This window comes from Pleurodeles waltl, chromosome 7 (genome assembly GCF_031143425.1).
Source record: "Pleurodeles waltl isolate 20211129_DDA chromosome 7, aPleWal1.hap1.20221129, whole genome shotgun sequence".
Lineage (NCBI taxonomy): Eukaryota > Metazoa > Chordata > Amphibia > Caudata > Salamandridae > Pleurodeles > Pleurodeles waltl.
This window is the reverse complement of record NC_090446.1, coordinates 1,307,267,902-1,307,412,080: the sequence shown is the minus strand read 5'-3', so window position 1 is coordinate 1,307,412,080 and position 144,179 is coordinate 1,307,267,902.

The following is a 144,179-nucleotide window of genomic DNA, read 5'->3' as shown; positions in this document are numbered from 1 at the left end:
TCACATTAGCATCAAGGAGTTGTCCGAAAAGTGAGTAGAGCCGTCCCTACATATAGACAGTTTGTCTCCACCTCAGTTGCTGCACAGTTTAATGCTAATAAGTGTAAAGTACACAGGCCAGCCTTGGTACGCCCAAAAGGCGAAGGTATCACTGGCCAGAACAAATGGGCAAAATTGGCTAACATAAGGGTGCTTTTAAAGGACCATGTTTCATGGAACGCTAAAATGTGAAAAGATTTAATAAAATCTATCTAGTTTGAATTCCTGAGCATCTCACCCAGCTATGTTCCAGGAAAAGAACTCCAGCTGATTACTAGTGTAAGGGTCTAAGGGGCTGCCCCACCTCTTCATCCCGCTGCTCTCATTTCAACCCCAGACTCAATACTAAGTAGCCAATCTACCCTCTCAGGATAGCCCAGCACCTCACATCTATTGGAAAAGGTGAAAGGGGCAAGAATCTCCCTAAGAGGCTCATGATAAGACACTAGAGGGCCTTGGGGAGCCCCGGAATGATGAAGACTGCTCACCCTAGGGCCATAGGAAGTAGAACAGACAGACTGCTCTCAGATAGACTTACTGTATGTAGCTTGAGGGGCATAAAGCACCTGAGAGTGGTGGCAACCAATCAACTCAGAACCATTCCCTGGCTTGTAGGAAACCTCAGTGGGCACAGCCTGATGCCTGAACCTATTGTACCCTGGAAGGAAGCCAAAATTCTGCTAGCAGCCCACCTGGTATTAAAATTCACCACAATGCAATTACCCTTTAACAACTTGGAACCTCGGTCAACCCACCCCACTCTACAGACCATATTTATCTGCGTGTGGATGCTAGCATCCGCCCCTGCCTTTGTGGATAGCCAGTGGGACACCTTATTCTTGAGCTGTGAAAAACCCTTGTAAGTATTTGTTTTGATTGAGGGAACATCCACTAGGACCACCACATAGGGAGTGCAATCAGGTGGAAGATCTAGAAAGTTGCCCATTCAGGGAAAGCCCTCAGGGCTGATCTCCATTGGGGGTAGTAGTGAGCCCCAGAATGAGCCCCTGATTTGATAAATCTGACGGTGCCATGTCTTAATGTCAAAGGGTGAGATGCAATGGGGACAATAGAATTGCCCAGATTTGTTATAATGGAGCTGTAGTTACTGCCCACTTGGAGACCCCCTTTTCTTGTGGGCATAGGGAAACAGGGAAGGGGGTAATACCTGTGGCAACTATCTGTGTGGACATAAGAGTTGCTTTAGTGAGAGGAAGTAGATGGACTCCAGTGTCATGGATATCCAACACTAAGGCCCCAGGACCGGAAGAGCCGATTATGTGAGTTGATGGTGCATTAGTGCAGTGGTGGATGGAACAAGGCTCCCTTTCCCTTAGGTTTACAAATAAACCATAGTTAATTCCAATAAGATTCAATACCCTTGTGTTTAGGGAAAGAACAACATCTTTAACAATGTTAGGTTCGGCTCAAAGGTGTGCAACCAAGCTAATAACAGCTAAACAGTCAGTGTGAGCAATAACAGGGTCTGATCCAGCTTTCTGATGGGCTCTAGGGCTGGCTTGATCAGTGGGGTCAGAGGCATGAGAAAGTGGGGATAATGATGTAGCCTGGGAGTCTTGGTCAGACAATGCTACGTCTGACAAAGGGCCAATGGTGATGGTAGGTGAGGAGGAAATAGACACAATGACAGTGCTCAAAGTTAATGGAAAACTTAATAGAGCACTGACTACTGTGACTACTTGGCATTGGTGGTTTGGTGCCAGAGAGACAGACCTGTTACCCAAGACACCCCAGAGATTCACAGAGTCCCAGATCCAGTGCATGGTAAACCCTTTGCAAGCACTAAGAAGCCGCACTAGCAGGGTGAGCGGTTCGAAGCTGAATAACTATCTGTAAGTGGAAATCCCTGGCTCTTTTTATTTTTTGGTGTCTTACCGCATACTGTAATCTCAATTTTGGTATCAGAGCTAATTACAGAGGAATCTGGCCATGAAGGCCAATTCTGAGTGATCTATCATCAGCCTTATCCAGACTGACCATTTTTAATCAAATCTGTATAAATATTGGCATCTTCTGTCTTTGTCATAAGAGCACACAGTGACTGCGGCCCATATTTATACTTTTTTGCGCTGCATTTGTGTCATATTTTTACGCAAATGCGGCGCCAACTTACAAAATATAATTGTATTTTGTAAGTTTCTGCCGCTTTTGTGCCCAAAAATTATGCAAATGTGGCGCAAAAAAAGTATAAATATGGGCCTGCATGTTTTTATGCAACCAAGAGTCACAGATAATAGTCTGCTTCAAAAAGCTGAAGAGTGAGAGAAAGTAAGCCACTCATCAGACGGGGGCATTCATTGAAATCGTCTAATTGCTACCATTGGAAATTTGCCATTTCTGCAGGGTCACCTCTGATTTTTTGCTTTTTTGGTGAACCACATTTTTGTGCTAGTTGCAGAACTCTGTGCTTTTTACCCCTGCTATCAAGTATAAAATGCCTGTGCTCCCCTTTTCAACATGATGAAATAGGCATACCTCTGATTAGCATATTTAGCTTACCTTTAAGTCCTTAGAAAATTATACAAAAGTGTACCCTCAGCCTATCAGTTAAATATCATCAGTGGGCTGCAGCATCCGTTGCACCACTCATCGCAGTGACAGTGCCAACATGGCCGCAGGCCTTCAAGTGTAACTTGGCAGTGCAGTTCTAAAATTGATAATTTAGCCGATCAAAATAACCTCTTTTGACAGGCCTAAGTCCTCCTTTTAAATATTGATGAGTTACCTCCAATGGACTTGGCCCTTTCTGCAGGGTCATCCCCAAACATTTTGACTTCAATGTCCTGTTTTTGTTGTTTTTCAGGACTCTGCACATTTTACTACTACTAACCAGCACTAAACTGCTTATGCTCTCTCCTTTCCACATGGTAACATTGGCATACAGCTAATTGGCACATTTTATTTATTTGTAATACCGTGTTAAAGCAGTACTGCATGTATCCGGGGCCTGTAAATTAAATGTTTTTAGTGACCCTGCAGCACTTACTGTGCCTTCCACTTACGTAACCCCTTTAAGCATTCATTAGGCCTGTCAGTGCAACCTGTGTGAACTTTTAAAGTACCATTTCAACCTGACAAGAGAAACCTCTTGCCTAGCCCAAACCTCCTTTTTTGATACGTGTCACGCCTAGCATATGCCCTACACAGCCCAGAGGGCAGGGTCCAGTGTACTTAAAAAGTTAGATATTTACTTATAAGTTTTACATGTCCTGACACTGAAACACTTCTAAATATATTTTTCACTGCATTGAGGCCTACCTCTCCCATAGAATAACACTGGGCACCCTTATTATATTTAATGAGTGATATCTTTCAATTGGGAACAGTTGACAATGTCATAGTTGGTGTCTGAGAAATTGTAAGTAAAATCCTCTTTTATGGTAAAGTCAGATTTTGATTTACAATATTGAAAATGCCACTTTTAGAAAGTTGCCATTTTCTTATCCTAACTCATCGGTATTCACAAACATTTCCCAGGAGGCTAAAAGGTGTGGTCTGTGATGTGCCGCATTGATGCCAGCAGGGTGTGGTCGGGCTGGGGGCAGGAGTGTGAGTGGGCCATTGGTGGTAAGCTTGGTGTAGGGTAAGCAAAGCATAAACATGTAGTTGCTGAATTGCACAATGTGAAACCAGAAACCCTAGGATCAATCCGGGCTTCCCCACTTTACCAAATTGTGTGATCCTAAGCTATGGCTTTATTTCACTTCCCTTCACTATCACATAACCAGGACCTAAAAAATACTTAACTTCAGGATGTCTGCTGTACAAAACATTCTCCTCTGTTTGATTTAAAAAATACGTTTTCCTTGTATAATAGGAACCCAGGTCACCCAAAGGGTGCATATGCCAACCTAGTTACCACATTTCACTATTGACATTGTTGTCAAGGTAGGGGAAATTATTGATGTTTCTAAATTCATTCTTGAAAACTATCACTTTTAAAAGTAATATTTCTTAATGTGCTGATATAATCTGATTTACTAAAGTGAAAATGTTCTGCATGTTAATTAAATTCACGTTTTGAATTTTGAAGAGACTTTATCACATGTTTACACTTTGCTGCAAGATGGCTTTAAAAATGAAGGTGCTAATGTTAAATGAGCAGGACTCCACAGTTACTTCGTTTCTTTAACACTAATTATCCATTAAATAAATGCTTGCCTGTTTCTTTTACATCTTTTTAATTGTTTCCATCTCTCTGAGTAAACAGACGCAGAGTGCTGCTGTACACCAGGGGCCCACATGTAAAGGTCAGGAGGGTAGCATGCAGGTCCCAGGCCCTACTTTGAGCATCAGTGTCCTAACCATTTGGAGCTTGCAGCCTGTTCCTGAGTCACATGATTATGTGTAGCTGGCACTTGTTCTTTGTTCATTCCTCTCACACAGCCATACAGTAGAGATTTATGGGCCATGAACTAGCAGAGCGGGGTGGGGAGCAAAGCAGGGCACAGTCTTACTTGCAACTGAATAGGATGTGGCCTGCCTTCACACAAAGACTTGCCACCAGTGCATTGTTCATGCAGTCAGCTTGGATCCAGCACAGGGGAGACAGGAAACTTCAAGGTCTTCAAAGAAAAATATATAAAAACGTCTACTTCAAAGTGGGTACCGGGTATAAATATTGGACCCTCAGACCTAACTCTGTAGTACACCTCTAGACCTATGGAGGACTCAGAAGGACTGCTGTGCTGCTCAACCAGAAGGACTGCTACTCTGTTGCCTTGCTGTCCTGCTGCCTGAGGGAAAGAACTGGAGCTGCATCTTGAAAACGGGACCACCAAGTGACTCTAAGGGCTAGTTGGCTAGCCTCTTGATCAGAGCCTCAGGGCTAGAAAAGGCTCCAACCATTTGAACCTAGCACCTGGACTTTACTTGCTGAAGCCTTCGTTCACTGCATCCTAGACAATGACATAGGACACTGCATCACAGCCCCTCAGCTTTGTCTGAACCGCTGGTGTCCAACACATCTTCAACACAGGACTTTGCACCACAAGCCCCTTGTCGACTTCATCCTAGATGATGATGCAGGGCACTGCATCGCAGGGCACAGCTCCTCAGAACTGCTAGAGCACAATGCATCCTCGACACAGGATCTCATAACACTCTGCAAGCTAGGATTTAAACTACTTTGGTTCCGCTGACCTAACCTGGTCCCTGTTTCCAGCCCGTGCTACATCGTGTTGCCCCAGTCTGGCACAATCAGATAACCACACTTAGGGCCAGATGTAGCAAATGATTGCGAGTCACAAACGTCTTGCAGCGCTATTTGCAACCCCGCAAAATGCGAAATGGGATGTACAAATCCCAATTCGGATTACCAAATAGCGATGCGACGCATTACCGACTCACAAAATTTGCGACCTGATTTTGTGACCCGCAATTAGGAAGTCGCAAATTGCCAGTTTTGCACACCCAGATTACCACTGATTCAGAGCAGGTGGTAACCAGAACCAAACTATAAAAGGAGACCCAGAAGGCATCTGGGCTACTCAAAATGGCTCCACTATACGTGATTGCATGGAGGAGAAGAGTCCAGGCTGCCCAGCAGAGGAGGAGGAGGCAGAGACAGGAGAGGCTATACCGAACCAGGCAGACACAATTTCAACAAACTGAGGAGGAGATTTATGATAAATACAGACTGAGCAGTGCTGTTATCTTAGAGATAATTGAACTGCTGAAACCTCAGCTTGAACGACAGACAATGCGCGGCAGCGCCATCCCACACATGTGCAAGTGCTATGTTCACTGCACCTCTTGGCCTCGGGTAGCTATCAGGGGGTGATTTGGTATCCCAAAGTGCACTCTCATGATTCTACAGATGTTTCCTAGATCCCATACTCACACACATGTCCAGATATATCTATACCTTCCCAGAAATGAGTCAGAAATGAACAGCACCAAGTTGGACTTCTACATTCTTGCCAACTTCCCTCATGTAATAGGGTGTGTGGACGGAACACATATACCAATTTGCCCACCTGCAAATCTGTAATATGTGTTACGCAATAGGAAATGTACCCACTCACTAAACATCCAGGTGGTATGTGACACCCATAATGTCATTACTGACATTGTGGCTAAATATCCAGGGAGTACACATGATGCATACTTATTCAGGCATAGTGGGATACACCAACACCTAGAACGTGGGGAGTTTGGAGAAGGATATTTATCAGGTATTGGCGAGTACACTCTGAAGCCTTACATACAGGTCACTGTGTAACCCTGTGATGCCCTGCTAAATTTGCTTCTTTTGTCAAACAGGTGACAGTGCATATGCCCTGAGATCATGGATACTCACCCCATACCTAACATCTGGCAATCAAAATGAGAGGCGATACAACATTGCACATCGGCGGACCAGAACTGTAGTCGAGAGGATGTTTGGCTTGTTGAACTCAAGATTCCGATGCCTCCACAAAAGTGGAGGAGTACTTAAGTATGCCCCAGAAACAGCATGCAAGATAGTTGCCACCTGTGCCATCCTACACAACATTGCCACCAGACGTGGGCTATATCTCACCCCTGAAGACACAGATACGGAGGATGAGGAGCAAGAGCTACCACACCAACAGCATGGGGATAGAAGCATCGCAATGGAGGGCAGACAGAGACGGAACCACATTTCAACCCACTACTGTGGCAGGTACGTGGCAACTGTGACAACACTCACTAATGTAAGACACACATAGCCCAGTTGTGTAATCAAACAAACTAACCCTTTTTTTTGCAGGACTATAATGTTGAAATCATTGGGAACTATGCTACAGTATGGAGAAAAAAACGGTCCAATCGGACACATTATGTTCATGTGCCTCTGTACCAGTACGTGTCAGTAGCTCACAGCCTCCTACGACTGCGGCCACCATGGCTCACTCCAGCTTGGTCCCCTGAGCCCTGCCATGCACTGCTACTCCGCAACACACGTGCATCAGTGGCAGATACACTCCTCACTGTCCTGCGGGGTATCCCCAATGCCCCTTGCAGCCTGTCTGGTCTCTAGCAGATCAACCACATGGCTGATGCGGCCAAGTCCATGTGCCACATCTCCTGCAAAATGCCCCAGTTCTACTTGCAGGCTGACAGTGCGCCTTGACAGGCAGGTTGTGTTTGTTGCCAGGTGCCCTATGGATGCACCTAGCCTGTCTAAACGGGCAGCAGTGTTGCGCTCCCTGCGCCGTGCCTGTGCCCTGTCAGACACCAGTTCCCTGACCAAATTGTCAATGGAGGTCGTCAGGTTACCCAGATGTGTGTTCATTGTTGCGAACTGGTTGTCCACATTTGCCAGCCCATGTGTGATAGTGGTCTGCAGTCTAGAGAGGTTACAGTTCATTAACCTCATCTGTCTATTTTGCAGGCGCTGACTCTGCAATAAGGATGCCTCAAGTCCCACAAAATCTACATCTGACACATCCTTACTGCGCACAGACTGCATTGTGCGTCGTCGTCTACGCACTGCGTCTGATGATGCATGTGTTTGCCTTCCCATAGGCATTGGCCCTGGTGTTTCAACAGCTGCCTCCATACCCAGCACAGGATCGTCCATGGTCTCCTGTGCAAATTCAACGGGTGGTGTTGTCCTGCACACCCCTGCGGTGTCTGTGGCAGCCTCCTCCTGTGGGTCTGTGCCATGTTCCTCTCCCTGCAAAGTGGCACTGATGGGGGGGCCTTGTGGGAGACCTGTGGGACATAGAGGATACACTGTCAGTCTCGCTCATATGTTTGATGCCTCAAAATAAACATCTGCCTATATTTTGACTACTGTACTACATTGCCCATAATGCATTATTCTATAGGTTGCAACACCGTGAATGGAGCTACTTTGGAGGTGCCTGCTGATGTGTACTGGGAATGTGTGCATAGTGCATATGCGGGTGTGAATGCATATATTTTGGTACTTACTTTTTGATGTTCCTGGTGCAGAACTGTCTATGTCTCCAATGCCCAGTACAGCCTCCGGCTCCAGAGTTGTCTCCACCATGCTTTCTATTGCTGCAGGGGGTGGAACAGTAGATGGCCCTCCACCAGTGCCATGCATCTTCCTCATGCGCTCCTCCACCCTCTCCTTGGTCCTGGAGCGAAGGTCATACCACCTTTTGCTTATTTCATCCAGGGTGCGGTGGCTTACACCAATGGCATTTATCTTGTTCTGGATGTCCTGCCAGATCTTCTTTTTTGGGGTGTCAGGGACACTCATTGCTGCCTTGCCAAATAATTGCTCATGGTGCAGGCAGCACTCCTCGATCAGCACCACCAACTCCTTGTCAGAAAACGTGATTTTGCGTTTTCTGCCTCCACTGGGTGTCTCCTTCTCTTGTGTAGCCATTGTTGATGCAGCTTCTCTCACCTGGGTGCGGCTCTGCAGTTTGGGCTGGGTGGGCTCCTCCCTGCTCCATGTGGTTACTTCCTGGTTCTGATGTCATCACTCAGAACCAGGAAGTGGGTATTTCAAAAGTTTTATTCCACCTGCGGGCAATTTGCGAGTCAGTCGCAATTTGCAACACTGGACCACACCCTTCGTGCAATTTGTGACCTCGCTTTTTGCGAGGTCGCAAATTGCGACCACGCTAAAAGCAAGGTCGCAAAATGCGGTGCGACTCTGCTGTGACTCGCTCTTTGGAATAGCGATTTTTACTGGAATATCGTTTTGTGAGTCGGAAATAGCGATTCGCATAGATTCGCTATTTCCGACTCACACATTTTTTCGTTCCTACATCTGGACCTTATAGCGCTTTGTACTTTCTCGGTTCTATTTTCACTTAACTCTTTAAAATTGCATTCCTCCAGTTCTGCTGATTGGATTTTTGTTGTTTCACTAATAAATAATTTATTAAAGTGTACTCTACACACAAAAGCTATTTTCACTATAGCAAGGCTGGCTGTTTCATAGAAAAACTGCTAGGATGCAATATTACATACTAATACTTTATCTAGTTAGCGGGACTAGCTAGAAAAATAAGTAAACAACTATTTATAATAGTTATTAAAAATAAAACTCAATGGGGAAGTCAGATTTTTGTACTCAATTTTTTAAATTCAAGTTGGGATTGTTATTGTTTTGCATTTCATCTTTATTGCTGCTTTAGTACTCCAGATATACTTTACAGATTGCCTCTAAGTTAACCCTGCATGCTCTGTACCATAGTTACCAGGGGTTTGAGATAAGGCTTATTTAGTAACTTTAGTGGTTTACCCTGACAAAGAATGTGATTATATATGTATACACAGTGGCATTTGCAAGAGCATCATATTTAAATTTCCTTTGAAGCAATATTTGCTGTTATAGGACATGCACAGAGACCAATCATAAAAAAAACGCATTTGAGTTTTATTTAACAACTGTGCGGCACTCCTGACTTGGATGAATATATTTTAAACTCCTTGCACTTGCCACCCTTCATGCAAATACACATTCAAATGTCCTCTCCAGGCTGCTGTCCAGACTCAGCAATTGTGTAATTCTGCTCCTCAGAGCAGGGTAGTCTCTAGCCTGCAGTACCCACAACAAAGGCACAGAGAGGTGTGAGGTATCTGCAATGAAAGTATGATTAAGAAAGGCAAAAGGATTGACCTCACATAAAGGGCCCCTTTCAACATGCAAATCAGAACCGGCAGTCCAATCCCTTCCCCTACCAAATGCCAATGGAGCTGGAAGTCTAATCAACATCCATTTACTAACAAAGTCTTAACTGAATTTGTAAAGGGAGCCCTTTCATCATCTTCCTCACAGTAGTATCTACATTGCTACCTCCCAGCCACTGGAATGCAAACAATACACTTCCACTGTCGATGTCGATAGCGCTCTCCTTTCCTTCCGTCATTTGGCAGTACAAGGCAGAGGCATCCAAACGGAACCCTCTCTGCTTTGTAATTAATACTTTGAGCCAAATTTGAGGATGAACACCAGAAGACATCCGCTCAAGCATTAACAGAATCTCCTTTTCAATATCTACATTATTTGCCTTGTATTTTCTCACACTGCTAAGATCTTAAGGTTACTGCTTCCTTTCAGTGCAACCTAATGCTCCATGTTTCCCGACATATGGATCCAGCCATTATGTTTTGCTTCCAAACCTTGAGCTGATCAACTGACCTGGCTGGAGTGGTGGACTGTAGTAGCAACAGGCAGGCCACTTGCCTGAGTCTAGTGCCTATCAAAAATACCAAATGAAGTTACTTACCTTTAATAACACTCTTTATGGCAGATCTTTTGCAGTCTCCTCTGAAATCTGAATGTGGTCAGGCAGGTCCCCTTGATGTTGTGCCCACTGAGACTTCAGATCCCACAGAAAAGCCAACATATGCCACCTTGTGTGCTCAACCAGCAGGGTGCAGGAGGCCATGAGTCCCAGCAGCATCAGAATTCAGCTCACTGAATTCCAAGGCCAAGGCTGAAAGATCGGGGTCATAGCCTGAATGTCCTAGACTCACTTTCCTAGGGAAAGGCACAAAAATAAACCATGTCCACATTGGCTCAGATGAAGGGGAGCATCTGAGAAGGGGTCAGTTGTGACTCAAGCAGATTGATGTGAATCCCAAAGATGAGAGGAGGTTCTCCATTATCTTAAGGTGGTTGATGACTGCCTGGGGTGAGCCTGAGCTTTGAAGTGGGAGAAGACTGACCCCCCTAACCTCCAGAGAGTTGCTGTCCCAAGGTCGAGGGCAAACAAAGCCTGGGCCAGACATGGCCTGGGCCTGTGGGAGCATTTTTAATTTTTCCTTCCAGAGGATGGCATTGAGAGGGAGCAGGTCTAACATAGACTGTAGACCGATGTCCTTCTTGGGCACGAGAAAGTAATGGGAATAGCAAGCATATGTTACTTCTATCATGGGCACCCTCTCAATAGCCCCTTTGGCCAAAAGGGCTAGCACTTTCTGCTGCAAAACAGAAAGATGGTCCTCTGTCAGTCATTGGGAGAAAAGGCAGAAGGTGAAGTGGTGCAGTAAGGAAGGGTAGGTAATAGACCTTCCAAACAATTTGCAGGACGCACCTGTGGGATGTTCTGACCTCCTAACCTGGCAAACGATGCCAGAACCTGCTTCCTATTGTGTGGCTGTTCGCCATGAACATCCTGTTAAAGGGAATTGACAGATGGGGCTGCTGGGAAGGTAGAAGACTGAGCGGCTTGTTAAGCTTGACCGTGGAGGCCGTGGGCACCAAGCAAAACTGCTCAATGCTATGATGGGGTTAGATAGGCTGGCAGTGGGATGTATTTCTGCCAAAGTCACAAAAAGGAATGGTAGGGCTGATGCAGCTGACGAGGTGGGACAAATAAGCCCAGGGAGCATGCTGTAGCTCTGCTCTCCTTGGGCCTCTCATGAATGGGGCCTACCTTGTCCCATACAGGTGAGTCCTGTGGAACTGCATGTACGTGAGGGACAAATGGACACTGCCTGAAAAGCCAGTGGACCGCAACCAAGTGTGGTGGCAAATGGCTACACTGGTGTCAATGGCTCAGTCGATGTGGTCGGTGGTGTCCAAACTGCTAGAAATTGTGAACTTGGCTGTGTCACGACTGCCCTGATTGGCCTGGCCAACGACCAGTTGGAGATCATCAGGGACACCTGGGAGAATTTGAGCCACCAAGTATCAAAGGGAGTGAGAATGGCACCTCAGTAGGCAGCTGTCATTTACCAAACTGAGTGCCATGGACATTGAAAAGACCCCTTTTCCGAATGTCTCCACCCATTTTAACTCCCTATCAGGGAGACTGGTCACAAAGGTATTGGCATTAGTTTTGCTTGCCCACGCCTGCCTCATCAAGCTTTCATGTCAATGGTGCTGAGATAAAAATGCAGGGTTGCCCAAGGAAGTGGGGGGTCGCTTAATTTGGCAGATGACTGGAGGCCAGAGCTTGGTTTCACCCATGCCCCGAACAGTGTGTCTGTAAGAGCCTTGTTAAATGGTAAGAGGGGCTCAGGAGTTGTCTGTCCCATCTGGATAACCTCAAAAAGTGCGCTGGTCTTGATCTCAAAGATGGGGAGCTGGAGGTCAAGGACTGTGACCTCCCTACCCACAACTATGGAATAGGAAGCACTCTCCTCAGTGGCAAGCCCAGGGCATGAGAGGAGTCCAGGTTCAGAAGAGGTATCAAGGCCACTAGCCTCCTGCAGCCTGACATACCAATTCTCCTTGTGATAAAGTTTGCCAATCTCATCACTTGCATCATAACCATTATCAGAATCTGTGTGCTCAGCAGGGAATGCAGTGAGTGCTATTGTCATTGTGGAGGCAGATCAAAGGGAGGAAGTGGAGCCTCAACGGCAGCCAGGCGCAACTTTGAATGTCAGAAAGGACGATTGGGGAATCCCCTCCCAAGGTGATGGAGTTGGCATCGACGTCATTGCACAGGGAACCGACATGGACCACATCGTCAGAGATGGAGAACAGAGTCGAGTCAGAGGCGGCCCCATTATAGGTCCGGAGGGTACAGCTAGCACCGAGGGTGAACCTGTCAGTGGTAATTTAGGTGAGGAAAGTCTCAGTTCCGGAGGGCCCATTGGTGTGCCTGAGTCGACAAGGATACAAAGAGCTGGAGCATGGCTGCGAGGAACTTTTCAATCTACACCACAGTAGAGGATGGTATTGGAAACTTGGGTTGTACCAGGAGTGACTTCTGGAGCAATATCAAGATGCATGGAGCTTCCCCCGCAACTTCTGAGGAGAGTTTGAGTGGTGGGTAAGGGCTGAATCCTGCTTAGATTTCTTCTTCTTTTTTTTGAATTACCCAAAGATTTGGATTGCGGTGAAGACTGACCCTTGGAATGACTCTGGAGACTTCTAGATTTCAAAAGGGACAGGGACTTAACGTTTGACTTGGACCAGTCTTGTCGCTTAGTCTTCCAGTGTTTGGCAGTATAGAGTTTTACCTTACTGTGCCATATGGTCTCAGGTGCATTGGTGCACAGTCATCACAGGCGTTAGATTTGTTGTTTGACTTTAGGCACCACAGTTAAATTCAGAGATGAGCTGTCACACAAATGTGTTTGCAATCATTCTTTAAGAGCTTAAAACCTGTGGTTTAGGGATGTGACATTTCCCTTGCACACTGGGGGCCTAATTTATAAGAGGCCTATGCTGTTGGAGTGTCACTTTTTATGATGTTCTGGTGGCGCAGGTCTCTCAGTCATATCTATGAGGTGACGCAAAGCCTGTGCTGCCTTACTCTACTTCAAGGAGGTGTTCCATGGGCATTGTGATGGGTTTTCCCATGCAATAGCTATGGGTTTTGACACATTCCCAGATTTACAAGGATCTGTAAACCTGCGAATGCGTCAAAACTTGAGCTTCCCCAGGGGAGGTGTAAAGAGGAGAAATAACTTTATTTCTCCTTATTTTTTCCTCTTTCTATGCATGTTGCATTTTGCAGCATACATAGAGGAAAATGCCTCAATTGAATGTTTTTTGTGCAAAAACAATTGCGCCAACAACGCAGACACCCTTGCACTATGGTGCAAGGGTGCCCTCATTGGAACTTGGCAACTTGGCACCAATGTGTGTGTTGGCACAGGCAGAAAGAACAGGAATGTGCTGTATGTCAATAATACGGCACATTCCTGCCCTTTTTGTTTGATGCAGGGCAGCGCAGCAAGAAGCCTTGCAGCATAGCACCACGCCAAAAGGGTGCAAAGGAGGCCCTGGATTTGGAAGTTTTGAGATAAACGAGATGAGATTTGAGAGATGAGAGGTAGCACTGGATCCATGTCTGTAGGTGCGGAAAGAAAGAAGCTGACTCTACAGGACAGAAGTGGCCTTTCTATAGACTACAGCAACACAAAAGGATGATGGACAGAGGGCTGAACAATGCAAACACTCACCCCCAGTCACAGATCTGGGTTTAATCCATCGTTCTTTTGCTCACCATGCCACCCCAGTTTGGACCCAGCCATATGCAAATCAGTCTTGACCCTGTTCCTCATGGGAACAGTCCAGCCCGAACTGCCAAGCCAGGTCCTCCCTGGACTTCTATAGACTACACATGTAATTTCCGGAGTGGAACTGCATCCGTGTATAGCTTCCAAATGACAAGCAGAGGTAATGCTGGCTAGAAATCATAAAAAACACTACCTTCACATGTAAATAATGTTGTTTCTTTCTATAGTCTCAAATTGCATGCTATCTCAAAAATGTCCTCCATATTCTTAAAATCTGGCACAAAAAACGGTCATTCACCTAAAAATTCAGTCTGTCACCTCTCCTTTTTTACTTTGAATTGGCCCTTTTCCTTCCTTTCCATGCTCTGCCTGCCTGCTCTCTGAGCACAACCTACTCAGTCACATGCACGTTTGCCTTATTCTCAATTACTGTATTTCTGCAGATTGCCCACAACTCATTTACAAGATCATAACCTTTCCTTCCGCCTCTGAAACTCAGACCATTGCAACCTAACAATACCTCCTCCAGCTCATCCATAAATCCCACCAACCATCTCCATGAGCTCACATGCTTATTTCTGGTTCAGGGAGGACCTGGCCTGGCAGTTCAGGCTGGACTGTGATCGTGAACCTCCTGCTTTACCAGCTACGGCAGTGGTTGAGTTATGTATGCTGAAAATGATGGCTTGATAGAAACGGGAAAGAATGGAAGATTAAAAGAAAGGATGGGTGAAATGAGTGAAAGGAAATGATGCATGAGTGAGCATTGGGCAAAGGGATGGATGGGTGAAAGGTTGATTGAAAGAAAGGGTGGATTCTGAATGGCTGGATAATGGATTGGAAATTTTGGTGAAAACCCAGATGAGAGAGAGTAAAGCTTAAATAATGGTGGCTATGGGTCAATATAGTAGGAAGAATGACAGAATAATTGAATTATTACTTGGATGAATAAGCAAGGGAGCACATCTACTTCGCTTACTTGTTTAATGGTTATCAAAGCTATGTTTCAAAGTGTTTTCTTTTTACATTTTTGTTCTAATCCCTTGACTCACTGTGGGGAAGATTGACAAGAAAATGACGCATCAGCCCTGATGCACCAATTTTCTTGATTCGCCCCTACCCCTCTTAACAACACAATGGGTGCGCCGTATTTACAACGGCGTACGTTAGGTCAATAGCTGCAAAATATTTGACTTTATTATGATGCTTTGCTGCACTAGCATCAATAATGTTCACGCTAGTTCAGCTAAGTGCACGAAGGCCCATTGATTTCAACAGGTGCGTCATTTTAACGCCTGCTCATAGCAGGCATTACAATTTGTAGAACAAAATGGTGCAGTGAAATCTTGTAGATTTACCTGCTCCATTTTATCGGTCCTCCCTGTGCTTTGCGTACATTATGCCTGGCGCTGGCATAGTGTGGCGCAAGGGGGTGCAAAGTGGTGCAATGCATGCATTGCACCACTTTGTAAATCTGGTGCAGCAAAAATGCCTTCCTAATGCCACGTTAGCATTAAAAAAATGATGCTAATGTGGCACAAGGAGGTGCTGGGGGCTTGTAAATATGCACCTATATTTTTTAAGCGAGACAGATATGTATCCCACCCATCAATAACTAATCATCCCCCTCCCTGCCCAGGGCATTTTGCCAACCATGATTGAAATGCAGTATGATGCAATTTGTGACTGCAGTGTTGGCTGTGCAATGTGTGTCTGATTTAGTTAATGTGGTGTTTGCAAAGTTTTAAATGCATTGCAAACCTCCTTTTAGTACTGCATTCCTTTATTCTTTCCTAAGTTCTTCCATCCCAGCCTAACAAAAAATTGAAAAATTAATTCTTGGCATGTGCCACATTTCTATGGCCATGTGAAGTGATTCCAAAATATATTTCATGGTTTGCCATAATAGATGTATTTTTATGCCTGTTCAGATTTTTCCCTTTAGAGTTTTGTATATTACAGTGATTGAATTAGCCAAAGCTTAGACACATGATGAATCGATGATCAGTGACACCCATTTATTCTGTAACAAAAGCTCTACCTACCCGCCTAATCCCTCTACCTTACCCTGCAGTAGAGTAAGTCAGGTTTCCTTTCCTTACTGCCCAGCAAATTAATTTGTTGGAAATAATTTGTGGTGGTCAGTGAGTAATGTGGGACTAAGTGCCTGACTTGATTTCAAGTATGGCATAGGGATACTCTGTGACAAACGTGACAAATGCAATCTATATGGCCTGTTCCTTTCCCTGTAGAGCAGTACATCACAGCCTACCTGCGGCAGACAGGACAATAATATTCACATTTTATACATGACGTGTGTGACGTAGTATCTTATTTATTATTCATCTGCCTCTTTCGGGTCAGGGTAAAAAGAGAAAGACAATTGTAGAAGAGCAGGGCCATTGGAATTAAAGATAGCTGCCCCAGCTGCAGACAGTAGCAAAGTACCCAAAGCGCTGTCTTGCATGCTACCATTAAGTTAGCAGCACAACATCTTGTACGCCATAGTGCTTAATGTCTTACTTGAAAATCAGAGGTAATTTATTTTTATTTTTCCACTCAAAGTGTCTGTTTAGTTACTAGAAAAGCCTTTAAAAGAAAAAAAAAAGCATTTGTTTTAATCTGGTGTTATGCTGCCTTAATTATTTTCTGCCAGACACTCAGTACTCTAGTTTTTATATGAGGCATGTGTGGGTAACAAAGAAAATTGACCCTGTGAATCTCCTAATCATAATCACAAATTCCAATGGCCCCAGGGGATCAGCAATGTACTGCTACTGTATCACCCAATACTTGATTTTGAACAAGTGTTTGCATAGAGCATTGTTTTCAAATTGTCTATTTTCTTTTTGTTTTTCTCACTATAACTACTCCTGCTGGTCCACCAGCACCACCCACCAGGCAGGAAATAGCAGCCCGTCTCTAGCGGCAGAGGCTGGAGACCATCCAGACCTAATACTGGCAGCTGGTGGTCCTGGAGGATGAAGAGGCTGAAATACAAGCTGCCTCTTACTTGTGCCCCAGTTAAGCAAGCTGGCTCCAGCCTCCAGCATAACGGCCTTTCCATCGCTGGTGATGCTGCCAGTCATCAGGAACTGCTGCTGCTCCCTCCTAAGCATTCATGCAGAAGACATTGCTGCAGCCCATCCTGCAGAGACTGGACCGATTAGAGAGGCATGGAGAGCTGGCTGGAGAGGATCGACGGAGTCTGGAGCAGCTCCGGAGCCAAATCAACAGTGCCCTCTTCTGAGCCCTTTCTTTATTTTTTTGTTTTGGTGGGAGGGACTTGTTGGTGGAGAGGGTGGGAAGGGAGTTTGGACCGGGTTTTGGACTTTAGACTTTCGTTGTGGACTTTGACTTTTGGGATTAGGGCTGTTTGGGGAGAGGGGTGAGCCTGTTGTGGGTGGAAAGGGTGGGTGTTCTATTTGTAAAAAAAGGGGATCATTTATTTTACTTGATTTATGCCTCAAATGTTTATTTTGGTGTTTTAGTTTGCACTGCTATCTTTTAGTATAATCTTTTTTTAAATCTACTAACAAAAGTGTATGTCATTTACTTATACCCTTGCTCTACTGCCCTCTATTGACTACTGGGGGATGATTGTAATTGCCTATTTTGCCTACAAAAATCTAGATACATACAAACAACATCTTCTTCAGTAGAAGTTAATTACTAACTAAACATGTTCACTTCAATCCATAGTTCTTTTCTTACCTAAATAGATGAAGAAAGTGCTAATAACTCAGTCTTCTTATGGCAGGGTTTTTCCAAAGGTGGCATCTTAAGGGGGTTTTAGTAGTAGTAGCAGTCTAGCAAGCTAACAAGGAAGACACAAGGTGCCACTCCCACCTATGCGAACTCAGGAATAATCAAAGGTTAGTCATCACTGTCAACTAGGTTGAAAGATAACAGAGGGTTAGTGGGTCATGTATTATAACTTTAGGTACACTGAGACCAGACTCCCACAATGATAGTATATGACACACAACAAAGAAGACCTCATATAATGATAACAACTAGGAATATCAACTTCTTCTGAACAATCAGGAGCTGAAATCTAAAATTAAACTTAGGAAATGAAATCCTCAAGTCAGGAGAAATGGATTCAGAGTCAGGAGTGGTTGGACAAGGTTAAGCAGTTATGCAACACACAACACAAGGCCTTAATAATTATGTTGATGGGGCTGGTGTGGAATAGTGCTCAGGTAATAGAAGGTCATGTAGTGAGTTAGTGTCGCTTTCACAACATCCGCCCACCAAGTGTGTGATCCATTTATGGTATAAATTAAGTCACACCTCAAGAAACCACACATCCCGGGGAAGAGGGTTAGGGGCTCGATGAATGGATGGGAAAGGGGATTTGGGAAATGGTGTGACAAAAAGAAACACTACACAAAGAAACCACAACAATAATATTCATCAGGGCACTGAGAAGCACACCACAACCAATCTGTTGTGGAAGGAAACGATAAAGGGATGAGTACGACACATTTAGGTGAAATGCATTGCAAACAGCCCTTCTGCCCCAGAGAGGCCCAATGTAGTACATCTCAAAATGTTATGTCATATAGGTTTCAAAAATGCAAATTATGAAGGATTGAAGTTAATACGCCGTTGTTCTAAAAAATATGATTGTTAAAAGGAAAATGATACTATTTTGCTAAATTGGGTGGTGCGTTTCCATTCTTCTTGGAATGTCTGTCACTCTTGGGTGCATGGCTGGACCTGTCCGGTAGGTAAGCTGGAGTGGTGAGCTTTTGCCAAGTTTTGTTCATGTAGGAGAGGGCTAGGAGAATGCGTGCATATTAAAAAAACAGTAACTGTGTTATAGAGTAAAGGAGAAGGATCAGTGGAAGCAAGGTAATCTGCATGAGGAGTCAGGAGTTACCAAGAAAACTCAGGGGCTGGGCAGGAACATAAAGACGATTTTAACATTTGAGTCAGCAATGCAGCAAACACACACTCAGCAGCATTTCCCAAATAAACGCACCTTTCTCCAGTCCACAGAGCTGAGTGAGTTTTAGGCCTCAGAGTCTTCGCCATCATGATGGTTTTTCTTTGAAGTCGATAACTTTCTCCTGCTAGCTGTTGAGGTAGTCCTGCCCTGGGCCCTTTCATCCTCCTCCTCCTTCTCCTGATTCTGAGTAACTCCACCCCAATCCCAAACCAAGTGAGGTAGACCTGTGTAGTGCACTGCTATTGAAGAACAAATAGAGAAACAGAATTGGAGTATTTTGTGTAGATTTGTATTTGGTAACTAAAGTGACTAGTCTGGTCTCTGAGTAACCAGAAACAAGGAGTGGACCCTGCAGGTAAACTTTGCTAAATTTGAAAGGCCAATGACTTTCAGGAAAAAATGATCACCCATTAGTCCCCAAACATTGAAATAATCATAATCAAGTTTACAAATTTGTTGAACTCCCTCCCTCACTGTCAGTTACCACAATCATCATCAATCATCACTCACAATCCCTCAATATATCACCACTCATTGGTTCAATAGTTAGTAGCTACCTTTTCCAATCCAAGCACATTGGTTGATGTAAAATATTACCTCCTCTTTGATGGAAGCACATTGGAATTTGGCATTGGCACTGGCAGTCTTTTAATCAATGATCTTCTGGGGCAGCCTGGCTAGATGATGTAAAAATAAAAAAAGGATAGGCAATGGAATGTGAGGGAGACAGGCATTGTCTTGAATGCTCTGAAGGGAATATGGGGCTACTTCTATGCGCACAGGTCCAACTACAATCTGGCCATATATGTGATTATTATAAATGGTGGGGCAGCATAAATCTGACACATATAATGTTCCGCTAGCTATTTTTTTTGCAAAGAAAGAAAGAAAGAAAGAAGTTAAATGATAAATAATTTAAAAGTTCTATGGTGGCACTGGCATACTCAGTCCGGGAAGTAGAGTTCGTCCTCAAACTCACCAAGGAGTTGGTCAGCAAACACACTTGATTCTGACCAATCCTCCTCTTCCTCCTCCTGTGGTGATTCAGAAACAGTGTAATCAGGCGGAATAAAATGCTGGTTCATTTTGATCATGGTTAATCTCTCCAGGTCTTGAGGTAAGAGACTGATCATTCTCACTGTAACAAATGCGCTAGCTGCACTGAGCACGCATTCAGCAGACACACTGGCTACAGGAGAAGTCAGATACTTTATTGCCAGCCTGCTGAGCTCTGGCATTGGTGCATATTCCCATACCAATACATCAATGGATTTTGATGCACATACACCTCTTCTGGGTCATCCAGATACTCCTGGAAAATCCTCTGAGTGTCATGGGTGCTGCCACTTGCTTGACCTCTTTTACTTTTGCCTCTGCACTGGATTTAAGACTTGCCACTTGAAATCAAACCAATGCAGAGATTGGGCCCGATTCTTCTGAAGCTGGTGTTGCTGGTGTTTTTGTTGCTGGTGAGTGGCTGCTGTTAGACAAGACTGCTATCTCTGAAAGTTGAAGGCAGCACCCTAGAACTGCGGAGTGGGACTCTAAGTTCCAGCCATTCTTCTTGCAATTCTACTGCTTGCTCAACAATCCACCTCTTGCATTTTGAAACATCCCCTTCAAAAAAAGGAATGCAATTGGGAAGAGTTTTTTTGTAGTGTTTTTTAAGTAGGGAGGCACAGATGTACTATTTGGTCTTGACAATGTTATTTTTCAACCTTGTATTAAAGTCAAGTCAAAGGCTCTAACCAAGGCATGTAATTCTGAGTTTTCGTTCACACCTCCTAGTGTGAACCTTTCAGACAATTCTGTAGCAGCTCCTTTAGCAGATGCAACAAGAGGATAGCTTGGCCCATTGTACTTCTCACTTGCAAATTGCAAAAGGGAGCATCATCTGTGTAAGGCAATTGACTAGGCCCCATTTGACTGCATTCATGATCATAGATTTCTCTATTGTATCCCCTCCTCTTAGAATGACATAGTCATTGACCTGTCTGTACTGCTCAAACAGACGTTGCAACAAATATAGGTTGAGTTCCAATATGTTGGCACCTCCTGTATCAGGGCTTTAACTGATACACTATTACCACGTTGAATAATCCACAACTGCTTGCGGGCTTTGAAAGATGTCTGAAATGAGTGAAGATTCATCTGCAGGTGGTCAGTATATTGCTGACTGTATCTTCTTTTTTGAGAAAGTTTTGCACAAACAGGTTGATGCAGTATACCAAACACAGGACCCTGAAATAGTTACAGTCTGCCATGGCTTTGACTATATTCTTGTCATTATCCGTGGCAACAAATCCAATTCAGACACCTTGCTGATAAATTCATTCAAGATGTTTGCAGCTGTATGCGATTTCTCCATGGTGAGCATGGCTATTGTTGGATGCCGCTGAATCCACTCCATGTCCCTGTCATCAGAAGTAGTGCTTGGAAAAGATGGTGGAGTAGGGCCCTTCCTTTTTCTTGCAGGAGATTTGGGAGCCATTGATTCTAAATAGAAAGGTTCTTGCTCGGCAGGAAGCTCGACCTCCCGTCTGCTCCGACTTCGGGAAGATCTTCTATTGATGGCTGCTCTTCACTTTGCTCTGTTTCCTGTAACAATTGGGTACTACTTTGCAAAAGGGATAAATCCAATTCAACGTCACTGTTTGTCGGTGTCGCCATGATTGCAATGGCTGCCTCACTGACAGACATGGTCTTGGGCTTAGGTTGGGGGGGGTGCTGTAAATGCAGGAGTGCCACTCCCAAGTTCCTCCCCAGAGACAGGTGTGGCAGGCACACCCCTCCCGAAAAAGGTTGCAGTCGGCACGCCACTGGTGGAAAGCTGCTGCTCCTCATGGACCACTTTCTTGGGAGCAACTTTCTTTGGGGCCATCTTAAAGCTCTCAGTTGGCAGTGGCACTAAGCTGCACAAGTGGAAGAGATTGGAGAACTAACCTTCGGCCTTCTCTTTGGCAGTACTGCAGGTTATATGACATCTCTTCTCTTGTGCACCTAAAAGCAATCATGCAAGAACAACTTGCAGTTAGTGAAATATGGCAGTTTGCAGGTTGAATTAGTACAGACAAATGCAATATTTGAGCGGTTGGTTACTTATGCAATAAAAACCACTTTAATCAAACATTGTGAAGTCAAACCACGCCACCACACCATAAAATTATATTTCAAATCAGGCAGCAGAACGTGCAGATATAGCTCTCTGCTTTACCTCAATCTGTTTTAAAGAAGACATCTGTGGTAGTCAAAGAGGGTGAGTAAATGGAATAATCCCTTAAAAACTATGGCGGTAAGGTAGTCCAGGGGAAATGAAATAATCATAAAAAAATGTATCATGCTGATTTGTCTGCAGTGCACGCCAGCCAGGATGTCCAGGAGGAAATTCAATTATTATGCATCTAAAGAAACCGAATGCTGTAGTGTGATTGGTTACCTTTGGTGGATGGATGGATGGATGAAGGAATGGATGTGGATGGATGGATGGATCAAGGCATAATACTAAATTAAATAAAACAATCAAGAACAAGAATTGTTTTTTTTAATAAAAAAGGTAAATAAAAAATACAAATTTGAATAAAAGTTAAAATACAAACTGAAATGAAAAATAAAATAAAAAAATTAAATAAAATAAAAAAATAAAATAGACAAATTAAATAAAAAATAAATTATAAACTTGAAATAAACAAATGATCAATAATTGCTGATGTTTGTATGCAAGCCCATGGCAAAGGCACACTGGCTGGATGCAAAAAATGGCTGTCAGACATGTGGTCAAACAACAAGGAGCAAGGAGGCATTGGAAAACAAAGAACACATGCAAGTCTCTTGCAAAGGGACACTGGCTGAATGCACAAAATGGCTGCTGGCCCATGATCAAACAACAGGGAAGAAGGAGGCATGGGGAACAAAGAATACATGCAAGACTATGGCAAAAGGACACTGGCTGGATGCTCACAATGGCCACCTGCTACATGGTCAAACAATAACAACAAGGAGCAAGGAGAACAAAGAACACATGCAAGCCTATGGCACAGACACACTGGCTGGATGAACAAAATGGCCACCAGCAACATGGTCAAACAACCACAAGGAACTAGAAGAACAAAGAACACATGCAAACCTATGGCATAGACACACTCGCTGGATGGAAAAATGGCCACCAGCCACATGGTCAAAACAACAACAAGGAGCAAAAAGACATGACACACAAACTACACATGCAAGCCTATGGCAAATGGACACTGGCTGGGTGTACAAAATGGCCACCAGCCATGTGGTCAAACAACAAGGAACAAAGAGGCATGAGGAACAAAGAATATCACATGCAAGCCTATGGCAAAGACACACTAGCTGGATTTACAAAATGGCCACCAACCACATGGTCAAACAACAATTGCAAACAAGGAAGCATGGAGAACAAAGAAAGCCTATGGACATAGACTACACAAAATGGCCCTGGCCACACAGCATGGAGAACAAAGACAAACGGTGGACAATGATAAACACACACGTACACACTGGCCATAAGAAGACAATGGTAACACTGAAGAAAACACTAACATTAACTCAGTAATACAAAATATGAAAATAAACTGAGCTATAAATATTTCACAACAACAGTACAAAGCCTGCTATACAATCAAATATTACCCCACAACATATAAATTTTTTGAAGAAAAAAATATGAAATGCAAACAATAGCCACATTTGTAATTTAATCCAATGCTATCTCTGCTCTAAATGAAGTTTTAAAAACATATACCACTGAGACATTTATTTTATGCACTGATAACTACTAGTACTAGGCCTACCGGCTAGATGGCCCTTTGGGAATGTAGACCACGTAGAAAAATAATATTGCAACTGTTACAAACACGTGGAAAAGGTAGTGAGCTGTGCAACATTTTTTTTTTACAAAAGATGAAAAATCAATGAATGCAAAATAAATAATAACTAGACCCATACTTAAATTCCAGTTCACCCACCACTATACATTTTTAAAATAACATTAAAATACAAAGGAATACTGATACATGCCCATGCAAACAAAAAGCACCCTTATTCAATAGTTTGGAACTTACTGTGTGATTTCACTAAAACAAACACCCTCATTACGAGTTTGGTCCCACCACAGGACCGCCAAACTCGCGGGGAGAACACAACTGCTATGGCGGTGATGTCTCCACCAAACGTATTACAATGTTCCTGTTGGGCTGACCAGCAGGAACATTGAAATACATGTTCCCGACGGTCAGTCCTGCAGGAGCAGTGCTATCTCTTAACACAGAGGGGGCCGACCAGAACCCCTGGAATGTGCACTGTCTGCAAAGCAGACAGTGCGCATTCTGACGGTGCTGGGCAAGGGTGCCCCCTACACTTGTTCTCTGACAGCTTTTTCCTGGTGGGGAAGCCAACATGAAAAGGCTGGCAGAGAACAAGGTTGCAATCAGCCAGGCAGCACTGAGATCAGCTCCACCCTGGCAAACTACAACCAACGCCCCGTCAGCCCATCAGGAAATAAATATCCGGGCAGGGACGGCAGTACCCTGGCAGATCCACCAACAAGGGTCATATTTGGGCAGTCGGACTGCTCAGAGTGCAGTGATCCGAACATCAATGTGAGTGTGGCAGTCCTCAGACCGCCACACTTGTAATGAGGCCCAAAGTCCTTAAATCCAAAGGTATATCTATGAGATAAAGAGTGTGACTAGGAGATGGACATAGCACTGGGAAGAGCCTGCTGGACAGGAACAGGAAGTTGGAGTCCGTGGGGCACTTTCTCTTCCTGTTTGCAAAAGAAAAAAGGCTTATCACTCTAAAAACAACTTGAGGGCTCCACTGGATAAGAAAATCCACTCAAAAACTCTTTTTACTAGATTCAGATGTATCTCGAGTAGAAAATCTGCTCCAGGTGCATTAGTGCTCACAAGCAAGACTGTTTTGGTCGCCAGCAGCAGCCAGAAGCAGTGCGGGTAATTGCAAAGTCTTGCGGGTGGGCTGGAAACAGTGCGAGTGAATGCAAAGTCCTGTGTGCGCTCGCTAGCAGCCCGAGGGTATCATGATCCCCATGAGTGAGTGCCAAAACCAAATCTCGCTTGCACAGACGAACTCTGCTCTGCGCTAGATTGCAGAATCTGAAAACTCCCTAAGGCGAAGTGCACAAATTCTGCAAACTCCACCGGCGGAGCAGAGTTCTACGCCTGGGCCTAGTTGAGCAGCCACCACTGCAGATGTTTGCAGTCTCGTTTGAAACATGTATGGGCTCAGACAAATCTCCTTTGTGCTGAGCCTACTGTGACTTCATTTATCACTGAAGAGCCTGCATGTGTCATATAGTGTGGTCCACAAGCAGGATGCAAGAGATTAAGAGGCCCAGAAGCCTTAGAGCTGTTTTCACTGAGACTCAGGTCAGAGATTGAAACTTCTGGATCATAGCCCGAATGGCTTGTTGAGGGATGGCTCGGAAAAGTAGTGTACCAAGTATGGCTCTAAAGAAGGGAAGGAATCATGTTTGACTTTGGCACGTTGATGGAAAAGCCTACCGATGTCAACAGGTCAGCCATCATCTGGAGGTGGTAAATGACTGCTTGAAGTATTGTAAACTTGGTATTCACAACCGCAGCAGATGAGCTGCGACTACTACCATCTCCTTGGTGAACACCTGAGGTCCACTGGTAAGGCCAAATGGGAGCACAGAGAACCAAACGTTTTCCTACCCTATTTGAAATTGCACGTAACATGAAAATATGTATCCTCTAAGTCCACCTTGGGTTCAGATCAAGTGATGCAGTCAGCGTTGGGTGGGTCCATGGACGGGGTTCCAACAAGCAGACACCTCAGGTCCTTGGAGCTTGAAGGTACTCCAGCAGAGACTGGTGAGGGACCAAAAATTGTAGTTACTGCCTCTTTCAGCTGATGCATCTGGTTCTCTGTTGTGGACTGCTCTGGGGCATGATCAAGCAGAAGCACTTTACAACTCCATTCCGTGGAATGGGTCCGTAGCTTAGAGGTTCCCAAGCGTTGTGCAACTTAGAACAGAGTTTGAATTTTTTGTTTCTTGTGCGCCCTGGTGTAAATATACCTCAGCAGTAAAATGTTGAGAAGCTTTGTGTGTGAACCAAAGCACTGTGTGAACCACGAGAGAGCACAATGGAGGCATAAGGATGTAGGGATAGGTGGACGCTGTGGCATGTCATATAGTGGCAGGGATAAACATGTGACTCTTGCATTTTAATGAGAGGTATGGCTGTAGCGCTCCACTCATATGTGACTGTCTTTCTTCTAGTCCAGCCTTCCTTGCCTCTCAGAGGCACCAGCCTGGCATGACAACCTCTGCTTCTAGCTGGCATTTCATAGGCACTTCACTAGCATAGCAGTCTATGTTCTAGCCTACTGGCCTTTCCGCAGCATCATAGGTGACTGATTTTGGTCCAGTCCTTTGGGCTTTTCAAAAGCACCGGCTTGTAGTGATGACTACTGCTCCACCAATACTGGCCTATCTGTCTAACTTAATGTTCCTGGTTCGGTTCACACAGAATAATGGTGCTCCAGAATCACCAGCATGACACGTAGCTCATTATCCCTAGCCCAACTAGCTCCCAGAGCCTTTGGGTGGCTCTTCCTGTTGGGCAGTCTCCTTCGCCGCAGTCTAGTTCGCCTTCTCTAATGTCAACTGCTTTATGCTGGTAACTAACATTTCCACGGAATGGCTGTAGAGGGATGCTTGCTCTCCACAGAGATGTGCCCAGCAATTTGCTGCTGCCAGAAACATTAGAGTAAGGATGTTAGTATGTGAGGAAGATCACTACAGGAGAATATATTCTATAATGACAGCTCTAAGAGGAGAGTACATCAAGGGTGCTGGCTTACATCCTCCTATCGCTTGCTATATCAGAGAGTCTCCTCCCACTACACTCCTAAAATCCTGCATGAAGAATTGACCCCTGGCTTACTTCCACTTCATTACCTAATCTCCACCAGCCTATCTATCTCTCCAACCATTCACCTGAAACCACATAGTCCCCACTAATGATCACACCTAATCTATCACAAAGTAACTGGAGCTAACACATGCATTTTGTTTTTCATAAGTGAATATGACTACCCACAATACCAACTGTATTAACGCTAACCTTGGGTTCCGAGTAGCGTGCTACTCACCGCAAAGTGCTTCAGTGTCTCATCAAGGGGAGTAAGCGCTATAAAAATACTATTACAATTACAATATTGCTTACACTATGCTGCCTGTTTTGCAACACGCTAAGCCTAACTATGCATTTCGGTGTATTTGGATTTCCTTGGTTCAGATGACGTAAAATTCGAACAAATGCAGCTGTATTGCTTTCTTCTCATTCTATGCACTGGGGGGGGGTAAGCGGTCAACTGTGAGATACAGGGAGAGTAAAGTGCCTCAAAACAGAGTCAAGGGGCGAGTTCATGGTAAGTGCTGTATCTCTGTCATTGCTAAAGAAGGGTCTGTCTGTATCAGTGTAGGATGAGAGCTGTGCCTGTTGACATACGGTGATCAGTGTGCCTGTTTCAATTCCTGTTTTGATGCAGAGGTAATGTCCTTTGTGAGTCCAGGGTGTGTGAGTCCAGAGCTGTGTTTGTGCAAGTGCATGTTGTAGTACATTAAAGCCAGACCTAATGGGATTGCCAGTGCTTAGTCTCAAACTGAGCTCCTCAACTAGGGTGAATGGGCTATTAACAATAGGCTTTCTCCAGTCAACTACATGCTAAAAGCCTCTTCTGCTCTTAGTAAGACACATATTTGGTGTAATATCCATTGTGGCCTTCTATTGCCTACACATATCCAACTTGTCTTTGGAATAGGTAATCCCTGTGCGCGCTGAATTATGAACTGAACTGACAGATATTTTCTTCAGAACCATTCACAGACAAGGGAGTAGTGGGCAGGCCCAACACTTCATGTTTTTATTTTCTCACTGCCCATCAGACCATTGAAAAGAGAATCAGATCGTCCATGTCTACATTGCCAAGACGTTCCTGAGGTCCCTGCAGGATGTGAGAGTGATGACAGGAGTAGACACGGTGCCACCCCATCACCTTGTCTTGACCATGCTAAAGCTGAAGCTGAAAAAAGCATGGATGGAACCGACATAGTGACGTCAGCACCCTGCTCAAACATGGCCTGAAACAGAGGGAATACCCAGTCAACCTCAGTAACAAGTTTCAAATCCTGCAAGAACTGCAGGGCAACAGAGACCCAGTAGAAAGTCAGTGAGAGAAGATCAAAGAAACAGTGGCATCAACCTGCCAGGATGTACTGGGTCCCAAGAAATACCAGCACAAGGAATGGATCTCAATTGAGATTATCAGTAAAATCCAAGAGAAAAAGGAAAGGAATGTTGCAGTCAACACCAGTCGAACAAGAGCCAAAAAAGTGAAAGCTCAAGGTAAATACACTAAAACCAACTAGGAAGCAAGGAGAAGTTTAAGAGAAGACGAGCAAAGATTCATCGATGGCCTTGCAACAGAGACCTAGGAAGCAGCAACCCTTGGAAACTTGAAAGAACTCTATGACATAACAAGGAAACTCTCTGGCAGACACAGCAAGCCAGAAAGACCTGTTAAAGATAATGCGGGGAAGACAATCAAGGGCAACAAAGGCGAACAACAAAAATTGGTGAAGCACTTTAAAGAACTGCTGAACCAACCTGTGCCACGGTCTCCACCAGACATACAGCCAGCTGACAAGGATTTCTAACTGACTGCAGCACACCAACCAAGGAAAAAATATAGCAACCTATAACACATCTGAGAAATGGGAAGGCAGCAGGACCTAATAACATTCCTGCAGAAGCACTGAAGGCAGATTTTAAAACATCAGTAGATATGCTCTACCCCATGTTTGAAGGATCTGGGAAGAGGAAAGGATGCCATTGGACTGGAATAAGGGATATCTCAACGAAATCCCTGAGAAAGTTGACATGAGTAGCTACACAAACTACAGAGGGACAACTGTTCTATCAACCCCAGGCAAAGTGTTCAACAGAGTCATCCTGAACAGAATGAAGGAACAAGTCAAAGCTCAGTTGCAAGAACAGCAAACTGACTTCTGCAAAGATAAATCCTGCACAGACCAGACTGCAGCCCGCCTCATTATCATTGAGCAGTTGATGGAATGGAACTCCCCCCTCTATGTTAACCATCTACTATGAGAAAGCATTGGACAGTGTCCTATAGGAGCAGACTTTCCAACTTCATGCTCATGAAAAAATCCTGAAAAGTCTCTGGAATGGGATAAGACACAACCTCCACAAGCCCCCATCAAACACCACCAGGCAAGCTGTAACCTTGAACCATCTAGGGAAAAGGTAAGGAGGTAGGCCAAGAAACACCTGGTGCCGAGGCCTCGAAGTGACGGGAAGAAAATGGGTCACACCTGGAGTCAGATTGAAAGAAAAGCCCAAGACAGAGATGGTTCGAGGTTCCTGGTTGGTGGCCTATACCCCAGGAGGGGTAAAAAGGCATAGGTATGTAAGTACAATCACTAAAATTTCATTTCTTTCCAAAAAAGCAGCACTGGCCCCTTTAAGACATACATGCTGCTTACAAATCAAAAGTTTCTTGTTTGGGATTGTATAGAGACCAGCATCATTTATACTCATTAGCAGGCTATTAGTACATATGCAAAATAGCCAAATTAAAGACTGGTCGCAAAATGTTGGATCTCAACTTGCGACCACTTTTTGCTACCAGACTTTTAGTAACTGTCCCCTAATCAGCTATTAAATGGTGCCTTCACTTTGGTAAAGCAATCTTACTAGGATGATTGGAAAATAGTTTAGAAAGGATGACTATATATATTGATATGTTAATGGAATATTTTGAAGTTAAACTTGTTTGAGCATTGAGCAACATCTACAAGTTAAGAAGACCATGGATCCAAAGCAATTAAAAAGAGGTGTTTACGAATGGGTATGACTACATTTAACTTTAAATGAATTTGCATTTTGTAGAGAAACTTAGAAGAGTCTTTGAATTAGGCTCCTTTGACTCATGTTAATGAGAACTGAATGACCTATACATAGCAACATGGGCCAAGATGATGACAATGGAATGCTCCTTATTGTTTAGATAATTCATAAATATATAGAGCGACATGTACGATCGTCAGATTTTATGACTTCCTAATTGCGACTTGTTGGAAATTGGATTATTGGTAAGGGCATGTAGGCACCTACACTTAGCAATAGGCCACAAACCCCCACTAAGTCCAGTCAATGTCTCAATAAATTAATCTTTGCTCAACCCTTGGTAGCTTGGCCAATGAGCAGTTAGGCTTAACTTAGGAGACAGGTCTCTAAAGCAGTTAATATCAACAAAACAGTAAATAAGTAAAGCACAACACACAATAAAAATCCAACACCAATTTATAAAAATAGAAAATATTTGTATCTTTAAAATTACACCAAAACTACAAAACTCCAATGTAGAGAACTGGAGATATGAATTTTTAAAGGTTAAACAAAAATAATGCTTTACACCTCCTGAAAACCAAAAGCGCCAACCTGGGACATCAGGTCACACTGAACCGGGACAAAGTCAAAATTTGAAGACAACCATGATGGGCCCTGCTCGGCTACACTGAGCGTGAGGCCTCGGTTTAAGTTTTACCTTCCCACTTATAACATTTCTTGAAGATTTCCTCCGACCAAGGCAAAGTCACAAGTTGAGGCTAACCATGATGGAGCCCTCTTGAGATACACTTTGCGGGAAGCCTTGGTCAAGTTTTTACCTTCGAACTTAAAAACGTTTTCATGAAGATTTCCTCCAACCTGGGCAAAGTCAAAAATTGAGGCTGACCACGACGGAGCCCTCCTCAGATACACTGAGCAGGAGGCCTCAGTCAAGATTGTACCTTAGGGCTTAGAAACTTTTGTGGAGCTTTCTATGCACAACGTCGGACAGTCCTCCTCAGCAAGCCGATTTCAATGCGACGTCAGATTGCCTTTCTGCAAGCCCCCTGTCAAATCTTGGAAGTCTGGGGCTTAGGAGCTTTTCAGCGGGCAAACCTGAAATTCAACCCAGGTTGCGGTTGATGTTGGCCGGCTTGACTCTTATAGAGCTTTTTTCAAAAGTTGCTCCAAACTTCTGGATCTTCTTCCCAAAGTATTTTTGGGTCCTCAAAATGTCCACAAACTTACTGGAAGGTTTCAGAAGCTTGTAGTTGCTCCTTGAAGGTTGAGACTTCAGCTCCCAGAATGCACCTAGTCAAAATCCTTAAATGGCCACTTGGCAGTGTTCAGCTGGGCTATTCTTGCAGGACTTGATTCAGGAGACTCTGGTCGGCTCCTTTGTACCTGTTGCGTACAGGAATTCCACTCCTGGAGGTGCAGAAGCCAGGCAAAGTTATTTTCTTGTTGAAGCCCAGAGTGTGCAGTTGGTGCAGTCCTTGTGGGTGCGTGTCCAGGTGATGGTCAGGGGTCCAGCAGGGCAGTCCTTCTTCTTCTTGTATTGTCTTCCAGCAGGGATCAGAAGTATGGGGCTGCTCTGCCATATTTATCCTTGCTTCTGTGTGGGAAACCAAGTGCAGGCCACCACCCTCTTGAATGACCACTTCTTGGGAAGTGTGGAAAAAATCAATCCCAGGGACCAACATTCTTCCAAAAGCCAAGATGGCAAAAAATCAGTTTTAGAGGTTAGATCTGGCTGACTCCACCAAATGGTGTGGCTAAGTTTCCCTTAACACACCTCTTTCCAGTCCCTTTCTTAATTTAATCAGGGGGCTCCTAGCTGTCTGGGGCTGCTGTAAATGGGGGAAGTTCAGTTTCTTTCCCAAGTGGCTTCCCTTCCTTTGAAGACCAGTTCGGCTACTCTTCCCCCATCCATGTTTTGTAATCTTTTGTAGCAGTTCTCCGCCTAGCAGATGGTTCCTTTGTTTTTGCCCAGGCCACTTTACACCTCATTAAGGCAGGCTGGTTCTGGTTACCAGAGGCTGACCAATCAGGAAAGGGCAGTACAGGGCTAAAGTTGTTAACTTTCAGAAAGAGTTCTAAAGTTTTTACCGGGGTTAATTATATTAAACTCAAGAATGACAAGTTGTTGGGTTTATTTTAACGTTTCATTTGATACTAAACATGCTATATTTAGCTAATTCCTTTGGAAAATAAGACTTTATTATTTTAAAGTAAAGGCCCTGATTATGTCTTAGCTGGATGGAAAAGCCCGTCCGCAAAAGCTCCGACAGGTCGGTTGCCGCCAGTGTGGCAGCCTCCCCGCAGGGGTCATTACGAGTTTCCTGCTGGGCCAGCGGGCGAAAACTCAGTTTCCGCCTAATATCCAGGGGGAAACTGCCTACAGCATTGTCTCCGGCTCGTAATAGAGCCGGCAGCAATGCTATAGTGCGTATGGGGCACCAGCACCCATCGCAATGTTCTCTGTCTTCTTACGACAGGGCTGGCCAGGGGAGCCCCTGCCCTGCCCATGCCAATTGCATGGACAGTGCAGGGGCCTCCCTAGGGTCCCTGCACCCTGTCTCTGCCAGCCTTTTCATGGCAGTGCGACTACCATGAAACTACTGGCAAGAAGGGGGTTGTAATCCCCAGGGAAGCGCTGCTTGCAGTGCTGCCTTAGCGGATTATGACCGCCAGCACTGCCAGGCTAACATGTAGTCGGAATATGGCCCTTGGACCGCCACCACGACGGTCGTAATGAGGCCCTAAGTCTCTCCATGTTAGCCTATGGGGCCCATAGACTAAAATGGGTGAAAAACGGATGTGGCCGTTTTTCTCTCACTGGGGTAAACCTCTTTTAGAAAGTCTCTACTTACAGTTACACTGCACCCAACCCTGGGGGCACTTGGGCAGACCCTAGGGGTGACTTAGATGTAAAAATAAGGTAGCTTAAGACTTTGGACGGACTTTTAATTCCAAAGTAGAATTTGGGGTTAACTTAAAAGCAGCCAGCAATGCAGGCCTGCCTTTAAAATGACACTGGGCACCACCACAGTGCACCTACGGGTGTAGTATCTATGCTGGGGTCCCTAAACCTACAGGCCCTACCATATACTAGGGACTTATAGGTAGATTGGTACAGCCAATTATAATTAGCCTAATTTGCAAAATATATTATACACAGATCATTGGCCCTGGGACTGGTTAGCAATGCTCAGGGCACAGTCAGTGTCAGTAACGACCAGTATCAGCCAAAATGTTTTGGCGTGACTAGATCAAAAAGAAGGACTTTCCTTTACAACCTTTTGTGACTCACCATTAGGAAATCACAAACCGTGATGTACCAACGTGCCTCAGACACATACAACGATTCCTGGTGGGTCTCCAATGGACCTGCCTCAACAATATTCATGAGGCAGGCTGCAAATTGCGGACCATTGCAAATTGTAATAATCACAGGGATTGTGGTCTGCTGGGATCAGCAATGTCTGTGACTGCTTTTTCAATAAAGAAATGTCTTTTTGTGATGAAGACTATTTTCTTTAGTGGAAAATGGGATGCATTTGAAAAACAAAAATGAAAAGTTTATTTACATTTTTTAAGAGTTTTAAGATTTCTTAAAAACTGTTTGTGTCCACATTCACAAAAGGGACCCCTTCCCATTTGTGAATGGGTTACCACCAACTTGTAGTTGGTGGTAAACTGCAAGTGTTTTGCGACTGCATTCCGGTCGCAAAACATTCATACATCCCCTTGCAACTTGCTATTAGGAAGGGATGCCCTTAACACACTCGTTCCTACTACTGACTTGCAAACCTCTTTTGCGATCCGTAATAGGTTACCCTCTCAATTTAAGTGTACTCACCTGGAAGTATACCATTTGCATAGTGTGTGTAGTAGGGAAAGTGACCGGACTGCAATTCCCAGGAGGTCCTGTTCCAGTAACTCCAAACACCAGCCCAGTGGTTACTTGTCCAATTGTCTTGTTTGTAAACTCTCATTGGGTGTGTACTCACCTCGGAGGATACCATTTGTCAAGTGTGTAATAGAGGAAGTGACCTGACTGCAACTCCCAGAAGGCACTGGTTCAGTTAACTCGTTTACTCACCTTCACTCACCTGGGAGAATACCATTTGTATAGTGTGTCTAGTGTAAAGAGTGATCTGACTGCAAAGCACAATAGGCCCTGTTCCAGTAACTCCAAACACCAGCCCAGTGGTTACTTGTCGAAATACCCTTGATTGTGAACTCTCAATTGATGTGTACTCACCTGGGAGGATACAAAATGTCAAGTGTGTGTAGTCAATGGAGTGACCTGACTGCAACTCCCAGGAGGCACTATTTCAGTTAACTTCTTGGTCACCTGTCCAAATACCCCTGTTTGTGAACTCTCAATTGGAGGATATCATTATTATAGTATTCATAGTAGAGGGAGCGACCAGACTGCAACTCCCAGGAAGCTTCTTTCCAGTAACTCCAAACATGAGCCCAGTGGTTACTTGTCCAAATACCACTGTTTGTGAACTCTCAATTTAAGTTTACTCACCTGGGCGTGATCGAGATATAGGTCATGCTCAACTCAGAGACGTGTCTGTCTACCTAGCTCCATCTTGACCTGCTAACCCAAGATGAAACTATTGAGGACATAAAAATGATGGTAAGGCGGCGTTAAGGCAGTGCTAGGGTTGTAAATCTTCCCCAGTGTGACCTACGTTAACTGGAACAATCTATGTCTGCTTCGTATGTTAGAATAACATCACATACCTGTGAATGTCACAAATCTGAAATAACCACATAAAGATGTCATGGTGAAGGTACCCGTACAGAGAACAAAACAAGGAGTATAGGCTTGAAACAATATACATGACGCAAGTCACATAGCAAGCATCTTGAAAAACAAAGTAGATTGCAATAATTCTGACACAAACAAAGCAACATCATCAAGGTGGGGTTGTGTCAAAAGCTAACTTATCAATCAGCCTTTGGCTGATTTTTGCAGAGTATGATCTCTCTATTTCAAAAACACTAAACTCTACACATTCTCACAACTACAGTTCATTGTATAGTCAGTCTTGACATCACATGACATACTTACACTAATGGGAAGTAGCTGTGGGTGAGATCTTCTCGCAAGTCCTCTACTTCTTCTTTACCATTCTCATCTTCAGTTGACATTTCAGTATTCTCACCCGATGGCTCCCCCTCCTCTGCAGGCTCCCCCTCTTCTGGGATGGACAGGATATTCCTCTGCAGGGTGATGTTGTGGAGCATGCCACTGTGATCTAGCACACTTTCCCTGATGAGTAGAGGAGGGCTCCACCAGTCCTGTCCAGACAGCGAAATCTGGCCTTCAGTAGCCCAAAAGCCTGCTCCACTGCCCTCTGTATTCTTCCATTGGCCTCATTAAATCATTGAAAATATCCACTATTGTTTGCCTATTCAGACGGTAGAGTTGGATGACGTGGCGTTCTTCCATGGTATGAAGGTCTGGCAATGGACGGTAGACAGGAGGTTGTCACATCCTTCCTCTCCCAGGGTACCTATGTGTGAAAAGACATGATTTGGAACATTAGTCACTATGTCCACAGCAACATACATGATGCATGGCAACAATATCATGTAACAAAGCATTTTGACTGGACATACATGACGCCCAGTACACATCACAGCTGCACAAGGGTCAAGTGTGAGTCTCATGGTTGTGAACACATGTGTCCACAACATGGATTCGGGCAACACACAACTATCTGCTGCACAATTGCCCTTTGAAATGTGACTGTATTTTCTGATCGCCAGAAACACATCGGTGGTGGCCCGTGCACCGCAGTCATATGCCATCTGTTCCCTGCAACAGATTACACTGGTGGTTGTGCAGTCGGACCTAAACAACGAGACAGATTGAGGATGTCTGTGATGATATTAAACATATTGTTTTTGTGACACATATAACAGCGCCATATACAGTCTTTCAAACCTCCAAAATAGCGGCTGCCTGACCTACTCCACTGACCATCAGGAACAACCCATGTCTCCCGGCAGAAGTCATCCACAGGGTAGGTGGTTCCAAGCACAGGAGACACAGCCATAGGTTAACGTTGTTGCCTGTGGCGGTCTCAGCACAATGGCTGTGTCCGTAGGTGGTGATGACCACATACGTGGGAAATGTGTATGTTGCGTTATGCAAAATCAGTCATTTGACTCTTGACACTGCTGCCAGCAACACCTCTACCACTTCAGCTGCTGTGGTGTTGCCTCTGGAAGCAATCATGCCACGTTCAGCAGGTGAAAGGGCCCCTGCTCTCTCTCCAGAGGAACTGGAGAGGCTTGTGAGCAAGGTCCTGTATGGTCAGCTCTATGGCTCACAAGAGGAGCAAGTAAGTACCTCGTAGGCGCTACTAACTCCGTTCAACACCATCCTTTCCTTCCTCACAGGCTGCAGTGTGCCCATGTGCGTCAGTTGGACTTCTTTTGTGCTTGTTGTTGCCGTCTATGTGGCATCAATGGGATGCACAAGATGCAGGTATAGGAGACCAGTACTATATTTTGTGTTCATTCACATTGTGTTGTGTGATGTTTTTTGGGGGCCTTGATCCTCCTTGTGTTGGACACACATAACTAGATTTTCCTGCCATACCATGACATTTTTTGTTTATGATGTTTGCAAATGTTGGACAACATGTATGTGCATGACAGCATGAGTTGTGTATGCATCTTGTCTGAGTCATTTGAGGATTTTGTAAGCAATGTGTATTGTGCCACAAATCTTTCACCCCACACCTGGCTCTTGCCAAACTGTTGTCTCGAACACATAACTTGACTCACTGCGCCCTTCGGGTTGCCACACAATCCATATTGTTGGTGGCCACATGATGTACTGTCATGCATAGAAGTGATGGAAATGTGAGTGTCGTGGGTTCTGAGTGCTCAACCTGTAGAGACCATGGCCTGTCAAATGTGTCTTTCAGTTTAGGACATAGTCCAGGCTGTGGGGAGTCACAGTGGCTACACAACTGTGGCACTGTGCGCACTTCCTGTAGACTTGCAGATTCTGTCAGGTGGCCAATATGAGGCTCTAGTGGGAAAACCTGCCCTGAATGCCTCAGTCCACTGATTAGATTAGGAATGGATACTGAGCTAAATCCCAGAACTAGTCCATATGCGCATTTGCATCATTGTCAATGTGTGTCTTCGACTCATGACAGGTTTCTTACTCCCATGGCTCTGTTGTTACCTTCACAGGAGTCATATTTGTCCTGTACAGGCTTATTGCACAAATGACAAACCCACAGTGCAGATAGTGTGTAGATTCCTGGGAGGCAATAGCGGGTGACTCAATAGCTTGGGTACAGAAATTGTGCAATACATACCTTTGCATGGATTATAATGGTCCTGTGACTTCCAGGTATATACCAGAGAAACTCACCCTGAAGTGGCATGAGTCTGCATTTGGGAGGCCACATGTCCACACATGCACAGGGAAGATACTTTCCGTACCGACCATGCCAGCCCTTTCATTGTCACTCAAGTGTAAGGGTGAAGGCTTAGTATAGTAGTTGCCTGTGGGAACTGCATGCATTGAGTCAATCTTGCAGAGTGTAAACGTGTTTGTCCAGTCAGACCTAGGGAATTTACCTTTCAGAAGACACATTGGTGTATAGTGTGTCATTGTGGCTCACATCACAGTACATGTTGCTGGAGCATGGGCTACCTGATGTCAGTAGGCTTGCTTGGTCATTGTAGGCCATGAGCAGGGTAGTGGGTTAGTCTGCAGATGACTCCAAAAGTGTATAGGCATGTCCCTGTACTTATTGGCATGTGTGCTTACACTTGTGGTGTGTTGCCAAATTGCCGATTTTATGCTTGGTGTTTCTCACCAGCATGACACAACCATTTGGACAAAAACTTGTGTTTGTAATCACTTGATTTCTCTCTTGCATCCATACAGGTAAACGCCCATCAGAAGAAGAAGATTTGGAGGGCCATCGCCTGTAAGGTGCAGACCCTGGGGTTCCATAGCCAGCGGAGCTCCCACTGCCGCAAGAGGTGGGACGACGTGAGACACTGGGCCCAAAATATTGCGGTGGTCCAGCTGGGGCTCTCCTCCCAGCATGGGCGGGGTGCAGGTTGGAGCATGAATCCCCCCCCGCACGGCCCACATTTTGATGGTGGCATACCCGGACCTTTAATGGACATTTGGGGACAGCACAGCAGCTAGAAGGGGGTGAATACAGGGCATATTCCTGCCTGTCACATAGCCAAGTTTATGTGTTCTGACATATCCCCCGATGATTAGGGGATGGGCTATGTGTGACACGCAAGATCAGTAACTATTTGTGCAGATACATAAGTTGGTGCATACTTTTGTGCCTTGTCTATAAGCCCAGGGATCTAGGACACAACCATGGACAATCCTTAAAGAAATTGTTCTCCGGAGACAACACATGGCTGTGTACATTGATCAATCAAGTAATGTTTGTTATAGTTGGTCTAAATTCTGCAAAACAGACCACTACTCCTCAATGTTACAGCCCAAAGAAAAAGAAGTGATGGATCACTGTCCTCAGCCATGTGTCTGGTCAAGTGACTAGGATGGCATCTGCCCCACAAGAGGCCACAGTATGTGACAAGTGCTGGTGCCTCATTACTATCTGTCATGTAAAGGTGGCCATCATACATGTGAAAGTGCATACATTGTTCGTTGGGTGCAGCTATAGATCAAAACCTTCAGTTGGTAAGTGGGGAATGTCCATTGACATGATTTATGCACCATTGCAGTTGCCAACATTCCTTGTGCCAACATTTTAGCATGTGTCCCTTCCTCTTTTGACAAAATGTGTACACTACTGTTTCATGCATAGTCTACCTGTGTTCATGGGATGATTTCTGTATTCCCTCACATATATGTGCATGCCAACCTATGTTTAGAATTGGACATTTGTAATTGGGCTACATTTCATGTTGTGCCACAGAAAAGAGTGTGCCACCACTGATTATTGGCTCACACATACCCTCACCCATCTTTGCATGTCATTTGACGTCCCATACAGCAGTGATTTCCCTAGGGCTAGCTGATTCATTGTGTTGTGAATTTTAGAGACATAGCTCCCTGACAATTTGCACAATTTGCCTACAGTGTACATTTCCATGCCAAATGTGTAGTATATCTGAGCAACATTAGTACTGCTTCCATGACTTCATAAGGACACTTTATACATGGTGAAGTGTGCATTGTTGATATGTTTCCAGTGTGACATGAATATTTCTATTACACCTTCTTTAGGATGCTGTACTGCTGTCAGGAACATGGCAGGATTTTGCAGCATTTTTTTTTATTGTTGTGTTACTGTGTATGTGACAAATAGATGTATGCATGACCTTGTGTGGGAAATGTAGGAATGAACTTGGCATTGGCCTATTATTGAATGACAACTGGTAACTGAGGTATTCTCCATAAGGCAAAGCATTGAAGGTGATCTCTTATTTGTTCAATCGTTACTGTGATGGCACAACTTCACCCATGTAATTGTAGTTGTCTGAGATCCTGAATTTCCTGTGGGCAACTGTGGAGAATGCATGTGGCATGCATGCATATGGAATTGTACATGTAGGCATCACTTTGATGTAGTTTGTTGCTGGGGCCTCCTTGACATCATGGTAATGTTTGCTAATCACAGCTGTTGTTCAAGTGTGATCAGGAACACCTGGTGATCCTTTTTTCCTCTTTGTATTTGCTCATCATCCCAGGCAAATGAAGGAGACAACCAAGTGGGGAAGCATCTGGCCACAGTACTTCCAGTCGTGACACAATTGACACAATTGACATGGGGGGACCCAGTGGCCTGTAGAGTGAGGGGAGTGCCACGGAAGACACAGGATCGACCTCGTCATCTTCAGATTCTACCTCCAGTGGCCAATTCCTAGTGGTGGCGGTCCCATCAGGACCTGCTCCTGTACCATCCTTGTCCTCCATTCCCAGTTCTATTGCCACCCTCCTTGTTGCTCCCCACCCAGTTGGCCCTGCCTGCTCACACAAGAGGGTGGGCATATCCTCTGCCCCAGGCACCTCAACCCCAGCCCCTATTACCCCTGCTGCCCTGAGTGAGTAGCTATTTACCTCCTGAGGAGTATCTCTGAGGGGCAGACTGCCAGTGTGAATGTCATCCAGGGATTGGAAAGCCAACTTCAGCAGAGAAATGCTTTCCTGGAAGGCATTCATAGTGACATGTCTGTCCTAAAGTGATATTTTTAGGCTTTGGCATCCTCACTGACAGCAGCTATCTGCCCTCCACAACCCTCCCCCCACCACCTCCCTCTTCACAATCCAAATTCCGTATTCCCATACCTGTCCCAAGCTCACAGACATATCCACACACACCCACTTCAACACACACAAGCAGCACACATCGACACAAACACCACAAGACATACCCACACGCAGGCACTCAACATTCATCCACAGACACCACATTAGCCACTATTTTGACAGACACCCTCACTACCCCCACCAACCCACACACCACATCCACCATAGCAACAGGCACCACCACAACACTCAGTGACATATACACCACACCCACCATACACCCAGACAACAGCTCACAACCCTCAGATCCACACACCTCAGACACCATACCACCAGCCACAAGCACAACACCCACAGACACATCTACCACATCAACCATACCCGTAGGCACCACCCCAACACACACAGACACATCCACCACATCCACCATACTCACAGACACCACCCCACCGCACACTGGCACATTCACAACATCCACTATACCCAGACATTACCCCAACAAACACACACACGTTCACATCCAAGTCATCCCTGCCCCCCTGAAAGCATCCATATCCCTCCCCCCAAGCACACCCCTCTGAAGATAAAGCCCCCCAACCCACCCATCCCATATCCGATCCTGCCCCACCCAAGGATGATCCCTGAGGTGCTTGCCTTCCCACTTAATGCCCCTTCCTGTGGAGGTTCCCTGGCAGTGATTGAAGTCAAGTTTGGGCACAGAACTATACATGGAGTCATATGGACTGGCCAATGGCCTTTGCTCTTCAACACTTGGATTGAGTAAACACAAGTTGTTGTTTTGTTGGGTACACATTTGCCCTGCCATTACTTTTCTACCTTTTTGTTACAGCCCCGATAAAGCTACTTGAATTTGTAAGTTTAGAAAATAACGTTTTTATGAGCGGAGAACTACTTTTGCAACTTACAATTGGGGTTTTACATTTGGAAAAATATTTACTTATGCGAAGTTTTTGTGTGAGAAAATCTCCTACTAGGTGTGGGGAGTGGGCATAGAAGAGCAGGAACGCCCTGGAAGTTTTTACACAAACAAATACGTTTCTGGGTGTTCATTAACCTTTTCCACCGTTACTTCCAAGACAGGGTGGCAAATTTAATTGTAAGAGTTAAATGCACCGAGAGCTTTAGTGATGGATAGTCATGCCACACTGGTATCTTATTTCCAACACACCTTAGTAGTTCATGTTATAGCACTCAGCTAAATCACAAGGAGTGTTGTGAAGAAGGCTTGAAACATTACACATAGTTTTTTCAACACAACATGGCAAATCTTAACTGTACTTGCATTCTGTGTTCAGATGCCTTTGCTCGATGTGGCAAAAGCGCATCTGATTAACTTCCTAAGCTAATATCAGAAAAACACAGGTGGAGAAAAAGAGCACTCATCCTGAGAGTCTGCTTAATTCATTCCTTTACATATAGATTATTTTTCTTTTATATAACCATTTGAGTTTGCATAACAGGAATAAGAGTGCAGCTTCATTAGAAAACATACCCTCTGCATACTTTCTACATAAACCACATGCTGAGTGGGTATAGTTTTGTTTAAAAAGCATTTCGACTTTATGAGAATACTAGACAATAATGGCACAATTTGCAACATCAGTAGGGTTTAACAAGTATATTCTTATTTTTCTTCTTCCCTGGACCTTTTTGGGGTGCTTGAGAGGCAAAGGAGAGTTAAAATCAACCTTTCGATTCACTTGAGAGACAAAGGATAGTTAAAATCAAAATTTCAGCCGCCACTTATTGCTGACTCCTGTTGCAACAGTACTTCCTCCCTTATGGACGGGTCCACAAAGTACTCCTAGAGGATAAAATGTCTCCTGCTAAATATGCACTCTTTCATTAAGCATAAAAACGAAGTGCATGCCTACCTCGATTTACATAGACCCGACCTCGCATTTCTGACCAAAACCTGGGCAGACCAAGCTTTGGCCCCTGACTTGATAGATTAACTACTCCCTGGATTCTTAATCCACAGGTTGGACAGGGTAGGGAAACCCGGGGGAGGATTGGCTATTATTTATAGACTCCTTTAGCGTTACCATCAACCCGGCCGATATTGTGGATTGCGAAGCACTGCAATTCGGCTGCAATCTTGATGAAAACAACTCACTCTATTGACTGTTACTCTGCAGACCCCTTACCTCGAAACTAACTTGCAATTTTGTAATTTTACAGTCCTAGGCTACTTACATTTTCATGTGAACTCCACCGACGACAAAGAGAAGCTGACACTAACCGATAATCGAATAGCGCTAGGTTTGTGGTCCCTCTATTTAACAATGTTGAAGAGGTGACCTGCGCTTTAAGAACTGAATGTCAGCGCTAGTTGCCTGGATGAGCTCACATTTGGCCGCAATTCGTCCTTTTGGAACTACACTTGGTGGCCACAGTCTCTTGGTTCTCCCCCCACTCTAGTGGCCAAAGTGCAGAATCTAGGGATTTTATTTGACTCTTGTCTGTCCTTTTCAGACCAAGCGAATTACCTGACATCCTCTTGTTACTTCATTGTCATTAAAATGATCAAGAAAACAATCCTCACTTTCACTCTTCAAGAAATGCAGAACATAGTAGTCACTTCCCTGGTACTCTCCAAATTAGACTACTGTAATGTACTATATGCAGGGGCGCAGGTAACGATCCTTACATTTCTGAGAATTCAAAATGCTACTATTCGTATTCTAATGAACCTCAAGAAATTTGACTCAGTTTTGATGGCGAGAGATAAACTCCATTGGCTCCCAGTCAAAACAAATGTGCCTTTCAAATCTCTGTGGATTGCTCATAAAACGCTCTTCTCATCGGGCCCTCACCCATCAAAAGATCAGATTTTATGGTTTACCCCTCATGCTAAACTTTGGTCTGCTTCTGCCAAGAAGGTCACCATCCCTAAAATTTAGAATGGATCCTGGGGTGGTAGGAGTTTCTCCTACACAACCTGCAGGCTCTGGTACCAGGTGCCCTAGCCTCTTAGAAACTAGCCCAACTTCCTGCTGTTTAGGAAACAACTGAAACCCTGGCTTTTCCCCATATTGCTATAACATGCTTTTATATGTGGTTTCTCCTCCACTGGTAGTAGCGCCGAGATGCCTTTGGGCTGTTGCACACTTTATAAAAACCTAAATCAATCAAAATCAATCAATTAACAGGGTAACTGTTATAAAGAGATCACACAGTTTATTCAGTGTCTGTCTTTATTTTCCATCTCCACTTCTCCTCATCAGCTCTTCACACCGTCTTCTCTTCACAGCCTCATCAACATTCCAGTGTCAAATCCTGTCCCCCTGTCAGAATGTTCCATTCTAAGGGAAGGAAAGGGGAAAAGGAACATACTACTTCTACATGTATCTTACTAAATTCTCACATGAGCAAAACTATATATATATAGAACTCCTTATACTATTTATACTACTAGATCTATTTTATACTACTAGAACTATATTACAACAGTAACCAATTTGGTCACACATTAAATCCAGGAGGAGGAGGATAAAGTTCAAATGTTTATTACAAATTAAGGGTCAGACTGATGTGAATGAATCTCTAAAACATGCTATTTAAGTACAAAATCACCAAAGGTGGAGTAAGGCATCAAATTAAGTTAAATAGTATAAGCATAAGGCATACAAGGATTTCAGTTGAACCAATACAAAAGATATGATACAGAATCTGATGGTTTGTATATAAATTGCAGTATTATTGCCTATTCATTGGAGAATCTAAGCTGATCTAGGTACCTTAAACTAGACGAAAGTTAAATCCCAATTAAGTCTCAGGTAATATAGGAAAAGTGTCAGCAATACAGAAACATCAGTAGAAATTCTGATAAGAGAGTGAGGCATAGCATAAAGCCACACAAAGGAATAAAAAGTGCAGGGGTCTATACCCCTCCAAATCTCCAGGCAATCTGCTCTCATCTAACTAGGTGACTACCAATTAACCCTACAGAACCTTGGAGAAAGCTATGTCATCCATGCCAGTAATTGTCCACTTTCTGTGCACAGTTTAAATTGGTACTCCCCTCAAGTTCTCATCCCACGAATCAAACATCAGGATGACCTTAAATGTTTCCCACTGTCTAGTACACAAACAGGAATCTTTTCTTTGCAGTTTGTTAGTGCTCCTTGTCCTTGCCAAAGTACCCCCCAGTGCCCCACTATCTTCAACACACAATGGCCCTCATTATGACATTGGTGGTAAAAGCTGCTTACCGCCATGCAGAAGACCACCACCAAACCGCCGCGGCCACGGAATTCCGCCACAGCTATTATGACCCACAGTTCGGAATCCGCCAAAATTCATACACCCACACAAGTCCGCCACACCAAGGATCAGTGATAAACTGGCAAAAACAAAACCTTCACCGTCACGCCAACAGAAATACGCCCACACTATCACAACACAAAAATCCACGCGGTGGTCTTTCAACCGCGGTATTCCATTGGCGGTACACACCACAGCGCTCAAAATACACACACATATACAAAACACAGCCACATTGGACTATTAGAAATACACACACCTGATACACATACACACACCACTCCCACACACACAATACACTATACAACACCCACCCACATCGACCACAAATCACTAACGAAAGCCAGAGAGAGACATCACCATCAACAACACTAGCATCCACAGGCACACAACACCATCACCCACATGACTTCCAAGCATCTCACACAACACCCCACTACATATCAGCACACTTATCATCCCACACACCACCCCACACATCACCTACACCACCCCATGGCACGGCAAAGACACCCCAGGTTCTCGGAGGAGGAGGTCAGGGTCATGGTGGAGGAAATCGTCCGGGTAAAACCACAGCCATGCGGATCACAGGTGCAGCACACCTCCATTGCAAGGAAGATGGAACTTTGGCGAAGAATAGTGGACAGGGTCAACGCAGTGGGACAACACCCAAGAAATCGGGAGGACATCAGGAAGAGGTGGAACGACCTACGGGGGAAGGTGCGTTCCGTGGTCTCCAGACACCACCTGGCGGTTCAGCGGACTGGCCGCAGACCCCCACCTCCTCCCCCACAACTAACAACATGGGAGGAGCAGGTCTTGGAGATTCTGCATCCTGAGGGCCTCGCAGGAGTAGGTGGAGGAATGGACTCTGGTAAGTCTAAGCTTTACTATTACATCCCCCACCCTACCTGCATGCCAGCACATACCCCCACCCTCACACTCACCCACATCACTCCTACTCCTCACAAATGTCCCACTATCACAAACCACACATGCCAACACCAAGTCCTGCATGCAGCACCAAAGCATGGACACCCATCACTAAAGCATGCCCACTGTACATACCCATACACCCCTCTAAACCATCATCACACAAGGCCCCACACAGGAATGCTAGCACTGGGGTACACGGTCACCCACCCATTGCACACCTTGACACACACAGATGCAATAATCATGCCTTTATAGCCCTGCAGGACCCCTACCCAACGTCACCAGACAGGAGGGTCCACACATGTCCACACCACCAACAGAAGGGGCCCACAGTGATGACAGCACCTCTGTCCAACTGGATCTAGATGACCAGCCCGGCCCATCGGGGACCTTGGGACAGTCGGTTCCCCACACCCAGTCACAGGCCACTACAGAGCTTCCCCCCTCTGGAAACACCAGCACAGCACCCACCCAGCGGGCCCATACCTCCGTCCCCAGGACACGTCAATCAGCTGTGTGTCCACCACTACAGGGAACCCAGGCTAACCCACTACCCCAACAACAACAGGAACCTGGGGGCAGTGGTAGTGGGCACACAGTCCAGGGGGCGGAGGCCCAGGAACACAGGGGAACTGGGAGGGCTGCTGTGAGACAGTGGGCCGACAGGCCCAGGAAACCCACTCTCCACGAGGCCCTCTCCTCCATCATGGGAGCCTACCACCACTCCCAGGAGACGATGGCAACGGTACTGGCCAAGTTTCAGGAGGCCCAGCGCCTGCAGGAGGAACAGTATATGGGCTTCAGGGAGGAACTCAGAACCATCAATTCCACCCTGGGCACCATCATAGGGGTGCTGAAGGAAGTACTCAACACCAGGAGGGACACTGTGGCACTACAAGGGGCCCCTGACACTAGCCTGGATGATGAACTGCCCACCACCTCTGCTGGCGCTAGTGGACAGGAGGCACCGCCACAGGACCACCACACCAGCACCCCACCCCCTGCAGAGGGAGAACCACCTCGCAAACGGTCCCTGAGATCCAGGAACAAGACAGAGAACGATATATTAAACCAACAGGGTGCAGCAAGCCAGAAGAAAAAGCACCAATCCCTATTATTGTTCAATATACGTAGTAATGATATCCTGTTAGAACACGTGTGGTGTGCAACTCCACAGAGGCCACTGCTGCACAAAAGGGGCCCAAAGGGTACAAAAGGACCCGATAAATAAACACAATACGGGTGTGCACCACTTCAATGTGTCATATAAATAACAGTAAATGCCAAGAGTCCAATGTAATCAGGCAAATAGCAATACAAAGGATCTGTTGGTTTCATCCATGAGACTTTACTTGATATGGAGAATTTGATAAACCATAAAGTTCACGAAGACAAACAGCCAACGCGTTTCGCCCTATACACATGGGCTTCTTCAGGGCCAAAAACTTCCAATATGAGGAATATCGTTATCCATATTGTGCATGTATGCACAAACGTGAAGGGATTCTAAATGTCAATGAAGAGTATCACACACAACGGCCAGAAAGATTATTAAGGCCAGTGGCAGCAGGCACCAGAGAACATAAGGCGGGCGCGGTCGTATGCCGCCCGTCAAAGAGAACAGCCCGTATACGGCAGCCGAGTAATTGAACTATGCCAAGAGCCCCACCAAGAAATGAGACCACCCTGATTGTCATCCTACTGTCCCACTTTGTCACCCAGTCCATCCTTAAACTGCCCCAGCTCCACTTCCTATGCCCATTTGGGCAATGCACCTGTGAGACTAATAGACTGGACTCGCCATGGACATTCCTCCGCCATCACCCCTCACCATTTTGCTACCCCCTCCAATTTTGAGCACTAAAATAAACACCCTTAAAGCACAAAACAATCTGGAGTCTGTCTGTGATTTCGGAATACTGTATTAGCAATAACTGTGGCAAAAAGCTCTTTCATTTGTAATGTCAACATACCTATGTCACAGAGCTCTAGTCCATGAGGAATCAAAGCAGATGTCACACTGTGGGACCCAGATCTGTGAAATCGTAAGGGAAAGTGACAACTCAGTGACCATACACTGGGTGAAAAAGACAAACAATAGAGAGGCAGTAGTGTATAAGTACATGTAGTAGGCAGGTTTGTATTCTTACCTGTGTTTCACTGGAAATATTGCTGGATCACTGAGTCCCTGTTGTCCATGTCTTCTTCCTCTGCTTCCTCGTCTTCACTGTCCACAGGCTCCACAGCTGCAACAACACCCGTCATCTGGACCATCCTCCTGCAGAAAGGGCACCTGTTGTTGCAAAGCCAAGTTGTGAATCATACAGCAGGCCACGATGATCTGGCACACCTTCTTTGGTGAGTAGAATAGGGATCCACCTGTCATATGGAGGCACCTGAACCTCGCCTTCAGGAGGCCGAAGGTCCGCTCGATCACCATCCTAGTTCGCCCATGGGCCTCATTGTAGCGTTCCTCTGCCCTTGTCCTGGGATTCCTCACTGGGGTCAGTAGCCATGACAGGTTGGGGTAACCAGAGTCACCTGCAAATGGCGAGGGACAACTGTTAGACACACACTAACCTGGAGGGATATCCCCAGGCCCAGACAACCATTCTCACTGACTAGCTTCCAGGTGCTCACCTAATAGCCACACACGGTGCCTCTGGAGTTGACCCATCACATAAGGGATGCTGCTATTCTGCAGGATGTAAGCGTCATGCACTGAGCCAGGGAACACGGCATTCACATGGGAGATTTACTGGTCTGCCAAACATACCATCTGCACATTCATCGAATGATAACTCTTCCGGTTTCTGTACACCTGTTCACTCCTGTGGGGGGTGGGCCAAAGCCACATGGATCCCATCAATGGCACCTCTGATGTTGGGGATATGTCCCAGGGCATAGAAATCACCTTTCACTGTAGGCAGCAAATCCTCCACCTGAGGGAAAACGATGTAGCTCCACATGTGTTTCAGCAGGGCAGACAACACTCTGGACAACACGTTGGAAAACATAGGCTGGGACATTCCTGATGCTGTGGCCACTGTTGTTTGAAATGACCCACTTGCAAGGAAATGGAGCACTGACAGCACCTGCACTTGAGGGGGGATTCCTGTGGGATGGTGGATAGCTGACATCAGGTCTGGCTCCAACTGGGTACACAGTTCCTGGATTGTGGCACGGTCATGCCTGTATGTGATTATCACATGTCTTTCCTCCATTGTCGACAGGTCCACCAACGGTCAGTACACCGGAGGATGCCGCCATCTCCTCACATGTCCCAGCGGACGGTGCCTATGAAGGACAACATCGAGCACAGAGTCCAACAACTCAGAGGTACATACCCACAGCTTACACAGAACACCATTCATACTCAAAAAGTGGCCTGTATGTGTGTTGAGTCTAGGCCTAGGTATGTGTGACGCAGTTGAAAATGAAGCCATGTGGGCCCCTGAAATGGCGGCTGCCTGACCTCTAAAGTGGGACAATGGGATGTGAGGTAACTGCGCTGGCGTTGTACACCGTCGCGGTAGGCGCAATGCTACATTGGTTAACATTGGACCCTATGGGTCCCAGGAGCCAATGACGATGTACGCCGGCGGTGACGGTATGCACCACCGCGGACGTGACCGCCATTTTCTATCTGTTCAATCACTCAATACCTGATCTTCGACAGGAGAGGACCTGCACTGCAAGTGCTGCTGTGACCTTGGTCTGGAAGAGACAATGGCTCGAGTGTCTGGGGAAAGGGCCCCTGCTTTCACATCGGAGGAGTTGGAGAAACTCGTGGATGGGGTCCTCCCCCAGTACACGCTACTCTACGGTCCTCCAGACAAACAGGTAAGTACACTGGGAGCATGATGTATGGGCTATGCCTGTGTGGAGAGGGGTGGATGTAAGAAGGAAGGGGGGAGAGTGCGGCGTGCATGAAATGACGGTGAATGCATGTGCCACATGGCAAGGGTAGGGATGGGGCCAATCACTTTGACGGTGCAGTTGGTAATAACTTTCTCTTCCCCCTGTACAAATCATGTAGGTCAGCGCCCACCAGAAAAAACATATTTGGCGTGCCATCGCCAAGGATGTCCGGACCCTTGGGGTCTACCACAGACGGAGCACCCACTGCCGGAAAAGATGGGAGGACATTCGCCACTGGAGCAAGAAGACGGCGGAGGCTCAGCTGGGGATGGCCTCCCAACGTGGGAGGGGTGCCTGTCGCACCATGACCCCCATGATGTTCAGGATCCTGGCGGTGGCGTACCCGGAGTTGGATGGGCGCTTGAGGGCATCACAGCAGCCACAAGGGGGTGGGTACACTCTCATTCTGTTTACTTTGCACGCAGTGGAGGGGTCTGGGTGTGGGAGGTGGGCTGTGGGTTTCCCTTGGTCAGGGCGAGTTCCGTAGGCAAGGTCCCACCATAAGGCAGGCCATGTGCCACCCCACCTCTGTAGAGTGCCAAGTACACCTAGTCATGCCCCTGTGTCATCTATGTGTGCAGATGTCGTCCGTAGCCTTGTAGGCCATTTCCCAGGAATTGAACAGTGGAGCCCAAGAGCGCGGCGTAGTGCAGGGGGCTTCTGTGTCTGTCGTGTCTGCCAACGGTAGAGGTAATGCATGCACTCAACATGTCTTTCTTCTGTCGTCCCCCCCTTTTTGTGGTCTCCCTGTTCTTGTGTGCATTAGCATCATCAGGCGGAGGAGCAGTGGCACCGGAGCAGGAGGGAGCTGCATCCCACATGGCCATGGAGGGCCACACTACGGACTCGGAGTTCACCAGTGGGACGGAGGGCGAGGGGAGCTCCACGGCGGGGACAGGAGCTGAGACCAGTGACACGGACTCGTCCTCTGATGGGAGCTCCCTTGTGGTGGCGGCAACCTCTGTGCCACCCCCATCTACAGGTACAGCCGCACCCCCCCCTTCCAGCACCACCCTCCCAGCAGCCCCTCAGCCTTCGCCCCGTGCCTGCTCACCCGGGAGGGTGGGCATCACCCTCGCCCCAGGCACCTCAGGCCCTGCCCCAGTCACCCCTGCTGCCCTCAGTGAGGAGGCCATTGACCTCCTCAGGTCCCTCACTGTTGGGCAGTCTACCATTTTGAATGCCATCCAGGGTGTAGAAAGGCAGTTGCAACAAACAAATGCATTCCTGGAGGGCATTCATTCTGGTCAGGTGGCCCTTCAGCGAGCTTTTCAGACTCTGGCCTCAGCACTGATGACAGCCATTGTCCCTGTGTCTAGCCTCCCCCCTCCAACTTCCTTCACCCAGACCCAATCCCCTGTACCCCAGCCTATCCCAAGCACACCTCTAGACCAGCATGCGCACACGTCAACACACAAGGGAAGCTCAGGCAAACATAAGCACCACACATCCCACAGGCACTCACGCAAGCATCAGACATATGCAGACACACCAACATCCACTGCCTCCACTGTGTCCCCCTCCCTCCCTGTCTCGTCTACACTCACACCTGCATGCACTACCTCTACAGCCACTACGTCCCTCTCCAGCACACCCACCACCACACCCCGCTCACGTGCAGTCACCACCCCCACTACCATTCACACGTCCCCTGTGTCCTCTCCCAGCGTGTCTGTGACACCCCCTCCCAAGATACACAAACACAGGCACACACCCACCCAACAGCCATCCGCCTTACGACAGCCTCCAGCGTATGCACCTTCACCCAAAGTCAAACTCACAGCAATTAGCAGGCAAGGGATAAATTCAATAATTATTTCAAAAAAACAATGTGAACTCTTGGTTTCAAGGGGTAAATTATTTGCCCTTATTTATTCCATTAATTCACAAAATACAGCATCAGACTCATTAGAGAGCAACCTGTCTCTTATTCTATCATCATGGCGAAGATATATACAAATCTACATACATTTATATTTACAACAAACACTTCTTACAAACAGTACACAAATGATCTCAAACATAACAAAAATCTGGAAGAAACTCAAAGAAAACATGTGCCCATCTATAAAGCTTTAACAGATAGTCACTATAACACAATTCACAATGTGATCTAATATCATATGGTAACCGAGGGTCTTGCACCCAGCTGTACAATACCTAAATGTTTTTTGGAAAGGTATTGTGTAGTGCTAACCCACTTATGTTTATCAATTCATTATTACTCCAAGCCCTTGATTCCACTAGCACGGAGCCACAGCACAGACAGTCCCCCACCTGTGAAGCATCAGAAGTTGGTCAGTGCCCGGCGGGAGAGGGGGAAGACTCCAGCCACCAAAGCCACTCCCGGGGTCCCGATGGGAGTGTGGAGTCAGCTGTGACACCTTCCAAGATGGGGAAGGGCCACAAGAAACCCGGCAAGTCTAGGAAGAACAGCACGGCAGAGAAGACCGCCATCATCCCCGCTGCACAGGAGGCCACCACCAGCACCAGCCCAGCTGCCCAGGACAGGACCGCCAGCACCAGCCCAGCTGCCCAGGACAGGACTGCCAGCACCAGCGCCCTTTATGCGGGGTATGTTGGTGAGCAACTGCTGGGATGAGCAGAGAGGTCTGGAAGGGCAGTACCAGGTGATGTAGTGGTTGAGGTAACTGGGTCAGATGTTGTGGAGGGCTTTGTAGGTGTGTAGAAGGAGTTTGAAGTTAATAATCTTCTTGACGGTGAGCCAGTGGAGGACTTTAATGTGTCCTGTGATGTGTTCTCGGTGGGGGGTGTTCATGATGAGTCTGGTGGTGGCGTTCTGAATTTGTTGCAGGTTGCTCAGGTTCTTCTTGGAGGTTCTGGCATTGAGGGTGATGCTGTAGTCAAGTCTGCTCGTGATTAGGGCGTGTGTCATGCTTTTTTGGCAGTTGTTTGGTATCCATAGGAGTCGGAGGGTGTGGAAGCAGGTGAATGTGACGGAGTTGACCTGTCTGGTCATGGCGAACGATGAGTCGAGTATGACGCAGAGGTTTTGTGCGTGGTCTGTGGGGGTGGGGTACTACCAAGTGTTGAGGACCACCAGGAGTTGTCCCAGGCTGAGAAGGAAGGTCCTTGGATGAGGATCTCGGTCTTGTCAGAGTTCAGCTTAAGGCAGCTCTCCTTCATCCAGGTGGCGACTGCTTCCATCCCATCTCTGAAATTCTTCTTGGCTGTGCGGGGATCTCGGTCTAGGAGATGATCAGCTGGGTGTCTTTAGCATAGGAGACAATGTTCATCCTGTAGTTCTTGATGATAGGGGCTAGCGGGGTCATGTAAATGTTGAGCAGCGTGAGGCTCAACGAGGATCCTTGGAGTACTCCACGGCTGATATCTGTAGGTTCTGTCAGGTGTGGCGGGATCCTGACTTTCTGTGTTCTGCCTGTCCATCGAAGGGCTTTACCTCATATGCTTGCTGTGTGGAGTCTGGTACATAGGGTGCGGTGAGGCACTGTACCGAAGGCGGCTGAAAGATCTAGTAGATAAGGGCTGCTGTTTGGCTGTGTTCGAGGAGGATGTCATCTATGGCGGCAAGCAGGGTGGTTTCGGTGCTGTGGTTAGTTCTGAATCCTGATAGGGTGATGTCCAGGGTGTTGTTGTCCTCGATGTGTTGGTGGAGTTGAATGTTGATTGCTTTCTTGGTGACTTTAGCTGGGAAGGGCAGCAGTGAGATGAGGTAGTAGTTTTTGAGATCCGTTGGATCGGTTGTGTGTGTCTTCAGAATTGGGTGGGGCGGATCTCAACGTGCTTCCATTCTTCGGGGAAGATTGCTGACTCTAGGGAGAAGTTGATGGTCATGCAGAGTTCAGGCACGATCGAGGTGCTGGCCTTGTTGAAGATGTAGTGGGGGAAGGGGACATAGGGGCCCCGGAGTGGATGCTGCTCATGATAGAGGAAGTCTCGTCTGTCGTGAGGGGGGTCCATGTCTGCAGGAGTCATGGGGGTTTGGTGGATCCTGGTAGGGGCATTGTTGTGAGTTCAGAGAGTCTTGGGGACCTAAGCTGTTGTGGATGTCTTTGATTTTCCGATGGAAGAAGGTGGCTAGTCTGTTGCAGAGATCCTGAGATCCTGAGATGGAGGGATGTTAGTTGGCTTGTGATTTGTCGAATTCTTCGATAACGTTAAAGAGTTCTTTAGTGGTGTGTTTGGTGGTGTGGATGCGGTCCTGCAGGGCAGTTTTCCTGGTGGATCTGATGAGGCAATGGTGGGATCTTGTGGCGGATTTGAAGGTTGCAACTTCTTCCAGGGATTTGCTGTTCTGCCACTTCTTCTTCAGCCTCCTGCAGGTGCACTTTGATTCCTGAATTCCACAAGGGAGGTTTCCCCCCCAAAGGCAGACCTATCATTGCTGGTATTAATTCAATATGCTGTAGTATAAGTCAATTTATTGACCTTGAGTTGCAACCTTTTATGAAAAATATACCCTCCTTCATCAAAGACACAAAAGATACTTCAAAAGTTACAAAATATCGATTGGCAAGCAGACTACCTATTAGCCACAATTGATGTGGTGAGCCTCTATACTTCCATTATGCACCAAGATGGTATTGATGCAGTTCAAAGATGTCTATCAACCCGCTCAGTACATTTCTTAGACAGAAATAACATGGTCCTCGAAATACTCACTTTCTGTCTCAAAAACAGCTTCTTTCTGTTCAATGGGGAATACTATCTCCAACTGCAAGGGACTGTGATGGGAGTTCGCTTTGCTCCACCGTACACCTGCATCCTGATGGGAGAGGTGGAAAGATTTTGGCTATGGAGAGACAAGATGGAGAACTTGACTGATAACATCATTTTCTGGGGTCGATAAATAGATGATATCCTACTTATATGGCAGGGTCAGGAAGCACATCTCTGACATTTTTTGAGATCACTAACACCTAACAGATGGGATATCCAAGTAACGCATCAAATCTAAAAAAAAAACACTGGAATTTCTGGATCTGACACTGCATATCGATCAGAATAAACTCCATACTCGTCTCCACCAGAAAGAAACAGCTGTGAATTCGATCTTGCATGCATCTAGTTGTCATCCACATGACACACTAATCAACATACCCTCTGGAGAATTTACACGGGCTAAACAAAACTGTAGTAAAACTGAAGAATATGTACAACAGGCACAGGAGATCTCACAACGGGGGCTATCACGCCTCAAGGTTGAACCAAATACAGGACAGCATCACTCAAATAGACTGTAAAAATATCCTGTACAACACCAAATCTGCAGAGGCGACATCACCAATTCGCTTTATCACAAAATTTAGCAATGGTCATCATTACGTTCGCAAACTGTTGCGAAAACATTGGTCCCTATTGACTGCGAACTCTTCGATTACACAAAATCTATCATCACACCCTCAAATGTGCTTTAAAAGTGCACCGAATCTCAGGGATAAACTTTGTTCCACGTTCCTGTACGAGACAAAACCTTTGCAACATTTTCTCCAACCTACTGTTGGTTTTTATATCTGTACTAACTGTTCAATTTGCAAATTGGGCTTGTCTAAAACTAAACAAATCAACATCAATGGTCATATCTTTGTAGTACATTACTTCATCAACTGTGAAAGTACTAATGTAATATATCTTATTGTTTGCCCTTGTAACAAATATTACATTGGGAGCACGACTAGACCGCTCAAACTCAGGAGTCAGGAACATTTTGAGAATATACAAAAAGATGATGTGAACCTTCCATTGGTAGAACATTTCACATCATGCCATCAAGATGTCAGAACCTTCTCCTTCTATGGTCTTCAGAAAATAAAACATCATCCCAGAGGGGGGATCTGGGACTCAAGTTACAGCAACATGAAAGCTCGCTTATCATCCGGTTTGATACTGTTCGGGTTGGTCCAAACAAAGACGCGGAATGGCACTACTGGTTAATGTAATCATTCCTACAATTCTTTTGGAAATTAGAACGTTTTGTGAGCCTATTATGTCCTTCCTTCGCAATTTCACAATCATATTAGTTACACAATTGTTGTTTTCAGGAAAATTACCATCAGGTATGATGAACCAATATCATCTTCTTTCTTTCACTCATGTTTATCTTCAATCTTGCCTTAATGTTAATGTATAAACTAGGCTTTCAAATTTCAGTATCTGTTGTGATTTTGATAGGGTCCCGACAACCATGCTCTGCCTTTTCTTCTTAATGAGGTCTATTTAAATTTCTGTCCCCTTCCTCCCTTTCGTCAAACTTTTCTGTAGAGTTATGTTTCTTGTAACACCTTCTTCAACCTTTTGTGTAATTCTTGTCACAAATACATAAACAGGCCAGATTAGCTCAGGCTAAATCAGCTAGGATGTTTTATATATATTCTCATGATTGCGTTTGATCTGGGGTCGAATAATTCTAACTGTTCATTACTGGTTTGGCTTTATTTTTGTGCTACAATATGTAATGCTTGCATGCTGTACCTCTGTACACTATTGGCGCTGTGTGATCCAATGTATTTCACAATCAATTTTGATGGACTTTCTGGTTCGGCTGAACAAGTTATTTCCAATAGAGAATTTTCATGTGAAGACACAGATCAGTCAGTTGATACATGGGTTTACCAATACTTTAGTGCTAATGCACTTTGATTCCTGGAGTGTGGGGATAAACCAGCTGGCTTTCTTGGAGGAGTGTTTCCCTGTGATCGTTTGGAAAGGAGTTAGGGTATTGGCGCAGCCAGTGATCCATTTGTGGAGGTTGCGTGCTGAGGTGTTGGCATCTGTTGTGGTGGGGGTGGCGAGTTGTTGAGGGAGTTGAGGAGTTGCTGCTCTGTGGTATGGTTCAATTTCCTGGGGGGGCGCATTGTGTAAGTGTGTGATATAGATGTGAATATGGATCAATGGCTGCAGTGGTGGTCGGTAGTGGGGTTGAGTCGTCGATGATGACGTTGCTGCTGGCAGACAAAATGCGGTCGAGAGTGTGTCCGGCGGTGTGCGTTGGTGAGGTGACCAGTTGCTTGAGCCCGATTGTGTTTAGGTTCTCGAGTAGCGATGAGGTGTTGTGGTCGCTGAGATCGTTGAAGTGGAAGTTGAACTCTCCGAGGAGTATGCAGTTGCTGGAGGCGAGTGTGGGGGGGCTATGATGTCGATGATGGAGTCGCTGAACACTGGGCTTGGTTCCGGTGGTCTGTAGATGAGGATGCCACGGGCGGTTGTCTTTGGGGTGGTGTGCACTTGGACGTGGAGGTGCTCTATGAGGGGGAGAATTCCTGTGTGTTGATCATTGGTTGAAGAGTAGTCTTGTGGGCTATGCCACCTCCTGGTCTTGAGGGACGGTCGTTGCGGAGCAGCTTGTAGTCGCTGGGGATGGCGATGTACGGTCAGGATGTTGTGTTAGTCCATATCTCAGTGAGGAAAGTGATGTACGGGCGGGTGACGTCTATCAGGTCCCAAATCTGTAACCCTGGGCACGGTCCAGGCACAGACGGGTGCAGATGGGCTTGGCGGCATGGCTGTGCAGAGGGCACCCTTACGAAGAGAAGGGAAGGGGGAGGGATTAGTCAGCTGGGAGGTTGATGGGCAGGAAGCGATATGAGGGTGGGGGGCAGGGCTGTGGGGGCAGCTGTGGCAGGAAGCAGAGAAGCGTGGGAAAGAGCACAAGCAGCAAAAAAGCAAAAAAAGAGTGAAAAGAGAGAAAAAGGCAAAAATACAGAAAAGGATAAATAGAGAAAAATGGCAGACAGACCGAACACAGACATAGATGGCAACTAGACCTCCAGGGATGAGGCGCAGGCGGGTGCCTGCAGGTAGAGACAGGCCTTGAGCACGGAGCCAGCAGGCTATGTCAGGAGACAGCAGCAGCAGTGGCCACGCAGGAGGGAGCCACAGACGCAGGCCAGAAAAGGTCAGTAAAGTGAAGTGTAGGACACCCCAGCAAAGAAAGAATATTGCAACATGAGCAATACTCCACATTTAAACCAAATGTTTCAAGCCTTTGATTATGCTAACTTAATGAAACATTCAATCCACATTCGAAAAATATATGATTATAATATACATGAAAATGAGAATTATAAAAAAAATGTGATTATATGCGGTTACATACTATGATAATCAGAATACATGAATATAAATGTGAATGAGTACTACAATTCAGCATGTTAAAATTAAACTTTAGAACACACATATACATGAACTGTTCTACTGTGAATGCACCATCAACAATGAGATTTAGATGCTCCACTTTACATTAGTAACGTTAAGACACACAATATATGTATTGCCGTTTACATCGTAATATCGTCTGTAATGCATGATGGTGCAGCCAACATTATGTCTCCCCAATTTCCCCTCTTATGATGTATTAAGTCATTACAATCATGATAAAATTATTTAAAGAGACCAATCAAAACCTTGTAGATTTCATCAGTTTCCATCTAGAGACCACCAGACACTTCATGTCATCATAATATTTACTCTGATTATCTTCCAGCTCAACATCCACTCTCTTCCTCTTCATTGCCTTTATAGCTTTCAACCTCTGGAAAATTCTGACACTCACAGCTATAACCATTGCACAAATGGCAATGCCCAACAATGTTTTCAAAACGAAACCCACAATTCCACTTCCTAAGTTTCCAAACCATCTGCCTACAGCAGCAAACCCATCTCCAATAGCTTCCTATGCACTTGTTGCTTCCAACTCTTCCAAATACATCTTTAAGAACCACCCATGTACCTCCGACCACCAGCAGGACTACTGGAGGATTTACACCCAAATTGTGGCAGAAATCCTTCAGTACTTGTAATATAGTGGTCGGAAGAGTAGCAGCACTGGCGGTGTTCTGGTGTGCTGAAAAGACCGCTGAAGTCATGATGAGGGCCTCAGTGTTTGCATGGGAACACCAGATTGTAACTCATTTAACATAGAACATGTAATAAAAAAAAGATCCTTCCAATAGAGCAATTAATACTACAAGAAAAACAATAAAAAATGCACCTAATAAGTATTTGCAGCTACGGGTTTGTTAGTTTCCATAACTTCTCTAAAATTAGATTGTAGGGTGGAAAACAGCAGCAGCAGTGATTCAAGCACAATGTTTAGTTCAAGACAGTTCAGTTGGATCTGCAGTGTTATCCCAAAGTTCCCAAAAAATTTCTCTCCGTCATTGGAGGCAAAACATGTCCATTCAGATGAAGCGTACCTCAGATAGGGCACTCTACTTCTTTAAGGTCTTCTCAGTGCCAATCCTTCAATTTCACTTTCACTAAGCTCAGAGTTCTCAGTGTCCTCAGGAAATGATTGAGGCCCATGCTCCTTAGGTCGATTCAGTTTCTCTCTTTCTTGCCTTCTGGGCCAACGGTTTCGAGCTTTCATTTGCGTTCTCATAGCACTAGTTACTTGGTCAGGGTCTGAATCTGAATTCAAATCATTTGCCCCGACAGGACGAATCTCTTCTGTCTCAGCTTCAATGGTGGATCTCTCCATACCCCCTTCAGATTGAGCATGATCTGTTTCAGACTGAATTTGATCCCCGACAGCTAGACTAGACTGCTCCTGTTGTCTCTGTCACCACCGGTACTTCTGGACAGGTGGTGTCACATCAAGGGTGCACTCAACTCTGTAAGTATGGAAATCATGTATCCATTTAGGGAGATCTCCTCATTTAACAGCTGTCATTTTCACCAAGAGGACTTGATATGGCCCACACCAACGAGGCTCCTAACACGTCTTCCTTACGTGTTTCTTCACCAAAACCCAGTCACTGGGACTGAGGTCACAACACTGTTACTGATGTGGTGGGACTTTGGCTGCTCCTACCTGATGAGACACAGAACGCACCAAGGCAGATAGCCCTTTGCAGTATTCAAGGATAATATAATCTGTAATGTTCACAAGTGTATTCACAGGTCTAGCTGGCAATCTCATAGCTCTGCCCATGATTATCTTATGGGGAGACCGTCCCGTCTTCCGATCAAGTATACTGCCAAGATTCATCAGGAAAAGGGGCAAAGCATCAGGCCATTTCGAAGATGTTGAAGCACACACTTTTACCAATCTAGATTTCAGTGTCCCATCAACCTGTTCCACAAGACCCAAAGCCTCAGTTCTATAGCTGTAATGTAGTCTCTGGTCCACTTGCAATGCTGAGCACAACAACCTCGGGACCACATTATTAAAATGAGTCCCTGGTCTGATTCTAGAGAAGTTGGGAAGCCAAACCTAGGAATGATTTCTCTTAACAACAATTTTGCTATAATGAGACTGCCATTTCTTCTGGTCGGGTAAGCTTCAACCCAATGTGAGAAGATACACATGGCCACCAGGACATATCTCAGCCTGTTACACACAGGCATCTCGATAAAGTCCAACTGCATCCTGTTAAAGGGACCTTTTGATCTTTCTATGTGACTTAGTGTTACTGCAGTTCTCTTTCCAACATTGTTCTGCTGGCACACAACACAGCTGCAACACATTGCATCATCCATCAATCTGAACTTGGGATTCAACCACGTTTGCCTAAATAAGCATACCATGGCATCTCTCCCACATGGGCTGGACAGTGGAAATGCCTAGCCCTTGGAGGCAACAGACTATTTGGCAACACAGGTCTTCTATCCATTGAAACCTAAATGTCGTCCTCTCTCTTGATGCAACCTGTTCTGATTCAACCCTACTGCTCTTCCTATGACACCTCTTTCTGAAGCCTCCTTACTTCTTTCCATGTGTCTGCAGTTGTTACTAAAAGGCTGTAATTGGTCTCATTCATTCTCTCATTTGTGTATTCTCCATTATCAGACACTGTGAGCACAGTATTTTGTGACCTCATCAGCACATCTGTTTCCCAAAGTTACATGCTCTTCTCCACTATGGTGTGCAGGGCACTTGATCACTATAACTTGTGCATGCATCTGAAATGCCTCAAGAAGATTCCTCACTTGTTTACCATTCCAGATAGGTGATCCGGAAGAGGTCATAAACCCCTTTTGGGACCATAGCTGTCTCAAGTGATGCACAACACCAAAGCAGTACTAACTGTCAGTGAAAATCATCACTGTCAGCTGCTCTGAAACACAGCAGGCTCTGGTAACATCAATTAATTCAGCCACTTGTACATAAAATATTCCTTGAAGGCAGGAAGCTTCAATAACTCCTGAAATTGTGCAGATAGCATAGACAGCTCTCAAAATTCCTTGATTGTCTCTTAAGAATGATTCATCCATGTACAGTACAAAATTAGGCTCATCTCTTATATCTGGTCTTGGCTTGGTGCATAGTTCAGTGACATTGGGACAGTAATGCTCCATTGCACAATCATCATTTTCATTGTCTGGCACAGACAACAAAGTAGCAGGATATAGAATGGCACAGGCCTTTCAATCACATTATCAGCCGTGAGTAGAGTTGGTTTATAAGTAGTAAGGCAGGTACTTGTCAAATGCTGGGCTCTAGTCCTTGTCAACAACAACTCAACAGAATGAGGAACATAAACCTTCCATGTGTGACCCATAACTATGTTTTCACACCTCTCTTTGCTGACACTAATAGCCACCAGTGTTTTAAGACAGCCTGGCAGTGGGAATGCTATGTGATCAAGAGTAGCACAGAAATAGGCCATAGGCCTTCTGGCATTTCTGTGTACCTGTGTAGGCACTGAGAGATCCCAGTCCTCCCTCTCACTGCAGAAATGTGCAAATGACGTATTGTAAACAGGCATTCCCAGTGCTGAGGCACGACAGAGACATCCTCTCACAACTAGAAAGTAATCAAGCAATTGTTATCCCAAGTAACCGGATCAGACACATCCTTGTGTGTCAGCCTCTGTAAAGGCTTGGCCACTAGATAAGCACTGGGAGGCCTTCGGGTAGCCATGCGCTATATAAATTCATATAACATAACATAGAATAACTAGAGAAGAGTTGGGTATCAACTGGCAACAGTAGCCCACCATTCCCAAAACCATCCTGAATTCTTTGTGGGTAGTTGGTGGATTCATTTTCAGAATTGCTGAAATCCTCTCTTGCAATGCTTTCCTTGCTCTTTTCTCAATGTGATATCCAAGATACTGTACCTCTTTCTGACAGTATTGCAACTTGTCTGGAGACACTTTGGGGGTCATTCTGACCCTGGCGGCTGGTGACCGCCAGGGTCACCGACCACGGGAGCACCGCCAACAGGCTGGCGGTGCTCCCGAGGGCATTCTGACCGCGGCGGTTCAGCCGCGGTCAGAAAAGGTAAACTGGCGGTCTCCCGCCGGTTTACCGCTGCCCCATTGAATCCTCCATGCCATGGGGATTCAGACACCCCCTACCGCCATCCTGTTCATGGCGGGAATCCCGCCATGAACAGGATGGCGGTAGGGGGTGCCGCGGGGCCCCTGGGGGCCCCTGCAGTGCCCATGCCAATGGCATGGGCACTGCAGGGGCCCCCGTAAGAGGGCCCCGCAAAGTATTTCAGTGTCTGCTTTGCAGACACTGAAATACGCGACGGGTGCAACTGCACCCGTCGCACCTTCCCACTCCGCCGGCTCCATTCGGAGCCGGCATCCTAGTGGGAAGGTTGATTTGCCCTGGGCTGGCGGGCGGCCTTTTGGCGGCCGCCCGCCAGCCCAGGGCAAATCTCAGAATCACCGCAGCGGTCTTTCGACCGCGGTGCGGGGTTCTGACGGGGTTACTTTGGCGGGCGGCCTACGTCGCCCGCCAAAGTAAGAATCACCCCCTTTATGTCCATTCTCAGCCAGGTAGTTCAACAATGCATTAGTATATTGTTTACAGGCTTCTTGGGTATTCAACACCACCAGTAGGTCATTGATATATTAGACTAAAACTGAATTGCAAGCCATGGCCAGGGACTCCTGGTCCCTGACAATCTGGTTAAAGATGGAGGGACTCAGCATCATGGCAAAACACGACTGCCGAACCGGAATGCAAAGAGGAACTGACTGTCCACATGCAACAGTATAGAAAAGAAAGCTATATTACAAATCAGTAACAGTGAACCACTCGGCCACATGGAATCTAAAACAAAATCACAGCTGGATTTGGTACCACAGAGAAGAACAATGTTGTTCACTTTCCTAAAATCTTGAACGATGCAATATTTACCACTTGGCTTCTGTAAGCCCATAATAGGTGAATTACACGGACTCCCTATAATCTCTTTCAGAATACCTTGTCGGATCATAGATTCAATTACCGGGGTAATGCCAGCAATCATCTCAAGTATCAAATTATATTGGGGTGTTCTCGTATATTCAGCAATCACTGTGATTTGAACAGGTTCAACAACTTTGATCAAACTGATCTTGAAAAATCCCAAACCTCAGACTTGCCTGCATCTTTAAGGTCTGGTGGTAAGTCATCAATGGTCATCATGACAAACAATCTAATATAAGAACCATCACTTGCTAATTTGAAGGCGACATCCTCATCTTGAGTCTGCATTTCTACACATTTCAGCATACAATAGATGACACAGTTGAACTTGCAAAGTAGGTTTCTCTCCAAGAGACTCACTGAACTAGAATCACCAGCCACATATCAGTGGTTCTCCTAAAAAAACCCTATATTCAACTTCTGTCATTTCTGGGGGTTGTCATTTGTTTATTGTTTATTAACTCCTTTAATGTGGATCATTTGTCTAGAGAGGGGTAGGTTTAAGACTTCTCAGTTGTAAAAGTAGAAGGGGTAGCACCGGTGTCAACTAAGAATGACAGGGGTGGCCATTACTTCACCATCTATGAATGGACCACTCTACTCTACTTCCAAGACTACAGCAAGTATGCAATCTTTCTCCTCAGGCACCGTCAGGCTGACTGATTGGAGCCATAGTTTTCAGAGGTCTCAAACATGGGATACTGTTAGAAGGGACTATTGTCTTGGAATGCCTTAAAATTCACGTTTGGAACTTGATTAGGGCCATTCATATTTTATTGTGACACTGGTGTTGTGGAACCTGCATAATTGGAGCTTGTGGTACATCAAAATTGTTCATTCTCTGTCTCTGCACATTTTGCATCTGTACGAGGTTGTTACTCTGGGGCTGCACAAACCCTGAATTCTGGAGCTGATTAGCTGTATTAAGTCAACATCCCATTTTTACACTACACCAACTTGTTGCAAAACTGACAATGGTTTGTCTTCTTTAAACTATCCACATCTATCCTTGTATTGGAAACAATTGGAACACCTCGACCTCTACTCTGCATTGCAGTAGCTCCCTGCTTGCATAGTACTGACATTCCCTACAAAAGGCTGGGTAAGACTACTACTCTCAACAGCCTTCATCTGCACAACCATTAACTTCTTCAATTTCTTCTGTTTCATCTCTATTTCATCAACTGATTTTTTTCTGCCAACAAATCAAATGCTGCTGAATCATCATGCTAATTTCAGGTCTCAATCCTGTCACAAACCTCAACACAAAATGCCCCATATCCTTCTGTTCAAGTTTCTCCATTCCACTTTACTGCCTGAATGTCTGCAACAATTTCTCATAGTAGCATGAATTGATGCTTTGGGTTCCTGAGTCGTCCTGTCACTCTTAATCCCATCAATATCTTTAGGTGATACCTTTGACTTTAAAAATGTTATCACCTGCTCATACTTTCTCATCACCAATGGCGAATGACCTTTTGTCACTGGGTTTCTCATCGGTTCTCTCTCAGGCCATTCAATGGCTATCTTACATTCTGCCCCCAGGTCACTCGGAACGACAATGCCAAACAGAGTATAGAAATCGACACACAATGCTTGTAAAAACCACCACACACAGCTCAACCTGCTTGTACCACTCTACTGGCTTGTCCCTCAGCTTCCCGAAAGTCATTACTGAATGATGCAAGTTCACTTCTGTTCTAACGTAAATAAACCTCCACTTGGCACTTCTCTCAACAGGACATTTGATGAGCTTGCCCCTCCTTCTACAAAATCAAATCAAATCAAATCATTAACATTTATAAAGCGCACTACTCACCCGTGCGGGTCTCAAGGCGCTAGGGGGAAGGGGGTTACTGCTGGTCGAAGAGCCAGGTCTTGAGGAGTCTCCGGAATGCGGAGCGGTCCTGGGTGGTCCTGAGGCTGGTGGGGAGGGTGTTCCAGGTCTTGGCTGCCAGGTAGGAGAAAGACCTCCCACCCGCCGTGGAGCAGAGGATGCGAGGGACGGCAGTGAGCGCGAGGCCGGTGGAACGGAGGAGACAGGTGGGGGCGTAGAAGCTGAGGCGTCTGTTGAGGTATTCAGGTCCCTTGTCGTGGAGGGCTTTGTGTGCGTGGGTGAGAAGTTGGAAGGTGATCCTTTTGCTGACTGGGAGCCAATGCAGGTGTCTCAGGTGTGCGGAGATGTGGCTGTTGCGGGGTACGTCAAGGATGAAGCGGGCGCAGGCGTGTTGAATACGTTGCAGACGTTTTTGGAGTTTTGCGGTGGTCCCAGCATAAAGGGTGTTGCCATAGTCCAGGCTGCTAGTGACTAGGGCGTGGGTCACGGGTTTTCTGGTGTTGGTGGGGATCCAGCGGAAGATCTTGCGGAGCATGCGGAGGGTGAGGAAGCAGGAGGAGGACACAGCGTTGACTTGTTTGGTCATGGTGAGCAGAGGGTCCAAGATGAAGCCGAGGTTGCGGGCGTGGTCTGAGGGGGTTGGTGCGGTGCCAAGGGCCGTGGGCCACCAGGAGTCGTCCCATGCGGTCGGGGTGTTGCCGAGGATGAGGACTTCCGTTTTGTCAGAGTTCAGTTTTAGCCGGCTGAGCCTCATCCAATCTGCGACGTCCTTCATGCCATCTTGTAGGTTGGTCTTAGCGCTGGCGGGGTCCTTGGTAAGGGAAAGTATAAGTTGAGTGTCGTCGGCGTAGGAGGTGATGATGATGTTGTGCTTGCGTACGATGTCGGCGAGGGGGCTCATGTAGACATTGAAGAGTGTCGGGCTGAGCGAGGAGCCTTGAGGGACGCCGCAGATGATCTCGGTGGGGTCTGAGTGAAAAGGTGGGAGGTAGACTCTTTGAGAGCAGTTGGAGAGGAAGGAGGCGATCCAGTCCAGGGCCTGGCCTTGGATCCGGGTGGAGCGGAGGCGGGTTATTAGGGTGCGGTGACAGACGGCGTCGAAGGCAGCCGAGAGGTCGAGGAGGATGAGGGCGACTGTTTCACCGTTGTCGATCACGGTTCTGATGTCGTCTGTGACTGAGATGAGGGCGGTTTCAGTGCTGTGGTTGGTACGGAATCCGGATGGTGAAGGGTCGAGAAGGTTGTTGTCTTCCAGGAAGTTGGTCAGCTGTTTGTTGACGGTCTTCTCTATTACCTTGGCAGGGAAGGGGAGGAGCGAGATGGGGCGGAAGTTCTTCAGGTCGCTTGGGTCAGCCGTAGGTTTCTTTAGTAGGGCGTTGACTTCTGCGTGTTTCCAGCTTTCGGGGAAGGTAGCAGATGAAAAAGAGGAGTTGATGATGGTCTGGAGGTGCGGGGCGATGATGTCGTCGGCTTTATTGAAGATGAAGTGAGGGCAGGGGCCCGAGGGGGCGCCGGAGTGGATAGAGTTCATGGTGGTTTTGGTCTCTTCAGTGTTGATGTGGGTCCAGGCGTTGAGGGTGATGGCAGGGGGTGTGGTTTCGGTGTTGCTTGGCTGGGTCTGGTGTCCGAAGCTGTCGTGGAGGTCGGTGATCTTGCGATCGAAGAAGGTGCCGAGGGAGTTGCACAGGTCTTGTGAGGGTGTGATGGCGTTGGCATTGGGGTTGGAGAACTCTTTAACGATGCTGAAGAGTTCTCTGCTGTTGTGGCTGTTTTTGTCCAGTCTGTCGGTGAAGAAATTCCTTTTGGCTGCGCGGATCAGGTGGTGGTGTTCGCGGGTCGCGTTCTTGAGGGCGGTCATGTTGTCAGCGGTGTGGTCCTTGCGCCAGGCTTTCTCGAGGGCGCGACAGGTTTTCTTCGATTCCTTAAGGCTGTCAGAGAACCAGAGAGGTTTTTTGGTGTTGGGCTGTCGATGCGTGCGTCTGAGGGGAGCAAGGTTGTCTGCGCAGTTGGTGATCCAGTTCGTGAGGCTGAGGGCTGCGTCGTTGGGGTCGTCGGTGGTGAGGGTAGGTTGGTTGACGGTGAGCGCGGAGAAGAGCTGTTCTTCGGGGATTTTGTTCCACTGTCGACGAGGGATGGGTTGAGTGCGGAGGTGGCGGGTCTCGCGTCGGAATGTGAAGTGGACACAGCTGTGGTCGGTCCAGTGTAGAGCGGAGGCGTGGCTGAAGGAGACGTGTTTGCTGGCGGAGAAGATGGGGTCAAGCGTGTGTCCGGCAATGTGGGTGGGGGTGTTCACCAGTTGCTTGAGGCCGAGGTTGGCGAGGTTGTCGAGCAGGGCGGTAGTGTTGGGGTCGTTGTTGTGTTCCAGATGGAAGTTGAGGTCGCCTAGGAGGATGTAGTCCGGCGAGGCAAGGGCGTGTGGGGAGATGAAGTCGGTGATGGAGTTGCTGAAAGGGGCGCGCAGTCCGGGGGGACGGTAGATGAGGGATCCTCTGAGGGTGGTCCTGGGGTCATTGCGAATCTGGAAATGCAGGTGTTCTGCGGCGAGGGGGGTGTCTTCGGTGGAGGTGGTGACGCTGATGGAGTCTTTGAAGACGATGGAGATTCCTCCTCCTACTTGGTTCGTGCGGTCTTTCCTGGAAATCTTGTAGCCTTCGGGGATGGCTATGGCGATGTCTGGGGCCGAAGAGGCGTTCATCCAGGTCTCCGTGATGAAGGCGATGTCCGGTGCTGTGGAGTCCAGGAGGTCCCAGAGTTCAACGGCGTGCTTGTGGACGGATCGAGCGTTGCCCAGGATGCATTTGAGGTGGTTGATGGCGCGTGGGCTGGTGGTCATGGTAGTTGCGTGGTGGAAGATACGTTTGCAGGAGTGGCAGGCGAAAGGTCCATGGGTACGTTTCGGGTTAGCTTGGAAGCAGGTGTTGGAGCGACCTGGGTTGAGGGCGTGGAGGGTGGTGGGGTCGTAGCGGAGCAGAGGGGTTTGGGAGTGCTGAGGACCAGGGGTCGTGGCGCTGGGCGCGGGCCAGGCGTGGACGGGCGCAGATGGGCTTGCCTCTGGCGCGCCTCCGGCGCTCCAGCGGCGCGGATGCGCAGCGGCCGCCATAAGAGGGAGGAGGGGGGAGGGGTCAGCTGGGGGCGAATGGGAGCTGGGGGGCGGGGGCGTGCAGGAGGTGGTGGCGGGAAAGCGGAGGGAGGGGGGACAGGTAGAGGGGAGAAGAGCTGGGAGAGGGGGGTTGAGGGTGGTGGGGGTGAGTTTTAGGAAGTTTAGGAGTTTAGGGAGAGAGATAGGAGTAAGGTTGGGAAGATAGGGGAGGGGGGTTGTAGAGGTGGGTGAGGGTGAGAGGTAGAGTGAAAGGATAGGAAGATAGGGGTGGTAACAGAGGGGGTGGCGAGTGGGGGGAAAGATAGAGAGATAGGTAGATAGGAGGAGGTGGTGAGTGAGGGAGACAGAGAGAGATAGAGAGATAGGTAGATAGAGATGGGGGTAGATAGGGGTGATAGAGAGGGGGAGAGACGAGTCAGGAGCGGGAAGAACCAGGGAGTAGGTAGCAGTTAGCTCTGTTGGGAAACAGAGCTAACAGAGGAAGAGTAGCGGGGAGCAGGAGTGAAAGAAGAGAACAGGAGGAGCAGAAGACGGAAGAACAGAAGACAGAAGACAGAAGACCACAGAAGAAGAACAGAAGACAGAAGAGCTGAAGAACAGAAGACAGCAGACCACAGAAGAAGAGGAGCCGAAGAACAGAAGACAGAAGACCACAGAAGAAGAGGAGCCGAATACACGGAAGACAGAAGGCCACAGAAGAAGCTACAGAAGAAGAGGAGCGCAGAGGACAGAAAAGTACAGATGAAGGTGAAGAAGAGGAACGCAGAAGACAGAAGAATACAGATGAAGGTGAGGAAGAGGAAAGCAGAAGACAGAAGAATACAGATGAAGGTGAAGAAGAAGAGGGGCGGCGAGCAGCAGAGGAAGGAGCCAAGAAGAGGGACAGAGAAGAAGAGGCACACGCGGGTCGCGGTGCAAAGGAGAGAGAGAGAAGCACACAGATGAAGAGAGAAGACGGGGAGCAGGAGGGAAAGAAGAGTACAGAAGAAGACTACAGAAGGAGAGCGCAGAGGAAGAACAGAGAAGAAGAAAAGAAGCAGGAGAGAGGGTGAGTAGCGCGGGGCAGGGCGAGGGGCTGGGAGGTGGGGGGGTACTTACTGCGAGGTAGCTGGGCTTGCTGGGAGGTCTCATGAACCTGGGCTGGAGGAGCTGGAGGAGCTGCAGCGGCAGGGGGAGCGACCTACCCTTGGGTCAAGGGTCGCTACCACTGTCGCGCAGCGGCCGCCATAAGAGGAAGGAGGGGGTTGGGAGGGGTCAGCTGGGGGCGAATGGGAGCTGGGGGGCGGGGGCGTGCAGGAGGTGGCGGCGGGAAAGCGGAGGGAGGGGGGGACAGGTAGAGGGGAGAAGAGCTGGGGGAGGGGGGTGTTAAGGGTGGTGGGGGCTGAGTTTTAGGAAGTTTAGGAGTTTAGGGAGAGAGATAGGAGTAAGGTTGGGAAGATAGGGGAGGGGGGGTTGTAGAGGTGGGTGAGGGTGAGAGGTAGAGTGAAAGGATAGGAAGATAGGGGTGGTAACAGAGGGGGTGGCGAGTGGGGGGGAAAGATAGAGAGATAGGTAGATAGGAGGAGGTGGTGAGTGAGGGAGACAGAGAGAGAGATAGAGAGATAGGTAGATAGAGATGGGGGTAGATAGGGGTGATAGAGAGGGGGAGAGACGAGTCAGGAGCGGGAAGAACCAGGGAGTAGGTAGCAGTTAGCTCTGTTGGGAAACAGAGCTAACAGAGGAAGAGGAGCGGGGAGCAGGAGGGAAAGAAGAGAACAGGAGGAGCAGAAGATGGAAGAACAGAAGACAGAAGACAGAAGACCACAGAAGAAGAACAGAAGACAGAAGAGCCGAAGAAAAGAAGACAGCAGACCACAGAAGAAGAGGAGCCGAAGAACAGAAGACAGAAGACCACAGAAGAAGAGGAGCCGAATACACGGAAGACAGAAGGCCACAGAAGAAGCTACAGAAGAAGAGGAGCGCAGAGGACAGAAAAGTACAGATGAAGGTGAAGAAGAGGAGCGCAGAAGACAGAAGAATACAGATGAAGGTGAGGAAGAGGAACGCAGAAGACAGAAGAATACAGATGAAGGTGAAGAAGAAGAGGGGCGGCGAGCAGCAGAGGAAGGAACCAAGAAGAGGGACAGAGAAGAAGAGGCACACGCGGGTCGCGGTGCAAAGGAGAGAGAGAGAAGCACACAGATGAAGAGAGAAGACGGGGAGCAGGAGGGAAAGAAGAGTACAGAAGAAGACTACAGAAGGAGAGCGCAGAGGAAGAACAGAGAAGAAGAAAAGAAGCAGGAGAGAGGGTGAGTAGCACGGGGCAGGGCGAGGGGCTGGGAGGTGGGGGGGTACTTACTGCGAGGTAGCTGGGCTTGCTGGGAGGTCTCATGAACCTGGGCTGGAGGAGCTGCAGCGGCAGGGGGAGCGACCTACCCTTGGGTCAAGGGTCGCTACCACTGTCGCGCAGCGGCCGCCATAAGAGGGAGGAGGGGGTGGGGAGGGGTCAGCTGGGGGCGAATGGGAGCTGGGGGGCGGGGCGTGCAGGAGGTGGCGGCGGGAAAGCGGAGGGAGGGGGGACAGGTAGAGGGGAGAAGAGCTGGGGGAGGGGGGTCAAGGGTGGTGGGGGGTGAGTTTTAGGAAGTTTAAGAGTTTAGGGAGAGAGATAGGAGTAAGGTTGGGAAGATAGGGAATGGGGGGTTGTAGAGGTGGGTGAGGGTGAGAGGTAGAGTGAAAGGATAGGAAGATAGGGGTGGTAACAGAGGGGGTGGCGAGTGGGGGGAAAGATAGAGAGATAGGTAGATAGGAGGAGGTGGTGAGTGAGGCAGACAGAGAGAGAGATAGAGAGATAGGTAGATAGAGATGGGGGTAGATAGGGGTGATAGAGAGGGGGAGAGACGAGTCAGGAGCGGGAAGAACCAGGGAGTAAGTAGCAGTTATCTCTGTTGGGAAACAGAGCTAACAGAGGAAGAGGAGCGGGGAGCAGGAGGGAAAGAAGAGAACAGGAGGAGCAGAAGACGGAAGAACAGAAGACAGAAGACCACAGAAGAAGAACAGAAGACAGAAGAGCCGAAGAACAGAAGACAGCAGACCACAGAAGAAGAGGAGCCGAAGAACAGAAGACAGAAGACCACAGAAGAAGAGGAGCCGAATACACAGAGGACAGAAGGCCACAGAAGAAGCTACAGAAGAAGAGGAGCGCAGAGGACAGAAAAGTACAGATGAAGGTGAAGAAGAGGAGCGCAGAAGACAGAAGAATACAGATGAAGGTGAGGAAGAGGAACGCAGAAGACAGAAGAATACAGATGAAGGTGAAGAAGAAGAGGGGCAGCGAGCAGCAGAGAAAGGAGCCAAGAAGAGGGACAGAGAAGAAGAGGCACACGCGGGTCGCGGTGCAGAGGAGAGAGAGAGAAGCACACAGATGAAGAGAGAAGACGGGGAGCAGGAGGGAAAGAAGAGTACAGAAGAAAACTACTGAAGGAGAGCGCAGAGGAAGAACAGAGAAGAAGAAAAGAAGCAGGAGAGAGGGTGAGTAGCGCGGGGCAGGGCGAGGGGCTGGGAGGTGGGGGGGTACTTACTGCGAGGTAGCTGGGCTTGCTGGGAGGTCTCAGGAACCTGGGCTGGAGGAGCTGCAGGGGGAGCGACCTACCCTTGGGTCAAGGGTCGCTACCACTGTCACGCAGCGGCCGCCATAAGAGGGAGGAGGGGGGGAGTGGTCAGCTGGGGGCGAATGGGAGCTGGGGGGCGGGGGAGTGCAGGAGGTGGCGGCGGGAAAGCGGAGGGAGGGGGGGACAGGTAGAGGGGAGAAGAGCTGGGGGAGGGGGGGTTAAGGGTGGAGGGGGTGAGTTTTAGGAAGTTTAGGAGTTTAGGGAGAGAGATAGGAGTAAGGTTGGGAAGATAGGGGAGGGGGGTTGTAGAGGTGGGTGAGGGTGAGAGGGAGAGTGAAAGGATAGGAAGATAGGGGTGGTAACAGAGGGGGTGGCGAGTGGGGGGGAAGATAGAGAGATAGGTAGATAGGAGGAGGTGGTGAGTGAGGGAGACAGAGAGAGAGATAGAGAGATAGGTAGATAGAGATGGGGGTATATAGGGGTGATAGAGAGGGGGAGAGACGAGTCAGGAGCGGGAAGAACCAGGGAGTATGTAGCAGTTAGCTCTGTTGGGAAACAGAGCTAACAGAGGAAGAGGAGCGGGGAGCAGGAGGGAAAGAAGAGAACAGGAGGAGCAGAGGACGGAAGAACAGAAGACAGAAGACCACAGAAGACGAACAGAAGACAGAAGAGCCGAAGAACAGAGGACAGCAGACCACAGAAGAAGAGGAGCCGAAGAACAGAAGACAGAAGACCACAGAAGAAGAGGCGCCGAATACACAGAAGACAGAAGGCCACAGAAGAAGCTACAGAAGAAGAGGAGCGCAGAGGACAGAAAAGTACAGATGAAGGTGAAGAAGAGGAGCGCAGAAGACAGAAGAATACAGATGAAGGTGAGGAAGAGGAACGCAGAAGACAGAAGAATACAGATGAAGGTGAAGAAGAAGAGGGGCGGCGAGCAACAGAGGAAGGAGCCAAGAAGAGGGACAGAGAAGAAGAGGCACACGCGGGTTGCGGTGCAAAGGAGAGAGAGAGAAGCACACAGATGAAGAGAAAAGACGGGGAGCAGGAGGGAAAGAAGAGTACAGAAGAAGACTACAGAAGGAGAGCGCAGAGGAAGAACAGAGAAGAAGAAAAGAAGCAGGAGAGAGGGTGAGTAGCGCGGGGTAGGGCGAGGGGCTGGGAGGTGGGGGGGTACTTACTGCGAGGTAGCTGGGCTTGCTGGGAGGTCTCAGGAACCTGGGCTGGAGGAGCTGGAGGAGCTCCAGCGGCAGGGGGAGCGACCTACCCTTACAAGAGGTGGTGGTTCCCCTATCTGTCTTTTCAGTTCTTTCTTTCTCACCTGTCAACTTTCCTATTTGTCTAAAACATTCCATTTCTTAATGTTTTGAATTAGCACTTTAATTTGTATTTTCATCCATGAAGTTCTCATACAGGCTATGTATCTTCATGAAAACATAACACAGTCACTCCTCTACAAGGCCTTGTTCTTATTCAAGTTCATCTCATATGTTTGAGCCAACTCAGATTGATTATCATAAACTTGTCCTGCACATCTGGTAAAATCTTTACACAGGAATACACTCATTCTCTTGGTAAGAGTCTACATGAGCCATTTAAAGATTCCCACTTATCATCTTGTCCAATTTTAACTTCCACCATGTTCTCGCTCACAGGTGACTGAATCGTTCCCTGGTTCAACTTGGAGCTCCCACTATCAATCAAAGGAGAATAAAAAGCTTTCACCCACTTTTGTATTTCCTTAGCACTGAGACTCTGTGTCACCACTGTAACATGAGACACATTCCCATCTCCACGGATCCTGTTACTGAAATGTAAAGGCGTCTCCAAAACGGGTGTACCAGAAGTTGGCATCCTTTGAGGTGTATGTATGGATACACCCTGTATGATTCAAAGTCCAATCAGCACTCGCCACACATTGGGAGCTACTGTTTGTCGGGACTAGAGGAACAAATCCTCCCTTATCAGGACTTATGGCAGCATTACCTGAAGCACCTCCTGCACTAGGGACAGCCAAATCATAAATTGTCTTTCCTGGGAATTCAGGCTTATACATGGGAACCACAGGACCAATAGTAACTCAGACAGTAAGAGCATCTGCAATGTTTATGGTAACAGAGTTAGCAGGAACACACATTCTTCAGTCTTCCCCAATTGGTTCACAATACACATTTACCTGAGCAACCCCCACTGAACTAGGATTCACGTTTATTGGGGCAGTAGCTAATACAAGATTCCCTACACCATTAATGGTATCTCCACCCTCCACTCGGAGATGGATGTTCTGAAAATAATGCATCTAAAACGCTATCGCCAGAATCACTATCACTAATCTCACTCATATCATCTGCCTCCTTTCGCTTTCCATCTTTTGCTTCTTGTCCTTCTTCTTCTCCTTCTCTCTCTTGAATGATTCGCTCGTTAAAGCTGGGTAAAATCTAACCCCCTCTGTCATGTCAGTTTGACACTCCTTTTGCTCAGCATCCCATCTAGCATCTGCATAAGTACGCACTGCTTTTCAAGCTCCTTCGTGATACTTATTTTTCTCTCTAGCATGAGCAGGATGTTCCCAAGTGTTTAGCACCTCATACTGTGCAGGTCTCCGAGATAGTTTCATCTTGTATAATACCCTCCTCAAATTTTTAATAATTCTAAGATTAAATGTGCCACAACATGGACACCTTAATGCACCCTCCTTTTCTGTGATCTTGTGTCATTGACCAAGCCAATTACATGTGTGGAGCACTACAATTATTACCATATAATGAGATGGGGTATCTTCATGTAGTGACTCTTGTCCCTCTCTACTACGTACAGCAACATCTCCTCTAAACAAATCTTGTATGACCTTAAAACAATTCATTTTTCAATCAAATATCAATATTCACAGATAGAATTTTGTTCCAGAGCAGGAAATAACTGTTTGTCTACAGTTTTCATTCACCAGCAACAATCAATTGCAGCACTACCCCTTTTGATGTAAATAACCAATACCAGTGCAGCACTACACCAACTGACCAATACCAGTGCAGTACACTGTGACACAAGTCACCCTCCTTTACAGTCTGCGAGCATGCATTCTTATCAGTATCAAACACGCATAACAAAATACAAAATAAATAACTTGTCTGCTCCACTAAAGAACCGACAGTATCTAGTCACACAAGAGTCAAAGCAATCAAGCACTTCGAATGAAACCTTGACCTGAGAGGTATCATCTGGATTGGTACAGACTCACCCTGCACATTAGAATCCACTATATAATCACACCTCACATTCAAGCAAAGATAAATGTCCCTAACCCAATTGTGCCATCAATTACATCTTGCGACAAGCACCACCAAACCTAGCACACAATTACAATATAGTGCCTCCTACACTTTTCAATACTATCCCAGGATCTTAGGTCATGTTGGGCCCGATAACAACTTCAACATCTTTTACTAACCACCACACTCACACAACATTGAAAAAATCTGAGCAAAACATAATCTAAACGGCACCAGGCACTGGAAGCTAAGCATGAACCACTGCGACTTACAACCCCATTGATACTCTGGGACATCTTTCACCTGAATCTCCGAAACTCCAGCATCTTCCAAATTCTGGACATGGGTTCTAGGGACTGTGCTCTAGGAACTAACTAATGCAGAATAGAGGGTTCTAGCTCTCCCTACTTCAAGACCTAAACATCCTCTGCTACCATCTGATGACACTGTGGGCCCATATTCTTATTTTTCATCTCCAAAGGACCTTTTTAGGATGCTTGACAGGTAAAGGAGAGTTAGAAACAACCTTTCGATTCAATTAACAGGGTAACCTATTTGGTTACACTTTAAACCTAGGAGGCGGAGGATAAAGTTCAATGGTTTATTACAGATTAAAGGCTAAACTGATGTAAATGAATCTAAAAAAAAATGCTATAGAAGTAGCTGATGTGAAGCATCAAATGAAGCTAAATTGTTTAAGCATAAGGCATATGAGAAGTTCAGTTGAAGCAATACAAAAGATATAAAACAGAATCTGAAGATCTGTGTACAATTCGAAGTCCTCTTGCCTAATCATTGGAGAATCTAAATTAATTTTAGTAATTTAAACTAGTCAAAAGGGAAATCCCAATTAAGTCTCAGGATTAATAGGAATGAGTCAGTGTAACAGAAACCTCAGTAGACGTTCTGAAGAGAGGTGATGCGTAGCATAAAGCCACACAACTTAATTCAAAAGCAGAGTAGCCTATAACCCTCCAAGTCTCCAGAGAATTTACTCTCGTCTAACTAGGTGACTACCAATTAAACCTATAGAACCTTTGAGAAAGCTACTTCATCCATATAAGTAATTTTCCACTTTCCTTTCACAGTTGAAATTGGTGAATCCCTTCACGTTCTCATCCCACGAATCAAACATCAGGACAGCGTTGAATGTTTCCAGGTGTCTGGTAAACAAACAGAAGTATTTTCTTCTCAGTTTGTCAGTGCCTATTGTCCTTGACAAAGTATTCTCCGTACCCCACTATCTTCAACCCATAATATGCTTTTCATTAACTGTAGACTTGCACAGATGCATCTGCAAAGAAAGAATATTGCAACGTGAGAGAAACTCCATGTTGAAGGTTAGACACGTGAAACCAAATGTTTCAAGCCTTTGATTATGCTAACTTAATAAAACATTCAATGCACATTTGAAATACATGATTGTAAGTGCATCTTGCAATTGTAAATGGAAACAAGAATTATAAATAAAATGTGATTATATGCGGTTACTTCATAGTACCATAATCAGAACACATGAATATAAATGTGCATGAGTACTACAATTCAACATGGTAAAATTAAATACTTGGACACACATATACATGAACGTTTAGGGGGTGATTCTGACCTTGGCGGTCTTTTCGCAAGACCGCCGAGTTACCGCCGCGGTAAAGACCGCCGACCGCGGCGGTATGCCGCGGCGCGTATTCCGACCGCTGGGAGCGTTCCGCCGGAAAACCGCCAGCAGCCACACTGGCGGTCGGCGGGAAAGTGGAGACTGGTCAACCTCCACCGCCACGCCAGCAGAACACCGCCCACAGAATTACGACCCACATTTCTGTGTGGCGGTCTTCTGTTGGCGGTCTTCTGTTGGCGGTCACGTCCCTATGGCTCCCGTCGCCTCCCGGAGGACCAACGCAAGGTAAGTTGATCGTCCGTGAGGGGAGGGGGTGGGGGGGGTGTTGTGTGATGTGTGCGTGCATGGGGGTGTGTAGAGGGGGTGTGTGAGTGCGTGCATGCGGGCGGGGGGTGCTGCTGTGCCTATGGGCAATGTGTGTAGTTCGGCGGGTGCGCATGTTGGCATGTATGTGTGCGGGTATGTGCCCCCGTTGTGTATGTGTGTGTGTAGGGGGTGTGCATATGTGCATGTTGGGGGTGCATGCATGTCGGGGTGCGTGTATGTGCATGTCGGTGTGGGGGGGGCAGGGGGTTTGTAACATCTCTGGGGGGTGGCAGGGGGTGGAGGGTGTGGGGGGGGGACTCGTGGGGGGTAGTGGGGGGTGGGGGAGACCCCTATCAGTGCCAGGGATGGAATTCCCTGGCCCCGATAGTGCCTACCGCCATGGTTCGCATGGCGGTTCCCGACCGCCAAAAACTGCGGCGGTAAGCAGGGTCATGATGCGGTTGGCGGTCTTGGGTCGACCGCCGGGCCGGAGTGCGCAAACTCCAGCCCGTCGGTCATGACCGCCGTGGCGGTCGGAGTGGGAAAGTGGCGGTCGATCGCGGCGGTGACCGCCGCGGTCAGAATGCCATTTTTTGGACCGCCGGTCTGTTCGCGGTCCGACCGCCGCCTCTCCGCCGACCGCCGGGGTTAGAATGAGGGCCTTAGTCTTCTACTAGGAATGCAGCTTCAACAATATGATTTAGATGCTCCACTTTATATCAGTAACCTTAAGACACACAATATATGTATTGTTAATTACATTGTCATATCTCTCCTGTAACACGTGATGGTGCAAACAAAATTATGCGTCACCAGAAGTAAGCCATGGATTGCATCTGCAACAGTGCAGTCAGTGTCAAACCTAAAGAGATGTACAATACGTTTTTCTAAACAAATCTGTCATTTACTATAAAAAGATCATCAGCAAAATGGTTTTATTTGCATAACCGCATAATTTTCAATGTCCCTCTAAATCAAGCATAAAGGTAGCTGATAATGGCCAAATACAATGAAATTGTTTTCTCTGATCAGGAAAATAATTGAATAAGTATGGCTGTCATTGATCTTAATTACTTAATTCCATGTATACCGAATAGCAATTTTCATTTTTCATATTTTCATATCTACAATATGTACCCACAAAGCCTAGATATCTACCAACTGAAGGCATTGATTAACCCACATTTAGCAAAAGACTAAAGAATAAAAGCAAGGCCTCCAGGGTTACGACCTTCGCATCTCTTATGCTACACTCAAAACAGGTTTGAAAACTAATTGGAGTTTCTTAAGGAAAGATAGTTTTTTTTATAGTCGGCCGGTCAACCAATTAAGATATTTTTTTCGATTGAGGCCACCATATTGGATCAACAAAGGTAATCTGGGGTGGCACTTTAGCCTTATAAGTCCATAATGTGTGCAAAGTTTTGCGCCTCCCACCCCCCCGCCCACCCACCCACTATTTTCCAATATTGGTATGGCAAAAGATAAACCCACAGAGAAAGGTTCTGCATTCCTTTTTTGCCCTGATGCAAAGAAGAAAAACTCTGTAAAAGTTACACTTGCAAAGAAAACACCTGCATACATTTTTCATCTTGGCTGGGTTTGAGGTGAGTAAAAATTATCTTGAAATTATGTGAAGATTTTTTTGCAATGGACAGAACAACTTTGCAGGGGCGATGGGATGTTTGAACAGTATATTTTCACAAGGTTCATGTAGTGAGGCAATCAGGAACTTTGCAAAGCTTTGCTGCAAATTGAAAAGTTTTGCACCACCGTAGTGACGAAGGGAGCTGGAGAATGGACTGAGCACCTGCAGAATAGGGTGTAGGCTTCTAATTTTGAAAGGGCAGAAATGATTGGAACATTTAAATAAAAATGTAGATGTTGTGGGGCTATTGTCACTCTATGCCCATCAACCTTCCCACATTTCTCTAGTCTGATTTTTATTTAACAGTTGCTGAGCAAGTAGACTTGCCTCTTGTCGTTTAAACAGGACAATCAATTGCTTTTCAGAGCCAATGGCTCCCAGCCTAGACAGTAACTTATTTTGCTTCATTATCAGCATCCAAATGATTTCTGACGGGAATGTTGCCTTTTGGACTTTGCAAGACCCTAATTGATACAGTCATTCACCCAGTCTATTACGAGCCGGCAGCAATGTTGATGTGACATTTCCGCTGGCCCAGCGGAAATGTCATGATAGGGAGCCAAGAATACCGCCGGCAATGGCGGTATTCTGGCTCCCGCGGCCTCAGCGGTCTTTTTTAAAGACCGCCGAGGTCGTAATGACCCCCATAGTGTGGTAGGTGGTGGTGTGTTGCATAAACGGTACAGTCATATTTTGGTGTGTTTCGAAATGCTATCTGGTGTTCTGTGGTATTGTACGGAGTAATGTGAAATGGTGTCATGTGGTAACGGACGTCCAATATTTTGTTACTGTACAGTGTGATGTGATAGCATATATTGTACAACATGCTAAGGCGTCATGTGAAGAGGTTATGTGGTGTAACACTGTATATATGTATGGTGCAGAACAATGTTGATGTTTGAGGAAGACAACAGTGTGCTGTTGATCGAATTTATGTGCTATAATGCCATATGGTGTAATGTGTACAGTGTAGTGAGGAATTATGTGCCGCAGAATAAATATGCAACCTAGTCATGGTTAACTATAGAATGAAGTCTGACCTTTTTTGTGTATGGTGTGGTTGACTGTTGTGTGCTGAGTTGTGTGATGCAAAACTGGTGACATTGAAACTTGTTGATGTGTGGAGGATGTATGTTTGTTTTAAGTAGCATGTAGTTATGTGGGTGATATTTGTTATGATCCATAGACAACACTCACCTGTATATACAGGACAGAAGAGTAAATGTGATCCTCCGATCTGCATGGGTGTGCACAGCAAAAGAGGTCAGTGTTATGAAGCAAGACATGCCAGTGGATTCAAGACAGACTAAGGGCCTGATTATGCAATGCCAATACGGCAGGGGTAAGGCTACTGTCAAGCCAGATGCCTCACCCCATCATATTATGATGTTTACACTGGGCTAACTGGCAGAAACGTCATATTTAGATGTTTCCGCTGGTCAGCCCAGTGGAAACAGTGCAGTGGCATTGGCCTCAGCTCCTTTTGGGAGCCGAGGCCAATGTCATCGCACATAAACACCCTCAGAATGCACAAGAGACAGTGTGCATTCCGAGGGTGCTTGCAGGGGGGCCCCCGCACTGCCCACGGCATGGCCATGGCCCTCAGCACTGGCTTTCTGCCAGCATTTTCAGCTTTCTGCTAAGAAAAGGCTGGTGGAAAGTGAAGTTGTGATCAGCACGGCAGTGCCAAACTATGCACCACTGTGAATGACCACAACTTTAACCGCCGCCAACCCATCGAGATCCCTGATCCCAGCAGAGACAGCGGTCTCCTGGCGGTCTGACCACCAGGATCATAATCTGGCAGTCGGACTACCAGGAGTGCGGTGGTCTAAGCGCCACATGAGTTTGGCAGTCCGTGGACCACCAAACTCGTAATGTGATTTCCTATGGTGGCGACCATCTTGCATTCATGGAGTATAAGTTCCTTCTCTTTCAGAGAGTTCTTAGCTAGGCAGTCAAAATACTTAGGGGCATATTTAAGAGCCCCTAGTGCCATTCCAATGCCACATTAGAGTCATTTTTTACGCTAATGTGGCGTTAGAAGGCCAAAAACACTGTGCCATATTTACAAAGTGGCACATTGCATGCATTAAGCCACTTTGTAACCCCTTAATCTACATTATGCCTGTGCCAATCATAATGTAGGCAAAGGGGGCGTTCCTCCATTAGAGGGGTGGGAAATGTTGGAAAGAAATCTAAGAGATATCCTTGCGCTATTGTTTTCAGCACTTTTAACGCCTCCTGAGACTGGGCATTAAAAGGAGGCTTCCATTGTTTACAATGGACCTCTCGGTGCTTTGCAGGATTAGTGTCCGAATTTTTTATGCTAAATCTGCAAAGCGCCAGACTAGGCTAAAAAATTCGGACGCTAGTCTCCTAACTAACGCCATGGTTCACAATATTTTATATATGGTGCACACATGGTGGTGTTCGGGGGGCTGCTAAGAGGTGCAAGAAAAATGGAGCTGCACCTTATGAAGCAACATTTCTTTTAAAAATGCCCCTTAGTTGCTACTCTGAGACTCTTGTTGCTAGAGTCAGGTTAGAGTAAAAAATCATGGCTCTAACCGGAGTTGCGCCATTTGCTGATGCATAACCCCCATTTAAATGACTCCTGTCTTTGCAAAGACAGGAGTCATGCCCCCTTGTCCAACGGCCATGCCCAGGGGAGTTCTGTCCCCTGGGCATGTCATGGGGCACAGTGGCATGGGGGGCCAAGTTAGGCCCCCCATGCCAATGGTTCCCCCCATCCATGGGTGTTCTCCAGGGGTTGGCGAGGGTGGCAGGGGGTGTCCCTGGAGGCAGGCAAGGGCACCCGTGGACTGCTTCCATGGTCCGAGACCAGGTAACGGCTCAGATCGCATTTTGCGAGTCGGAAATGGGATTTTTGCATCCCATTTCCGATTTTGCGGGGTCGCAAATTGCGAATCGGGCCATTTGCGACTCGCAAAAGTTTGCTACATCTGGCCCTAGGTGTGTCAATTTTGATTCCTCTCTTGCCCCACTGACTTTATCACTGGTGACTGTTGACCAGCATCATATCCCTTGCATGGTTTCTATCCGTTTTAGGTACTGAAAGAAACTGCCATTGCTTCTGTCGGACCCAGATTGTCAGTATAGCGCAAACTTGACTGATTGCCTAGTCCAGCTTATCCCTCCAACTCAAGTGATGGATTCGGAAATTATTTCTCCCAGACCTTAGATACAGTAAATAAATTACAACAGGAACTCGGTCCAATAATATCAGAGAACAATAGTTTATAATGTGAGGTAACTGAAGTTAAAAAGAGAGCTAGGTTCTGTATTGAAGTCAGAAAGCAAAATTGCTAGTCATATTCCGTTATCTTCTCAATCCAAGATCAAACAATCAGAGTATGTAAAGTGCAATTACTCACCTCTAAGGTTCTCAAGGCGCTAAGGGAGTTTGTTCTGTGAGCTTCAGTCAAAGAGCCTGCTTTTAAAGTCCTCCCTGAATTAGGGTACCAACGGTGACTGCCTGAGGTGCAGGGGCAGGGTGTTCCAGCCTTTTGCTGTGGCACCAGCCAAGGTCTTCCGTATGCGGGATCCAGCAGACAGTGCTTGTTGAGCGGAAGAGAAAGGTCTGGTTGGGGAGTAGAAGGTGATGGGTGGTTGAGGTAGGGGTGTCTAGGGCAGCGAGGAGGGCGGTCTCCATGATGTGATTGCTCCTGAATCCTGATTGGGAGATGTCCAGGATGTTATTGTCTTTGATGTGCTTATGGAGCTGAGGTCACTAACTCCCAGACCTTACCCTTCCCAGAAAAAACTCTTATGCACATTAATACCCATAAATACAACCTGCTACACCTTTAGTATCTCTGGAATGATTTTCTGGTCAATATTAGAAGTTTGAATTGTTTCTTAATCAGTGTTAATTGCAATTGCTATGTAAATCCACGACATGCCCTGATGACCAAGCCAAATTAGCCATTGTTCTCTTTTATCTGAGTAGGAATGCCACCAAATGGGGATCAATGACAAAATGGCAATAGCAACTACATTGATCCACAAAAATATTCCAAATTAAATATTGTTTACAAAAATATTGCCTTCTTATAGTTATCTAATAAAAACACAAATATTTATAACCAAAATATCACTGGAGAAAATATGTATTTTCACTCATACCAATAAAGAAAAAATATCAGAAACAAAAACATCATAACATTTAAATAAACATACTGAATGTATATAAATAGTTAGAAATATAGCAACCCACAATTTCTACTATATTAATATTGCCTACAATAAATAATTGTATTTACAGAATATAAAAATACCATTATTTGGCTTTTTGATGAATCATTAAATAAATATTCTATTATGTGCATTATAACATGTTTATAATATTAAAATAAACTTTACAAGACCCCCAAAATACATACACTTCAGTACATTAAATTATTGATGAAATATATTTACAATAAATGCTAACATATAAACATTCAACAAAAATTATAAATGTATACATAAATATTACTTCAAAAATAAAACAAAATTATCAAAATATATATCCAACATTATAAAATAAACACTAATGTTCACCATAAAAGGCAAGAGCTGAAATAAGATTCAAACTAAACAAAAAGTAACCAATAAGAACAAACCGTAAAGCAAAGTAACCAATAACATTGTATATTCAATTAAACTAACAATATAAAAGGCATAAAAAATGTGACTACTAATTAGACCAAAACCTGCAAAAGCTGCAGGAAGACCATACTCTGCTGGATTTTCCAAACACAGCCTGAAAACAACCAGAAAAGAGAAGTGGAAAACTATATACAACTACCTTCTAAACTAGGTAAAACATTTATTTAAACAAACTTATAAATTAATTAACTTAAAAAATTGCAAATGATAAGTAACTAATAAAATATTTTACTGTTTTATGTCTTAAACTGTAGATAGTACAAAGAAATTACTGCAACATTGAGAAACTACTAATCTACCAAAAAGCAACATCAATCATATACTTAGGAAAAGGCGCACAAAAAATATGTAAATAAAAAAAATAACTATTTACCAACTCACCATAAAACAGTAAAAATAACATTAAACTCCCTCAGTCCCCACTAACTACCACATTGAAACACCTCCAACAGAAAATATGAAAAAAGCAATTACCAACAAGAACACATATGTAAGTATAAAGTAAAAAACAAGTACCATCATGTTATATCTCTATACTAAATATAATTAAAATTTTAAAACATTTAGGCCCTCATTACAACCCTGGGGGTTGGTTTTAAAGTGGCAGTAATACCACCAACAGGCTGGTGGTAATTACCACCAAATTATGACCATGGCGGAAAGATCTCCAATAGATAGCCAATGTACCACACTGAACGCCAGGGCGGAAACAACAGGCACCACAGCGGAAGCCGCCTACAGCCAGGCGGAAGTCAATGTTCCACCCTCCATATTATGACCCTGCAAACTGCTACCTTTTCCGGGGCGGTACCAACGACATCAAAAGCTTGGCGGAAACAGACCTCAGAAGGGAAAGGACTCACCATTGGAGACACAGGGAACAACCACGCCACCATGAAGCCCGAGCTGTATGTCTTCCCCATGATCTTCTACGTGCTGCTCCACCATGAACACCAACGCCGGCGAAGACGATGACGGTGAGTACAGCCGCCTAGCACACAAGGGAGGGAGGGAGGAGAAAGAGTGTGACACACACGCACAACACTCCCCCCCCCAACACCACACACACAATCAGCTGCATTACTAAAACATTTTACCCTGTGCCTCGGCTAAATTATTCAAGGACAAAACGATTTCACAAAAGTGAATGTAATGAGATCAACACATCAAGATAAATAAGTGAGGCAAGATAATAGATATATACATATGTACATAAAAAGGGACACAGCCCAGTCCTCAATGTACATTGTAGACCTGCCTCAACACGGAGAGAACACTGCAGGGGCATCAGTTGGCAAATAGGCAGGCACCTTAAGGGGATGTGGGGGCACCTCAGACAGTAGATGGAACAAGACCACTGGTTCTGGAGGGGGCAACATGCCCTGTGCTTGGTCCTGGAGAGTGCAAGGCCACAGTCTCTTGAGTGGGTGACTTGCCCACTTGCTCTGGAGAGGATAACATGCCCTGTGCTTGGTCCTGGGGAGTGCAAGGCCACAGTCTCTTGAGTGGGTGACTTGCCCACTTGCTCTGGAGGGGGCACCATGTCCTGTGCTTGGTCCTGCAGAGTGCAAGGTCACAGTCTCTCAAGTGGGTGACTTGCCCACTTGCTATGGAGGGGGCAACATGCCCTGGAATTTGTCCTGGGTAGTGCAATGCCACAGTCTCTCAAGCTGGTGACTTGCCGACTTGCTCTGGAGGGGGCAAAATGCCCTGTGGTTCATCCTGGGGAGTGCAAGGTCACAGTCTCTCAAGTGGGTGACTTGTCCACTTGCTCTGAAGGGGGTAACATGCCCTGTGCCTGGTCCTGGTGAGTGCAAGGCCACAGTCTCTCGAGTGGGTGTCTTACCCACTGGTTCTGGAGGGGGCATCGTGCCCTGTGCTCTTGATCCTGGGGATTCTGGGGTAGGTGTGTGTCTTTCCCACTGGTTCTGGAGGAGGCATCGTGCCCTGTGCTCCTGATCCTGGGGATTCTGAGGTAGGTTGGTGTCTTACCCACTGGTTCTGAAGGAGTCCTTGTGCCCTGTGCTCTTGATCCTGGGGATTCTGGGGTAGGTGGGTGTCTTACCCACTGGTTCTGGAAGGGGCATCATGCCCTGTGCTCTTGATCCTGGGGAGTGCAAAGTCACAGTCAAAAGTAGAGTAACCTATACCCCTCTAAGTCTCCAGAGACATATCCACTAGATTTGCAGGGGGCAGGCCACACAGCAGCCCATGGAGGCAGGATTACATACCGTCCTCTGGCAGTGACGGCTTCATACTGGAGGTGGTGGTGCTGCTGGGCGGGGGGAGGCTCCTGCCCACCCCCTGCAACCTCGGACGACTGCTCATTGGTGGTAGTGGTGGTGCTGCTGGTGGGGGGAGGCTCCTGCCCATTCCCTACAACCTCGGATGGCTGCTCACTGGTGGTAGTGCTCCTGGTGGGGGGAGGCTCCTGCCCATTCCCTGCAACCTCGGACGGCTGCATAACCATGGTTGGTGGTTGGGGCTCCGTCACGATTCCTGCCCAAGGCCCCTTGCTCTTCCTGCCTGTGGTGCAGGCTCCTTAATCTTCCTGGCAGCTGGGACAGGCTCTTTAACCTTCTTGGCAGCATCTGGGGCAGGCTCCTTTGTCTTCCTGACAGCAGCTTGGACAGGTTCCTTGCTCATTCCCTCAGGACATGTGTCATGGATACTTTTCCACCATCAGTGGGTGTGGTGACGACTGGGCCCATGACTGGGTGGCTGAGGTGCTTGGCTGGAATCTTCCCACCCTGGCCAAATGTGCTGGACGGGGGGAGGGGCAGAGAAGAGGTCAATGGTGGATAGGAACAGTTTTTTAGGGACATTGGGGCAGGAAGAGGGAGAAGGTTTGGGAGTGGAGGAAGAGGGAGTGATTGTAGGAGGTATCTGTCTGCTGATTGTGGGTGCAGGTGCATGGGCTGTATGCTGTTGTTAGGTGGATGGCTGTTGGGTGTCTGAGTGCTTGCGTTTCTGTACCTTAGGAGGGGGGCAGGCACAGTGAGAGAGGTCACAGGGGATGTGTGCATGGCTGTTGTCGAGGTGTCTGCCAGTGAGGTGTGTTCTGCTTGGTGTGGTGGTGGTGCTGGTAGTGGATGATGATGTAGTGCATGCAGGTGTGAGTGTAGACGGAACTGGGAGGAAGGTGGAAGAGGAGGAGGAGGGGAGACAGTGGAAATTGTGGATGCTGGTATGTCTGCATCTGGATGGTGTTTGTGTGAGTGCCTGTGAGATTAAGTGTGGTGCTTGTGTTTGCCTGTACCACTCTTGTGTGTTGTCTTGTGTGCTTGGGATTGGTTGGGGTTGAGGAGAATGGGATTGGGAAGAGGAAGTTAGAGGGGGGAGGGTGGAAACAGGGACAATGGCTGACATCAGAGAGGAGGCCAGAGCCTGGATTGATCGCTGTTGGGCCACCAAGCCAGTGTGAATGCCTTCCAGGAATGCATTAGTCTGTTGCATCTGGGCTGCCAGCCCCTGGATGGCATTCACAATGCTTGACTTCCCTACAAAGATGGATCTCAGGAAGTCAATAGCCTCCTCACTCAGGGCAGCAGGGGCAGGGCCTGAGGTGCCTGGGGTGAAGGAGATGCCCATCCTCCTGGGTGAGCAGGCAAGGGCAACTCGATGAGGGGCTTCTTGGTGTGCGGTGCTGGTACAGGGGTGGCAGCTGTGCCTGTAGCTGGGGTGGTCACAGTGGTGTCCGCCACACCCAAGGAGCTTCCATCGGAGGAAGTATCTTTTTCAGAACTGTCCCCTCCAGTCTCCTCCGTGGTGCTCCCCTCGCCCTCCGTCCCACTGGTGCCCTCACCGTCAGTGGACTCTGCCTCCTGGGTCCTGTGGGATGCAGCTCCCTCCGTCACTGGTGCCTCTGCTCCTCCGCCAGATGATGGTAATGCACATAAGGACAGGGTGACAAAACAAGAAGGGGGGGAAGAGACAAAGGATACACTTGGTCAATGGCTGCACCAACACCACAGTTGGCGTACGCAGAATCCGCACACACAGGGAACAGGCCTACACACTATGTATTGCACTACCAGAGAAATAACTTGCCACCAAGGCATGGGGAGGGCCACACACTGCCAAATGCAGCACACCTGGGACCCCCGCAGCCCTGACCAGTAGTGGATGCTTACGAGCTAGGTAGCAGGACTTTCCCTTCTGAAGCCTAGCCACCAGGGGACCTACACTACAATGTCAGGCCTGGCCTAGGGGCATCCACTGACACACATCCACCACCTGGATACCCCCCCACCAGCCATAAGTAGTAATGATGGGCACTGTACTCAACCCCTTGTGGCTGCTGTGATGCCCTCAAGCGCCCATCCAGCTCTGGATAGTCCACTGCTAGTATGCAGGCCATCAGGGGGGTCAGGGTTCAATGGGCACCCCTTCCTCGTTGAGAGGCCATACCCAGCTGGGCCTCTGCCGTCTTCCGTGCCCAGCGTCTCAGGTCCTCCCACCGTTTGCGACAGTGAGTGCTCCACCTGCCGTAGACCCCCAGGGTCCGCACGTCCTTGGCGATGGCACGCCATATACCCTTCTTTTGATGGGCGCTGACCTGCAGAGGAAATACTCACAGGAAAAAAGTATTAGACAAACAGTCCTGCCTGTTACACTTATGGCCTACCATACCCCTTCACATCACCATTTGCACACACGTGGGCCAGCACACAACCAATATGCCGCCCACAGGACATCCACCCACCCACCTTACATGAGGTCTCCACAAACCACTCCATGCATTCATGCCACATGCATCATGCCCACACTGTCCTCACCTGTTGGTCTGGAGGCCCATGCAGCAGTCCGTATTGGGGTAGAACCCCATCCACCAGTCTCTCCAACTCCGCCAAAGTGGAGCCTGGGGCCCTTTCCCCAGCCACATGGGCCATGGTAGGTTCCAGACACAAGTCACAGCAGCACATGCAATATAGGTCCTCTCCTGTTGAAGATCAGGTAGCAAGTGAGGAATCAGATAGAAAATGGTGGTCACGTCCACGAAGGTGCATACCGTCACTGCTAATGAAGATCACCATTGGCCACTGTAACCCATAGGGCCTAATGTTAATCAATGAGTAGTTGCACGGCGGTTCCTGACCGACCCCGCAATGGCAAACAACGTCAGCGGAATTACCTAATTTCCACCTCTCCCTCCACATAGGACAGGCGGACGCTATTTCAGGGGGAGGGGAGACAGGCCCTGGATATTTGCTCCGTTACTGGTTAATTTTGGACATACTGGACAAGTCACACTAACACATTATAAGTTACCCGCATGCAAAGTTCTGTTGTAGCCCAATTATTCAGTTAGTTATCGACTCCTCACTCTTTTGCCCCATAAATTGCTACCGCTGCGGATGAATAGGAGATGGAGACATACCCCTGTGTACAGACCCCTGGTGGACCTGGCAACAATGGAGGGCAGGCACATCATCCTCACCTATAGACTTGACAGGGCCACAATCACAGAGCTGTGTGCCCAATTGGAGCCTGACCTGATATCTGCTATCCGTCACCCCACTGGGATCCCCCCTCTTGTGCAAGTGCTATCAGTTCTCCATTTCCTGGCAACTGGTTATTTCCAAGTGACAGTGGGCTTGGCAGCAGGAATGTCACAGCCAATGTTCTCAAACGTGCTGACCAGAGTGTTGTCTGCCCTGATTAAAGACATGTGCAGCTACATTGTATTTCCCCAGGTTGAAGATTTGGCCACAGTGAAGGCTGAGTTCTATGCAATGAAGGCCAAGTTCAGGTCTCTCCATCTAACAGGTGGATGGATCCCTGTGCTACTCACCCAAGAAGGTCTGCCAGATAATAGTGGCATGCTGCATGTTGCACAAACTTTCCCTGAGACGCCATGTGCCTTGTCTGCAGAAGGAGGAGGCTGGAGATGCCCGTGTGGCAGCAGTGGACCCTGTGGACAGTGAGGATGAGGAGGCAGAGGATAAGGATGAAGACAACAGAACATCAGTCATCAGACAACACTTCCAATGACACACAGGTAAGACAGTGTTACTTCACATTTCAATGACATTTTTTGGAATTTCTGTGGCACTGGCATGCTGTCATTTCCCACTTCTATGCCCACTTACTGTACCCTTTGGCAATTAATTTTACAGATGTTGGTGACCTCACATATGCCCCTGGTGTTATTACTGCAGCCAGCTACATGTAATGTACCTATGCTCATTTTCTGTACAAATGAATTGCAATGTTTTTACCTGTTTAAATGAATACATACTTGGGTGTCTTTGTGGTGCCATGGGTGTTGTGTGAGGTGTGTAGGTGAGGGTGTGTAGGGTAATGTGTTAGGGTGTGTGATGTGGGGTGTGTGGGTGGTGTATAGGTGTAGGTAGTGTGTTGCTCTGGTTTTGTCTGTGGTCTTGGTGTCTGTCTCGTGCCAATCGTTTGTATTTGTAAAGGGTTGTGGGTTATGTGGGTGTGTGTTTTATAGTGGTGTAGGTGTGTGGGTGTGGTGTGTGTATGGGTGTCAGGTGTTTGTTAATAAAATTGACCAATGTAATGTTGTTCTGTATGTGTGTGTCCATTTTGAGTGCGGCGGTATGTACCGCCAATGGTTTACTGGCTTTGAATGTCCGCCCCTGGTGATTCGTGGGTCATAATGTGATGGGCGTAGTTCTGTTGGCGTAACGGTGTGGGTTTTGATACCACCACTTTATCACTGACCTTTGGTCTGGTGGAATTGTGTATGTGGCTGAATACTGACAGATTGGTGTGTGTGTGTGTCATAGTATGGTGAACGGATATCCGCGGCGGCAGCTGTAAGTTGATGGCAGTCAGGATGGCGGTAAGTGGGATTTACCACCAATGTCATAATGAGGGCCTTAATTGTTTGTGCTATTACACTATTTCCAGACATAACAACAGAAACAGCAAGATACATCACATCACAGAAAGGGAAACAATTACTTACTCACATGGGCTACACTTACACAACCACCCCCCAAATGTCACCAAAATTAAGGTAAGGCATGTACTATGAGGTTTAAGGGAGGCAAGTACTAGCTCCCAAGAGCCCACAACTAACATACTAAGGGCCATATGTAGGAAGAAATGGCTTTGCGAATCGCAAATAGCGATTTTTAAGAAATCGCTATTTTCGAGCCGCAATAGGCCATGTATCATAATTGCGATTCGGAAATAGCGATTTCTTAAAAATCGCTATTTATGGTTTGCGAGGCCGATTTACCGAATTGCAATTAGCATTTTTGCAAATTGCGATTCGGTAAATGAAAATTGCAAATTGCGAGAAATTGTGAGAAAGCACACCCGGAGGAGCCTGATGACATCACAAGCAGGAAGTGAGTCATCCCAGGCAGTTTCAGGTGCCACACCCAAACCAGCATCCAGAGAGAGTCAGCCCAGCCACACTGAGCCATACTCTGAAGGAGGCAGCACACCAGAACAACCATGGACACCTCAGGCAAAGGAAAGGAGAAGGGAGAAAGAAAGCGTAAGCTCAAATTTAGCGAGCAAGAGCTGGAGGTGCTGACAGAGGAGGTGGTCAGGAGCCATGACCGGCTTTTTGGCAAGAGCTCACTCCAGGTGCCTGAGAGTGAGAAAAGGAGACTCTGGGCAGACATACAAACAAAGATCTGCGCTGTTGGAATGGCATAGCGCTCGGTTGAAGAAATTAAGAAGAGGTGGTACGACCTGCGGTCCCGTGCCAAGGAGAGGGTGGCAAGAAGACTACAGGAGGCCAGGAGCACAGGAGGCGGACCACCCACAGAGTCACCCTCCACCCCGTTAGAGGACCTAGTGGAGTCCACACTCCTCCCTGAAGCAGTCAGTGGGGTCACAGAGATAGACACCTCCGGCACACCAAGTACCAGAAAAGGTAAGTGCAATATTGAATTGTAACCCCATATGTGTATGCACAAAAGCCCCTTAGGAATTAGCAAGTAATGTAAAACATTGTGAGAATTAGTCCATTCCACATCTTAGTAGCAGCACAACAATGCATTATGAGAGTGGCAGTCCACAACCCAGAGCTGAAAGTAGCACATACAATGTAATTAAGTAGAACAACACCCAGAAGAACACAACACCCACAACACAGTGAAGAGAAGTACCTGTACCTTTATTACCATTGTGTGACCGTAATTGTAACAAACATAACTGACATGTTGCATGTTGTCGTTGCAGGTGGGCCAGGCCCAGCAGCCACAGCATGTGCCAGCTTAGGGGAGACTGACACCCATCCAGCTTCTGACTCCAACACGAGTGGGTCTCTGACCATTGCGCCACTCCGACGCAGACCCAGGGCACTGCCACTGCCAGAGCTCAGTCAGGACTCCGATGAGCTGCAGGAAGGCCCACATACACCATCCCCAACTGGCCGATGCACCCAGATGCATCCAAATCACAAATGTGATTGACAACATCATGGCAAACAGGTCAGCCACACCTAGTGAGCAGGGACTGGGGGACACGGAGGACACATCAAGCCTCAGCAGCCTAGCTGTGCCCACAATGGACACCAGACGGCGCAGTGCAAGGCACAGCGCTGCCCCAGAGGCAGACAATCGAGGTGCCAGTGAGGCAACTGGGCACCCGAGTGGCGTGCGTGGGCGCAAGAAGTGACTGTGGTGGTCAGAGGGGTAATGAATACACTATGCAGGAATAGTGCTTTACTGTGGACTTTGTTTTTTGTTAAATTCACTTTTGTTGGTATTCGTTGGACTAACATTACCTGACATTAAGGTAATAAATTTACTCACTACAGGTACATTTGTCAGTGGATTTGTGTTGTTCATACTTACATCTGAAATGGTTGTGTGTGATGTCAGCACACCTTTGCCTTCCCTCTGCTGCACTGGTCCTGTCGGCTGGCTGTAGGGGTGGTATGGGATCATCGTCCTCATCAGATTCAGAATCACATATTTCTACAGGTATGCCCCTGGTGGTAGCTATATTGTGCAAGATTGCACAAGTAGCCACTATTCTACATGTCGTCTCTGGGCTATACTGTAGTGCCCCTCCACTTTTGTGGAGGCACCGGAAGCGACTCTTCAGCAGTCCAAAGGTGCACTCCACCACGTTGCGGGTCGCCCTGTGTGCTGCATTGTATCTCCGTTCAGCAGGTGTTGTAGGATTTAGGTAGGGCGTCATCATGTAGGTGCGCACTGCGTAGGCACTGTCTCCTGGAAGGGACAGAGGGTATATTGAGTAACTGAGCCATCTGAAATGAGCACGCCAACAATGCGCCAGTGTACAGAGGGACAATACCTAGTAGATATCCTTCTCCAAACTCCCCAGCTAGCAGTCTTGTGTGAATGCCGCTATGGTGAAAGATGTATGAATCATGGGTGCTCCCTGGGTACCTGGCCACAAGATCAGTTATGATGTAGGAGGCATTGCATATCACCTGTATGTTCATAGAATGTTGGTATTTACGGTTGCGGTACACATACTCTGTGGCTGATGGTGGACAGATTTCAACATGTGTCCCATCTATGGCACCTGGGATGTGGGGGAACTGTGCTATCTGGAAAAAATCTATTTTTGTCTGCTGTATTTCCTGTGGGGTGTGGGGGAATCAGATGTACTGGTGTATCCTACTCAGCATGGCGTTAATAAATGCATTGAAAAATCTAGAGAGGGTAATCTGTGAGACCCCTCCAGCTGCTGCTATGACCCCTTGATAGCTCCCTGAGGCAAGTAGGTGGAGGGAGCATAATACCTGCACATGGGTGGGGATACTATGAGTCCTATGTGTTCTGGGCTGCAGTATGGGTTGTAGCTCAGCTATCAGATCAAGTATCATGGCTGAGTTCAACCTATACCTCTCAAATATTTCCTCCTCTGTTTGGTCAAACAGTGTAATGCGCACTCTGAAAATGCGCTCCTGTCTCCTCCTCCATCTCTTCAAACCTGCCAAGATCCTCATCCTCCTCGCCATTAAGTAGAGTGCAGCCATTGTGGAAAAGAGTCTGAGGCATTCCGGGCCTCTTTACATAGGTTGCACCTGGTTACCACCTGGTTTCACTTAGTGGTATTTTGCATGTGCAAAATGCCATTCTGCGAAAAATCGCAATTTGCGATTTTTTGGTGCATCGAATTGCGACTTGGATTTTGCGATTCGCATTTTGCGCCTCGCAATTTCCTACTGGAAATACCGAATCACAAAATGCGACTTGCAAAAACAGGTCACAACGCAAAAAATCGCAATTTTTGCGATTTCTTATTTTTGGTCTGCGAATGCCTTTCATGCATTGCAGACCACGTTTTTGCATTCGCAAACGGTCGAATTTTGCGATTTGCACCGTTTGCGAATGCAAAAAAGTTTGATACATCTGGCCCTAAAAGACCTAAAAAACAAAAGACTCCAAACACAGCACAGATCAGGTACCAGCTATACCCATCTTAACACACTTAAGAGCACAAACCAAACAAAAAAACATCAGAGATACCCCTCCTGCCTCTAGAATATACCAAGATATCGAAGATCCTTGACACAACCACCACTCATAATGAGGGAGCCTTCCTCTTACATAATACCCTTAAAAATGATAAACAAATCATAATATTTTTTTCTGCAAATAACGTATTAAAACTAAGCTAATGTCAAACATGGATGATGGATGAAACACTCAAAATTTGACCCATGCCATCCATTCAGATATACACCATTCAATGTGAATATCAAAACATTAATATACCATTTATATACGCCCTACTACCTAATGAACGAACAATCACTTACTACAAACTAATAAACCACATTAAAGCTAAAACAAACAACTACTCCCAACATAAAATAACAGATGTTGTACAAAGTATGAATCAAACAATCCTTAAACTTTACCTACACACACTGAGATAGAAGGCTGTTATTACCATTTTAACCAAAGAATTTGGAGACACCTCCCACAATCTGCACTAAGTGTAGATTATGCAAAAAAAGCTGATTTGCCTTAGAAATTAAAAAACAAAAATTGCATTAGCCTATGACCCTGTCATGGAGGAAGCTAACTACTATAGCTTACTTATAAAGTTGTTTATACCAACCAAACAAACGGAAACTATGTCCCCTAATGGATTATTTTGAAGACACTTAGGTTGGCAGACTGCACCACTTTGGACAGAGACACCAACTCCAAGTACCATGGTGGAATATCTATGATGGCACCAGGGCTCAAAAAGCCAAAACCAACAACGCAATAGAAGGATGGTATAATGCTTTCCAATCCATAATAGGCAGGAACCCATCTGAACTCTACAAATTCACAGAAGCCCTAAAAATGAACAAAGTTACCAACAACTACAAATGAAACAATCAGTAACACAAATTAAACCTACAGTTAGCAAATACAGCAATAGAATGTATAACATGATACTAAGTAAAGTAAAACTCTTTATAAACAACAAAAGAGTACACTACCATGAATCGAGTCAAAAGCCAGTTAAAAAAAAAACATTTCATACACAGCACCTAATAAACTGAATGAAAGAGCCAAATCAGCACAAGTAAAAAAGCTTTCAACTAAATATTTTAAAAAAATATTTTTATACATCAAATAATTCAAAGTAAGAGTGATGGATAAAATGAATGGGTGTATTAAATAGTTAAAAAACAACAGTCACCAAACACACATCTCAAAATTACAAGTAAAATCAAATGTAAACAATAATATAAAACACATAAAATGTAATATAACAAATTTCAATGATATCAAACACGCATACAAAATAAAATATAACATTTCCCACCCACAAAAAATAACTTGAATATAACTTAGGGCCTCATTATGAGTTTGGGAGCTTGTTGACCGCCATGGCAACGGTGGCAGTCAGACCGCCGTCGAGATGGCAATCCGACTGCCGTATTATGAGTCATGCGAGCCTATGGAGCAAAGAACACTGTGATCCTGCCAGCCCGCCAGGCAGCAGGGACACTGTGGTCACAAGGCAGCACAAACAGGCTGGCAGAGAGTTTCTGCTGGACACATTACGAGGTTGAATACCGCCAATATGACCATAGTGGTCCAACCACTATGTCTCAGAAGGTGGAAATAGGGAATATAAAGGGAGAAACTCACATGTAGGCAGCCTCACACGTCTGCTGCCATAGAACCCATCATGTACGTCCTGCCGCTGGTGTTGATCATAGATGGAGCCCAAAATCCACGCCTCTCTGGGTGCAACCGACTGTAAGTATGCACGCCTACCTGTGTCATTAACCGTAACCAGTTCATTGCACCACTTTTCACATCATATGGGGGTCCGGCTACAGGCTCCAAGTACATGTCTCATTGAGTCCCTGGTCGGAATCATACATAAAGATGGACACATGCACTTCCACAGTATGTCACCTTTGGGCAGATCCCTCACACTGCACTGCAACACTACACAAAAACACACAGCCACACAGTGAAGCCTACACAACATTGTCTCACACATCACCAACAGCACACCAACATCACATATACAAATGCAACTCAAATACTCACATTCCTCACAGACCATGGACTGCCATCACATACAACATATGTGCATGCATGAATGTGGTATGGAACACAAACACCACTACCATGAACCAGCCCTGCAGTGGACACACACATCACCCACACCATAGCACAATGGTATGACAATGGCATGCACAACAGACAGAGAGATAAATAGACAAACAGCACTATGCTAACAATACCTGCACAATAGGGATGGGGACATCATGAACACCCAGGGAAAGAGGCTGCACTGGGACACATATCACTTTGCACATGCCCCTTAAACAACATCTGCACAGGAAATGGTCCTACTTGTGTCACGGGGACAAACAGTACTAGACCCAAATGGTATGCCCATCTGCACAATGTGGAAGTTCAAGTCAACAAAGCACATACAACTCCAATTGCATAGGACACACATCTACAGGAACTAGCTGCAAGATACACACAGCTAAATGGACAAATGCACAGGCAAATGCAAACAACGCTAGCACAACTGAACACACTCCATGTCTGCACAAACAAAATGCAAGTTGACACACATCAGATGAACACACAAACCATATCAGAGGGAAACCATACATGATCACATTGGACACCACAAGATGAAATACTTACCACAACACACAGCACACAGTGCCATGACCCCACCATTGCATGAACACCGACATATCTATACACACAATACATACCCTTTTCTTTGGGGACAACAGCACTGCCGACAGAGTCACATACTGCAAACAACAGCAAGAGGAACAGCAATCAGGCTGAAACAAACACAACAGTAGGACCACAACACAAGCCACTCAGGAACAACATAACAGTAGAAAAGGAATTGCAAGACAAAGGTGTATCCAATAAAACAACAACTGTTTGGGTTTTTTCTAACCAATAGAATTAGAATAAAGGCCATTGGTCAGTTAATTTTCAGTGCATATTAGCACAAAGTTATGCCCAAATTTGACTCCTAACTGCCATGGACTCTCCATAGGAAGGGACATCAAGGGGGCAGGCTGGCACCTCAAGGATCATCCTTGGGGGGAGTCAGATTTGTAAGGGGAGGTTTGGACTTGGGCTTGAGAGGGGTGGTCTTTTTTTAGGAGGGAGGGGCTTCTTTTAGGAGGGGTGAGAAGTATGGGTGCTTGCAGGAGGCAGGGGGGCCTGGGGGCCTTAGAGGTGGAAGGGAGAGGCTGCAAGGTAGGTGGGGGCTGCTTGGGTTTGGGATGGGGTGGGGGGAGCAGGGGAAAGGGCAAGGTCAAACATAAAAACTTTCTTAGGGGGTTGTCATCAGAAGGGGGTCGGAATTTGGAGGTAGAGGGAGTGGTTGTCTGCTGTGTTAGTTTGGTTATCGTGGGTGCGTGCCTCTAGGAGGCATGCTTATGTTTGGTGGGTGTCTGTTGGGTGGGTGAGTGAGTGCATTTGTGTGTCTTGGCGGCTGGGAGGTGGAAATGCTGGGGGATAGAGTGGTGAATGTGTGTGTCTGTTGGGGTGGCGACTGTGGGTATGCTGGATGTGGTGGATGGCTTTGTGTTTGTAGTGGTGGTGTCTGTGGGTATGGTGCTTGTGGTGGATGTTTGGGCGGGTCTACTGGGGTGGTGTCTGCGGCTATGATGGGTGTGGTGGGTGTGTCGCTGGCTGTTGGTGTAGTGCCTGTGGGTATATTAGATGTTGTGTGTGTGTGTTTGTGTGTGTGATGCTGGAGGTTGTGGGGGTATCTACGGAGGTAGTGACTGTTGTTGTGTCTACGGCTGGCTGTTCTTTACTGCTTGCTAGTGTGTTTTGTGCTTGTGTTTGTGTGTGATCCTCTTGTGTGCTTATGTGGATGTGTACAGATCTGTCTGTGTGCTTTGTGTAGGTAGGTGAAGGGGGGGTTGGAATGGGAAGAGGCAGGTGGAGGGGGAACAGAAAATGGGGAGTGACTGGCTGCTGTCAGTGTGGAGGGCAGAGCCTGAAAAGATCTCTGTAGGCCAGACATTGCACTACGAATGCCTCCAGGAATGCATTAGTCTGTTGTAGATGACTTGCCATTCCCTGGATGGCATTCACAATGGTTCTCAGGAGGTCAATAGCCTCCTCACTGAGGGCAGCAGGGGTAACAGGGGCTTGGGTGAAAGTGCCTGTGGCAAAGGAAATGCCCACCCTCTTGGGTGAGCGGCAAGGCCAACTGGGTGGGGAGCGACAGGGAGAGTGGTGTTAGAAAGGGGGTGATGAACAAGGATGGTACAGGGGGATGCCAGGATGGGTCCGCCACCACTAGGGAGTGGCCACTGGAGGAAGAATCAAATGATGATTTTGATGCTGCAGTTCCCCCATGGCACTCCCCTCACCCTCCAGCCCACTGGGTTCCTCTGTGTCAGTGGTGTCACGACCCAAGGTCCCATGCCAGATGCTTTTCCTCTCGGCTGTGCCCCGTCTCCTTCACTTGCTGGTGCTGATGCTGCAAATACAAAGAAAAATAAGATCATCACATGTCCATGATCCCACTTGAACAGCTCTGATTAGCATACACTACCATGATGTCAAGTAGGCCTTAGCAACAAACTCCACCTAAGTTGCCCATACATGTGCCATACCACATGCATGCATGCCATCTGAACTGTCAAAAGTTGCCCACAGGAAAAACAGGAACACAGACAACTGCAATTGCAAGGCCCAAGTTGCGCAATCAAAATTACCATATAACCATAAGGAGACACCATCAGCCTCAAAGCTTTGCTTCATTAAGCATACCACATTCACCTATGGGCATACAATAGCGGGCCAATGCAAAATACATTTCCTCAGATCTCACACAATGTCATGCACACAGTTATTTGTCACATACATAAAGACCTAACAGTGAGAACTGATGATACAAAATCATGCCGTGTTGATGACAATAGTACAAAATCCTGGAGAAGATGACATGGAAATACCCATGTCACAATGGAAACATATCACAATGTACACTTCACCAAGTGACATGTGTCCCTAAAACATCATGGAGGTAGTATTAATGTTGCTCAGATAGGCCACATATGTGGCATGGAAATGGATACTGTAGACATCATGAGCAATATGTAAGTGAGAGATGTCCTCAAAATTCACAACACAATTAATCAGCAGGTCCCAGGGTAATCACCACTTATGTCTGGCACCCCTTACTATATCATACTCTGACTCTGCATCAGCAGAAGCCATTAGTTCCTTGAATGTTGGAGAGGCCTTGAGATTTGCAATTACTTGTTGAAGGGTCTCAACATATTGCCCAATTGGAAGCTACATCAATCTCCACATTTTTGTCATGAAAACCCAGATATTTGTCTGTGGATGAATGTCTGTGCCCAAATACATGTGATATGTACATAATTGCAAGTCACTCCATGATGCATGTCAACAGTCAGGACGCAAACCTTACCCATTACACATGTGCAGCGCATCTTTATACCTGATGCCACATCAATGGCATAGATTTACACATTGAGGCTCTAAACTGTAGGCCTACCTGTCATGTCCCTCATTGGTACAGCAATTGTACATGCCAAATGACATGCTATTATGGGTGAGGGTATGTGTCAGCCAATAAATAATGGTGACACACTCCTGTATGTGGCACTAAATGAAATGTAGCCCCATTGTAAATGTCCTTTTCCACAAACAGTGTGCCATGCACATATATATGAGGGAATACAGACATCACCCCATCAACTAGGTAGATCATGCATGAAACTGCAGTTCACATATGCTTAATGCAGAGAAATGGACACATGCTTGACATGTAGACACTAGGAAAGTTGGCAACAGTACTGGCACATAAATCATGTCAATGGACATTCCCCACTTACCAAGGGAAAGTAGCTGCATTCAAAGAACATTGTAAGCCCTGTCACATGTATGTTGGGCATCTTCACATTACAGACTGCAGTGAGGCACCATCATAGGCTGAAGACAACTAGCCTCTGGGTGCAGATGCCTACATACACATTTACCCAGACACGTTGCCGAGGACAGTGATGCATCATCTATTTACCTTTGGCCTTGAACATTTAGGAGTAGTGGTCTGTTGCATAGAAATTACATCCACTACAACAACAAACAGTACTTGATTGATCAATGTACACAGCCAAATGTTGTCCCTGAAAAGCAAGTGGTTTGTGGATTCCATACAGTTATGTCCTTGGTCCCTGAGACAAGAGGCAAGGCACATCAGTATACAATGCATGACATGGCTACACAAACAATCACTCATATACTGTCTGACACATGCCTCATCCCCAATTGTCAGGGGCAGCAGTCAGAACCTGTCAACACCAGGACAGTGCGCGCTCTACGGGCATCTAGAATGCAAAAAAACAACACTCGCAAGATAATGTAATTTATGCATTGTGATGATATGTTATTGTTTAACCTTTTGCATTGCAGAATTCCATCCAAAAGATTCATTTTTAAGATGCTTATAAATACTGTACATTTGCAATGTATTGCTGCAGACATTCAGAGTGTGTTAGGGTGTGGTCCCTTTCCAGGGCCTTCTAGAGACTTTCCCTGTAACATGCCTGGGCGTGGTTCTAGGCTGGGCCAAGACTCTATAAAAGAGAGTCAGCCCAACTTCCAGTGCTCACTATTCAGAGGTCCCGGTGCAGAGCAGCAGCTTCTTCCTGAGCTCCTGTCCCGGCGGCCTATTTGGATTTTCCAGTCTTCTGCACTCATCTCTCATTGGTGATCACTGTTTACAGGCGGTAAGACAGTGTTTGGACATTTTCCAACACCGTAATTGAGAATTTTCATATTCTTGATTTTAATTCTTAAATGAATAACAGATTACTTGTGCGCTGCCATTTTTTGACATATGGTGGTTTGCAAATAGGGAGGACGCGCAATTTATTCCATAAAGACTTGACTTCTTTATTACATTGTTGTTCATTGCGCGCTGATATTTCTTGACATTTACATGATGTTTTACGAGTTGGCAAGACGTGCAACTCGTTTCATGAGCATTTAATTTTGTTGTTCATTGCGCGCTACCTTTTCTTGACATTTACATGGTGGCTCACTTCTCGTGTGTAATTCATGCTGTTCATTGTGCGGTACCATTTTCTGGCATTTACATGGTGGCATTCGAATCGGCAACACGCGTGATTCTTTCCTTGAGTGTTTTTTCATGTTATTCATTCTGTGCTACCATTTCTTGGCATTTGCATGGTGGCATTTGAATCGACAAGACGCGCAATTTTTTTCCTGAGTGCTTTTCATGTTGTTCATTGTACGCTACCATTTCTTGGCATTTGTATGGTGGCATTTGAATCGGCAAGACGCGCAATTCTTTCCTCGTGTATAAATAATGTAAATTACTGTGCGCTACCATTCTAAGACATTTTCTTGGTAGCATTTAAAGTTGACACGTCGCGTGATTTATTCCTTGAATCTACGTTGTGTGATTTCATGGTGCACAATCCTTTACGGTGTTTAATACTCATATAAAAATCTGCAATGTGCGCAATTCACTTTCCAATGTTTTTTCTGAGATGAACAAAACAATACCAGAGTTCTAGATGTAATGCTGAGTGTTCCTGATATGTATTCTTAAAAGGAGATTCATATGGTTGTTTCGAAATTACTCAGAGTGTTTCCTGATTCTCATGCTAAAGATAGTACTTGAATCTGAAAGTCCTATTTAACTTTTCCTGTTTCCTCCTCAGGTATTCGGTCATCTAAAGCCTAGTCAGTTTTAGGACTATTCCAGGGTTGTTCATGTTTTTTCAGAAAAGACGAAGCTTGGAGTTGTAGCATGGTACTGATTTCATGAGATGTAATTTTGATGTTGTGTTTTAACCTTTTGCTTCCTATAGGTCTCCTTCCCAGCTGTTCCCGTCCTAATCCCCTTTTCCCCACTTGGACTCTCTTAGACTCTGTGATAAATCTAATCAGAGTATTGGAGCTGTCTTGTGGTGGAAGTGTTGGGAACGTGCACAGACCCCGAGGATCTGGTGACTCTGACAGAACCTGACTCAATCACTTGGCGATGGGACAGACAGGATTATGCCCTGTACTCACCCCATTGTGACTGCTGTGCTGCGCTGAAATGCGCATCAAGATTCGGGTAGGCCACCACCAGAATGTGGACCGTTAGGAGGGTCATGGTCCGAGGGGCACACTGCCCATGTTGGGAGGACAGACCCAGAAGATCCTCTGTGATCTTCCAGGTCCATCGTCTCAGGCCCTCCCACCTTTTTCTGCAGTGGGTGCTCTGCCGGATATGGATCCCCAGGGTCCACACCTTCTTGCTGATAGCTCTCCGTATTTGCTTCTTTTGATGGGCGTTGACCTGCATGGATGCAAAACACAAATCAAGAGATCATGTTCACAAGTCTCATCTGAAATTGTTGAGTCACAGACATGTCAGTAACATCAAGCTAGAACTTTCCTATTTGTCAATACTTCCCAACTGTGACACATACAAGCCAATAAGTACAGTGCCATGACTACAGATATAAGGGCCAGATGTAGCAAAAATTTGCGAGTCGCAAATGGCCCGAATCGCAATTTGCGACCCCGCAAAATCGGAAATGGGATGCAAGAACCCTGTTTCCGAATCGCAAATTGCGCTGCGAGCCATTACCGACTCGCAAATTCTGCGACCCCATTGTGCGACTCGCAAATAGGGAGACGCAATTTGCGAGTCGCAAACCATATGAAAAAGCCAGTTGCAAATTGCGACTAGTCGCAAGAAGCCCATTTTGCACACCCAAATTACCACTAACTCAGAGCAGGTGGTAACCATAACCAAAGTATAAAAGGAGACCCAGAAGGCATCTGAGTTACTCAAGATGGCTGAGATATATGTGATAGCAAGGAGGAGGAGAGTCCACATCGCACAGCAGAGGAGGAGGAGGAGCCAGAGACAGGAGAGGATATACAGAACCAGGCAGACACTTTTCCAACAAACTGAGGAGGAAATATATGATAAATACAGACTCAGCAGTGCAGCAATATTAGAATTAATAGATCTACTCAATCCGCAACTTCAACGCCAGACTGTGCACGGCAGCGCCATCCCCACACATGTGCAAGTGCTATGCTCACTGCACCTCTTGGCCTAGGGTAGCTATCAGGGGTCATTGTTGTGGCAGGTGGGGTATCCCAAAGTGCACTCTCATGGTTCTTCAGATGTTTCTTAGATGCCATACTCACACACATGTCCAGATACATATACCTACCCAGGAATGAGGCAGAAATCAACAGCACCAAGTTGGAATTCTACAGAATTGCCAACTTCCCTCATGTGATAGGGTGTGTAGACGGGACACATATACAAATATGCCCTCCTGCAAATCTGGAATATCTGTTCTGCAACCGGAAGTGTACCCACTCACTGAACATCCAGGTGGTATGTGGCGCCCATTATGTCATCACTGACATGGTAGCCAAATTTCCAGGGAGTACATATGACTCATACATTTTCAGGCACAGTGGGATACACCAACGCCTAGAACGTGGGGAGTTTGGAGACGAATATCTATTAGGTATTGCTGCAGACACCCTGAAGACATACACACAGGTCACTGTAGAAACCATCCATGCCCTGCTAACATTGTTCATTTTTGCCAAACAGGTGACAGTGCATATGCGCTACGACCATGGATACTTACCCCGTACCTAACACCCAGCAATGAGAATGAGAGGCGATATAACAGTGCACATAGGAGGACCAGAAATGTCATAGAGAGGACCTTTGGACTGTTAAAGGCAAGATTCCGATGCCTCCACAGAAGTGGAGGTGCGCTCCAGTATGCCCCAATAACAGCATTCAAGATAGTTGGCGCATGCGCTATACTGCACAACATTGCCACCAGACGTGGGCTACATCTCACCCCTGAAGACCCAGATTCGGAAGATGAAGAGCAAGAGCTACCACATCGCCATCCTGGGGATAGAAGCATTGCAAATCAAGGCAGACAGAGACGGGACCACATTGCAAACCAATACTTTGGAAGGTACGTGGTAACTGTCACCACACACACTAATGTCACACACAAAGAGCCCAGTTGTGAAGTGGAACAAACAAGAAGTTTTATTACGTGAACCTAATAAGTGAAGAACTGAACTTTTGTGAAGGTGCTGTAAATGTCCACCTGCAATGAGGACACATTCACTTCATGTGCCTCATTCATGTGTCCTGCAGTGCATGGGCCTAACACCTCCGCCTGGGATGCCCAGCATGGCTAGTGCTTGGTGTGTCAGCAGACCCCTGACGTGCACTGCCACTCCTCAAGACACGTGTGTCTGTAGCAGATGCGCTGCTGACGGTGGACCCCTCCTCACTATCCTGAGGTGTCTCTGCCGTGCCCCTAGCCACCTGTCTAGCCTCCAGCATGTCCACAGCGTGGCTAATGCGACCCAGTCCCCGAGCCACATCCCCTGCAAAGTGGCCCAAGCCCACCTGCAAACTCACAGTACGGCGTGACAGCCCTGTGGTGTTGACTGCGAGACGGACGATAGATGCAGCCATGCGGTCCAATCTGTGTACCAGTTGCAGCTCGCGGTGCCTTGCACTCTGTCTCTCTGACACTAGTTCTGTTACCAGTTGCCGTATGGAGAGAGCAAGGTCACCGACATTATCGTTCAAACGTGTGAACTGTGTGTTCACTTGTGCCAGCCCAGTGGTGAAATTATACTGCATCCGTTGCAATGCCCCAGAAATGATTCTCATCTGCCTTGTTTGCAGGCGCTGACCAGATATGAGGGCTGCCTCAGCTGCAGACATGGATGAGTCACCTCCATCCTCCTGGGACACTGCTTGGACATGGAGTCTGCGTCTGCGAAGCAGTGGTGCTTCAGGGTCCTGCTGTCTGACACTGTGGCTGGGACCAGGTGCTGTGTCTATTTCCATCATGTCCATTGGTTCAGCTGGAGGGAACTGTGGTGGTGTGGTGCTGGGCCCTGTATTGGCTGCTTCAGACTCCTGTGCTGCCTGTTGGCTGCTTTCTGCACCCTGGACGGTCTGGCTGGTGGGGGTGTCTTGTGGGAGACCTGTGGGACATAGGGAACACACTGTCGGTATCTAACATCTGTTGTATGCCTCCTAATAAACTGTTGCCCATAATGCACCATTCTGGTGGTTGCAAGTCTGGAATGGAGCTAGTTTGGTTGTGCATGCTGCTGTGTAATGGGTGGGTGGGGGTATGGCAGTTATGGGTGTACATGCATGTTTCATGGTACTCACTTTTTGATGTCCCTGGTGCTGACGTGTCCAGTACTCCCATTCCTGCCACTGCCTCAGGCTCAAGGGTCTGTTCCATCAGTTCCTCCATGGGTGTGGGTGGTGGGATGGTGGACGGGCCTCCTCCTGTGCCCCTCATCTTCCTGAGGCGCTCTGCCACCCTCTACTTTGTCCTGGAGCGCAGGTCATACCACCCCTTTTTTATTTCTTCCATACTCCTGTGGCTCACCCCTATGGCGTTGACCCTCTCCTGGATGTCTTGCCAGATTCTCCTCTTTTCCGTGTCTGGAACACTCAGGGCAGCCCTTCCAAACAGCTGGTCATGGTGCTGGCAGCATTCCTCTGTCAGCACCTCAAGTTCCTTTTCAGAGAGCTTCAGTTTTCTCTTCCTGCCTGCACTGCCTGAGTCTTCCATTCTTGCTGCTGTTCCTCCAGGTGGTTGCTCAGCAGTTAGAAAAGGGTGTGGTCCTCCCTCCTCCCAGGTGCATTTGATAACTTCCTGGCTGTGATGTCATCAGCAAGAGCCAGGAAGTGTTTTTCAGACTGTTTTGCTGCACCTGCATGCAATTAGCGGCACAGTCGCAATTTGCGACACCCACTCGCAATTTGCGAGTCCGTTTTTAGCGAGGTCGCAAAAAGCGACCTCGCTAACAGCGGACTCGCAATCTGCGGTGCGACTTCATTTGCGAGTCGCAAAATGAAGTTGCTTTTTCTTGTTGGATACCATTTTACGAGTCGGAAATTGCGAGTCGCAACGACTCGCAATTTTTTTGCTTCCTACATCTGGCCCTAAATGTCTTAGGGGGTCATTACGACCCTGGCGGTCAACGATAATGTGGCAGTGAGTACCACCAACAGTCTGGTGGTACTTACCGCCATATTATGACATTGGCGGGTTGGCTGAAGCCAACCCACCAATGTACCACTCCAACCGCCACAGTGGCAACAGCCGCTGGGCTGGAGATATCCATCTCCAGCCCGGCGGCCGCCATGGTTCCACCTGCAGTATTGTGACCCCCGCCTACCGCCATGGTTTTCGTGGCGTTCGTAATGCCACGAAAACCATGATGGTAGGCCATATCAGTGACATGGAATTCCTTCCCTGTCACTGATAGGGGTTTCCTCCCTCTAGCAACCTGACTGAGATCACTATCAAACACATCACACCCCTCTGGCTTCTCTGCCGACCTGTCATGAGTCAAAGACACACATCACTAGATCAGTAACTTACCTCTGGACCCAATCCCAATCAATCAAAGGAATGAGGCATTGTGAGCAGGATATCAGACCACAGCCACATATTGCCCACATGGCAGAATCTCCTGGGGTACAGGGAGTGGCCACAGTGCCACAGTTGTATAGCCACAGTGACTCCACCCCAGTTTAGAGTAGAAGCCATACTGGGAGATACATGACAGGTCTTGGTCTCTGCAGGTTGAGCAGACAAATCCTACATGACACTACATTCCCATCACTTCCATTCATGACAGTACATCATGTAGCCAACATCAAACTGGTATGTGGTGTGTGTGGCAACCTCAAAGGCAGAGAGAGTCATGATATGCCTTCAAAACCATAGTCTAGAAGGGCAAATATGTTTAGAAATCTCTGTGGCACCATGCACATTGCTCACATTACTCTCAGGTGACTCAAACAACATGCATACTCAGCTCATGCTGTCATTCACATACATGTTATCTGACACATACATCAAACATGAGGAAAGAGATGTAAGTGGATGGCAGGAATGTCCCCTAATTATGTACACCCTACGCAAGGAGGACCTAGGAACTCAAAAACCCCACACCACACAATGTGAAATAACTCAATATAGGGCACTGGCCACCAATACCTGTACATTGACCCTCCCATTGATGCCAAACAGACCGCTGCAACCACAGGCACATGAGTAGTCAAACTGCCACACATGGCCACAATCTAGCCTGTGAGGAGGGAAAGAATGGTGAAGTACAGAAAAAACTGCATATGAGGGACTTGCCTGCTCCTCTGTGGCACCATAGAGCTGTTCATGCAGGGGTAGGACCTTGCCCACTAGCCTCTCAAGCTCCTCTGGCGAGAAGGCAGGGGTCCTTTCACCTACTGGACATGGTATGATTGCTCCCAAAGGTGGCACACAGGAACTCGGTAGTGGAGGTCTTGCTGGCAGCAGTGTCAAGAGTCAAGTGAGTGATTCTGCAGAACATGGCAGTAATATCTGCCACGTACACAGTCGTCCCCACCGGTGGACACAGCCATTTGTCTGTTACCGCCAATGGCAACAATGTTAGACTATGGCTTTGTCTGACGCAGTTGTAACCGCCTTGACGACTTCTGCCAGCAGTCGTGGGGGTTCCAAATGTCTTGTGAAGTAGCTCAGGCATCTGCCATTTTAGAGACCTGAAATGCGGTATTAAGCTTCACTAACTGTGTCACACCTCCGAATATGTTGTTTGGAGCTCACAAACATGCTTATCCTGTCTTGTCATCTAGGTCCTACTACTCAAACACCATTGTAGTATGTTGCAGGGCACAGATAGCATTTTACAGTGGGGTACAGTCCCCCCATCAAAGGTCACTTCTGTGGTCAGGATATCCAGGCACATTTCAAGGGGCATTTGTGATGCACATAATTGAGTTTGGTTCAGATACACGTTGTGGACACATGTGTGGCTAACCATGGGGGTCACATGTGACCCTTGTGTTATTAGCAGCTGTGATGTGTACTGGTTGCCATGCCTATCTCTTCTAAATTGACTTGTCACATGTTATCATTGAAATGCATCATTTATTTAGCTGGGGACACAATGACTAATGTTGGAACTCATTTCTTGTCATATATAGCTACCCAGGGAGAGGGAACATGCATCAGCCCTCTGTCTACCGTCCACTGTCATACCATCGGACCATGGAAGAACACCTTAGCATACTTCTCTACCTTCTGAATCAGCAAACAATAGTGGACTTATGTCGTCAGTTGGAGCCAGATCTGATGCCAGCTATTAGTTATCCAACCTGCATACCACCCATTGTACAAGTCATGTCAGTATTACACCTCCTAGCCACAGGGTCCTTCCAACATGAAGTGGCCCTGTCAGCTGGCATGTCCCAACGTATGTTCAGTCTGGTTTTGAAGGATGTCTTTTCAGCAGTGTTGAAACACCTGGACAGCTACATCCACTTTCCCTGACGTGATGATTTAGCCCATGTGAAGGCTGACTTTTATAGTTTTGCACTTATCCCAAATGTGTGGGGGCTATTCATGGCACATATGTTGGCTTGGTCCCACCGCATGCCAATGAAGAAGTATACAGCACTATTCCCCAGCTGATGTCACAACTGTACCCAGAGAGGGCCTGACTGGTTCGTAAGTCACATCTGTCCTGTTTATGTGTGTGCAATGTCTGGTGCCACAATTCTGATGAGAGGGACGACTCATTATTGCACATATGTTCTATTCCTTTACAGGAGACTCTGCATATCCAAGCTGTCTTTAATTGTTGACACCAATAAGGAATCCAATGGAAGTCCACTTCAATGAGCACCGTGTAAGAACACAGTGGGTTGCTTCAGGAGCTTCTGGGCTCCTGAAGGCCAGTTTTAGGTGTCTGGACTGTTCAGGGGGAGCCCTTCTCTACTCCGCCGGAAAAGTAGTGTCATATCACCATGATATGCTGCATGCTCCACAACATCACCCTGCAGAGGAATATTCTGTACATCCCACAGAAGGGGCAGTCTGCAATGCCACTGGGTGAGACTCTTGAAATGCCAAGTGAAGATAACAGTGGTGAAGGGAAAGTAGCTGACTTACAGGAAGATCTCAATAATAGCTACTTTTCTTGAGTGTAAGTATGTCATGTGACTGTGACTGTACGAAGAACTGTAGTTGTTAGAAAGTGTGGAGTGTTCTGGCAAAAACCGGGAAGCTAATACTCTGCAATATTCAGCCAAATGGCACTTCAAGGGTTAGCCTTTGACATATCCCCACCTTGCTGTAGCTACATTATTTGTGTCCGTCTCATTGCAATGTCATTTCCTTTCCATATGCTTGCAATATAAATTATATAAATTGTGTCATAGGAATTTTTGAAGCCTATACTCCTTGTTTTGTCTTTGTGTCAGTACATTCACCATGACATCCTTATGTGGGCATTTCAGAGTTGTGACATTGTCAGGTATCTGGTGCTATTCCGACATAGGAAGTGGACATGGATTGGTCCAGGTAATGTAGGTCACAGATTTGGGGTGTATGAGACCTCTGCCAAGGCAGCTTGAACAGTGTTTGGGTGGAAGGTCAGAAGTGCACACTGTACTTGTTTATCATACTGTGTTGGGCAAATTGCATCATGTGTGTGATCACATGGGCATCAAATGTATTGTCATCAAGTTCAAGCATGACATTCACCCTTCACATAGGCTAAACATTATCCTTGTATGACCTATATGTAGCTGTAGATGTGTTTCATCATTGCAGGCCGCAGTGCCTGTGCTACAACACTGACATATCTTTGTATCATGCCACCATATGCAAGGTCATTGGATCATGATGGACAAGTGATCAGGAACTGTTGTACTATCCTCTACCTGTACCTTAGTTTATGTGATGGTGGATTACTTTGGTTTGGTATGTGACAAGGCTTAAGCTGGTGACACCATTCACTTTTCTGTTAGCCTTTTCCACAGGATAATGTCTGACAAGGCCCTTCCTTCCTCAGTCTGGGGGGCTGAACCTTGATATATGTACCCTGACACAATATGAGTCATACATTGTTGGCTTTGACAGTCCAGACATATGGACAGCCTGTGTGATGTTGTTAGGGTTTGTGCACAGCAAAGAGCATGTCCCCTCTCACTGCACTAGTGGGTTCTGTAATAGCTCCCTTTTAAACTTACTATTGAAAGCCTTTCTTGTTATCTCACCTCCCCCCTACCCCCCCCCCAGGCTTCTGTGTATGTTGTTTAATGTGCTGTTTTGTTTACACATTGGGCCTTGCTTTTACCAAGGCTTCTTTAAAACACTCCGCTCTAGGCCATGTGTTAATTTAACTCATTTGCATAATAACTGAAACTCTGCACACCTTTCAAGAACATGTGCAGCATGTGAGGACCACACCCAGCTCTTCAAACCACACCCAGTTCTGCACACCTTTCAAAAACATGTGCAGCATGTGAGGACCACACCCAGCCCTGTCTATAAAAGGCAGCCCCCGAGCCTCACCCAGTGCTTGTGCTCGTCTACCTCCCGCTTACCTGAGGACAGATCCCTCGGCGCTGGCACTCCTGCTCTCTACAGACTTTCATTGGCTTCAATGGGCGCAGCTGCTGGCTCTTCCTTCTTCCGGTTTCCGGTTCCTCCTTGCCTCAGCCTCTCTCCTACAAGCAACCTGCAAAAGAGAAAGAAGACAAGGTTAGACTGATCAGTATCTCTTGCCAGCAACAAGTAAGTGCAAAACTTTTATTACCTGAAAGAACTTTGACAACAATTTCTGGATTCGTGTATAGACAATTTGAAACAAGATACCTTCCACGAACATTGTGACTCAAACTCTTTGTTACAAGAATACTTTGCGGAACTTTGTGAGGCAAACAGTAAATCAAGGACTTGCACAAATTACATGCTGTATTTTGACGTAAAAGTACAGTATTTGTTTTATAAAAGATTCTGGAAATATGGGAAAAGTGAGTCTGCTATTGGGAATTTAGGCTTTAGTTATATTAAGATGAATGTTTGATATTGGTAGTTCTGATAACGGTATTTGTTTAATGTTTTAGAAGCTTTAGAGTAATAGAAAGCACATCCCAGAGCAGTAACACATTCCAAACCTGGAAACTAGAGACCAGGATCCAAGAGGTACTTTTAGAAGAAATTTTTTAATAAATAAAGGGATAGTCAGGAACCCAGTTAGGAATAGGTTGTACTTATCTGTTCTTTGTTTATGTTTCATTAGGCACTAGTTTCTACAGAAGTCAGAGAGGGCCGCAGATTTGTGCAGCACTTCAACAGTGGAAACGCAAGAACGGTGTTGTCTCTTTATTTTATTTTATCCACTTCCCCCTTCCCTTGAGCTTCTGTTCTTAGTGCACTGTTTTAAAAAACTAGTGTGCTGGAACAAGCAGTTTCAGGGTGGGGTCGGATTGTCTTCAACCTCCATCAGAACTGAACAAGGACTCAGGTGAGCTGGGCTTTGACAGAAGCACAAGCCTTTAAAAAAAAAAAAAAAAAGAAATTTTCAGTTCTGGTGGACGATGAATATCGGGGGAGAAATAGAGGGCATTGACGTCACGGATATGGCGCAGGCCCTAAATGAGGATTTGGCTCATAATGAATCAGTGTCTGGCATCTTGCAACATATGCAAGAGGAAATAGAGAGATTAAAGATGGAGAATACCTCTTTAAAACAGGATTTAAGCAGGTATAAATTTAGGGTATCTCAGTGGAACACAGCTTTTACGCCTTTGTTTAAAACCTCCTCAGAGACAGGGGCGCCATCAAAACATACAACTTTGCCTCCCCCAGTTGAGGTTGCTGTTAATGTTCCTAATGCTGTGCCCTTAGCAGCACCTGAACGTTTTCATGGAGATAGTAACAAATTCCATGTTTTTATCAATCAATGTCAATTACACTTCGTTTGTAAGCCACAACAGTTCCCTACTGATGCTACGAAAGTGGCATTCGTCTTGTCTTATTTGGGTGGCACAGCAGCCAATTGGTCAATTCCTTTCGTGGAGAGAGATGATCCCATCCTCCATCATTGGAATCAATTTAAACGTACCATGACCAGCCTTTTTGCAAAACACACTTTCATGCAGGCAAGTGATAATGAGCTTTTAAATCTTAAACAAGGTAACAAGGATTTATTGACCTATCTCACTAGTTTTAATCGTTTACTCACCGAGACACAGTGGCCAGAAGAAAAGCGTGTCTCCCTTTTCTATAAAGGTTTGAGAGACGAGTTAAAAGACGCGCTGGCTCATATTGTTGATTTGCCAGAAGACTATTCGGACTTTGTAGATTTAGTTGTGAAATTAGAACATAGACTAGGAGAAAGAAAGGGAGATAAATACAAACTGGAATCACGGTTAACTTTTATTAGACACGAGAAGAAAGACCCAGATAATAAACTCCCTGAACCTGAGCCTATGCAAATAGGGACACTCAGAGGTCCACTCACATCAGAGGAAAAAGAAAGAAGGAGAAAACTTCAATTATGTTTATATTGTGGAAGGGCAGGTCACTTTGCCAGAGAATGTCCAGTAAAGCCTAAAAATCCACGAAAGGGTGCTGTTTCCTCCACCTCCTTAACTGAATTGGGAAACGATTAAGCTCGACAAGGGGAGAGGTTACTTGTTCGAGAAAACATCTTAATCAAACCTCTAATGCTGCAGCCTTCATGGTACCGCACATACCTAGACATTTCATAATTCAGGTCGTTTTAATTGTTACTACCCAAGTGAGGCATTCTCTCCCTGTCCTACTGGACTCAGGCGCGACAGGAAATTTTGTGGATAATAAGTTAGCTGAAAACTTAGGACTTCCTATGTGCCTAAAGCCTTGTCCAGAAGCAGTATGTGCAGTGGATGGATCAGAATTGACCTCTGGATTAATCACAAAGCAAACAAGTCCACTTATTATGGTCTGTCAGAACGGGCACACAGAGGTGATTAGCTTTGATCTGATAGATACTCCTAATTTTGGTTTGATTCTCGGGGTACCCTGGTTAACAATTCATAACCCAAAAATTGATTGGGTGAATAGAACTGTTACTTTGGATTCCTCTTTCTGTAGAACCAATTGCTATCAAGAAGCAGGTACAGAACAGAGCACAGTATTACACTGTGCTAGTGTTACACAAGATGAACCAAGTCTCCCTCCTGAATATTCTGACTTCAAAGACGTCTTTGATCCAGTAAAGGCTAGTGCGCTGCCCCCACATAGGTCTTATGACTGTCGTATAGATCTTATCCCAGGGGCCCCTTTACCTAATAACAGAGTATATGCTTTGACTGACGAAGAAACCAAATACTTAAGAACCTACCTAGATGACCTACTACAGTCTGGGTTCATCCGTCATTCCACATCTCCGGTGTCATCTCCACTCTTTTTTATCCCGAAGCCGGATAAATCCCTGCGCGCTTGTTTCGATTATAGAGGACTAAATAAGGCTACAATAAAGAATAAATATCCTCTTCCTCTAATACCTGTGTTGTTGGATCAATTAAGACATTCTACTGTATACACTAAACTAGATCTGCGGGGAGCTTACCACCTGGTCCGAGTAAAAGAGGGGGATGAGTGGAAGACAGCTTTCAAGACAAAGTTTGGTTTATTTGAGTACACAGTAATGCCCTTTGGGTTATGTAATGCCCCTGCGGCCTTTCAGTTCTTTATAAATGAGGTCCTACACGAATTCCTGGACGTTTGTGTCATAGTATACATAGACGACATCCTCATTTACTCTAAGAACTCAGAAGAACATACCCAACATGTTCGTGCAGTATTATCAAAGTTAAAAGAAAATCATCTTTTTGCTAAGTTAGAAAAGTGTACTTTTAATGTCAGCAAGGTGGACTTTTTAGGATACTGGCTGTCACCTCAAGGAATAACTATGGATGTAAAGAAAATCAGTGCTATTGCTGATTGGCCAGAACCATCCTCTGTAAAAGATATTCAGAAATTTCTGGGTTTCGCCAATTTTTATAGAAGGTTTATTGCACATTTTGCAGACATTGCGGCCCCAATAACTACCTTGTTGCTGAAAGGGCAACGATTTCTTTGGACTGATGAGGCGGCACACGCCTTTCAACTCCTAAAACAAAAGTTCACTTCAGCCCCAATTCTGAAACATCCTGATCCTGACTTGCCTTTTTTTGTTGAAGCGGATGCTTCACAAGTAGCTTTAGGAGGAGTTCTCTCTCAACGAGATGCAGTAGATGGCCAGTTACATCCTATAGCCTTCTATTCCAAAAAGTTATTACCAGCTGAACAAAATTACACTGTGGCTGAAAGGGAACTACTAGCTATCAAAGTAGCCTTTTCAGAATGGAGGCACCATTTAATGGGAGCCAAGTACCCAGTTACAATCTTTTCTGACCATAGGAACCTACAGTTTTTTGGATCACTTAAAGCACTAACACCACGTCAGATGCGCTGGTTAATTTTTTTTAGCACATTTGACTTTGTAATAACCTATAGACCAGGTGCACAACAAATTCAATCTGATGTGTTATCTAGATACGGACATACCTCAGACATGAAACAAGATAAAATAGGAGAACCCATTATTCCTCCCCAAAAGTTTTTGGCACCAGTACAACAGAAGGATTTCATCACAGATCTATATAATGCACACATGCAAATAGCACCTCAGGATTGGTTAAAGGATTCACATAACACAATACAACGAGGTTTATTGTATCACGACAACATGCTGTTAGTGCCCACCTCTGAATTACAAACACAGGTGATAATTTGGCATCACGCCTCACCGTTGGCAGGTCATCCTGGTTGGGTAAAAACCCTGGAAAATGTGCAAAAACACTTTTGGTGGGACACTATAAGAAAGGACATTAAGCAATTTGTCACTACCTGTCCAATTTGTGCAAGACATAAATCTTCTCATAAGGCCCCTGACGGCTTGTTAATACCAATGCCAACACCCAAACAACCTTGGCACACTGTGAGCGTAGACTTTATTGTAGGTTTACCATCTGTAAAATCTTTCACAACAGTGTTGGTTATAGTGGATTTTTTATCTAAAATGGCACATTTTGTACCATTACGGAAATTACCCACGGCGGCAGAATTTGCAGATATTTTTATAAGGGAAATTGTGCGTTTACATGGTTTGCCAAGCAAAGTGGTGTCAGACCGAGGGAGCCAGTTCAACTCTAAATTTTGGAAAAAATTATGTAAAAAACTGAAAATAGATGTGGCATTATCCACTGCTTTCCACCCAGAGACAGATGGACAGACTGAACGACTGAACCAAACCTTACTTCAAACGCTACGTTGTTTGTTGGCTGATTATTCTAGTGAATGGTTGGAAGCGCTCCCTGTAGCGGAGTTTGTTTATAATAATACTGAGCATTCAGCTCTACTTTGCTCACCATTCTATTTCTTGCAGGGGTATCATCCAAGAGCTATACCCATTTTGTTAGAAGATTCTCTGTTACCTACAGTAACGGATAGACTAACGAGGTTAGGTGACATACAAGACAAAGCCAGGAAACATTTATTAAAGTACAAGGAAAGCATGAAAAGACAAGCAGACAAACACAGATCTGAGGCCCCAATGTATAAAATCGGTGACAAGGTATGGCTCTCCACAAAGAACCTAAACATAGAGGGATCCCGAAAGCTGCAACCATGTTTCATTGGACCCTTTAGTATAACTGCCATAGTAAACCCGGTAACAGTAAAATTAGATTTACCAAAAGAATATCCAGTACATACTACATTCCATGTGTCCTTGCTTAAGCCGTACAATCCAAAAACCCGACCTGAACCACCACCTCCACCCATACCAATTAAGGGAAATCTAGAATATGAAGTGAAAAGCATAAAAGACTCAAAAAGAATTAGTGGACGTCTGTTTTATTTAGTAGAATGGAAAGGATATGATGAATCTGAGAATTCATGGGAACCAGCATCATATGTACATGCCCCACAGCTGATTAAACGGTTTTATTTAAAAAATCCAGGAAAACCCCGTCCTGTAGGAGGGCCTTTGAGGGGGGCAACTGTTAGGGTTTGTGCACAGCAAAGGGCATGTCCCCTCTCACTGCACTAGTGGGTTCTGTAATAGCTCCCTTTTAAACTTACTATTGAAAGCCTTTCTTGTTATCTCACCTTCCCCCCCCCCCCCAGGCTTCTGTGTATGTTGTTTAATGTGCTGTTTTGTTTACACATTGGGCCTTGCTTTTACCAAGGCTTCTTTAAAACACTCCGCTCTAGGCCATGTGTTAATTTAACTCATTTGCATAATAACTGAAACTCTGCACACCTTTCAAGAACATGTGCAGCATGTGAGGACCACACCCAGCTCTTCAAACCACACCCAGTTCTGCACACCTTTCAAGAACATGTGCAGCATGTGAGGACCACACCCAGCCCTGTCTATAAAAGGCAGCCCCCGAGCCTCACCCAGTGCTTGTGCTCGTCTACCTCCCGCTTACCTGAGGACAGATCCCTCGGCGCTGGCACTCCTGCTCTCTACAGACTTTCATTGGCTTCAATGGGCGCAGCTGCTGGCTCTTCCTTCTTCCGGTTTCCGGTTCCTCCTTGCCTCAGCCTCTCTCCTACAAGCAACCTGCAAAAGAGAAAGAAGACAAGGTTAGACTGATCAGTATCTCTTGCCAGCAACAAGTAAGTGCAAAACTTTTATTACCTGAAAGAACTTTGACAACAATTTCTGGATTCGTGTATAGACAATTTGAAACAAGATACCTTCCACGAACATTGTGACTCAAACTCTTTGTTACAAGAATACTTTGCGGAACTTTGTGAGGGAAACAGTAAATCAAGGACTTGCACAAATTACATGCTGTATTTTGACGTAAAAGTACAGTATTTGTTTTATAAAAGATTCTGGAAATATGGGAAAAGTGAGTCTGCTATTGGGAATTTAGGCTTTAGTTATATTAAGATGAATGTTTGATATTGGTAATTCTGATAACGGTATTTGTTTAATGTTTTAGAAGCTTTAGAGTAATAGAAAGCACATCCCAGAGCAGTAACACATTCCAAACCTGGAAACTAGAGACCAGGATCCAAGAGGTACTTTTAGAAGAAAATTTTTAATAAATAAAGGGATAGTCAGGAACCCAGTTAGGAATAGGTTGTACTTATCTGTTCTTTGTTTATGTTTCATTAGGCACTAGTTTCTACAGAAGTCAGAGAGGGCCGCAGATTTGTGCAGCACTTCAACAGTGGAAACGCAAGAACGGTGTTGTCTCTTTATTTTATTTTATCCACTTCCCCCCTTCCCTTGAGCTTCTGTTCTTAGTGCACTGTTTTAAAAAACTAGTGTGCTGGAACAAGCAGTTTCAGGGTGGGGTCGGATTGTCTTCAACCTCCATCAGAACTGAACAAGGACTCAGGTGAGCTGGGCTTTGACAGATGTAGAGTATAATAGAATGTTTTGTGTGACCAGACACTTGTAGCAATGTGTTTGTGTGATGTTAGTAATCCTTAGCAGGACACTTTGGGGGTTATTCTAACTTTGGAGGAGGTGTTAATCCGTCCCAAAAGTGACGGAAAAGTGACGGATTTACCACCAGCCGTATTACGAGTCCATTATATCCTATGGAACTCGTAATACGGCTGGTGGTATATCCGTCACTTTACCGTCACTTTTGGGACGGATTAACACTCCTCCAAAGTTAGAATAACCCCCTTTATCTGTAACATACCCCTCCTTACATTAGTATCTTGCATCTCCCTTATTTGCTTCACATGGTCTTACATCTCTACTTATCAAAATGTGGAACAGAAACAAGCAGAAAATGATTTTGAGATAGGTGGATTTATTGAAAAATTGTGCTTTTAATTTGAAATGGCCCATGGTTGAAAAGAACAGTGAAGGGTTCAGCCATGGTGGATGTAATCATTGGAAAAGATGCCACACAATTATAAGTCCAAAGTCCAGTGTACTTTTCCCATAGGAAATGGAAGGTAGTTGAAGAACAGTCAACAGAGTGAATATGTGGCAGGGGTGTCTGGGGTGGGGGGGGTTCTTCCCCTGTTAGGGCCTCCCTTCCTGTGGCTGGCAACGATGAAGGGCCTGGTAGTGCTGTGTCAAAGGAAGAGATAGATTGTTATTGACAATCCCTGATCGGGGTATTGTAAATGTCCCTCAACACCCCTGTTAGGAAGGCCATGTTGGTATTGTGGGCCTCCCATTATTCATGCATATGTATATCCTTATGGATGTTCCTCTGCAGTGGCTTGATCTCCTGGGGTTCTTCAGGTACCTGGCCCATCACGCCTTGAGGCTCCTGATAGACTCCCAAGACATGGCTGATGTGGTCCTGGCCAGGAGCATCCCCAGTGGCCTCAGCCCGCTGGCTGATAGCATTCCTCACACACACCCTATCCCCACATGCCTGTGCACTTGCCACATGGTGCCCCCTCCCACTGGTTCAAGTACCATCATTGTCCAAGGTGTGGTGCTGTGAATCAGGATCCTGGACTGGGGGGCACAAGATGGTAGACACTATGCTAAGGACACAGGTTGGGGGCAAATGACTGCCCAGGATGTCAAGGCAACCAGGCTGGTAAGGTATGACATGGGTGCAGTGAAACTCAATGTTGGGGTCAGACCAGGTAGTCCAGATTGGCCAGAACAGTTCTCCACGTCCAGGCATGCAGGAGAGTCTTCTTCTCTCGGGGCTTCATCCAGGGGGGTAGTGGCAGTCTTTTCAATGGCCTCTGTATGCCCAGTGGCAGCTAGACCTGTTGATGTGAAACATACAAAGTTACTGGTTGTATTGTGAGATCTACCTTCCAAAGTTTATAGTGACATTTTGCAAAGCCCTTGTACATAGGTGTTTTGCAGGTAATCCTATTGTGACAGGTACACATGATATTGGTTTTATTGACCTACGATTTGTGAAGCATGCCAATTCCTTTAATGTCAGGCAGCTGCTGAATTGTGCAGGTCATTAGCACTTGGGAGGATGGGCTGTGAATGACATCTTGCCAACAGTGCCTGGGCAGGATGTTGTCTTGCCCATTTTGGAGCCTAGTCGATAGTCATGCAGGAAGACCCAAGACTTTGTTGTATATGTGACTGGAGTCATTATGTGGTCAGTGCATTGTGAATGTGTCTGTTACCAATACCATTCTGGTGATGCATCTTGAGGCCTTTGGGATCATTCTTCTGCACACTGGGTAAGCTGTCCTTCCTGTCCTCAGTAGTTTCATCTTGGGTTAGCTGTTCAAGAAGGAGCTTGGTGGCCAGATACATCTCTGAGTTGAGCATGATCTGTATCTTGGTCCCTTCAGGTGAGTAAACTCTAATTGAGTGTTAGCAGGCAAGGGTTTTTGGACAAGAGACAACTGTTCTGCTGTTTGGAGTCACTTGAACAGTGCCTCCTGGGAGTTGCAGTCATATCACTCCTTCTTCTTCTACTTCCCAAAAGTTGACAGTTGGGAATCTCTCAGGTGAATAAACTTTATTTGAGGGTTCACTAACAGATGCATTGGGGTAAGTGCACATTGGGCTGCTGATTGGAGCAACAGGTACAGGTCCTCCTGGTAGTTGCAGTCATGTTACTCCCTTTGCTGCACACAGTATACAAATGCCATCCTTCCAGGTGAGTACACTTCCATTGAGAGTTGGTGAACAAGAGCATTTGTACAAGTAACCACTGGGCTTGTGTTTGGAGTGGGTAAGTAGGTAAGCCTCCTGGCCTTGTCAATTATGTCACTCCTCCTACTTCATACACCTGAGAAATGTCATCCCCCCAGGTGAGTACACTTTATGTGTGAGTTCCAAAACATAGGGGGTCATTCCGACCCTGGCGGTCATGGACCGCCAGGGCCGGGGACGGAGGAAGCACCGCCAACAGGCTGGCGGTGCTTCAGGGGCAATTCTGACCGTGGCGGTAAAGCCGCGGTCAGAAAAGGGAAACCGGCGGTTTCCCGCCGGTTTTCCCCTGCCCCAGGGAATCCTCCACGGCGGCGCTGCAAGCAGCGCCGCCATGGGGATTCCGACCCCCTTTCCGCCAGCCTGTTCCTGTCGGTTTACACCGCCAGGAAGAGGCTGGCGGGAACGGGTGTCGTGGGGCCCCCTAACAGGGCCCCATTAAGATTTTCAGTGTCTGCAAAGCAGACACTGAAAATCGCGACGGGTGCCACTGCACCCGTCGCACAGCAGCAACTCCGCCGGCTCCATTCGGAGCCGGCTTCATCGTTGCTGGGGCTTTCCCGCTGGGCGGGCGGCCTTTTGGCGGTCGCCCGCCTGCCCAGCGGGAAAGTCAAAATGACCGCCGCGGTCATTTGACCGCGGTACGGTCTTTTGGCGGTCTCCGCCCGGCTGGCGGCGCCCGCCGCCTGCCGGGGACGGATTGACCCCCATAGTTTGGAGACAAAAACCCTGGACTGATGACTAGAGTGACAGTAAGAGAGCCTCCCGTGATTTGAAGTCATGTGACTCCCTGTACTACACACACTATACAAATGGTATCCTCCCAGGTGAGAACACGTGAATAGAGAGTTAAGACACAGGGGTTTTTATGGAGAAGAGTATATTGTGTTGGTGGTTGAAGTTACAAAAGCTGGTCCTCCTGGTAGTTGCAGTCATGTTACTCCCTTTGCTGCACACAGTATACAAATGCCATCCTTCCAGGTGAGTACACTTCCATTGAGAGTTGGCAAACAAGAGCATTTGTACAAGTAAACACTGGGCTTGTGTTTGGAGTGGGTAAGTAGTTAAGCCTCCTGGCCTTGTCAATTATGTCACTCCTCCTACTTCATACACCTGAGAAATGTCATCCCCCCAGGTGAGTACACTTTAGCCCTCATTCTGACCCTGGCGGTCCTAAACCGCCAGGGCCAGCGGGCAACGGAAGCACCGCCAACAGGCTGGCGGTGCTTCATTGCCCATTCTGACCGCAGCTTTACAGAAAAGGGCAGGGCTGAACCTCCATGGCGGCGCTGCAAGCAGCGCCGCCATGGGGATTCCGACCCCCTTCCCGCTAGCCTGTTTCTGGCGGTTTTGACCGCCAGGAACAGGATGGCGGGAACGGGTGTCGTGGGGCCCCTGGGGGCCCCTGCACTGCCCATGCCACTGGCATGGGCAGTGCAGGGGTCCCCAAACAGGGCCCCAGCATGATTTTCACTGTCTGCATAGCAGACAGTGAAAATCGCAACGGGTGCAACTGCACCCATCGCACCCCTGCAACACCGCCGGCTCCATTCGGAGCCGGCTTCTGTGTTGCAGGGCCTTTCCTGCTGGGCCGGCGGGCGCTCCTTTGGTGGGCGCCCGCCGGCCCAGCGAGAAAGCCAGAATGGGCTCCGCGGTCTTTTGACCGTGGAGCGGCCAAATGGCGGTGACCGCATGGCGGGCGGCTACCGCCGCCCGCCGCGGTCAGAATGACCGCCTTTATGTGTGAGTTCCAAAACATTGGGGGTTATTCCAACTTTGGAGGAGGTGGTAATCCGTCCCAAATGTGACGGATTTACCACCAGCCGTATTACGAGTTCCATAGGATATAATGGACTCGTAATACGGCTGGTGGTATATCCGTCACTTTACCGTCACTTTTGGGACAGATTACCACTTCCTCCAAAGTTGGAATAACCCCCATAGTTTGGAGACAAAAACCCTGGACTGATGACTAGAGTGACAGTAAGAGAGCCTCCTGTGATTTGAAGTCATGTAACTCCCTGTACTACACACACTATACAAATGGTATCCTCCCAGGTGAGAACATGTGAATAGAGAGTTAAGACACAGGAGTTTTTGGAGAAGAGAATATTGTGCTGGTGGTTGAAGTTACAAAAGCTGGTCCTGCTGGGAGTTGCAGACTTGTCACTCTATAAGTACACACAATATTCATATGGACATGGGTCTTTGGACAGGTGAGCACTGGGCTGGTGAGTGGAGTGACAGTGATGGTGACAAGAGGTGAGCAGTGAGCATGCATGCCATAGCATTTTGGTGAAATTATTTGTGTTGTGACTTACCAGACTCCACACCCCCATGTATTCCTGTCAACCCGGCAGGATGCAGGATGCAGGATGGCCAAAACCTACTACTCCCGGGGAAAGAGTTGTAATGGGGCACTGGGAGGGCCAACACCAGTCTTCTTGGCCTGCAGCTGGTGCCTGGAGACCAGGGAACGGACCTTTGCTCTGAGGTTGTTCCACCTCTTGCTAATGTCCTCCCTTGTGCGCAGGGTGGTGCCTGCAGCACCATTCACTCTGTCAACTTTCCTGTCCCACATTTCCATTTTCCTACTGAGAGTGTGCTCCAAACAATTGTGTCTCTACTCTTATGATTTCATCCACCATGACTCTTAACTCTGCATCTGTGAAACAGGGATTTTTGGAATGTGACATGGTGGAAAAAAAACAAATTGAAATTCAGAAGAGTGACAGTGACTTACTAAAAGGGGGAATCTGAAAGGGTGTAACTGGACAAAAGTGTGTGCAGGGTGTTGTATGGGATGTGGAAAACATGGAGCCTGTTATCTGGTGCAGTGTAGGAAAATAGTTGCTCTGTCTCTCTGGGTCTTGCTGTATAAATGCAAAGGTTTGTGTGTGAAGGGAATGTTTTATAGTGTCCATTGCAGGTGGGTCCAGTGTGGCAATGTGTGTCAGCTATGTTGTTTTCAAATTCATCCAATGTGCCCGTGTGTATTACTTTAGTGACCGTTAACCGCTGTGGTTTAGACCACCATTGGCTGTCTGCCATGGGTGCCAGCCACTGTGACTTTGGGCTTGTAATATGGTCGGTGTGCTGTCAGGGCTGGAGTTTGGACCGCTTGTTTCCGGAACTCCGCGCCGTTGCCAGTCTGGCATTTTTGTTTGCTGGTCGTCGGTCCTGCCTCTGTAACTTGTAATAGGGCGGTCTGCAAGACCGCTAACATGGCGGTCTTTTCAGGACCACCAACATGGCGGTCTCACTGCCAAACTCAGACTAAGGCCCTTACTATTCTGTAGCTGCAGCTCTTCCTCAATATCCATTTAATAAAACATATAAATCTTCAAAACGATAATAATAATTTGAAAGCTACCAAAAATGCAAAAAGCAAGCAGGTCTATTAAATTCAAATGAAGCAATCAAAACTCTTATGGAACCATAAAAAAACCTGAAAAACTTTTTTAAACAAAGGAAATCAAAATAAAAAATATTGGTTTACTAGAAGTCAAAATTAAAAAGCAAAGTCCAGACAGCCATATGGTCCGATAAATCCGTAAACCTATAAAATAAGATACAATACCCACCCACAAAAAATAGTATAGTCAAACATAACATAAACATCACAATTAATCCCTTATAAAAAATAATGATACATTAATAATACATTCTATCTAAGACTAACACAGAATACTAGTGAACAAAATAACAAAAACTACAAATAAACCTTCCAAAAACTATTCTCCTTACCCAAAAAACTCTATAAAAGAAGCTATTTAAGAAGCTTTAAAATGTCTTACTTGCTCTGATGAACAACAGCCCCTTCCCACGTTTCATGTCCCCGAAAATTAAGCAACAATGAACACAAATAGACTGCAAAAGTTAAGTTAGCAGTAAAAAAAAAAACCTGGCTGCTCAATGTAACTAAAAAAAAGACCATCTCTCAATCGAAAACAAGGGAGATTTAATTAAAAATATTAAAAACATATTTTAAAAATGTTTTAAAAATATGAAGAAATGTAAAGCATAGTGATAAAAGTGATGTAAAAATGGAAAACACTTATGTAAAGTTTAAAATAAACATTACCATAACAATATAGGGGCACGTTCCAACCCAGCTGCCTCACCCCCGCTGTATTACCATGTTCCCACCAGGCTGACCGACGAGAACATCATATTATGACGCTCTCACTGGTCAGCCCAGTGGGAGCAGTGCTACGGTATTGGCCTTGGAGCCAAGGCCAATACTGTAGCACACCAGCACCCTCAGAATGTGCACTGTCGGCAAAGAAGACAGTGCGCATTTTGAGGGTGCTGGGTAGGGGGTCCCCTTATCTGTGTTTCCACCAGCCTTTTCATGACGGGGTCCCTGCCATGAAAAGGCTGGCGAAAACTGGAATTGTGAGCAGTGCAGTGGTGCTGAACTCAGCACCACCGTGTCTGACCACGACTCTGACAGTCATCAGCCAGTTGGGAACCATGGGCAATATGTGCGAACACTTTTTCCCATAGACACAGAATGGGTAAAAACCTTTGCTACATCTGGCCCCATGTTCCTGGCGTGCACGGTGGTCTTCAAGTGGTCTGACCGCCAGGGTCTTAATGAGGCGGTCGGACGTCCTGGAGTATGACGGTCTAATCACCACCACAACATCCTCAGACTGCCAATGTCATAATTAGGCCCATAGTATTATCTAAAATGTACCTAACAATTATGAAAAAAAAATGTAAAAATGTATGTGACACACGTGTAATAATGTAGAAAAATAAATGTACCACAGTTTAAAAAAATAACGAAAATGTAGAAACGTACTACATATTTTAAATATTGCTTACATGTTTTATTTAATATTAAAAGGGTACTAAAATATTGTTTGAATATAACCATGAAGATTAGTACAAAATATAAATAGAATTACAAAATGTGCTATGTATTTGTACAGTATAAAAAATATAAATATTTATTATGTTTGTGAAAATTACAATAACTCTTATCTAAACCATTTTGGTGAAAGCCTTGGACACTACAGGGATTAAATTTACTATTCCTACCTCAGTGTACACCATTTTGGTGAAGGCTGTGGACACTAAAAGAATCACACATACTACTCCGACTCCCGCTGAACCTTTTTGGGGATAAGTGTTGAATACTAAAGGAAATACATTTACTATCCCCTCTCCAATCTAAACCACTTTGGGGAAGATGTTAGACAATAAAATGGTTAAATTTACTATTCCCACTCCAAACTAAACCATTTCAAGTAAAATGATGGACACTAAATGGGTTACATGTACTATTCCCACTTCATTCTAAACCATTGTGAGAAAGGTGTTGGGCACTCAATAGGTTACATTTACCATTGCCACTATTGTAAACCATTTTAAGGAAGGTGTTGAACACTAAAGGGGTTACATTTACTATTCTCAGTCTAATCTGAACCAATTTGACGAAGGTGTTGGACACTAAAGGAGTTACATTTACTATCCATACTCCATAGTAAAACATCTTACAACATGTGTTTTCCAGTTAATAAAAACATTACTTATAACACACTCTTACTTAATAAATATTTCCAATATAATTACCAATTTAAGTTATCATATGAAAAATTATAGCTAATTTCTAACATTAAATGAATCATACATTACATTGAATAGTATAGCTAACTATTTGTAAATCAATATAAATAGTACACAAAATCAAACTATAAATATTCAAATTAAGAAAAGCAAAACAGTATTTAATATTATATCATTAATATAGCATGTCAATTTTTAACATATATATGCATACTTATATGGATATATGTGTGTGTATATATATATATATATATATATATATATGTGTGTGTGTGTGTGTGTGTATATTTGCAGTGAAAAAACAAAGGTTACAGGGAGGTTATAGTTAGGAATTTTAATTTAAAAAACCTTAGAAATTCACTTAAAAAAACAAAGGTTACAGGGACGTTATAGTTAGATTCTGAATTTACTCACACAAAACCAGAGAAATTCAGAAGTTATCGTTAAAGTTATTTCAAGTAACTATAACTTGTGTCCACGCTATGCACAGTTTTTCTTCAATAATTTAACTTCTAACGTTTCATTGATATTTTTATTTACGTTATAAAAGTTGTTATATCTGGGGTAATTAGCAGTGCATGGTGAAGGAACGAGTTATAGTTACCTTACGCCACGGCCTCCTAACCCCGGTCGATCTGGGCCCTGGAGACCCCAACCCCTGAGGCCCAGCCTTCAATAAATGGAAGAGGGGGATACATTGGCCCCCCACCCCTGGCCGATTTTGGCTGCTGTGACCCCATGCCCTGGGGCCTGGCCTTATTATATCAATTTTCTTTGGAACGGGGATCACGTGCCTCCCTCCCCAGGCCAATCTTGGCCCCGGGGACCTGATTTCCAAGGGTCCAGCCAACATTGGGGATCAAGGGGGGAGCCTCAAGGACCCCATGGTCCTAGCAAGCTCCTCGCCTCCCACGGGAACCGGCATTGCTGTCAAAGACAGGGAGCTGCTAAAGATACAGTGCCCTGTCTGGGACAGCAATTGTTTCCTCTGGGAAACCTCCACTTCCAGCAAGTGAAAGTTGTTTGACAACTCTTGCTTGCTGGAACTGGAGTGTTTGCTCTGACTTGGCAGGAGCTGTCAAAGCACCCGCCAAGTCACAGCAAACAGCTATGTCCCGGGGGTAGGTACCCCAGGCTATAGCAGGAGCAGGCCCTAGGGGGTTGTGGTTCCCATGGCCATTGTTAGCTCCACAAGGGGGGCTGTGGAGCCCCCTTCTAGCCTCAGTCAATTGCCATGGGGAGGTGGTGGTACCCAGTGCAGGTGGTCTGCAACTTCCCCCTTCCTAATCTTTTTTCTGGCCCAGAGAGGTGGCCCCGGGGCTGCGGGGTGGCTGCGCAGCCCCCTTGAATTAATTGATTCTTTAGCCCGGGGGAGGTGGTGGTCCCCAGGAGTGTGGGGGGCAGTCTGGTACCCAACACATAATTGAAAATAAGCTGTGAGAAGGTGGTGTTCCCTGTGCTGCAGAGGGGCACATGTGCACCCCGTGTTAAATAATGTTTAGCCCCAGGGAGGCAGTGGACCGTGGGGCTTTGGTGGAGGCAATACAGGCCTCCCATATCAAAATATTGCTCTGCCCAGGGAGGTGGAGGTCCCCAGAGCATGAGGGGCCCATGCATATTTGTCTCTGATTGCCCCAGGGAGGTGGCAATCCCTGAGGCTAATACAAGCCCGAGGAGGGGGCCTGTCTGCCCCCCTCCATTTAAAATTCTTAATGCCCCCGGGTCCTGGCCAACCCAAGGGCAAAACAAAAGAAAAGGTCAGGAGACCACCCTTCATTTTGAAAAAATCTTGGAAAAATCTGCAGACCCATCCGCTGATTGTTCTGAGATTTTTTTAAATAAGGAATGCTTTTTAGGCCTGGCGGGCTCTGGGCAGACCTCTAGACCAAGCTAGGGCCTCATGGTGACCCCACCCTGGCCCCTTTTCTTTTTTTAAATCTTTTTTGTGGGACTCGGCTTAAGCTGAGTCTCAAGATGGCTGCCAACACTTCCTTGTTGAAGTGTTGGCAGCCAATCAGATATCAGCCTGGGGACAGTTGGATCCACAGATTATACGCATCCCTAGATATCTATATTTTTGAAACTCTAATTACTCCAAAACTACTGAACAGATTTACTCCAAATCACAAAAAGCATGCTTTCCGCCACATTTGGGGTAATTCTGTTCAGTGTTTTGAGCTGTAGTTGTGTTCACAAAATTGAAAAATCCCATTGACGTAGAATGGTGCAAAAGTGTTTGGAGACCCCCCTTTTTCTTGATGGATCACCCCAAACCTTTCAACACAATAGCTCAACCACCTGAAGTATAAGTTTTGAAAATTTCATGAAGATTTGTCAAATGGCGCCAAAGTTATTGGCAAAACAAAAAATGCTCTGTCAATGGAAAAAGTGGTTCTAATCATAACTACCAATTGGTGACCAACAGTAGATAATATATATATATATATTCAATGGAAAAACCAAAGGTTACGGGGACGTTATATTTAGGTTCTGGATTTACTCATGCAAAACCATAGAAATTCAGCAGTTATAGTTATAGTTTTTTGAAGTAACTAAAACTCACGTCCTAAGGTAACTATAACTCGTGCCCTCACCAAACACAGTTGTCTCATGGATAAGTTTATTGCAAATGTTGCAGTGAAAGTATGAAAGCTGGCATGGAATATGTAATCAATGATATAACATATGGAGTAATTACTGTGCATGGTGAAGGCACGAGTTATAGTTACCTTAGGATGCAAGTTTTAGTTACTTGAAAGAACTCTATAACTGCTGAATTTCTATGATTTTGTATGAGTAAATTCGGAACCTAACTATACCGTCCCTGTAACCTTTGCTTTTTTCAGTGAATTTCTATGCTTTTTTTAATGTATAGTAATTTTAATTGCTATACGTGAATCCAACCACTGCCACGCACAGTCTGCGGCACGGCCCTGAGACCAATCTCCTATAAGCACCCAACCTTGCACCATGCACTGCCTTCGCCCGTGCATAGTAGGGGTTGCCCGCAAGGGCTGGCCTGCACCAGTTCCTGCGGCCAACCCCTCTAATCACGCAACCCGATCTTGTGCACAGCTGTTTGCGCAGGCAGAAGTTAGCCACAGCCTCGGTGGGTGTGAAAATAGGTGTGAGAGGCTGTATCTGGGGGTAAGTGTGGCTGTCAGAGTGTCTGTCAGCGTGTGAGAGTGCACACATCAGTGTTTTAGTGGGTACATCAGTATGTGTACGGGTCTGTGAGTCGGTGCGTGAGGGTCAGTGGGTGAATGAGTGGGTGTGTGACTGAGTATGTGTGTGAGAAAGTGCATAGCTGTCTGAACAGGTCTGAGTGGGTGCATGAGGGTCTGACTGGGGCTGTGAATGAGTACATGAGGGTCTGAGTGGGTCTGTGAGTGGCTACATGAGTGTCTGAGTGTGTCTGTGAGTGGTTGCGTGAGTGTCTGAGTGGGTCTGTGAGCGGGTGCGTAAGTGTCTGAGTGGATGTGTGAGAGGGAGAATTGACTGAAAGAGAGACAGAGAGAGGGAAAGAAAATGAGAGGGAGAGAGAGTTTTTTAGGCTTTGATGTCTGATATACTTAGAATTAGTTATTTGTCTCCAATTTAAAATAAAAAAATGCATTAAAAAAATATATAAAAAAATGTTTATAAAAAAAAATAATGAAAATGGAAACTAGTCCAGCTGCAACCTTCACACTTAACTACGGGGGTTTATTTTTTTCTTTATTTTTTTTCTAGCACTTATGGGCTTTCGTATTATTTATGTAAAATAAAAAAAACAAATAAAAAGCTCTTTACGGGCTATCTGGCACTGCGGGATGAACCTTAAAGGCTCTCCTGTGGTCCTATATATATTTTTAATTAAATTATTTAAAACATAAATAAATAAATACAAATAAAACACCCTATACAGGCTACCTGGCACTGCGGGAGGAAGGCTTAAGGCTTCTCTTGCAGTCCCATTGTTCAGGCAAGCATTGAGCTGCTTTGACAGCAGCTCCGTGCTTGCTGAAGCATTTCATCTCTGTCCCCTGCATGCATGCATGGAACATAGATAAAACTTTGGATTTTGGCAGCGGGACCTGCTTTAAAGTTTATGCTGTCAAAACCCGAAGTGTTTGCTGTGGCTTGACTGCAGACAAGCCACAGCAAACAGCTATGTACCAGTTGTGGGCATCCCGGGACATAGCAGGAGCCGGCCCTAGTGGGGTGGTGGTCCCCAGGGCCAACAGTGCCTCCACGAGGGGAGCCATGTGCCCCCCTCCACCAGGGCAGCCCTGGGAAGGTGGTGGTCCCCAGGGCAGTGGGGGGTCATGGCCCCCGCATATGATACAATAAAAGCCCCGGGGTGGTGGTCCCAGGGGCACGGCCCTTCCGTATATAAAAATTGAAGCCCTGGCAGAAGGCAGTCACCAGGGCAGAGGAGGGCTGGGGGCCCCCCGCATTAAAAAAAATATAAAAGAAACTCCGGGAAGGTTTTGGTCCATGGAGCTGTTGGGGGACCAGGAGGCCCCCATACAAACTTTTGAATGCCCACGGGACCTGGCCCAGCCGGGAGCCTATAAAAAAAAACAAGCGCGGGAGTCCGTGCTTGTTTTTTTTCTGTGAATTCGCGAATCTCGCAAACTCGTAGCAAACAAATTATTCAAAAGAATGGTTTTTTGCTCTGGTTCCCCCACGAGTGCTAAGGGATCAGGGTGTACCTACCCTGGCCCCTTTTATTTTATTTTTACTTTTTATCTGGGACTCGGCTCGACTCAAGTCCCAAGATGGCTGCCAAGGCTTCCTGGTTTGAAGTGTTGGCAGCCAATCAGAGCTGTGCATTTCCCTGCTTACAAATACTTTGAGATATACAAATTTAAATTTCCATAAATTTCTCAAAAACTACTGAAGTATTTACTACGAAAAAGTGAAAGCGTAATCTGTGTTTCTAGATAGCTAGCTTTCTGCCAAATTTGGTGTAATTCCGTCCAGTGGCTCGGCCTGTAGTCTTGTCTAAAAAATCCTATTGAAATTAACATGGGAAATGTTTTTTGAGCCCCCTTTTACTCGGCTTTCCTATGGAAACATGGTCCTAATTAACTACCTACTGGTGACCGCCAGTAAGATATATAGATATATATATATATATATATATATATATATATATATATATATATATACACATAGATATATATAACCTAGAGGCGGTCACCACTAGGTAGTTATAGATTTGTGGCAATGCACTGCTAATTACCCCACAAATTAGGGCACTCATGACATCTTTGATAACATTATTAACAATATCAATGTAATATTTGTAGTAAAATATTTGATGAAAAAACTGCATGGCAGGGGCGCGAGTTATAGCTACCTTAAGGCACAAGTTATAGCTACATGAGATGACTCTAACTATAACAGGTGAATTTCTATGGTTTTGTACGTTTAAAATGTGAGCCTAATTATAACATTGCTGTAAAATTTGTTTTTTTTAAGTGTAAATTAATATATATATATACGTTCTTACATTTTGCAGCTCCTGGTTGGTTTCATCTCTGGCCTCTTGCCTTCTTTGTGGGAGCCTTTTGTTAACAACATTCTCCTCTGGATTTGGATAAATATCCATAAAGAACAAAAAGGACAACCAGCCAACTCATCATCATACAGGTCAGTGCACTGAACCTGTGGCTCCAATAAACTGTATTTGCACCAACAAAACACGTTATAAGAGACTTACATAACAAACTGGTGACCTTACTCATTTGCTCCTCCTGATTGTTAGGTCAGGATTTCCTGGATTTTCATACCTCTGGGCACATATTTTCCCTTGACAGGGTAAAAGGATTTTCAGTTCTTAGATGCTCATGTAATGGCTGAGTGATTTCTTAGGGGGTAAATCTCACATAAGTAAATTCTTCTGTTTTCTAAGTTATACACTGCAATCCACTACAATCATGTTTCTGATTATTTCTTATTTGTAACTTTCATAAGAAACAAAGGGCCAAGGAGAGTCCGCATATTGGGATACAGGACAACCAGATGTACCATTGTAGGAGTTTTGTCATATTGTCCTCTTTACTCTCTCTTTTCTTTAACCCCTGTTACCATTGGCTATATTCCTCAGACACCTTTTCCTTGTAGGTGCTGGGGGCCATTCCTAGGGCATATAGGGAGGACTATCTTCACTCCTGCAGGTTACAGGCTTCAGGTGAGTGGGACTTGCCATCCAATAACATAATTACACACACATTAATCATCAACATTAATCAAATGTATAAATAAATAATTTTGCAAAGTTAAAAAAACAAGAAAAGTACTTTACAAAAATTATCAACAGAAGAATTAACAAACAATTAAAATACACATAACAACATTTTTTATAAACTAACCCATAAAAAAGATATGATATACACTGATGTCTTCACAAACATTATTTTCTTGCACCGATATTAAAAACAACACTTACATTATATTCTTACCTTTAACATGCATATAAAATGATAATTTTTATAATAAAATATTCTTGATAAGATATTTATGTATCACAATATTTTTCATTCAATATTTTTATTCTATTAGTTCAATGTAATGATTCACTGCTACATAATTGTTATGCGTTCTTCATGCAAATTAAAGCAGTTTGATAGCAAATCACACTCTCTTTCCTTAGAGAATGAGTTGCTGTATTTGAAACATGGCAATTAAGTTATACAATCAATTTGAATCATTTTTAGTTGTGATTAATATGCCTGAATAAAAAAAATATAGGCCCATATTATGACCCTGGCAGACGGCAGTATTTTGGAGAAGAGTACTGCCAACAGGCTGGTGGTACTCTTCCCCAAAATATGATATTATAACAGCTGCCGGGCTGGAGACTTCAGTCTCCAGCCAGGCGGCCGTCACTGTCCCACCCGCGGGATTATGACCCTGCCTACCGCCATGGTTTTCGTGGCTTCCTTACCGCCACGAAAACCATGGCGGTAGGCACTATCAGTGACAGGAAATCCCTTCCCTGTCACTGATAGGGGTCTCCTCTGCCCCCTCCCCCTTCCCAGAGTCCTCCCTCACTCTCCCACTCCAGACCCCCAAAACAGACACACACATTCACGCACCATCATACACACACATACACACACTCATACCCACATTCACCCACGCATGCATACATCCATTCACACACACTTACATATATACAAGCACCCACTCATTCATACAACACAACATACACGCACACTTACAACCATGCATGCACACACGCATGCCACACACCCGCATGCACACACACACAAACATACACCCACACCCCCACACACACACAGAACACCCCTCACCCTCCTCCCCTGTCAGAGCACCCGACTTACCTGTTGTCTGGGGGTCCTCCTGCAGAAGATGTGACGGGGCGCTGCTGCTGGCAGCAGCGCCATCTTACCGCCATCCGCTGGCATAGCTGCAGCTGAAATTCCGCCATCCTTCTGGGGGAATTCCGTCTATGGTCATGGTATGGCGGACGGTAGGTAGCCGTGGCGACAGTGTTTTGGCGGCCGTCACTGCGGCGGTGGGTGGTCAGTACCGCCGTTGACATAATGAGGGCCAAACTCTCCTTTCTGAAAGTCTGTGAAACGAAGTGAAGCGAGCATTAGCACATGTTGTTAGTCGCTATACAAACTGTGCAATGCTCATAGATTTTAGTGGTGTAGTTACGTTGTCATTTAACAAAGCGTTGTTCATAGATCAGTAAGATCATGAATAGAATGTTCATAGTCAGTCCAGTCATAGAAGACAGTAAAACCTTAAACAGTTCAGAGCCTCTGTAAATAGATATTGTGAGAAGCCCCCTTTCCAAGGAAGAGAAAGAAAGAAGACATGCTAAAAGATTATGGCCCTCATTATGACATTGGCTGTAAATGCCACTTACTGCTGCGGTGCCGGCCGCCAACATAACGCCACGGTGGTGAATATCCGTTCGCCATAAAATGACACACATACACCAAACCAACAGAATACTGCCACATACACAAATTGGCCAGCCCAAAGGTCAGTGGTAAAGTGCCGGTATGAACACCCACACCGTTATGAGAACAAAACCACCAGATTATGACCTACCTCATTATGAATCACCACGATGGACATTCAATGGCGGTAAACCATTGGCGGTACACGGCACGCTCAGAATGGCCACCCAAATACAAAACAACACAACATTGGCCAATACCAAAAACACACACCTGACACTCATACACACAACACACCCACCCACCCACCCACAGCACTATGAAACACACACCCACATTACCCACAACCCTTTACGAATACAAATTATTGCCACCAGACTGACACCAAGACCACTGTGACAACTAGACACACACACACACCACATACACCCATACATACCTCATGCACCCCACTTCACACACCCAACCACAGTACCCAACACCCACACACTTACACACACCACACAACACCCATGTCCCCACAAAGGCACCCCCTTTCACAGATGAGAAGTTGTGGGTCATGGTGGAGAAAATAGTCAGGGGAGAGCCACAGCTGTTTGGAGCACAGGTATAGCAAATATCCATTGCCAGGAAGATGGAACTATGGCAGAGAATCGTGGACAAGGTGAATGCCGTGGGACAGCATCCAAGAACAAGGGCCGACATCAGGAAGGGGTGGAATGACCTACAGGGGAAGGTATGTTCCGTCGCAGCAAGGCACCAGCTCACCATCCAGAGGACTGGCGGTGGACCCCCACCTCCTCCCTCACAGCATGGGAGGAGCATCCTGAGGGACTCACTGGAGTAGCCGGAGGACTGGACACTGGTGAGTCAATATTTACTACTCATCACCCCATACCTGCATGCCATCACCCCCCCCCCTCACTCCCATCACTCCACTCCATCCCACACACTGCACCTACACATCTGGCTAACCCCAATGCCAAGCCCTGCATGCTGTACCAATGCATGGACAGCCCTCCCAGCCCTGCATGTACACCCATCACCAAAGCATGCACAGCATGGAGAACTAACATTTCCACAATTCATCACCATACACAAACAAAGGTGGCAGGGCAACACCAACAATAGAGGGGAAGTTAGGTATGTACAAAATGTCACAGACATGAAGCATAATACACCACTTACATCCCCACAGGTGCCCCAGCCAAACTCAGTGGCGAGGAGGGGCCACGACTATCCAGGACACCAACAGAAGATGACCCCAGTGATGACAGTAACTCTGGACTTCAAGATCTGGATGAACTACCTGGCCCATCAGGGACCACTGGTCAGTCAGCCACCCCAGCCCACTCACAGTCCACCACAGAGCCTCCCCATCAGTATCCAACACCACAGCACCCACCCAACATCCCCACACCTCTGTTCCCAGGACACGTCAATCAGCAGTGTGCCCACCTGTACAGGGACCCCAGTCCACACCTCACCTCCAAGACAATCAGGGACCTGGGTTCAGTGGCAGTGGGCATACTTTTCAGGGGTCAGAGGCACAGGGGAACAGGGACACTGGGAGGACTGCTGTCTGCCAGGGGGAGGACAGGCCCAGGAAACCAACTCTTCAGGAGGCAGTCACTAATGTCCTGGGTGCCTACCAACAATCCCAGGACAAGATGGGCCAGATCCTTACCAACATGCAGGAGAACAAGCTGATGCAGGAGGTACACCATCAGGAGATAAGGGAGGGTTTGCAGGCCCTCAACAGCACTATGGTCTCCATAGCAGGGGTACTGGCAGATATGGCACACAGCTGGTCCCTACCACTAGGCAGTCTACTGGCCAGCCCACCACTTCCGCTGCAGCTAGTGGGCAGGAGGCTCTGCCACAGGACCCACAGGCTACCAGCACTCCTCCCCCTGCAGAAGGTGAACCACCCCACAAATGTTCCCTGAGACCCAGACAGAAGCCAGAGACACTTTCCAAGACCAAGACCATTGCCAGGAAATGAGACCCTCCTGAAAGTCCCCCTTGTGTCCCACCCTTTCAACTTATCCACTTTGAACTGCCTTTGCTCCCCTTCCAATGGTCCCTTGGACACTGGACCTGTGCTGCAAACAGACTGAAACAATACCCTGGACTTTCCTCAACCATCACCCCCATTCCATTGCACTTTTCCATCACTTATTTGTACTACAATAAATACCCTCGAACACAACCTGAATGAAAGTGTTTTTGTGATGAAAATGTGCATATATGGAAACAGTCACATCATGTGCGAATGATCTGAACCCTGTGAAAGCATACTTCTAATGAGCTTTATCTGGCTGTAGTCATCACATCAGTACAAAGTTGTTACATCACCAACATCTGCAAAATGAGAGGCCATAGGTGACATTAAGTAGAGATGCGAAAGAAGTGAATGCCATCCTGCTACAGCCACACAGAAAACATCAATAATCAGAAGAATAGTCAGTTCCACTGTCTCACCTGTGTGTCATTGAAAGTACTGACGTATAACTGAGGTTCTGTTGTCTACATCCTCATGCTCTGCCTCCTCTTCCTCACTGTCCTCAGAGTCCACTGCTGCCACAGGGGCCTTTCCAGTCTCTTCCTCCTGCAGATAAGGTACATGTAATCTGAGGGCCAGGTTGTGCAATGTGCAGCATGCCACTACTATCTGACAGACCTTCTCGGGAGAGTAGCACAGGCATCCACCTGTTAGATGGAGGCATCTGAACCTGGCCTTCAGGAGGCCGAAGGTCCTTTCAATAATTCTCCTGGTTTTCCCATGTGCATCATTGTAACAATTCTCAGCCCCTGTCCTGGCATTCCTCACAGGGGTCAGGAGCCATGATAGGTTTGGATAGCCAGACTCACCTACACGTACTTGAGACACAAACATTCCTTACACAATGGTATGCGGTTAACACCAGAAGGCATGCACTGACATATATTGGGTGGGGAGTCCGGCTCACCAATTAGCTATACCCTGTGCCTTTGTAGTTGTGCCATCACATTTTGGATGCTGCTATTCCTCAGGATGAAGGCGTCATGCACCGACCCAGGATACTTGGCAGTGACGTAGGAGATATACTGGTCAGTCAGGCACACCAGTTGCACATTGATGGGGTGGAAACTCTTCTGATTCCTGAACACCTGTTCATTCTGGCGGGGGGGGGGTGCAAACGCAACATGTGTACCGTCAATAGCCCCAATAATATTTGGTATATGTCCCTATGCATAGAATCCTGCATTTACAGTGGCCAAATCTTCCACCTGGCGGAAAGCAATGTAGCTGAACAAGTGTTTCACCAGGGCAGACAAAACCCTTGCCAGCACGATTGAGAACTTTGGCTGTGACACTCCTGCTGCCAAGCCCACTGTCACTTGGAAAGAACCAGTTGCCAGGAAATAGAGCACTCATAGAACCTGCACTAGAGGGGGGATCCCAGTGGGATGACAGCTAGCTGATATCAGATCAGGCTCCAATTGGGCACATAGATCTGTGATAGTGGCCCTGTCCAGTCTATAGATGAGTAGAATGTGCCTGTCCTCCAATGTAGCCAAGTCCACAAGGGGTCTATACACGGGCTCTTGTCTCCTCCTCTGAATCTTACGCAGTGGTAGGTATCTAAGGGACACAAGAGTGAGTAGGGTGTCACAGTTTGAACAATGGAACCACCACTTCAGTGTACATAGAGCTGTAATGTGATGGAACAATGGAAATGGCAATGTATGTGCAATTCACAGCAATGACGCAGTTCTTAATTTTCTGAATGTTGCCCACACCCATAAAATGGTGATCGCCTGTCCTGTATGTAGGGACAGGTGGAAGTGAGGTAACTCTGCCGGCGTTGGGTGTCACGGCGGAAGGCGGTCTTGCACCGCCGTGCTATTCCTCATTTGCTAATATGGGGCTCTATGGAGTACAGTGGCCAAGGGGTGTCGCCGGCGACGGTGATGGTGTACACCGCCGTGGATGTGACTGGCATTTTCTGTCTATAACCTCACTTGATTCCTGACTTTCCACAGGACAACACCTACACTGCGTGTGCTGCTGTGACCTGTGTCTGGAACCTGCCATGGCCCATGTGACTGGGGAAATGGCCCCTGCCTTCACTTCGGATCCTACCGCAGTATAGAGAGCTGTATGGGCCTCCAGACCAACAGGTGAGTACACATTGGGCACAATGCATGTGACGAGGTTGCATGGAGATATGTGTGCAAGCATCATGCCATTTTGGGGGGTGGTATGGCTGGTGGTAGTGCATATGGTGGGCGCTGGGTAATGTGTGTGCCAATGGGGATGGATATGGGATTTGTGGGCCATATGTGTGACAGGCTGGATTGTATGTGTAATGTTGTCCTCCTGTCTGTGTTTCCTCTGCAGGTCAGCGCCCATTAGAAGAAGGGATTGTGGCATGCCGTCACCAAGGACGTGCGGACCATGGGGCTCTACAGCAGGCGGAGCACCCAATGTAGGAAAAGGTGGGAGGACCTGAGACGCTGGGCTGGGAAGACCGGGGAGGCCCAGCTGGGGATGGCCTCCCAATGAGGGCGGGGTGCCCGTCGGAACCTGATCCCCCTGATGGCCCGCATATTGGCGGTGGCCTACCCAGAGCTGGATAGGCGTTTGAGGGCATCACAGCAGCCACAAGGGGGTGAGTACAGTGGGCGTTACAACTGTAATTGGTAGGTGGCATAGGATCCTGGTGGTGGGTGTTAGTTAGTGGGTGCCCCTTAATGCCAGGTCAGAGATCGCAGTTTCATCCAGCTCAAGGGTATTGGTTGTATTGCTAAATCTGGTAACCTGGCTAGGTTGCATTCCATGTCAGACAGGGCTTAGTGACTCCCTGGAGGGGTGCAGTGGCGGGGGTTGGCTCACATCTTGCTGTGGAACCTAGCTAATGGAATGCCAGTGCAATGCATGGTACTCAATCCTGATCCCTGTGTGTGATGGTAATGTGTATGCCATATGTGGTAATTGATCCAGTGCTCCCTTTCTCTCTCTCCCCTTTTTTCTTCTGTCATCCTGTCCATGTGTGCATTAGCATCTTCTGGTGGAGGAGCAGGGGCACCGGTGATAGAGGGAGCTGCATCCCACAGGACCCAGGAGGCAGAGTCCACAGACCCTGAGGGGATCAGTGGGAAAGAGGGCGAGGGGAGAGCCATGGCAGAGACAGGAGGTGACAACAATGACTCTGATTCCTCCTCTGATGGAAGCTCCCTGGTGGTGACGGACACCTCTGGGACAATTCCAGATACAGGTACAAACACCACCTCCTGTACCAGCGCCGCCCGCCCAGTAGCCCCTCACCGAGTTGTCTGTGCCCCTTCACCCAGGAGGATGGGCATCTCCTTCGCCCCAGGCACCTCAGGGGCTGCCTTCAGTGAGGAGGCTATTGACCTCCTGAGATCCATTTCTGTAGGGCAGTCAACCATTGTGAATGCCATCCAGGGGCTGGCATCCCAGATGCAGCAATGCAATGCATTCCTGGTGGGCATTCACAGTGGATTGGTGGCCCAACAGAGATCATTCCAGGCTCTGGCCTCCTCCCTGATGGCCGCCATTGTCCCTGTCCTTACCGTCCCTCATCCAACTACCACTTCCCAATCTCCTCAACCCCAATCCATCCCATGCACACATACAGACACGCATGCACCCAAAACATCACAAAAGAGTTGCACAGACAAACACAGGCAGCACACTTCAGGCCACAAGCACTCACAAAAACAACAGACAGTTGCACACACAACAACATCCACTGCCTCCACTGTCTCCTCATCCTCCTCCTCCCTCACTGTCACATCCGCACTCACACCTGCATGCACTGCATCAACAGCCACCACCACCATCACCACACCAAACAGCACACACACCTCACTTACAGACACCTCCACAACATCCATCCACACGGCCCCTGTGTCCTCTCCAACCCTGTCTACCCCGTCCTAGAAGACACAAACACATACACTCAGACACCTAACAGCCATCCACCTCACATCAGCACACTACCCATGCACCTGCACCCACGTCCAGCAGGCATACACCTCCAACAACCACTCCCTCAACCTCCACTCCCATTCCTCCTCCCTCATCCCGCCACACCGTCCCTAAGAAGCTTTTCCTTGCCCAATTCCACCTCTTCCCTCCCCCTCCACCCCCGTTCTGCCCGTAAGAGCAGGGTCACAATGACCCAGCCCAGCACCTCAGCCAAACAGTCCACAGGGACAGTGGAGGCACCTCCTAGTCATGGAGGCAAGAAAGGAAAGGATCTCACTCCACCACCCAAGAGAGGGAATGATCCCACTCTGCCACCCAAGGAGGGAAGGATCCCAGTCCAGCCAAGAAAGGGATGGTTCCCACTCCACCAACTAAAAGAGGCAAAAGGCCCCCTCCAACAGCTGTGGTAAAGTAGCTGTCACCTCCAACTGGGATACAGCAGCCCTCACCTCCAACTGGGACACAGCAGCCCTCACCTCCAGCTGGGACACAGCAGCCCTCACCTCCAGCTGGGACACAGCGGCCCTCACCTCCAAATGGGACACAGCAGCCCTCATCTCCAGCTGGGACACAGCAGGCCTCACCTCCAGCTGGGACACAGCGGCTCTCACCTTTAGCTAGGACACAGCAGCCCTCACCTCCAACTGGGACACAGCAGCCTTTACCTCCAGCTTGGGCAAAGCAGCCCTCACCTCCAGCAGAGGGCATGTAGGCCACCCTCCAGGGACTGTTGTACAGGAAGCCCCCTCCAGAACCAGTGGGCAAGTTCCCCACCCCACAGACTGTGACCTTGCACTCCCCAGCAAAGAGAAATGGGCATGGAGCCCCCTCCAGAACCAGTGGGCAAGTTCACCAACTCAGAGACTGTAACCTTGCACTCCCCAGCAAAGAGAAATGGGCATGGAGCCCCTCCAGAACCAGTGGGGAAGTTCCCCACTTCAGCTGAGGTGCACCCCACTCCCCTTCCCCTGAGGTGCCTGGCCATTCCCAACATGATGCCCCTGCACAGTGTAGTGCGGATTTAGTCAGGGAACAAGTAAGGCTTTGGGCTGTACCCTGTGGCCATGTGGGCTTTTTGTACTTTGGACTGGCCATTGGCCCTTTCTGAACAGTGACTCATATTTCTCTTATCACATGGACAATATGATGGCTGTTGGCATCAAATTACACTATCAATTCTGGCTAAATGTTGTCCTTGCATTATTATGACGTGTGTCCTGTGAGACTGGTTTTCCTCTGCAGCTGGTTGTGTGTATGATGTGTATGTGAATGGTGTGTGTTGTGCATGTGTGTCACTCTCCTTTTCCTCCCTCCCTCCGTTGTGTGCTACGCGGCAGTACTTACTGTTGTCGTCTTCGTCGGTGTTGGTGTTCCAGGTGGAGCATGGCGTAGATGAGCATCGGGAAGACTTGAAGTTCAAGTTGCATGGCGGCGTTGTTCTTCTTTATGTCTCTGATGGTGAGTCTTTCGTCTTCTGTGTTCTGTTTCTGCCAGGATTTTGATGGCGTTGGAACTGCCCTGGAAATCCTGGCGGTTTGCTATGTCATAATATGGTGGTGGTACCTTGTCTTCCATGTGGCTGTTGATGGCTACTGGCGTGGTCAGTGGTGTTAACGCCCTGGCGGTTGGTGTGGTACATTGGCTGTCTATGGGAGATATCACCGCCATGGTCATAATTTGGCGGTAATTACTGCCAGCCTGTTGGTGGTAATACCGACACTTTAACAGTAACCACCATTGTCATAATAACCACCTACGTAACTATATATGCATTGTGATAAATAGAGACATTTTGTAAGGAATTGTTAGAGTAAACATAGGACTACAAAGAATCTAATACCAATTACATTGTTGATAGAGAAATTACAGCCAGGGGAAAACTGGATTTCACGACAATGAAAGAGCTGCTTTATTGAGTAAAGAAAATCAAGCAAATTCAACTTAAGTAGCGTAAACTATGCAGTCATCAGTTGCTTATTTAATAGTTCTGATGAAAATAGCTTTGTTAAATTAACAAGATTAGATGATTTCAAGACTTTTAGATTCAGGAGCCTCAAAAAAATATTTTGCACAATTTTTGCAAACATTTGTGATTAAGTAAAAGGTTATTGATGAGTGTAATGCAGTAGATTTGCTCTGTATTAGCTTCAGGACTTGTGAATGTTCATATTCATATCATTTCTTTGATATGTTTTGATAGTCATCAGGAAAAGGATTGTTTTTAACTAATTTATGCAACTCAGTTAAAAGGAAATTTGGCAATGCTGTGTTTAACCATACAAGATCCCAGTATTCATTCAGAAGCAAGAACTGAACTTTGATTATTGCATGAATCAATGTTTGATACCTGGTAAACAGGTTCTCAGTCATCCTTGGTAGGCATTAGTCAGGATAATAACACCCCCTGTCATTGGTTGTGCAGTTATGTTGCCCTCTTGTTCTGAGCAATTTCAGACTTTGTTTGATAAGAAACAAAGTGTATTTCCCCTACACAGAAGTTGCGATTGCAAGACTGGTTTGGAACCTGGGGCATCTATTCCTTGTCGTTGAGTATATGCACTTACAGAATCAGAAACATATTACAAGCTAATGGGTCTATCAAACCATTCCTAGCATCTTTTTCCTTATCTTTTGTGCTAAAAAAAGGAGGTGAGTTAAGAACATTTATTGATAATGGTGCAATAAACAGGATTACAGTTCAAACAGATATCACTTACTATTCATATCAGTTCTCTTAGTTCAGATCAAATAAGACCCACTTTTACCAAGCTTGATCATAGCGAACCACATCATTTAGCTAGAGTATGAGATGGTGATGAATGGAAAACTGAATTCTACACTAAGGCCCTCATCACGAGATCGGACCGCCGGGCGTCCGCCGATGCGGCCGCACTCCCGCTGCAGTCATTTGGAGATCAACCTAGTTTCCGCCGGTCGGCCCAGCGGGGATCTCGCCAGCAACACAGGAGCCGGCTCCAAATGGAGCCGGCGGTGTTGCGGATGTGCGACGGGTGCAGTTGCACCCGTCGCGTTTTTCACTGTCTGCATGGCAGACAGTGAAAAGCTGCACGGGGCCTTGTCAGGGGGCCCGCAACTCCCCGTACCGCCAGCCTTTTCCTGGCAGTTCAAACCGCCAGGAAAAGGCTGGCGGTAGGGGGACTCGTAATCCCCTGGGCAGCGCTGCAAGCAGCGCTGCCCTGGCGGATTACAACCACCGGGGCCAATGTGGCGGGAAACCGCCGGCCCCGGCGGTGCGACTGCGGCGGAATGGGAAGCACCGCCAGCCTGTTGGCGGTGCTTCCGTCAGAACAGCCCTGGCGGTCTTGGACTGCCAGGGTTGTAATTACCCCCTAAGTTTGGCCTACGTGAACATCAACACATGCCCTTTGGACTCTGTTCCAGAAGCTGTTCAGATTTTACTGATGATTCCTAGATATACTTTTTGTAGTACATCCAGATGACATTTTGATTTACTCTGATATATGCACACATATACAACATGCCCGGGCACTATTGCTAAGCTTAAGAAACCATCAACTTTTTACTGAGCTTGATAACTTGGCTTTTCCTATCACTTCATTAGAATTTTTAGGATATATAATTAGCCAAAGGGGAGTTTTAATGGATGACAAGAAAGTCTCAGCAATAACTCACTGAACTATACCTACTTTTGTAAAGGCTGTATAAAGTTTTCTAGGGTTGCCAATTGTTATTGAAGATTTATTTAGAAATCTTCTGAGATAGTTAGACCTGTTCCAACCTTTTACTTAAAGGAGTTCTCTGTTGACAAAATGACTATTTACAGAGATCTTCTGCCATTTGCTAGGTTCAAGATACAAAAATACTATACCCAAATGCATATACAATTGTTTTTTCGCTCCTATTTTGAAACATCCAAATGATGAACTTCCATTTATAGTTCAGATGGGTGCCTCATATCATACCATGGGAAGAGATTTTACCAAAGATATCCAGATGCAGGAAAGGTGCATCAAAATGGCTTATTTTTCCCTGAAATCTTCCCCTCCAGAAAAAAACTAAACCATGACAGACCAATAATGTTTCGCAATGAAGAGATCTTTTGAAAAATTGAGACATTATGTATTAGGAGCCAAACATACAGTCAGCTAGGGCAGAACTCCCAGTTGAGATGGACTATCTTCTATTCTGATTATACTTTTGTGGTTAATTGCAAACCTGGGCCCCATAATGGCAAGCCAGATCCCTTATTCAGATTGAATCAAGTTAAAAAAGAAAATAATAGTTAGTGAACCTCCAATGATTTTGCCAGCTGAAAGCATTCCAAAGCTTTAATTGAGGCTGAAGACTTTTGAACTCAAGTATATGTAGAGATGTAGCCTACTGATAAAGAAGTGTTACTAAATGAAGGGACAGTTTTGCATTTATCTTCAGCACATTTAAGACAACAAGCTTTGAGTTTGCTTTATGACTGTAAGACTACTAGGAATCCAGGAGTAATGAAAACAGTAGCAGCAACAGTTAAAGACAGGGGTGCGGAATTATTATTGCCTGGCATTCGGGACATATTGTTTGGGGTCAAGGGCAACAAGCATTTGTGTTAATTTTGTCCAAAGACAAGTGGGCTAAGTTCCCTGAAGCACAAACCCTTTGGCTGCAAGTTTACAGTACGAGTCTGTGAAAGGATTGCTTGCCACTAAAGCAAGATTTGTATTAATAAGAGTAAGTGGTTCAGACTTGTATGCATGATTCATTAAAGCAAAGCCTTTACAGTTAGGGCCAGTGATGTATGAAAATAAAAGCAAGCTCAGCTTGCATTACTGACAATGGTTCCAGAACAAAAACATGTACATGTTTGCAGTATTTAAGAATATAAAGCTACTCACAATTCGCACAGAATTCTCCCTGATAATCCCTGATAATATGTACAGAATTGCTCTGTGTCTCAAATTTAGGGTTCATAAGTTTTGGAACTTTTTGGAACCAATACTTTCAGTTCATACCATGGTACACAATATGCATGGAATTCCTTGTGAATTAACCAAGAGTCACAAGTGTGCTATTATTCTTGTAATTGTTGATCATTTGACTAAAATTGGGTGCTTTATATCATCACCCGGGAGACCCTCTTCTAGAGTTAGCACAAATCTTTCACATATCATTGATTAGACACTGTGCACCACAGGTTTTGATAACAGACAGAGATTCTCAATTTATGTCACAATTGTGTGTTTTGTGTTTCCTTGTTAAACTCCTGTTTAGTAAGAACACTTCTTGCTCTAAATCCTGTGTCTTTCATGGTGAATGCTAAAAATGAATAGTAAAATCACAAGATTTTGCAATTTTTACAGAATTCTTCATGATCTAAAATCACAAGATTTTAGACATATTACTAGAGAACAACTGTGGTATTTAGTGGGTTGTAGGAACTGACCTCCAATCTTCATGGTGCACACTTATTGAAAGAATTACACAAAATCATCCAGATAAAACTGAGTCCCCCACTGCCAAGATGTTGGCCCCTGTTCACCTGTACATACTCCCCTCAGAACTTCATGGGTACATACATCTTTTACAGCAAAAGCGATCATCGGGATGTTTGCACTGCTTGGTTGTGCCTGCAATGCAGAAACTACACAAGACATACAGGTGGAATCCAGACAGACCTCAAGTCTCAGGGTGCCACAGGACTCCCACAAGACTTGCAGTGGTGAAGGTCTTCTTGGATTCAGGGATTATAAGTTGTTTGTGTTTCAAAATGATCTTTGCTAGGCAATCTGGATTCTTAGAGAGGTATTTAAAGTTTGTTGGACAGAGTACTCCTCCACAAATATGGCAGAGTACCCTATGCTCTAATACTGATAGTCCACCCACTCTAATTAGAGTCAGGTGAAGAGTAATGTTTCCACCCCCACTGGCTCTGCTGGAGAAACATCAGATCTTCATTGTATGTTCTTTAAAACGTCTTTCCTGTTTGTTCTGAAGAACTTATTTTCATATTTGGGACCAGGAGAAAAGGTCTGGTGGTCTCATACACAAAAAGGTTCCCCATTCCTGGGAGAAACCATCCATGGTGTCAGGGCCACTAGTTTTTGTTTTTCAAAATCAAGACCCCATTTTGTGAGTTTGCTTTGAAAGACAACAAAACTGAGAGGGTGCATAAAATATGGTGGCTCACTCAGCCAGCTTACAGCAGACATACAAACTATGTGAGGGGCTGACTTGGCTGCT